Source organism: Pinus tabuliformis, chromosome 9, assembly GCF_031772625.1.
Source record: "Pinus tabuliformis cultivar Carrire ecotype Pingquan chromosome 9, CPIR1, whole genome shotgun sequence".
Taxonomy (NCBI): Eukaryota; Viridiplantae; Streptophyta; class Pinopsida; order Pinales; family Pinaceae; genus Pinus; species Pinus tabuliformis.
This window is the reverse complement of record NC_142307.1, coordinates 1,923,165,119-1,923,309,297: the sequence shown is the minus strand read 5'-3', so window position 1 is coordinate 1,923,309,297 and position 144,179 is coordinate 1,923,165,119. Positions and strand designations below refer to the sequence as shown.

At 37.4% G+C, this 144,179-nt stretch overlaps 2 pseudogenes; both read right to left on the bottom strand.

The window, feature by feature from the left end:
- Positions 1–4,557: 4,557 nt before the first annotated feature.
- On the bottom strand, positions 4,558–5,180 carry LOC149156635 (glycine-rich RNA-binding protein 3, mitochondrial pseudogene; annotated as a pseudogene).
- Positions 5,181–26,514: 21,334 nt separating this feature from the next.
- On the bottom strand, positions 26,515–130,362 carry LOC149156634 (putative nucleoredoxin 3; annotated as a pseudogene).
- Positions 130,363–144,179: the final 13,817 nt, after the last annotated feature.

The following is a 144,179-nucleotide window of genomic DNA, read 5'->3' as shown; positions in this document are numbered from 1 at the left end:
GTGGGTATGGTTTTCTTTTTGCAAGCATAGTCATCCTCTCTATGTTTTTGCAAATGAAGTATGGATTCTAGAATACTCATCATTCTAACCCTGGTAAAATGCATAAGCAATATGATATGATAGGCATAGAGTCTGGAGAACCTTACCTCACATGTGAAGTATTTAATGATGACTTTCATTAGTGGAACATACCGGTCCTCCAAAAACTTAAAAGAAAACACCCTGCCCAATTTACTATGATATTTGGCTTTAATGTAGGGTTCATAGTTCTATTTGCTGATATTCTGTCTTTTGTTCCATCTTTCCCCCACATCTGGCATCCTAGTTGCTTCTGCAATAATGGTTGGTGAAAGAGTGAAATTGATGCCAGCAAGCTGTACCATATTGTCCTTGTTGGGCAATTTATTGGGCTTAAATTGCTGCATAAATTATCGACCAGGGAAACTCGTAAGCTTGTGATGATGCCAGCACAATATATGCAGGAGTAGGCAACTAACCTATGTCTAACTAAATTATTTAAGATTCAATATAATATGCAAGGGAAGAGGCTCCTAACTAAGGAGGTCCTGGTTGTCCTTCCCTACAGTATCATAGAGAAATCATTCATAAAACCAGAAACTTGAAATAAAGACAAGAGAATGAACTTAATTGTTGTTCAGATTCAAGTAGAGAGAGAGACTAACTTAGTCTCTTGATTGTCCTCTCATGTACTAATCCAAACTAAACTAAGATTCATTCACAAGCATAAGAAATGAAATAACTTGAAACATGAAAGCAAAAGGATGAATTTCAATTACCATATAAATCAATGGAGAGAGAGCCTAACTTAGACTCTTGGTATCTCCTCATATGATACTTGAAACATAAAAGCAAAAGAATGAATTTCAATTATCATGCAAATCAAATAGAGAGAGAGAGCCTAACTTAGACCCTTAGTTGTCCTCTCATATGCTGATTAGATTCTAATTTAAAACTCATTCATCAATCACAAACATCTAAACAAGTAAATGAAATAAGATCTAAGATGAAATAAAATGTTTCTCTCATCCTTTTAGAGTGAGCTCAATTCTCTTAAGAACAAGACAAATTATTCCATATACTACATTAAGAAAACTTATATCTAAAACTACATAAATTCATATCCTACATTCACACAATTTATATCTAAAACTACATAATGGAAATATATGAAAAATGAAGCCTTATTCTATTCCATCATCAATTGGATACAATGCTCTAAGAGTCCTCCCCTTTGGAATGGAGGAGGTGCTCCTATTTATACAAAAACTATGATAACAACCTCATAAATGTAGACCCACTATTCTCTCCTTTGACCCACATATTTCTCAACCAATGATGACACATAACCCTATCCTCCATGATCTCCTCCATGAGGTCCATGATCTTCTCCATGAAGCTTATCTTATCAAATTCGAATTTGATCATTCAAGGCCACATAAAGATGCCCTGGAAGCTTCCTTTGTGCCTACACATGTCAACAAACTCATGCTAATTGTTAGGTATAAGTTTAAGCATATTATTTTCTAAGTTTTAGCCATAAATTCACTTAAAAATGTTAAGAATTAATAAACTTTGGAAAAGTATTGTTAGAACCCAATAATGAGGTAAATGTAATGATATGGAGGTGGAATGGAAGTGACATGAAGGTAAAATGTGAAAATATTGGTGAATAATGGAGTGAAAATAGGGACTATTTTGAGGCCCAACATCTCCCCCAAACTCAAGATATTGCATGTCCTCATGCAATCAATGGTATTGCATGTCCTCATGCAATCTATTACATTACTTTTTGAGCTTTGGCTTAAGCTCTGCATGATATTATTTACATAACTTTTGCAAAGCATTATTTTGATGAATTACAACTTGGTTGGTTCTTGTGTTTCAACCATATTTTGTTTGTTGCATTCAATGTATGATCTTTGCATATTGATAATGTGATTTTTGTTGCAGAGTATTTTTGTAAGAATGCATCATGGTTGGTTCTTGTGTAACAACCATGATTGTATTGGCATCCAATTATCTTTTAAATACTTTTGTCAAAGCCATTTGTATGCTCATGTAATAGTGAATATATTTTGAAGGTAAGTGGGGTTTAGAATGTGATATATGATTGTGGATATGAATGTTGCAAAGCATGTATGTAAATGTATCCTTCCCCTTAAACGGATGGTTTGGGCAGTTATGTGAAATGGGGAAAGGAAGTGAAGTTTTTCCAAAAATTATTATTCTAACTTTTCAAGGAATTTAATGGTTAAAAGTTAGAAAATATCATACCTTAACTTACCCTTCCAAAAATGGATGAGAGTTGTGCATGTGTGGCTGAAAAAATGTCGTTCATAGTCCTCTTTACTTGGTTGTGAAAATGGTGGATGAAATCGAAAAAGTGAATCTTTTATTGTTGCTGCATCTGCTGCTAAATCTGCTATTGGATCTTCTGCTGAATGTTCAGAATCTGCTGCTGGATCCTCTGCTGCTGGATGATGAATCTGATGAGTCTGCTGAATATGGCTGAAAATCTATAAGGCTTGGAAGGTATACAAAATATATATAAGTTACATTTCCCCCAGCCTTATTTATTGACTTGTCCTCAAGTGATGAAAGGAAATTGGCTTCATCTGCTACAAAATATGGGTCTTCAAGTCTTCAACACTCGATGGCACAAATCTTTCCATGTGAATAAATGTGTCGATGTCGAACATGGAAAGAAGTCATTGGATTACCGACCATTGATGAATGTCGTTAACCAATGCGAGGCAAGCTCACCATTAATGTCAATGAGTGCCAAGGTGCCTAAGTACATCTTGCGAAGTGCGAATAGATGGGCTGATGTCGAGCCACTTGCAAGATCCAACGATCAAGGGACATTGGTGTATTCCCATGATTGCTGGCGAGAGAGCCTGTCATTAAGGCATACAAGCCTCAAGGTACTAATAATGACTCTAGTCTTTATCCCAGATAAGGTGCTGAAGTCGATGGGTCAAGACTTGTTAGAAGGGAGGCCTTAAGGAATCCTCCATCATCTAACACGAGTATGAAATAATGATTTTGAAGGACCATAGATGGAAAATTTGCATTGAAGCATGGTTTATTTGGAAGAAAAGGAAAATGGGGTGACTCAGCTTTGTAAGGGAGCTGAATGACTTTATTCATGGGTTACAGGTCAGTGACAGGTCAGTGAAAGAGACAGGAAAATGACTGTGAAGGAAAATAGAATGGAAAATTTATCAAGGTTTTATTTGAAAATATGGAAAGGAAAATGGAATGGAAATTTTATTGACTAGAGAAGTGGGAATGCAATGAAGTTTTTATTTACTGAAAATGAGTAGAAGTATAATGGGGAATGTAAAGGGAAATGAGGTGAATGTTTATTAACTAAAGAAGCATGGATGCAACGAAGATAGTGGCATCTAAAAGGCTTGCAAGTGATGGATATGATGACACTCTCCCCCTTGGCTTATCCGAAAGCATGTCCTCATGCTTGAATTGGTGTCTTTAAAAAGGCACTGTTTGCTTGTGCTCATTTGTTTATCTTACTCGAACCTGCAAAAACTTAGTACTTTTTCTGCAATAAAATGTAAGTTTATCATAATAGAGAGGTGATCAATCTCTCTGTTTATGACATTTACAAAAAGAAACTGAGAATTGGTACTAATGAAACAAATTCTTGAAAGAAAAACCAAAAGAATTTTTACCTGTCTCGAAACTAGTGCCTCATTTTACCTGTTTTGTCTTGTCAGCAATTTCTTCAATCTTGAACTGTTTCAAACTATTTTGAAAGCTATCTCATTGTGTAGATCTCGCCAAGACCTTTCCAACGACGCTTGAATCGTCGAAATCCGATGTCGTATGAGAAGGTTGTGCTTATTTGAAATTTGGGTGAAACAGTGAAGTTTGTTATAAGGTTTCTCAGTTGCAGGATTGCGCCCTTCCTGCACCTAAAAATTCTGTCTTTCTTCTTTGGCTAAGCCATGGCATAAGATTTTCCAGTTTTTTATGCCTTCCGATTTTATTCCTGCCAGATTAAAAGAAACATGCTCATTATGTATGAAAACATGTTAATAGAAATGAAATGTAAATAATCAATTTATCTAGAGAATTGCAATCGACTTAAAAAAAACATGAGGGTGATGTAGTGGCTTCTATCCATGCATGCTCAAAGTAGGAATATTTTGCAAAGACTCTTCTTGCATCTTCTCCCTCGCAGCATCCCTAGTTTCTTCCTAGGAATCCTTTCTGCATGTAGTACCCATTCTTGTCTAGTGCGAATGCCAATGCTAGAGTGACCAGTAGAAAATCCACCACGCAATCTCTTTTCTGATGCCCTTCTCAGAAATTGAATGCTGAAGAATGCTCAACGTAACCACTTCAATTTTTTTCAACGATGAACATCATCAATTATCAATTTGATTCTATAATACGGATTTAACCATATACAGAATTAGAGCAACAAAACGGGAACGATACAGGATCCTCCAGATCATAACCACTTGTCAACCATGCCGCGAAAAATTGTTTCATATCAAGAAAAACACCAGCTACAGAGATAAAACTGCATAAAGAACTTCTATAATTCCACGCATATAAACTTCATGTGTCCACCTTAACTAAAAGGATGAATCCAGTCAATGAAAATCCTGACATGGATTTTCTGTAGATTGATACTATCATTAAACCCAAAGGCCCAGAAATTGATGGCTCCTTTAGAAGGAGGGCAAAGAACTCAACAAATAAAAATAAGCAACTTCGAATAATGGTGGGCATTAATTTCCACAACCGGCACCAAATCACCACCCGCCGCCATAGGTTCGCTCCTGTGCAATGTTAACACGAATGGAACGGCCTTGAAGGTCCTTTCCATCCATGGCCTCAACAGCAGCATTGGCCTCATCTGCAGAAGCAAAGGTGACAAAACCAAAGCCCCTTGATCTCTCAGTCTCTCTGTCATTAATAATCTTGGCTTCCATGACATCGCCAAAGGTTGCAAATGACTCTTTGAGAGTCTGATCATCTATCCCATACGAAAGACCTCCGACGAAGACTTTAGAGGACATGCACCGGAACGCGATGTAGATGGCCGGTACGTATACAGAAGGCATTGAACTGACATGTTTAGTTACGGATTGCTTGAGCAAGCTTCCTAACTTGGTAGCGAACGCCATATCTGTTGCCAAAAAGGAGTCTGCTGCTCTGTATAAAATCGATTCACAAATCAATCTCTGTTTCTCATGAAAATTCCAGCTGTGCATATAAATGGAATGAATTTGTTCATACAGACGAGGATATGAATTATGCAAAGATTCATTCATTAAATCAAAATTGAAAATGACAACAAGGGACCATAACTATCTGGTCTAGGTTTAAAAGGGCTTTTCACTTGATTCGATTTTAGCGAACGGCGGGCGGCTCCCCTTGCTTGGCCATCACCCAACTGCCCAAAGACGCAGAAGGATCTAAGGAAAGAACAGAAACCCTCATTCTTTACATCCAAGGGCGCCTTCCTCCCCTCCGGCCGGGCAGAGATATATGAATATCTCAAAGCCATGGAGTCAAACACAAACGGAATCTATATATGAAAACCTAACAATCGCTCTGGTTTCAAGGCCGGTGGTTCTATTGGATCTGTTGTTTGAGGCTCAAATGAATCCAACCCTCACACATAGAGGGAATCAATGCAAGTTAAGAGAGCAGGAAAGATGAGAGACGCAGAGATTGGCAAGGACCCCATGCGTATGGTAAGAAACGAAGAGCAAGAAAGGAAAAATTTCCTTATCTGGAAGTGTTTTTGGAATATCTCCGAGATATCTTTGAGTTCCAGTGTCTAGACAGCGCAAAAATTGCCTTCAATATTTGCAACGATTCGTTCATTAAATTAATGGCAAATACGTGTTTAATCGCTCAGGTTGTTTCAGTTGTTTGACAGAAGTTTTTGCTCCTTTTTAACACGACACAATGCAATGTTTAACAGAAGATGAAATGGAACAAAAAAGTTTTCTAACACGTTAGTTCCGGAGCACATACTCCAAGATTTAGGCCTGATTATCTGTTTTGATGGCATATTTTATGCAACAACCTTTTCATCTTTGCAAAGATTCAAACTAAAATTTTCAAACGCCATTTCCTTTTATGATAAGGCAACGTGTTGCTTCGTGTGGCAGGGTGTGCACTAAGCAAGGGCAATCGTCGTGGGCCGCCGCTATAATCTAAACAACTTGATTTCAAAATCTGTGGATCCGCCGCTATAATCTAAACAACCTGATTTCAAAGTCTGTGGATCCGCCGCTATAATCTAAACAACCTGAGGTGGCAGGGAGCAGGTCGATACTACTGACGCTGCATTAGTTGGCTGGAAAAATGGCTGACGTTCTTTCATCATAATCATCAAATCGTTCTTGCACAAATAGCTCTCAGCAGATATCAGAATTTATTCTACAAAACCTGCAGACTATCGCTCTCTTCCTCAACAGCTGCACTCAAGCATCCAGTGACGAGAGGAGAAGTGGCAACATTCACCATTGCAGAAGGTGGCGTGGACATTTTCTCGGGCCTCTTAGGTTTTGTTTTGTGCTTAGTTGAGTTAAATGTTTTATGCATTTATTTTCTTCCAAACATCGAAATGGTTTTGTTTTTGATGTTTTATATGTTTTTGTGTGGTGTTTTTTAATGTTCTCTTTGATTTGTTTTATTCAAATGACTCCTTGAAAAGGAGAAAAACTAGAAGTGACCATGGTGGCATGACTGAACATTGTAAGGGCCGTCAAAATTGTATTGCAGGTTTGTCCAGCCCACCCGTGCTGCATCTCCATCTTGTGGTACCATAGCGGCCAATCAACATAAATAAATTCACTCTATGAGAACATCCTACAACGCTCAAGCTCCAGGACGACGACAACACCTGGTAAATTCCTTCATCTTCCAACAGGACTAGAGTCGACAGAAAAGCCAAACTTAGCACCCACTGAAAATTTTCATTGGAAATGTTTCAACTATATTAAACTCCCGCTGACATCCGAGATGAAGCAGATGTAAAACTGGAGCAGGAATTCATGAAATTATTTTTCTACGGCTGGAGCAGGAATTCATGAAATTATTTTTCTACGGGCTCCGACTGCCGGTCTCCTCCTCCGCACCGCTTAATTCCCTGCATTCCATTGTTACAGGCTACATAGATATGATTAAACATGTAGCGGCCATCAGAACGTGTACGCCTGTTGTTGGCTCTTCATTCATCACCGGGGCTTTACCACATATCTCCATGCCTAGGGCTGCCTTCGGCTTCTTTACAAATGTCAAGCCCTCTTTGTCGCGTTAAAAACCAAGATATGGCCCCTTGCACCCACAATCGAGTCCGCAGGCGAGAAAAACTACTCTGGCGCAATAATCACCTCCCCTTCAACAACAAAATTGAAACCTCTTTGGTTTTAATGTTCTCGGCCTTCTTTATTATTTGATTCCGTTCATGTTTTTTTTAATATATATAATTAAAAACGTTGTGTTGTTTTTTTATGTTTGGTTTTTAATTATATATATTATACAATGTTTTATTTCCTACGTTGGTTTGAATGAATTGGTTTTGTTTTTTTTTTAATATATATGACTTTGGTTGGTTTTATTGTTTTTGTTTAATATATATGACTTTTTTTTGTTTTGTTTTTATTTTTTAATTTATTTTTAATGTTTTGCAATTTTTTTATAGTTTATTATTTTATTTTATTTTTTAATGTTTTGTTTTTATGTTTCATCAAAAATCATTTATTTAATAAATAAATTGGAGATCATTTTTTACAATCAATAGCAATTTTAGATCTCTTAATTATTTATCTAGATCTATGATTTTTATTGTAAAATTTCAAGACTAACTTGTTCAATTTCCTTTTCTGATCTTCCAGGTCGCAACAAGGCGCAGGAAGAGAGCATACTTCGGAGTTTTGTCAATTCTTTATACCTTTGAAATTTTTGAATTTGAAAAACATAGTAAGAAGAATTGATCTCAAACCTCAAATTTTAGTGCTCTGAACTCCACTTGTTTTCCTTCTCACAAACATCCCTTTATTTGTAGATTCCTGTCAATGGTTAGTGAATGAGGTGGCTCTTACTGCACCACCAAAATTCCAAGAAATAAATGAAATCAAATTTAAAAATCATAACTTTTAAAAAAAAAAACTTTCCAAGCTTGGTTTTATTTTCCTATTCTATCCTACTCCCTGTTGAGAAAGAGATTTTTATTTTTTACTTTCAAGTGCAAGCGTATTTCCAATGAAGCCATTTACGGATCAAAGTCTCTAGTATGCTCACATCCAAATTTGAAAAATATACCTGAATGTCTACAAGGATATGAGAAATCAATTGCACATTTGGATTAAATGTTAGGATTCGTTGAAGAATGGATGAATGATGTGGCCTAGTCACCTTTTGAAACCAATCTTCAAAGTAGTCCTCATTCTCTTGACTCTCCTCCAAATGCTTGATCATCATTCTAGATCTCCTGTCCATAAATGGATTAGTTTTACACTTTTATAATGAAAATATTGATTGAAATATATGCATCCTATTTATCATGATTTATATATGCAGCTAAAAATGCCTATATATACTTCCCCATGTTACTAAGATCTTGCTGTCACCAAGTTATCCTTTCAACATGAGTTAGCTTTTCCAAAAGAAAAATACTAGAATTGAATAAAATTCCTAATGCCTAATCCCTTAGCACCATCCCCGGCAACGGCGCCAAAATGTTGGGCAATTTATTGGGCTTAAATTGCTGCATAAATTATCGACCAGGGAAACTCGTAAGCTTGTGATGATGCCAGCACAATATATGCAGGAGTAGGCAACTAACCTATGTCTAACTAAATTATTTAAGATTCAATATGATATGCAAGGGAAGAGGCTCCTAACTAAGGAGGTCCTGGTTGTCCTTCCCTACAGTATCATAGAGAAATCATTCATAAAACCAGAAACTTGAAATAAAGACAAGAGAATGAACTTAATTGTTGTTCAGATTCAAGTAGAGAGAGAGACTAACTTAGTCTCTTGATTGTCCTCTCATGTACTAATCCAAACTAAACTAAGATTCATTCACAAGCATAAGAAATGAAATAACTTGAAACATGAAAGCAAAAGGATGAATATCAATTACCATATAAATCAATGGAGAGAGAGCCTAACTTAGACTCTTGGTATCTCCTCATATGATACTTGAAACATAAAAGCAAAAGAATGAATTTCAATTATCATGCAAATCAAATAGAGAGAGAGAGCCTAACTTAGACCCTTAGTTGTCCTCTCATATGCTGATTAGATTCTAATTTAAAACTCATTCATCAATCACAAACATCTAAACAAGTAAATGAAATAAGATCTAAGATGAAATAAAATGTTTCTCTCATCCTTTTAGAGTGAGCTCAATTCTCTTAAGAACAAGACAAATTATTCCATATACTACATTAAGAAAACTTATATCTAAAACTACATAAATTCATATCCTACATTCACACAATTTATATCTAAAACTACATAATGGAAATATATGAAAAATGAAGCCTTATTCTATTCCATCATCAATTGGATACAATGCTCTAAGAGTCCTCCCCTTTGGAATGGAGGAGGTGCTCCTATTTATACAAAAACTATGATAACAACCTCATAAATGTAGACCCACTATTCTCTCCTTTGACCCACATATTTCTCAACCAATGATGACACATAACCCTATCCTCCATGATCTCCTCCATGAGGTCCATGATCTTCTCCATGAAGCTTATCTTATCAAATTCGAATTTGATCGTTCAAGGCCACATAAAGATGCCCTGGAAGCTTCCTTTGTGCCTACACATGTCAACAAACTCATGCTAATTGTTAGGTATAAGTTTAAGCATATTATTTTCTAAGTTTTAGCCATAAATTCACTTAAAAATGTTAAGAATTAATAAACTTTGGAAAAGTATTGTTAGAACCCAATAATGAGGTAAATGTAATGATATGGAGGTGGAATGGAGGTGACATGAAGGTAAAATGTGAAAATATTGGTGAATAATGGAGTGAAAATAGGGACTATTTTGAGGCCCAACAGTCCTCCATGTTGATGACAAATTGCCTAGCTAATTCGTGATGATAGTTAACCCTCTCAACTATCTCACAAAACTCAAAGCAAGATTGGTATCTGAAACAAGTGGTGGCAAGAGGACAAGCAAGAAGTTCAGCAATGCTAATAGGCTCCTCTCTGATTATTTTCCCACCCTTGTGAGGTCTCCTAGGCTGTACATTCCTTTCTCTTGAACTGTCACTTTGTGTTTCTTCTTCATAGCTTGAGTCACTGTTTCTTGCCATGATGCTTAATGTTGTCTTAGGAAGATGATGTGATGAAAGTATGGTGAAAAATGGTGAAGGAGGACAATGGTGATGAGTATGAAGAGATTTTACTCTTGGGAAATGGAATTGGGGAATGAAGGGATTAGTTTTGGGAAACTAGGGTTTAGTGAGGGATTTAGGGTTTGGTGAGGGAATTAGTTGTTTTAGGGGAGTGGGATATGGGAAAATGGGATAAATGGAGTGTTTTTAGGGTAATAAAAGAGTGAAAAGGGTTTAATAATGTTTTTTGTGATGATGGAATGAAAATTGCACAATGAAATGGAAAACAGTGATAACAAGCTAGGGTTTCATTTTCCACATGCAAGATTTATGAAGAACACAAGTGTGACCTCAAATTCAGCTTTGGGATGATGTTAACTTACTTGTAGCATGAAAATGTAGCAATTTTGAGGGTTATGGCACGATTTGGAGTGATTTAGCAAGTTCTAGGTTGATGCGCAGTGCACTCGGCCCAATGCACAGCGCCCTCTTGATGTGCAATGCCCATTCAAATTTACACTGTAGGAAAGCCTCTGATGCACAGTGCCAGCCTGATGTGCAGCGCACTGCCTCTGATGCGCAGCGCCAGGCCAAGTTGCTTGAAAAACAGGGTTTTTTGTCTCCTTTGCTCCAAATCGCGATTTTTGACTCTCCAAGGGTATTTTGCACAATGAAATGACAAATGGCACCCCTTTCACTTTAAATATGAATGACTTTAAATTTTTACTTATTCTCAAACCCACTTTTCTAATGTCAAAGTCACTTTTGGTCTTGAGCTTTGTTTTTCCATTGAAATTGACTTTTCTTAATCATTTGGTAAACTGATGCATTGATGCTTGTGTTTTTGTCTGCAGTGGCTGGAGTTGGCAAGGTGAGCAAGGGCAGTAGCTTTGAACTTATTACATATAGAAAATATTGAAATTACATAAAAATTTTGTACATAGAAAATAAAAAATCTGTTTTACCTCAAAACAGAGTTTTGAGGTAAAAACCACATATTGAGAATAACATCATTGAAATTTAGATTTTGTCAACTTATTAGACCTCCTCATGTGCCTGCTGACCCTTTATTGAGTTTTTGCTAACCATGGTGACAAAACCCTAGACCTAATGAGACCTAAAACCCTAAAAATGATTTTTGCAAATGTAATGACAAAAAATGACTGTAAATGACCTGAACATGTGAAAATAGGCCAGCAGGTAAATACCATGAGGGAAATTGATAATGAACCACTACCATCAGATGATCCATGACCTAATGGAATGCATTTGATCGGATGGGACACCTACTATGCATGCAACAAAGAGAAATTTGATCATTGATGGAGGGATGAAGATCCTCACACTAACACAACAAATGACTTGAGTTATGCTTGATGAATATGGAACTCCTACAACCTTCTGGGGTGAAGCTGCATTTGCCACCGTGACTATTCTCAACACAGAAAATGTTTGAGTAAATAGCGATCAAACTCCATATGAACTTTGATATGGTAAACCTCTTACTATAAAACACTTTACAGTTTTTGGAAGCAAATGTTTCATCAAAAGGACTGATGAAAAACTTGGTAAGTTTAAACCCAGAGAAGATGAAGGAATCCTTCTTGCTTATTCATCCAGAAGTAAAGGATATAAATTTTGTAATAAAAGACTTCAGAAAATTGTTGAATGCATTGACGTTGTAATTGATGAAGCATGCAAAAATCCAGAACACATGAAATCAACAAAGGATTATGACAATGAGGAAGACAATGAATGATTTCCTATATCAAATCAAAATGATATAGAGGAAGAAACCAATGAAGCACCAGAAGATACAACGGATAGGGAGAAAACTCCATCCAGGTATGTTCAAAAGAGTCATCCAGAATCTCAAATTCTAGGAGAAAAAGGGTCTAGAGTACAGACAACAAGAACTCTTACAAGGACCTAAAGTTATCTTGCATTACTATCCTTCATAGAACCACAGAATGTAAACGAAGCCAGCAAAGATGAATGTTGGGTTAAGGCCATGGATGAAGAACTTGACTAAATTGAAAAGAATGATACATGGGAATTAGTTCCTAGACCTCATGATAAAAATGTTATAGGAACAAAGTGGATATTTAAGAATAAGTTGAATTAAAATGGAGAGGTTATTAGAAACAAGGAAACACTTGTTTGCAGAGGGTGTTGAGCAATTTATTGGACTTAAATTGCTGCATAAATTATCGACCAGGGAAACTCGTAAGCTTGTGATGATGCCAGCACAATATATGCAGGAGTAGGCAACTAACCTATGTCTAACTAAATTATTTACGATTCAATATAATATGCAAGGGAAGAGGCTCCTAACTAAGGAGGTCCTGGTTGTCCTTCCCTACAGTATCATAGAGAAATCATTCATAAAACCAGAAACTTGAAATAAAGACAAGAGAATGAACTTAATTGTTGTTTAGATTCAAGTAGAGAGAGAGACTAACTTAGTCTCTTGATTGTCCTCTCATGTACTAGTCCAAACTAAACTAAGATTCATTCACAAGCATAAGAAATGAAATAACTTGAAACATAAACACAAAATAATGAATTTCAATTACCATATAAATCAATGGAGAGAGAGCCTAACTTAGACTCTTGGTATCTCCTCATATGATACTTGAAACATAGAAGCAAAATAATGAATTTCAATTATCATGCAAATCAAATAGAGAGAGAAAGTCTAACTTAGACCCTTAGTTGTCCTCTCATATGCTGATAAGATTCTAATTTAAAACTCATTCATCAATCTCAAACAAATCCTCAAACATCAAACATCTAAGCAATTAAATGAAATAAGATCTAATATGAAATAAAATGTTTCTCTCATCCTTTTAGAGTGAGCTCAATTCTCTTAAGAACAAGACAAATTATTCCATATACTACATTAAGGAAAATTAAATCTGAAACTACATAATGGAAATATATGTAAAACTTATATCTAAAATTACATAATGAACATATATGTAAAATGAAGCTTTATTCTATTCCATCATCAATTGGATACAATGCTCTAAGAGTCCTCTTTTTGGAATGGAGGAGGTACTCCTATTTATACAAAAACTATGATAACAACCTCATAAATGTAGACCCACATATTTCTCAACCAATGATGACACATAACCCTATCCTCCATGATCTCCTCCATGAGGTCCATGATCTTCTCCATGAAGCTTATCTTATCAAATTCGAATTTGATCATTCAAGGCCACATAAAGATGCCCTGGAAGCTTCCTTTGTGCCTACACATGTCAACAAACTCATGCTAATTGTTAGGTATAAGTTTAAGCATATTATTTTCTAAGTTTTAGCCATAAATTCACTTAAAAATGTTAAGAATTAATAAACTTTGGAAAAGCATTGTTAGAACCCAATAATGAGGTAAATGTAATGATATGGAGGTGGAATGGAGGTGACATGAAGGTAAAATGTGAAAATATTGGTGAATAATGGAGTGAAAATAGGGACTATTTTGAGGCCCAACATCTCCCCCAAACTTAAGATATTGCATGTCCTCATGCAACCAATGGTATTGCATGTCCTCATGCAATCTATTACATTACTTTTTGAGCTTTGGCTTAAACTCTGCATGATATCATTTACATAACTTTTGCAAAGCATTATTTTGATGAATTACAACTTGGTTGGTTCTTGTGTTTCAACCATATTTTGTTTGTTGCATTCAATGTATGATCTTTGCATATTGATAATGTGATTTTTGTTGCAGAGTATTTTTGTAGGAATGCATCATGGTTGGTTCTTGTGTAACAACCATGATTGTATTGGCATCCAATTATCTTTTAAATACTTTTGTCAAAGCCATTTGTATGCTCATGTAATAGTGAATATATTTTGAAGGTAAGTGGGGTTTAGAATGTGATATATGACTGTGGATATGAATGTGACAAAGCATGTATGTAAATGTATCCTTCCCCTTAAATGGATGGTTTGGGCAGTTATGTGAAATGGGGAAAAGAAGGGGAAAGGAAGTGAAGTTTTTCCAAAAATTATTATTCTAACTTTTCAAGGAATTTAATGGTTAAAAGTTAGAAAATATCATACCTTAACTTACCCTTCCAAAAATGGATGAGAGTTGTGCACGTGTGGCTGCAAAAATGTCGTTCATAGTCCTCCTTACTTGGTTGTGAAAATGGTGGATGAATCATGCATGTTTAGCTGCCACAATTCTGCTTTGAAGCTTCTTCTTCAAGTTGTGGATGAAAGATGGAGTTGTATTGTCGTATCGGCTGCTGGATCCTCGGCTACTAGATGATGAATCTGAGGAGTCCGCTGAACATGGCTGAAAGTCGTATCTGCTGCTGGATCTTCTGCTGCTGGATGATGAATCTGATGAGTCTGCTAAATATGGCTGAAAATCTATAAGGCTTGGAAGGTATACAAAATATATAAGTGACATTTCCCTCCCAGCCTTATTGATTGACTTGTCCTCAAGTGATGACAAACTGATGAAAGGAAATTGGCTTCATCTACTACAAAATATGGGTCTTCAAGTCTTCAACGCTCGATGGCACAAATCTTACTATGTGATTAAATGTGTCGATGTCGAACATAGCAAGAAGTTGTTGACTTAGTGGCCGTTAATGAATGCCCCTAGTCAACACAAGAGCTCCCACCATTGATTCCAATGGGAGTCAGGATGCCTAACACATCTTTGTAGGTACGAATAAATTTGTCGTGGTCGAGTCACCTACAAGATCCAACGAACAAGGGATATTAATGTACTCCCATTGTTCATTGGCAAGAGTACTTTCCATTAAGGCATGCAAGCCTCTAGGTGTTTTTTCAATGATACTTAGACTCTAGGACTTTGACTCAAGTAGGGTTTTATTGGTGGAAATGAAGGGGAATGGTGAAGACAATGGAAATGGCAATAAGCTTGTAAGAAATGAATGTAAGGAAATGCATGGTGAATGAATAAGCACCCTTGCTGTGAAAAATGGATATGGAAGTGTCACACTTTATGGATGCACGAGTGGTGGAATTCAAAATCTTTTTCAGAAAGGGAGATGGAAGGTAGTGGTTGTCGAGATGGATTTGTCTTCAGAATTTTTCATGAATTTAGTCTTTGGAAGACTAATGGACGTCACAATGTAATCTCCTGAATGATCACTTTGTTATCCTGTAACCTGTGAAAAAAACTTGGCAGAAAGAAAACATAAGTTTGTTCAAGAAGAATTGCGCAGGTCCTTCATGATTCTTATGCAAAAATTTCAACCCAAATAAAACAGATTTAGGAAAAATCAAAGCATTGAAAGTAACTCAATTCATGATATCAATTTCAACCCATTCTTAAAAACAACCATGCGAAATAATACTCCCTCTTGGTGTTAGATAACTCATGTGCTTGGCAATTCTGTTCTGCATATTAGTGCATCAGAAAGCATAGAACAAAAAGATGTGATGAGTTAATGCCAACTTAAAGTTATCAGAAATAATTATCGTCTTTTGAATCCTCCAATCGATTTTTGAAATGTGTTTCCAAGTATTCCATTTTTTATTTCCAAAGCTGTGTGAATTTTGTGAAAATTTTTTTTGAACAACACATTTTAAAAAGAAAATATTAAAGTAAATGAAAACATAATTTTTTTTATGTTGATTTTATTTATTTTTTAGATTGTTCTTTAAACAATAAATTAAAAACATAAATTTTTAATTTATTATTTAAGTTGAAATTTTTTTAAAGAAAATCAACAAAATTTTATTTGTTAAAACCTAAAATAAAGTCAGTTGTTTTTTTTTTTTTTTTAATTAAAAATAAAAATAAGGAATTTTTTTTAAATAAAAACAAAAATTATTTTGTGTGGTTTTTGTTTTTTTATTTTCCAAAATGTTACACAAAATATTTTATTTTTATTTAAAAAAAACAACACTACAAAATAAATTTTTTTATTTTTATTCAACTATCAAATTAAAAACAACACACAATTTTTTTATTTTTATTTAAACAACAAATTAAAAACATCGTTTGCTTTTAATTTATTATTTATGTGGATTTTTTAGAATTTTTTTTAATTGTAAATAATAAATAAAAAACTAATTAATAAAACAAACCGTAGCGATAATACTGTATTCATGGATCCTGCTGTATCCATGGCGAAGCTTCATCAGGCCAGATAAGCTGTTGTTCATATGGCTTCTTTGAGTATGCAGAGCTGCTTCTATATTCTGGCTCTTTGCTTCTGCGCATCCCATTGTGCATAGTGTAATGATATCTTCATGCCCAGCTGGGCGACAGATCATGTTATGTATGAGGGAGAGCTGTTGAAGCTTAAGCTGGACAATATTTCCGGGGTTGGCTTTATAGTGATGTTCCAGTAACTAGGGATTATTGCTTTTTCCCATAAAATAGGGTATGAAACTGCTGGACCTCAATCTCCAATGAATGATACTGGGTCTACCCGTAATGGATAAACTTGGTCAGCTAGCGTATTCACAGTCCCGATAACTTGTTTTTTCACCCTTGTTTATTTCTCCACTACCTACGCTTCTTATGCTACTTGATCAATTGGATCTGCTAGGTATAAAATATAAATTGGTTGTGATGCTGCCTTCGACTCTGCCGTCGATGCTTAAACTGGTGCTTTGAGCATAAGTCACCGCGTTCGGCGAACAAAATCAATTAAATTGGAAATTCGCAGAACTTCATTGACTGTAGAATTTATTTGATGAGGTCCGCCGAACTTCAAGCTGAACCCACTTTTTCCTGTGTGGCTTGGACTAGTAGAGATGCTGTGTCTAAGCGTCAAACCGTGACCATGGGGAGAGACTGAGACGCGTTCACTTGAACTTTGATTAAAATTCATCCAAGGTTGGCCCGTTTTTTCCCAGGGCGGCTTGGACTAATTGGAAGCTGTCTCTGAACGTCAAGCTATGATAGCAAGGAGATACTGATATGCGTTAACATAACTTTGGGGATGCCGAAAATCGTCTTAGTAGAAGTCGAGCAACTCAGCTTTCATTCCTATTTTTATAAATTCGTTTCTGCATGAGTGTCTTTCTGAACCCTAGATCAAATCGAAACAACCAATGCAGAAAAATCAGGATTCTTTGATCATGCTAGAGAATCTTGGCACGATCTCCTCCTTATTTTATGAATTGAAACCTGATATTTCTCATGGAATCAGTTGAGTCAGATCATTCCTCTCCCCTGGCTCGGTCGTTAAGCAACTGGGCTGCTTGGAAGCTGCCACCGCTCCTGCAGGACCAGCTGTTAATGCACGCGGAGTCCGAAAAATCTTTTTTTAACGATTTCTATTCTGGGATGACATCATGTCCAATAAATCAGGTTCCTGGGATATTGAGATCATGCAGATAGGATAACATTTAATTGAATCAGAAAGGCCGGTTTTAACTGCAGGCAGTTGCGCACACCTGTAGAGCTCACAACCGCCAGTAATAATGATCCTTGGGATTTATTCTTCGTCATCCCAGAAATGGAGGCAATCTCCTTGATCCATATCTCCTTGAGAGAGATATGGGCAATCTCTTTGATCCGAATTTCTTGAATCCGCACTGAGGTGGCAACGATGCTCCTATTGCCAGCGTTTCTGCATAAACTGAATACGAGGCAAATGCTTCTGCATAAGCTGTTGCTAGGCATTTTAATACTGACAGAGATTTTGCTAGCAAACAAGGGAGAGATTGAGCAATGAGAGACTCCTTCCCAGGCAGCGAATCTCGCCACCATTGCTTGCAAATAGCTGTTATACAATCCTGTAAAACGCAATCGCCCTCGAACAAGACAAGTTTGTCGTGCAACGTATGTACAGTGGAGAACAAATCAGCCGGAGAAAGTGCCTTTTGAGGATGCATAATGCAAAGCTGTGCCAAATACGAGTAACCCCTCAGGCTATTCAATATTTTGGCCCTCCGTCGATCATTTTCCGGCTCGGTGCGCACAAGTTCGTGTACGAGCAAATCAGGGCTTCTTTCCACTGCAGAAGGTCATATTGCTGGCCAACATATACCTGGCCAATTACTTTCGCGGCGCTTGTGTTGACATCGTTCATCATACGAATGGAACCCGTGGAGTTTTTCTTCAAGAATTCTTTGTCGGAATACATATACATGCAGAGTGATTTGCATCTTTTTCTGACACACTGGATGAGCTTTGCAATCATGGATTGGTGGCACAGGCTACAAGAGCAATGGACACGGCCACGAACAGAGCAAAACTTTGGCAGACCGCAATTCCCACGAGCCCCGCTGGATCTAAAGCTGCGCTGGATGTCAACTTATCGTAGGCCATGGCAGAGCCAACACCTGCAAACACAAACAATAGAAATAAATTCCGCCAGATAAGACTTGAAACCATTTTGCAACTCCTATCGGCATTTTTAGCTGAGACTAGAGCCGAGATTTTTTTCTGTTAGTCAAAAGAAGCCGAAAAGAAGCCTAAGCACGCGTTATTAAATTTTTTTTTTTTAAATAATAAATTAAAAAACAACATAAATATCTTTTTTTTAAATTTATTATTTAAGTTAAAATGTTTTTTTTTTTTTCAATAGTTTTTAAATATTAAAAAAAAAAACAAATAAAAAATAAAAAAAAAAGTTATATTTTTTAAAAATATCTATTTTTATTTTTTAAAAATATCTAAAAACAAAAAAAAGAAAAGGGTTAGTTTTTTTTAAATATCTAAAAACAAAAGAAATGGTTATTTTAATGGTTATTATTTTTTTTTTTTAATAATAATAATATGTGTATATTTCGAAAAAAAAATTTGTTTTTTTTTTTTTTTTTAAATCTAAAATGAAAAACTAATTTTTTTATTTTTTTTTTTAAATCTAAAATTAAAAAAACTAAATATCATCTAAAAATTTAAAGATTTTTTTAAAATCTAAAATTAAAAACTAATTTTTTTATTGGTTAAAAATCTAAAATTAAAAAAACTAAATTTCATCTAAAACTTTTAAAGATGTTTTTTTTTTCACAAAATTCTTTATTGTCTTTTTGCAAATTAGCTCTCCAGTAAGAGTTTTTTTTATTTGAACCAAATCAATGGATTTTCTGATCTTCCTGATCGCACGAAGCGCAGGAAGAGAGCATACTCATCGCTTGATTCGTTTTTATTCATGCAGGGGGTGTTTTTGAAACAACGAAATTTAAAACTAGTTAAATATTAAAACATCAGAAAACTCAAACTTAACTCCTTTGTGAAAATCCTGCTGTCACCAAGGTTCACAAATTATTTTGTTTAAAGAAAAATGCTAGTACTAAATTAAATTTCTAATGCCTAATCCCTTAGCACCATCCCCGGCAACGGCGCCAAAATGTTGGGCAATTTATTGGACTTAAATTGCTGCATAAATTATCGACCAGGGAAACTCGTAAGCTTGTGATGATGCCAGCACAATATATGCAGGAGTAGGCAACTAACCTATGTCTAACTAAACTATTTACGATTCAATATAATATGCAAGGGAAGAGGCTCCTAACTAAGGAGGTCCTGGTTGTCCTTCCCTACAGTATCATAGAGAAATCATTCATAAAACCAGAAACTTGAAATAAAGACAAGAGAATGAACTTAATTGTTGTTTAGATTCAAGTAGAGAGAGAGACTAACTTAGTCTCTTGATTGTCCTCTCATGTACTAGTCCAAACTAAACTAAGATTCATTCACAAGCATAAGAAATGAAATAACTTGAAACATAAACACAAAAGAATGAATTTCAATTACCATATAAATCAATGGAGAGAGAGCCTAACTTAGACTCTTGGTATCTCGTCATATGATACTTGAAACATAGAAGCAAAATAATGAATTTCAATTATCATGCAAATCAAATAGAGAGAGAAAGTCTAACTTAGACCCTTAGTTGTCCTCTCATATGCTGATAAGATTCTAATTTAAAACTCATTCATCAATCTCAAACAAATCCTCAAACATCAAACATCTAAGCAATTAAATGAAATAAGATCTAATATGAAATAAAATGTTTCTCTCATCCTTTTAGAGTGAGCTCAATTCTCTTAAGAACAAGACAAATTATTCCATATACTACATTAAGGAAAATTAAATCTAAAACTACATAATGGAAATATATGTAAAACTTATATCTAAAACTACATAATGAACATATATGTAAAATGAAGCTTTATTCTATTCCATCATCAATTGGGTACAATGCTCTAAGAGTCCTCTTTTTGGAATGGAGGAGGTACTCCTATTTATACAAAAACTATGATAACAACCTCATAAATGTAGACCCACATATTTCTCAACCAATGATGACACATAACCCTATCCTCCATGATCTCCTCCATGAGGTCCATGATCTTCTCCATGAAGCTTATCTTATCAAATTCGAATTTGATCATTCAAGGCCACATAAAGATGCCCTGGAAGCTTCCTTTGTGCCTACACATGTCAACAAACTCATGCTAATTGTTAGGTATAAGTTTAAGCATATTATTTTCTAAGTTTTAGCCATAAATTCACTTAAAAATGTTAAGAATTAATAAACTTTGGAAAAGCATTGTTAGAACCCAATAATGAGGTAAATGTAATGATATGGAGGTGGAATGGAGGTGACATGAAGGTAAAATGTGAAAATATTGGTGAATAATGGAGTGAAAATAGGGACTATTTTGAGGCCCAACAGAGGGTATACTCAATAAGAAGGTATAGATTTTGAAGAAACTTTTTCACCTGTTGCCAGACTTGAAGCCATAAGAATGTTTCTTTCTCTTTCTAGTTTTCAAAAATTCAAAGTATATCAAATGGATGTAAAATCAACTTTTCTTAATGTAGATTTAGAAGAAGAAGTTTATATTGAGAAACCAGAAGGATTCATTTAGGAAATTATGCAAAACTTGTATGCAAGCTCAAAAAGTCTCTTTATGGTCTAAAACAGGCTCCAAGGGCTTGGTATTATCGCCTTGACAAATATCTACAACAACAAGGTTTCACAAAAGGTTCTGCAGACAACAACTTATATACAAAGATTGAAAATGATAAACTACTAATTATTATTGTTTATGTTGATGATATCATCTTTGGTAGAAATGAAGAATCTATGAGTAAGAACTTTGCTTTAGTTATGCAGCAAGAATTTGAAATGGCCTTACTTGGTGAACTTACTTATTTTCTTGGTCTACAAGTACAACAAACAAAAGATGGTATTTTTCTTTCACTAACCAAATATCTCAAACAAATCTTGAAGAAGTATGGAATGGAAGATTCTAAACCATTATGTACTCCAATGGTAACATGATGTAGTCTCAGTTCAACAATGAATTACCAGCATTAAACCAACCAACTTACAAATCTATTATTGGAAGTCTGCTTTATCTAATAGGTACCAGACATGATATCATGCATGCAGTAGGAATAGTTGGAATGTTACAAGCAAATCCAAAGGAATCACATCTTCAGGCAGTAAAAATAATATTCAAATATCTTCAAGGAACTCAAGACTTTGGTCTATGGTATCCTAAAGAAATAGATCTTACTCTTCATGCATATATAGATGCAGATTGGGAAGGAAATGTTGATGATCAAAAGAGCACTAGTGGAGGTGCATTCTATATGGGTTCATGGTTAGTGTCTTGGTTCAACAAGAAACAAAGTTTGATTGCCTTATCTATAGCTAAAGCATAATATGTGGCTGCTGCATCTTGTTGCACACAACTACTTTGGATGATGAAAACATTGCAAGACATTCAGATGACATGTACTCCACCCATCTCCATTCTATGTGATAATACAAGTGCCATCAGTATTTCAAAAAATCCTGTCATGCACTCCAAGACAAAGAACATACCCATTAAGTATCATTTTCTATGAGATCAAGTGATTGAACAAAAGGTTAAATTGGAGTATGTTCCCTCCAAAGAACAGGTTGTTGATATATTCACAAAACCGCTTCCCATAGAGACATTTGAATATCTCAAACAAAAGATGGGAGTAGTTGTTGCATCATCCTGATGTTAAATCCAGTTTTTTAGAGGAAGGTTCATATACGTGGGTTTCATGAAGGATAATCATGTATATGTGGGTTTATGTGGCTGCAGAATCGTAAATGTTTTTTTGATAGAAAAACAATGGGTCAGACACTGATATGGGTGCTCAGTCTGATAGTGATGATTACAGTCTGACAATATGCTTTGTTCATTGTTTTTTATTTGACTGATGAAGATTCCTTGATAAATTTTTTGCTGACAATGTACATGTAGCATGGATTCAGGGGGAGCATTAGCCTTCACAAACATTCTGCATTGTTGGCATTATGGTTGCTGATTTTAGCTCTGGTTTCAGATATTCATATCAATTGATGCATAGGTCATGTAAAAGATCTAGGGGGTAATATGTCTCTGTCTGTCATAGTCTATTTTTGAATGAGTCCTATTGGACATATGATGTAATTTTGTATCCCCACTATGCATGGGAAGGATGATGTAATAATTCCTATATTTCAGTTATGTATAAACAATTGGTATATCCCCACTTGGTTGGGTGGATGAGTTAAATTTGATGTATCCCCACTTGGTTGGGAGATTGATGTATGTATGAGTCTTTGGTCTTAGGGAGGTCATACTCACTTAGTTGAGTTATAGAGTCATGTTATTCTTTTGAAACATATCTTTACAGACTTTGCATGTACTCAAGGGGAGCATGGACAACATAATGTATATCAAAGGGGGAGAGTATCTTGGTCCACCCTTTGCCCTTGATGTCAAAGGGGAAGAGTATTTTGGTGTTGCTTGTTATCTTTAACAGTTTCTACAGCTTGCAGTAATCAACACCAACATGGTTGCCATCAAGTCCAAAGGGGGAGATTGTTGGCATTATGATACAAGTGTTGTCCTTGATGGAAACTCACTCACAAGGTAGTTCCTTTTTTTATAAAAGGAAACTCACAGTGTAATAGATCATTTCAGAGGTAACAGGGCATTGGTACATAAGAACAAGAAAATGGAAGTAAGGTCCACTAATCAGAATGAAGAAGTTGAAGGAAAAGGATGGTGTAAAGAAGTGTAAGATGTATATGTAGGTCCACTTTGTCAAATGAGTGTATACATGTAGGTTCATAGAACAAAAAGAGCGTATACATATGCATGCACTTTTACAAGAGGAAAAGCACATATAGGTTGGAAAATCAAGGAAATTCAAGAGTAAAGAATATCGAGGGTCAATACCATGGTATTAGCACACAATATTGAGTGGAGTAATGACTATTTGATCCCGTCCAAGAATACCACAGGTCCTAAGTGTGGTTTTCATCCAAGGTATTGAGATAGGCCAAAAACTATATAAGGAGGAGAAGATCAAAGGGCCAAGTTGTGCAAGTGAAAGGGTTTCTCAGGAATACTTCTATCTGGAGTATATTTTATGTTGCAGCGGCTATGTTCATGATATGATCTCAAATAATTTGTGCACCTTGTATTAAATGTTGGATCAATGTCATGAGACCTAAAATGACTTATCACTGAATGATCTGATTTTGGTTGGGCTAGATATGATTGTGTACACCTACTTTATTCTCTAAATGTCATGATATGGGAATGTCTAAAGTCTAGAATAACAACGAAGTTGTGAGTTAATATTTGCAGATCTATACGTTGGTTCGCCTCGGTAAAGGCATGTATACACGCAGGTTTGACTCTTCCAAGTAGCGTATACAAAAGAAAATCCTATTCTTCAGAAATGACTGATCTATTTGATTAGTTCTGTTTTTTTACTTCTATTTGTCAATGAAGTCTTCTTAGATTTGAATGTAAATCTAAATGCATAAGGAGTTTGGTGTCTGATTGACTAATTGTTTAAGTGATAAGGGTTATCTCCACTACTAGATGTTTAGAACTCTGTAAATTGATAGTAGATGCTCAGTATATTGATGGTTGGTACATACTTGATTCACAAATTTTTATGTTTTAGTAGTTTTGAAGGTATATGCAGGTTTGGATAAAGGAAGTAGCGTATACATGCAGGTTGGATTTAGTAAAGTAGTGTATGCATTCTGATGTATAAATTTTGCAGTTGCAATTGGTTATGAATGATGATGCAGGTTTCTGGGTTCAACATAATGTTTTGGTGATAGTGATCTAATTTTTCAGATTAATTGATTGTTGGTTGATGCAGTTTGAGTTTTAAAGTTTTTGATGTGTCCAGTATGAAAATTTGATAAAATGAGGTCTTCATTTGTATTGTTGTGTACTAGGAGCATCCAGCTTGAAAATTAATGAAATGTGGTCCTTGGAGGAAGAGATAAGTTCGTAGCCCTCTGCACGCTGGCGCCTCTGTACTAGTAAACATATTGGCTAGTGCAAGGGCTAGGGGGTTGTAGCTCCCTTCCACTAGAAGCTGGAAAATGAGAGAAGGTTGTAGCCTTTTGCAGGTGGGTGTCTGTGTACTGGTATGATTCTGCACTAGTACAAGATTGTAAACAAGTTTTCTTTATATTAAAAGAAGACAGAGATGACAACAGTAGGTGGTTTTTCTCTTGCATTAGTTTTCCACCTTAAATCTTGGTGTTCATGTGTGTTGCTTATGTTTAATGGTTTATTATGTCTTTACTACACATAGTTATTGTATCATAAGTTACTGATGCACTGATTAAAGATATACACATGATAAATTGACTAAATCCTAAATTCTCTGGATATATGTTGGTTTCTCTAATCGCAGTAGCGTGTACAAGAAAGTTCACTTCATTGAAGTAGCATATATAAATCTGTTTGGGAAATGAAATATTATTGAATTGTAAATACTGATTCACCCCACCTCTTAATATTATTCCCAGCACTAATAAGTTTTAGACCTGGCATCAAGGAATAATTTGGGCTGGTCATGGAAACAATGATATGTACAAGAGATTTACTATTTCTAGATCATCACACCATTTTAATTACCATGGGGAGAACAATGTTATTTCTCATTATAGTGAGCCTTGAATGTAGCAAGCTAAGAATTTACCAGTTAGAGAGTTAATGTCTCAAATGATTATAGGAACTAGTGATTTTACTTTTTGGTTTAATGTGGATGTTGGTAATCCATTTACTTTAATGAGATATTGAGCTTAGTTGTTAAAGTTCAAGTGAATGCACAATACACACCCACTAGGATCCCATGAACAAAAACACTGAAGTAACCTGAATCGGTTCCATTACCAACTTCAAAACGCCCAAAGCTAAGTATAACCATCACCAAAAGCATGCAATGTATAGAAATCACAAGATAGGTGTCCATAGTCCCACCAATATCATGGATCCGAGGGGAAAGTAACCATCATCCATCCAAGCAACAAGTAGAAAATATGCACCAAATGTTACAGCATAAAAATCGATGGAACAACGTGTATGCACAATCACAATGTTCCATGTAGCTAAAACCAAGGAAACTCACTCATCGAGACAATGGAGAAAATATGTTTATTAATTGGAACTGAATGAACAACCAAAAATAAATCAATCATATGAAACCAACAATTCAAATGCTACCCTATCATAAGCAATTTCACTCTTAACTGACATTCAAACAAGTCCAAAATGTTGACATGAGATTCAATACTCATAGTAATGGTGTTAGATACTTATCTCAATATGAACTAGGCAACTAGGCTAGATATTGCAACTCTCCACCCAACCTTAGATTGGGTTGTATGGTGGTATTTCTTGCATCCCAATCACCCCCAAGCGAGATTGAAAAACATCACTGATGGACTTGCTTATGTCTTTCTTGGTTTCACAACAACATGCAATAAAAATTCCCTATACCGTAAATTCATCAAGGTGGAGGAAGTGACAAAATTTGGATCAATACTCTTCTCTAGTATATCCTCCAGAAAAATGTTGATGGTTTTATAAGTTTATATCCTTTTCCATCTTACAAAATATATTGATGAGCATGTTGAAGGTGACAACCTTACATTACAACCAAGTTCCTTTTTCCATCCTCTTGAAAAATACCAATACACCTTGTTCTACTTTAGTGCTCCTCAAATTTGTCAAGAGGGTTTCTTGCTTCTTTCCAGTCAAATTAGTTTGCATAGTCTTTAGTAAAATGTAGAGGACATCCCTTGGATACTAGCATCTAAGGAATTCCCCAGATATCACTGATGTATGCAATGTTTTTAGGAGACATGAGGAGTTCCTTTATCATGATCAAACTTAAGCTTTGTAAGAGACATCTCCTTCATAGATTACTCATGTTGGCTCACAGTTCTCATCCACAACAGTATCTGTATCCTATCCCTTTTCCTATTTTCCTTGATCTTGTTGATCTTCCAAACCACATTCCAGATGAAGATCATAGTCACATTTTTTCTTACAATAATAGGACCACGCACTACTATCTTTGTTGCATCCATCACAAATGAACATAGACCTTTTTGTCAGTACAAGTTGGTGTTCATGTTGGTTGTACTTGATTTCCTTGGGAGATTTCTCAACAAGTTCCTTCATATCCTTCTGCAGCCTTTGAAAATGTGCATCAATGAATGGATAAGCCTTGGCTCCATGAGTGTACACTGCACTTCTGGCATTATTTGTCACAGTTTTCCCATCTAGAACAACCACGATCAAAGATGGGATGCCTCTAACACAGAAATATTGTGAGAGATCCTTATTAGTTTTATCTCCAATGGAAGAGCCAACCCTGGCACGCCTTTGTAGTAGTTTTCAAAAGCATCTGGATCTTGGTCCATAAAAATGAAAACAATCTCAAAATATTCTCCTCTTTCTTTGAGTTTGTTGTAAACCTTTATAAGCTCTGGAGTGAAACTTTGACAAGGAGGACATGGATGGGTAGAGAAATAAAGACCAATTGTCTTTCCCACAAGCTCAAATACCAAGACCTAGGCACCACCATGCTTGATAACAAAGTTGTGTGCATTACAAACCAAGAGTGACTCTAGAGTTCGTGCTTGTAATTTCACATTTTCTTCAACCTCAATCTCATCCAGTCAACATTTTGTAAACATGAAGCTCATATCTCTTAGTCTCGTATATGGACCACCACATAATTTTGTACTATGTTCCCGTCTAAACCTAAAATGATCAACGTTGGGATACATAAAACTTCAAAGTAGTAAGACAATTTCTTCCTAGTGTTGTCTGCAAATGGCAAAGCCATCCATGGCATGCTTGCATAATACTCTTCAAAAACTTTCTCCTCTTTTTCATGTGAGAGAAATGCAAACTCCAACACCTCACCTCTTTTTGAAAGCTCGTTGTAAATATCCACAGGATGTGGAATGAAATTTATACCAAAACCACACTAGTGGCTGAGAAATATAGACCCTTGTTGTTCCCTGTAAACTCAACAGTGTATATTCAAAAGTCTCAGGGATATTGAAAAGTGGCTCAATCTTAAAGATGGATATTCTTATGCTCTATTATCAATTACCTAAGGTATTTTTGGAAAGGGGTCAAGTTACTGGTTATGATATATTGTTAGTAGTGAGCAGTGGTAAGGCATTTTACAAGTGTTATGTGGTTCTTTAGAATGGACCATGAGGATCCTTGGAGATTCCCATTATGTAAGACCAATAATATTCAAAAATCTCCAAGGAGTCAAGGAGATTTCATCACTAATAATAGAAATTCAATTTTCTCTAATACTGATAGGATGCATTCCTAGGAAGAAGCTAGAAACATAGAATATGCCTTCATTTGGAAAAATTACACAATCAAAAGAGGAAAATTGAAAATCTTCAAATTGAGTGTGTTTCTTTTCAACGAATGGTTGAGCCTGGTCAAAAATCCTATTTCACTGATCTCAAATACTAGGCTGTCAATTGGGTCTACTGTGTAGGAGGTCAAGGAAGATGAGACTATTCATCAACAACAACAGCATGTGGAAATGTCGGTTGAAGATCAAATACCTAAGGGAATTTTGGAAAGGGGTTAAGTTAGTGGTTATGATAGATTGTTATCAATCTGCAGTGATGAGGGGTTTTACATGTGTTATCTAGTGCCTTTATAATGGACCACGATCATCCTAGGAAATACCCATTATGTGAGACCACTAATATTCAAAGAGCTCTAAGAAGGAAAGAAGATTTCATCTCTAATAATAGGAATTAAATTTTCTCTAATACTGATAGGATGCATTCCTAGGAATTATCATTTCTGGAAGAAGCTAGAAACACTGAGTATGCCTTCATTTTGAAAACCTTACACACAATCAAAACAAACAAATTGAGTGTGTTTCTCTCCAACAAATGGTGGAGAGTTTGGTCAAAAATCCTACTTACAACCACCATACCTTTGAGTTTATAACTTTATACAAGTAGTAGCTATCCAAAATCCTTTGCAAAGGATTGTTTTGTTTCTTTAACTAGTAAACTCCAAATTTGGACAATTTTCAAGATGTCTTTTTGGATAGTTACTTTATTTTTGTATTATTATGCTGACCAGTGCAACTGCAACAACATTCTAATACAAAATATGGTTGTTCTTGTTAGAACAGAAAACACAACACTCCAAATAAGAGAATATTAAAACAAAAAATAAATGTGTAAAAGAACTAGACCTTGTAGTGCATGTTGAAAATGACAACAAGAAATGCCAAAAATAGAAGTGATAAAAATAGCACTGCTATAAATAGCAGTTCGGGTACCAGTGCTAGACATAGCAACAAACAATGAAAAATGGAAGTGTTAAAAATAGAATTGCTATAAATAGCATTTCAGGATGGATTCCAATTTTAGTTAGTCCCTGAACTAAAATTGAGAAGTAAAATTCGAATTTGATCTTAGCAGTTGTTTATAAAATAATTAATTAATTTATCTTGAGTTAATTAGTTGTAGAAAATCAAACATGAAGTATATGTGAGGACATGCAACAAATTATCCATTGATTGAGGAATTTATCCCTCAATTAAAGAGATAAGGATGAGTTGTAATTAGTTAGCTCAGTTATCTGAGTTAAGTCCAGTTAGATTAGTTCCAATAGTTTGTGGAATTAATTGTGAGTTCAGTTAGTTAATGATTGCATGCATGTAACTGCTACTCTCCAGATAACTGAATATTCTCTCATAAATAACTCATGCATGTCAGTTCAGTCAAAGACCCAGTTGAGATCAGAGGAAGGGACAGTGTACTATCAGTTGGAGTATTTTTCCTATATAGGAAACTCATCCATGCAGAAGGAATTATCTCCTTCAATATTGCGCAATTAGATCAGAGGTTAGTGGGTGTGTGAAGAGGCCAATTCACAAAGGTGGTAGCGCTGGACCCCAAGGAAAACTGTGCAAGGAAATAAGAGGCTTGGAGGGCAGAGGAGAAGGTTTCTGAGAAGCCTTTCACTACCTATGAGCAGCAGATTGATTGCAGAGAGAGCCGGATAGCTTGTGAGTTGATTATTTTGTAACTTGAACATATTTCCACTTGTATGATAATATCGAGATTGGGGTTTTAGGCTGAGGCTTTCCCCCGATTATTCTTTTGCGTTTCATGTGTGATTGAATTCTCTTCATCTGTTATATGTGTTCTATTTGATCTTGCTCATATTCGATTAGGCTTCCACAAATTTTGTTGTAGAAGTAGATCATGTATTTTGCTTTAGTATATTGCATAATCTATTGATCTACAGTGGGAATTTCTACATGGTATCAGAGCAAAGGTGATCAAAACAGAGAACAATATACTAGAGGAGATTTCGAAGTTTTGAGTTTTGGTCCGCGAGTTTTCAAAGCAGATATGAAAATTTTTGTGCAAATTTTTCATAAAAAAATAGTAGATCTAAATTCCTTGTGGAAGAAGACCCAAATTAAAAAAAAAAATCAATTGAATCGGAGTTTGGATGAGGGAGATATCGTTGATTTAAAATCAGCTCTTTTTCCAGAAAATTTCGTGACGGTGGGAAAGATGAAACAGATTGGTGTGTTAGCCAAGAACCTGTATGCACTTGAGGTTCAAGATGCATGCAAAGCCTTGAGGAGCAAGGCAAAGGTTAGATACTTGGCGGTTGAGAGGGAGAGTACATTACCTCGCAACATGCAGTGCTAGAAAAAGTCTCAGACAATTGTGGAGGAGCCACAATTGGTGAAGCAACTTCACGAGGTTGTGGAGTAGCCACAACTAGAGAAGCCGAGAGGAGACCGAGTGGAGGCATCCACTCATGCAGAGACCTCCAGTAGGGGGAAATTTCGAGCCAAGTGGGCAGAGGGATCACATGCATCCATACCTCTAGGTCAGAGGTGGGGCAATGTGGAGTGACAGTCCCAAGAAGGCTGGAATAGGAGCAGGATCATTGAGGTACTCAACCTTTTGATTAGAACTTTATACAGGAGCCCCAACGAGGAGTAGTAGGATTGGCTGAGTGGGTAAAGATGGATGCGGATGGATCGGCAGAGAGACCTACAGTGTAGGAATCTGAAGACATTGCAGAGCTAGTAGGCTGCAACAATGTGAGGGGCATAGGAGTGTTGTGCCAGTGTAGGATGGCACAGAGAGGTGTGCAACAGTGCGAGATGCATGGAGTGTTGCATCAACTCAAAGGTCATAGAGGGAGCGCTTGTGAGCGGCAAAGGGAGCTTTAGCATCAGAGGATGTTTCTAGCCCAACAGGGAGGTCAATTGGGAGATTATTTGTTTCTAGAGTTGTTGGAGCAATAACACTTGGGAGAAGTGTTGCATGCAGAACATTCCAAAGGTTCATAATTGGGTTCAAGTTGAATGCCTTTCTTGTTGAGAGGGAGTGTTGAAAATGGAAACAAGAAATGCTAAAAATAGAAGAGCTAAAAATAGCACTGCTATAAATAACACTACTATAAATAGCAGTTGGGGTACTAGTGTTGGACATAGCAACAAGGAATGAAAAATGGAAGTGCTAAAAATAACATTGCTATAAATAGCATTTCGGGATGGATTCCAATTTTAGTTAGTCCCTAAAATAAAATTGAGAATTAAAATTCGAATTTGATCTTAGCAGCTGTTTGTAAAATAATTAATTAATTCATCTTGAGCTAATTAGTTGTAGAAAATCAAACATGAAGTCTATGTGAGGACATGCAACAGTTTCTCCATTGATTGAGGAATTTATCCCTTAGTTAAAGAGATAAGGATGAATTGTGATTTGAGTTGTAATTAGTTAGCTCAGTTATCTGAGTTAAGTCCAGTTAGATTAGTTCCAACAGTTTGTGGAATTAATTATGAGTTCAGTTAGTTAATGCTTGCATGCATGTAACTGCTGCTCTCCAGATAACTAAATATTCTCTCATAAATAACTCATGCATGTCAGTTCAGTCAAAGGCCCAGTTGAGATCAGAGGAAGGGACAATGTACTATCAATTGGAGGATTTTTCCTATATAGGAAACTCATCCATGTAGAAGGAATCATCTTCTTCAGGATTGCGTTGTTAGATAAGAGGTTAGTGAGTGTGTGAAGAGACCAAGTCACACAGGTGGCAGCACTAGACCCCAAGGAAAACTGCACAAGGAAATAGGAGGCTTGGAGGGTAGAGGAGAAGGTTTCTGAGAAGCCTTTGACTACCTATGAGCAGCAGATTGATTGCAGAGAGAGCAGGATAGCTTGTGAGCTGATTCTTTTTGTAACTTGAACATATTTCCACTTGTATGATATTATAGAGATTTGGGTTTTAGGCTGAGGCTTTCCCCAGGTTATTCTTCTGTTTTTCATGTGTGATTGAATTCTCTTCATCAGTTATATGTGTTCTATTTGATCTTGCTCATATTTGATTAGGCCTCCACAAAGTTTGTTGTAGAAGTAGATCTTGTATTTTGCTTTAGTATATTACATAATATGTTGATCTACAGTGGGAATTTATACAATGCGTTTTCCCTTCTCTAATATCCAACAATCTGACATCTAATTCCAATTGTTGATTGTTTTTATTTAGGTTGTCTCAGGGCTAATGTACAATTGTAGCACCAAGTTTTGATTTAAACATAATAATAGTAGATCATACAAAACTCACCAGGTACTTCAAAAAGAATTGAGTAAAATTTTCTTATGAATCTCTTATGGATAGTGAACTTCCCGAAGAAATATAACATTCTCTTTAACCTCGTGAATTCCAAAATTGAGTGCATCAGCCCCCAATGCAATGCCAATTTTTTCATATGCAACCTTAAAATGTGTTGGGCATGGAGCCTCCCCCCCCCTAGTGGGGGTTCAGAGGCAGTGCCCCTAAAGCTAAAAATAGATGTAAATCTACCTTGTAAAATATTGTAATTTCGTAGTCAATCTGATTTGTGCATTAGGCAGATGATCTGACGGTAGAAGTCATGCTTAATTTAGTGTTTTTTTCCCTAGAAGGCAACCCCTCACTATATATGATGGAATTATATTGCGACTATGCATATGTGTATTCTGAGCGAGAAAGAGAGAGGAGATTATGTGAGAGCAAAGAGGAAATTACAGTGGATCTATTGTAGCTTGTATATCTTCATTTTTCTGGATAATATAAAAGGAAGGTCTAACTATTTCTTCGTGGAGGTAGCCCAAATTGGGTGAACCACGTATATCTGCGTCTCTCTTGTTTTATGTGTTTTCTTTGTTTTTGTTTCTACAATATTTTATGTGTTCCATTGCTCTGTAATACATTTTTTTTAACAAAAAGCCAATTATGCTGAGAGGTTGATATATTTTTATCCTCGATATCCTCTTAGTAAACCTGAATCCAAAACAAAATTTTATTTAGAAATAACTATTATCTTGCTTATTTTAGCAATTCAAGCTATATTCCAGTCCTACAAAGTCAATTATTTGACGATTTATTCTCTAAAAACCACAAGAAATAAGCCAAGGAAGGAAAAACATTCATATTTTTCACATATCAGGTCTGCAAGTAAAAGTGAAAAGGAGAAAACATAGCCTCAAAAAGAGCTCTTTGGTGCCCTTTGCTCCAACACCATGCTTGCATTTTGGAATCTGTATTTTGAAGACTATTCAAAATTCTCATCTTTAAGATTTAATCTATTACTTGCATTTCATATCTTTTAATGTAGGTGGGTCAAATCATACATTACATTGGAGGTCTAATAAGACTTGATGTGAATCAAGCTTCAGTGGAAACAATTCATGTAACTGTATGGGCTCTAGTTCATATTCCCCTGTATATGGGCAAATTAGAGAATCAAAATAAGATAAAAGTACAACATTTTGGAGAAGAGTTGTACTTTACAATCTAAACAATATTTTGTTGCAGATTAACAATGCAAATGTTGTATTTGTGTTGTTGCTTTTAGAGTACTTTGGCTTGCTTGACTTTGTCCTTTTTGTTGCCAACATGGTATTGTTGTTACTACACATTTATCAACCTCAAATGTTGGTGCATTGATGGTTAGTATGCACATCCTTTAAATATTTCTTTCTCCACTTTTTATGCATACAATTACACCTACATGGAGTTGTTGGAAAACCATATTTCTTGGGCTGCAATGAAATATAATCTCATACCTACAATAGGGATCACAATTTTTCATGCCTAATTTAGTACAACAATAATAGAGGTCCATCATGACAAGGATAGCAATAGCATAGGCTCAATAATAACAATGTGCTAGTGACAATTTGTAGAATTTTCACATATAGAATTGACCTAACTACTCTAAGAATTAGCCTAACCATGTTGAAATGTCATACAGTCCAAAATTGAAGCAATCAATGTCCTGTGAACATGAGCCACAGTTGAGGCATACAAAACAATGAACTGATTCTGGGCCATGTTGGCATATTCAATATATTGCATTAGAAACGAGTATATTCACAAGTCTTGGGGATTGATTAACAGAGTGAGAAATCCTGTCAGATACTCCATAAAGAGGGGGAACTTGGTCAGGGTCACTAAGTTCACCTACTTTAAACCAATAGTGCATAAAAGAATTTCGGTCAAAAATGCTAGTGGACTTTGGACCCCAAGTGACCCTAAAGCTCTAGCCTAAGAAAACTAAGGAGCTATATTAAGGTTAATGAAAGAAAAATGTTGGTAAAATAAATGCATTTTGGAGTTCTAGGATTTTGTAACTACTACTTCACTTTAGTATTGTGACAAGTCACATAATCATGTTGTGGATTTTTATGTCTAACGTAGATGGTGTAGAATCCCAATATGCATGTCAGTAAAGGCTCATAATACCTGGTTTCCCTTCTTAAAAGAGATTTTTTCATTGTTTTTGAATATCACCCTCATGATGGTTGGAAACATTGCACCAACATTGTTGATTCTTGTCTATTTCCTGTGTCTTAAATAGAATCTAGTAGAAAGAGGTGGTTTATTCCATTACCATGGAAGCCACTAAAAGTTCATAGTTTTAAGGTATCTTGTGCTACATTCCCAGTTTTGAGTACTGCAACAAATTTTGGAAGATGTTTGATTTTCTGAGTTGATGTATTGTCAGAAAATTTTGCGAAACTTAAATTGTTGTTTCCGAAATAGCCACCATAGCTAAAGGCATACAAAGTAATCAACTCCCAACACAATTTGGGAATGTTCATTATATTTCAATTGATAAGAATACCTTCTAAAGTCTTTGTAGAAATTATTGGCAAAGTGACACACCTATTTAGATAATAGATCGGATGATCAGGCTCAATAATTCAATGGTTTGCAGAAACAATGTTATGAAACCAGCTCAAGAAAAGATAGAAAAGATAGATCAACGCCTTAGAATTCAGCCTCTTTGAGGCGGAAACCTCCTTTACATTACATAAATGAACAATTCTTTGATGATTCAAATGACAAAACCTCCTTTCTATATATAGGAGTCTAAGGAGTCACAATATAATCCAGCCGACCTAACAATAATAATATAAAGCCACAAAAATAACAATAGAGGGATTCTATGGGGCACAGAAATAACAATATGGGGGTAATAGGGGCACAACAATATAAATAAGGGGTATAACTACAATAGTAATGGGGTAATCACTAGTATTATAGGGACCCAACATGCCCCTCTCCTTCAAAAAAGTGTTGTCCTCAACGCTTGAGTAGTTCTGGATACTTCTGCATAAAATTCTCATCCTCCCATGTGGAATCTTCAGCGGATAAGTTCTTCCACTTGATAAGATACTCTGAAATTGATCGATTTCGTAGCTGTCGAGTTCTTGTTTCTGTGACTGCTTCCGGTTCCAATATAATTTTTCCTTCCTCGTCAAGTTCTGGCAATATTGTTTGAATTGGGAGCTTGTCGCCTATAACCTTCTTTAAACATGAAACATGGAAAACTGGGTGCAATCGAGAAGCTGCAGGAAGCTCCAATTTGTATGCCATAGTACCAATCTTTTGCAACACCTTGTACGGACCATAATACTTTGGTGATAATTTATTATCCTTCTTAGCTTGCTTTAGGGACATTTGCTTATATGGTTGTAGCCGTAGGAATACCCAATCACCTACATCAAAACTTCTTTCACTGCGATGTTGATCTGCCTGTTGTTTCATTCTATTTTGTGCCAACACGAGGTTATCCTTTAAGAGTTGGAGGACTTGTTGTTGATGTTCGATGTGATGTTCCACTGCCTGAACCTTAGAATTTTCTCTTAAATATGATGTGATGGATGGTGGTTGATACCCATAAAGTGCCATAAATGGGGTCATTTTTGTTGCTGTATGGAAGGAAGTGTTATACCACCATTCAGCCAGAGGCAACCATTTGACCCATTGTGTCTGTTTATCAGATACAAAGCAACGAAGATATCCTTCCAAACATTTGTTTACTATCTCAGTTTTCCCATCAGATTGAGGATGATAAGATGAGCTATGAGCTAACTGAGTACCAAGACAAGAAAATAATTCTGTCCAAAAATTTCCAGTGAAAATGGGATCTCTGTCACTTACAATAATCTTTGGGTTTCCATGTAGCTTTTGAACTGTTTCCATAAATGCAGTAGAAACTGTACTGGCTTTAAATGGATGTGATAATGCACAAAAGTGTGCATACTTGGTAAGTCTGTCAACTACCACCATGATGACACTCTTTCCCTCAGACTTGGGTAAACCTGTGATAAAATCCATTGAAACCTCCTCCCAACGTTGGCTTGGAATGGATAAAGGTTGTAATAGACCCGGTGTCTTAATTGTTTCAACTTTATTTTGTTGGCAAACCAAACATTCCGCCACAAACTTTTGAATATCTGATTTAAGGCCATCCCAAAAAAATTCCTTCTTAACCCTGTGGTAAGTTTTTAAAAATCCTGAGTGCCCTCCTAAGGGAGAAGTGTGCAATTCCATAAGAATCTTTTGTTTTAGCTGGGAATTCTTACAGAGGTATAAGCGATCTTTGTACCATAACGAATCATTTTGCCAGCTAAATGTATCAGAAGTACTGGAATCTTGTTGTAGCTTTCGAATAAGTGCCCACACTTCTTCGTCATTCTTCCATTCCTCCCTTGCTTCGTTTATCCAATCTGGTTGGATAATAGAAATGGCACACAACAATGCTTCCACATCCTCATCCTTTCTTGAGAGTGCATCTGCCACCACATTTTGCTTCCCTTTTTTGTAGATGATTTCAAAGTCATAACCCAACATCTTTGTGACCCACTTTTGTTGCTCTTCAGAGGATAATCTTTGTTCTAAAAAGTATTTAAGGCTATCATGATCCGTTTTTACCTTGAAGTGTCTTCCCATTAGGTAGGGTCGCCATTTCTTAAGTGCATGGAGTATTGCCAACATTTCCTTCTCATAAATAGCTTTGCTTAAAAACTTTCCCTTGATTGGACGACTTTCAAAAGCAATGGGTCTTTCATCTTGCATTAGAACAGCACCAATTCCATTTCCTGAAGCATCACATTCCACAATAAAGGTTTTTGTGAAGTCCGGTGTAGCTAAGACCGGTGCTTGGCACATTGCCTCTTTAAGATGTTCAAAGGCCTTTGTTGCTTCCGGAGTCCATGAAAATGAATCTTTCTTCAATAATGTTGTTAGAGGTGCTGCTATTCTCCCATAATTCTTAACAAACTTGCGATAATACCCTGTCAACCCAAGAAATCCTCGCAGATGCTTTATGGATGTGGGGATTTTCCATTCCTTAATGGCTTTAATTTTGCTAGGGTCTACCTTAACTCCTTCATGAGATACAATATGACCCAAATATTCCACCTCCTGGACTCCAAAGAAACATTTGGATCTTTTTGCATATAATTGTTTCTCCTCCAATAGTTGTAGCACCCTGTCAACATGTTCAACATGATCCTTCCAAGACTTGCTGTAGATTAGTATATCATCAAAAAATACTAACACAAATTTTCTAAGGAATGGTTTGAAAATTGAATTCATCAAACCTTGAAATGTTGAAGGTGCATTGGTAAGGCCAAAAGGCATGACCAAAAATTCATAATGACCCTCATGAGTTCTAAATGCCGTTTTCGGAATGTCTTCAATCTTCATTCTGATTTGATGATATCCTGAACGAAGATCCAACTTGGTGAAGTAAATTGATCCATGCAATTCATCCAGTAATTCATCAATGACAGGAATGGGGAACTTATCTTTAATAGTGAGCTTGTTGAGCTCCCTATAATCTGGACACATGCGCCATGATCCATCCTTCTTGTGCACCAATACTACTGGAGCTGAGAAAGAACTTTGACTCGGTTGAATTATACCAGCCTCTAGCATTTCTGCAACCATACGTTCAATTTCACTTTTTTGGACATAGGGATATCTGTACGGCCTGATGTTTGGAGGAACACTTCCTGGAATCAGATGAATAGCATGATCATGATCACGCATAGGTGGGAGACCTTTGGGAGTCTCAAATACCTTGGAATGATTGTCCAGGACTTTTTGGAGATCTGGAGAAATAGATGATTCCAATGTGGAAACATCTAGCGAACATAATTGTGCAATTACACCTCTTTGCTCCTTTTTTAGAAGCTTTGTCATGCCATTAGAGCTGATTATCTTTCCTGGTTTCCCTGCAATACCCCTTAATTCAACTTCCTTTCCTTCCGTAGAAAATTTGATGAAAAGTTCTTGAAAATTAAAAGCTATTGTACCCAAGGATTGTAGCCATTGGACTCCTAGTACAACATCAGCACCTCCCATTGGAATGGAAAGCATTGGGCTAGTCAATACATATTCTCCCATGGATAGCTTGATATTATGGCACTTTCCAGAGCAATTTATTGTTCCTCCATTTGCAATCATCACTTGACACTCTGGTGCTGGATATAGGAAGCAATTCAATTCTTTTGCTACCCTACAATGAATAAAATTGTGGGTGCTTCCTGAATCAATCAACACTATTACCTTTTTCTTCTTGATTTGTCCTTCTATCTTGATGGTTTGAGGAGTGGTAATTCCCGCCAATGCATTACAAGATATGGTCGGATTTATTTGTTCTTCATCTAGGCTTTGTTCCTGGAATATATCCTCTTCTTTTGACCTTTCTTGCTCCTTTTCTTCTTCCTCTTCACAATCTATGTAGAATAATTTCTTCTCAGCACACTTATGACCTTTTGTGTATTTGCTATCACAATTGTAACAAAGCCCTTTTGCTCTTTTTTCTTCCAATTGTTGTGGTGTCAACCTTGTAGGTTGTGGAAGACTAGGGGCAACAACACTTCCGTCTTTATAGTTGTGAGTGGTATGCTTCCTAGTTGCCATAATTTTGCTTTCCATTTTTCTTGCTAACCTGAATGCCTTCTCTAATGAATCAGGTTCCCAAAGGCGAACATCATGTTGGATATTATCCTTTAAAGACCCTATGAACACATCAATCCTATGCTCCTCTGGAATATCTTTTACCCTTATGTTCAATTTTTGGAACTCCTCAATGTGCTCCATTATTGAACCCTTTTGTTTGAGACTTATCAATTGGCTAAAAAAAGTGTTGCTTTTTGTATCCTCATAATGTGCTATCAATTCTTCCGTAAAAATTGCCCAAGTGATAAATTTTTTACGAGAACAAAGCCATTGATACCATACAAACTGATTTGGTTCCAAATATACAGTTGCCATACGTACCTTTTGTGTGTTTTGCACATTATTGAGATCGAAGAATTGCTCCATCTGTAATATCCATGTGGCGGGATCCTTGCCATCAAACTTCCTCATATCGATTTTTGGAATATGGTGATTCTTCGATCCAACATTAGAGTCTATGGAATCATGATTAACATTTCTTTTGTTCTCATCATGAGTTTCCTTTACTACCTTTTCACCATTAGTAAGTATTTCTTGTAGAAAATTTGTCAAATCTGTCTTCAAATCTGCCATGCCTGTCTTCAAATTTGTGTTCAAATCTATCTTCAAATTGTCCATCTTAGCTTCCATGCCATTCATCTTAGCTTCCATGCCATTTATCTTAGCTTCCACGCCATTTATCTTAGCATCTGTTAACTTTTGTGAGCGTGACATTTGTTGCACTTGTTCTTGTAATTTTGATATATCATGTAGCATTTCTTCCTCTTCTTCATGAGTCATGCTAGAGCTTTCAGGTTCCTTACTAGGTGTTTGCATTTTCTTTCCTCGGGGCATCAGTTACCGATAATAATGCTCTACTATGCCCTTTGAATTCCTTCAAAATAAATTTTCAAACCAAGCTTAAGCAAAAATTTAAAAAATCTACACACCTTTTTTCACTTTGTAGGAGCTCGATATTGCCTCTGATGTATCTCTGTACTTTCCAATCATCTAGTTCTGAATTTGTGACCTGTAGTAGCTCTGTGTCCTCTTTCCAATGCCACAAGTCTGATCCAAATTGGATTCTCCAAGAAAGAGTTATGCACAATCTCCCAAGTGACTGATTATAGACTTTCAGTAGAGCGAACTTGTATGAAGTGCCACATGTACTTTTCGACCTTTGGTTCTGAAAAAGATATACAAGAAACTACAGTCCGTCCTCTTTCTGTACCTTCTTACAAAATTTCAATCTGATTCCCAGAGAGAAAGTTATGACGATTTTCCCCAGGTCACCTGTTTTGAATGTAATTCAGGAGTCTGCAAAAAGACCAACTTCCTCAGATCATATCTCCGAAAATATCATGCGAAAAGCTCTGAAATTCGGACCCAAGGTTCAGCGTGATTTCTTCTCAAATGGGTTTTTTTTCAACTTCTGAAACGTCACAGAAAAAAAGTTATAGCGAAAATGCCACGATGACCTGTTTGGAGCAGCGAAACCCTAGAATCCAAAGCTCTGATACCAAATGTTATGAAACCAGCTCAAGAAAAGATAGAAAAGATAGAAAAGATAGATCAACGCCTTAGAATTCAGCCTCTTCGAGGGGGAAACCTCCTTTACATTACATAAATGAACAATTCTTGGATGATTCAAATGACAAAACCTCCTTTCTATATATAGGAGTCTAAGGAGTCACAATATAATCCAGCCGACCTAACAATAATAATATAAAGCCACAAAAATAACAATAGAGGGATTCTATGGGGCACAGAAATAACAATATGGGGGTAATAGGGGCACAACAATATAAATAAGGGGTATAACTACAATAGTAATGGGGTAATCACTAGTATTATAGGGACCCAACAAACAATGCATGTAGATATGAAAATGAATTATAAAAAACTAGGGATTGCGGACCTCAAGTAAGCATTAGTTGTAGTAGCTTCTTCGAGGAACTAAAACTCCGGCCAAATGAGACCACTATTCAAGACAATGACAAAAAAATGTTATAGCATTAATTAATTTTTCTAAATCACCAAAATGATGGTAATAAATAATTGCAATTTTGAATTTCTAGGATTCTGGAATATATGGTTACTATGGTAGGTGGAAAAGAAACCAAATGTTCCTATGTTCATAAAATCTCATATGAGTTGGTAAGTGGGCCTTTGTTTACATGCATTCAAGTATCATTATTGTGCAGGTCTCTGCAAATTTTCCAAAAATTTGAACAACTGGTGCTACTTATTGCCTATTTCCAGTGGAGTTTGTTACCCACCATTTTGTGGCTGATATCCCTAGGAGACTTTTTTTTCTCCAAGATGATCCTCAGCTGGCAGCTAGCATCCTCTTGTAGCCACCAGCTAGCTCATTGTGCCATTTCTTCTCCACCTAAGCTAGCCATGTGGCCCCTCACCCATCTACCATGATAATATGTTTGAAGGTGAGCCTCCTGATCCTAAAGGTATGCCTTGTCATTTAGTAATTGAGTATTGTAGTTTGCTTATCATGGACACTTCTCGACATGGATTAATGGGGGGATTCGGTGGAAAGAATGGGTAAAGTTTGTGCCCAATTCCGCTAAACCCCTTTTTAGATATTAACCTTACATTCTAGTCTCGTGGAATCTCTTTTACTAGCCATTTGGCTTTAGGGATGGTATTTCATGGGAAACCCTGATTTTGGTTGTGTGGTCCTGCTCCTTTATCTGCTCATATTACACCCTTTTCCACTCATTATTACCCCCTTCATCATTTCTCCTGCCTGGGTCCACATTCTTCCATTGGATCCACATAGGGTTAGCTCACCCCTTCCCCTTGCCCACACCTTTCGTCACACTTGGAATGATGCCCCAAAGGTTGATGCAGCTAAAAATAAATATAAAAGCATATTTTTCCACACTCAATAGGAAAATATACCACAAAATGCAAAATATAGTCGAGACAAACACATTTAGCAGGTGGGAAAAATCCAATACGTGAGCTCTACCCCATCATCATGGCCATCACCCTGGTTCCTACAGATTCTATGAGCCTCTTTCATCATATAGGAACCCATGATTGTCCCAACCCCTGGTGGGAAATGAACCACACTACCTTAAAAGGGGGTATTCACTACTATATCTTATGCATCATTCTATTACACCTTGAGCCACGAGTAGTTAATCAAAGAAAATAATAAAAAAACCAAAAGACATATAAAGAAGGGTGGAAAAATTGAAGTCAGGGCACCTCATGTACCACAATTACTCCCTCCTATACATTATAAACCCAAGTGTGGGTTTACCTCTTATTAGATACCGTTTTACGCCAACGTGTGACCCAAGGCTGCCCCTTCTCATCTCTTACTCCATTCACCTATTTTTCACATGCCACTACCTTTTGAAGAATATACCTTGAACATATTATCCCCTTTAGAAGTGGAAACCACCTAATAAGATACTTCTTTAACCCCATTTGGAGTTTAGGAGACGTTGGCACATCTCGAAGCCCATTATGGAAGGGTGGGCCATTACGAAGTCCCCACCTATGTTCCATGACTAGTAAGTTCATTTACTCGATTTCTCTAATGACTTGTTGTACTGGAAGGCTAGGGGACAAATTGGATCTTATGCAGGATTGTAGATGGTCTCCATCCTAGGTTTGGTCTCCCTAGACAGGGTCCTAATCCTACAGAAGGCTACATTGGCGCATGTAAGGTGTTTTTTGAGAGCCATGGGCCTCCATAACAGTAGAAAACACTCAATGGATCCCCGAGGATGGTTAGAGATGCTCGAGAGACTCCCATTGGAAGAGGAAAATGCCCCTGGTTCATTTTTGCCCAACTGGCCCCACAGATGTATCATGCACTTGAAAGCTGACCTAGGACTTGTAGGGTGATGTGGCATCCCATACATCATCATCAGAGCCCTTGTATATGATCTACAAGAATCTTTGACTCATCTGGAAACCCATGAGGTTATTATTGTACCCCCACACCCATTGAGAGTGTTAGTTTTGTAGCATCGGATGAGTTCTAGCCTTGAAATTTTGTGGAGAGGCTAGAATATATGAGATCTCCAAAACCCAGAAATTGTTTTTGGAAATTACACCTAGAGATGACTTAATTAAAATAATTAATCATTTTTTTAATGTTTCCTAAGTCTAAACTTAGGAAATATGATTAATTAAAGGGTATTAATTAAGTCACGGTGAGAATCTTCTAGAAAAAGACTTGGATTGAGTTCTAGTTAATCTTAGCCATTGATTAATTTTTAATCATGGCCATTGACATCTCAACGAGAGATTATAAGAAAAAACTTGATGGGGCTTGGAGATAAGACACCGACAGTTCGATTTCACTAAGCAGATCGATTTCCTGAGTAGCAGCATTGAGAGAGAGCTAGTGAGCTCGAAGTAGTGAGAGAGGGGCAGGGATAGTAAGGTCGGAGGGATATTTTCTAGTTCCCATGAGTGCATTGCAGAGAGGCATTGAGTGCCACAGAGAGGCAGTACAGAGCCACGTCAAGGAATCACAATGCTTCAAAGGGGATTCTGTATTTTGCTTGGGAGAAGTAGTGATTCAGTGCCAGAAGTCGGAGAGAGAGTCCAGAGGCCAAGAGGATCCATATTCCAGACAGCAGCTGATCAGATAGCGAGAGGGAAGCAGTTCTAATTTATGGGACACAGTACTGCATAAGCTAATGCAGTGACTACGTAGAGGCAACAAAGAGTAGCTCATCTTTAGCCAAGGTCATTGCTGGGTCGCTTGTGGGCATGATATTTTTCTAACTAGATTTATTGCTAGTCATTTCTCTATATGGATTGCTAGATTTGAGCATCCATAATATTGTACTCATAGTTACTACTGCATAATAATAAAACCCACAACTAAGGCACCGATTTTCCCGAGTTGGGGTTTTCCGGGGACTTAGTCCAAAAATAATTGTGTATTTCTGTGTGTGTGCATCTAATCTTCCAGCATTATTTTTCTTTTGTGGTATAATTTTGTTTGTGAAAGCTGCAATGTATTAGTTTTGATATTTATCGTAGGACACAATAAATAATTTGGTTAATTCATCTAAACAATAGAAGAAACTAAATTAGTTTCTATAGTAGGATTCAAGGTTAGATGAATTTTCACAGGGAGCACCACGGGTTTATTATTTGGAGAACAAGGGGCCAACCCATTTTCCATTAGTTTTGAGGGTCCTACTCTTCATTATGGCACCCATGGACCTCATTAGGCATATTAGAGGGCCCTACAACATGCATAGATTATTATTTGACCTCTTGAGAGTCTTATTCTTTCATTTATGAGCTATTTTGGTGGGCTTGTCAGCAAATGTTAGATTATTAAAACATTATTTTATTTTTGGGGCTTATGTAGGCCAAGGAGGCTAATTCGAACTCCTCATTAGTGTATAAATACAAGTGGGATGAGTTTATTATATCATAATCACTTGGATTGGATCATATCTTCTTGTGATATTTTTCCTATCTTTTGAGCATGAGACTTTTTGGAGAATTTCGATGTTTGGTTATTCTTATTTGTCTCAGAGCTTCTATGATTGGCATATCTTGGTGATTGGATATATTATTCTTACATGTAAGTACTATGTTAATTCTATTTTTATTATTTATTTTGCTACATTCATGATATTGGGAATTTCGCTATTCTAGGGTTAGTTTGTTGCTTTTCTTGGAATGAAATTATGGAAATTAAATCTCTAAATAGTGTTGTATCATGATTGGGCCATACTTGAATGAATGAATGTTCCTAGAGATATCCTTGTCTTCAAAAGTCACCAAATATTATTGAACAAAGGATAAATGACTTTGAAGCTAATTCCATTAAGCCCTAATGCCCGACGAAGTTGTCTTTTAGGCTTCATTGACAAGTGAAAATCAATCCAAACTCTAAATATTCCATGAATCCATCTCTCCTGAAGGAAAAAGAAATAGTCCTCTGGTTATCACTTTAAAGCTTATTTCTTTCACCTTCCCCTCTTTTTCTAGGCCTAGCCTATATAGGTCACCTAGGGCATTAGTTATCTCTCAATATAGCCATCCAAATACTTCAATTTTTGGTCCACAACTGCGATGGTGTGTCCTCAAGAAGCCCTCCAATTTTCATGAGATTCTGATGGTGGGATATTGAGATATTTCAAACCCTAGCTCGAAGACCAATTATTTCCCTTCGTTTCCTTTAGGCTAGCAACCTCATTGGGATCCTTGCATTACCTTTCATTGAAAATTCATTCCTTGATCGCTCTCCCCTCCCTAATTAGGTCAAGTGTACCATTGGTTGCTAAATACTATCCTCTTGACCTAACCTCAGGTCCACTTCGTCCCGTGTGCTACCATGTACTATCAAGGTTAATTCTTCAAAGATCACCTAGAACCCAAGTTTCCACAAGAATTCTAGGGCTTATGGATCTCCTTTATAAGACACATACTCAAAACCTAACCCTTGAAATTCTCCCCAAGCCCTTCCTAGAGAGCCTTCCATCTTGTCTTCCAAGACAAGAAAGCCACAATCTTGAGTCTCTCTTATCAATAGGATTCTAGGATCACCATTCATCGTATCTTTAATCTATTCATCTTTGTGATCCTTATCATACTCGGTCTCATCCCATCGGTGAAAGTTTGTAAAGAGTAGGGCACTTTAGCTGAGGTGACAGTGGGCTATTGCTCCATTGTTTCCCTTGACCTAGCAATTGTCCCTTTAGGATTCCCTCTTAGGACCCCTACTAGTTTGAGTGGTAACACAACTTAGATAGAAATATGATGTTAATAGGTGGTTCACTCCATTAGTATGCTGACAAATAGTTGGAAAATTTAAATATTGTAGAAAATTTTGGACAATATAAGATCTACTAAATTAATATGTTTGTTGAAATTTTTTCTTAATCACAAATTGTTGTACATCCAAGATAGTTGTCACCTAGCCAGGATGACTAAGACCATTTTGCTTCTTACTCATTGAGCCAACATTTCCAACTTAGTCATAACTGGTCTCCTTACCTCAGTAGAGTTGTGAATATTGGTGGTTTACTTTAGTTACTAGGGTGACTGCAAGACTATGCACCTGGGTCTCAATTGATTGTTGGCATCAAGATGATTGAGCTCGTGTTCTTTTAATCCATCCACACATACTGATTAATTTATTTGAGACATACTGATAAGTTTCTTTGATTCATGACGTGGGTTTTGTTGTATTAATTTTAATTGACTCTAGGATCTCATATGTCATACATACCCCTTGTGGGCTGGAATTGTAATGATCTCTGGATAACTCTAGGCCATGATCAAGTATCTTACCCACTATCAGATTAACAAAGGACTCCTCATTGGTTTCTATTTATGGAAACTAGATAGTTTGACAGAACCTTTTAAAGGAATTATTTGTTTTCACATTAACATTTCACTTTTACACTACTGAAAAACCAAGTTTGGGACATAGATTTAGAAAATTAAAACTTGCTACCTCAATTTAAAGGAAATCAGAATGTATGGTGTGTGTTCTCTGGTGTATAGTTCTATAGAAGCAGTCATCTAGGAATTTTAGTATTCAGAATATAAGTTAAATTCCCAACATAGCTTTATAATCAACCATATCCCTTTGAAAACATCCTAGAGACTAAAGGTTGACAATGTAATCCTTGATAAATTTAGGTTCTTTGAGAATTCAAGAAGTCAAAATATTGAAAGGTTCTTCATAGTTGTGTCAATTTATAATGGCTCCTCGAAGTGGGTTGTATAATAATATTTTTGTATATGCCAATGCATAGGAAAGGGAAAATCTCTCTTATACACGAGGTTAATTGAAAAATAATATGTGAGAATTCATCTATGAATTTGGTGTTCCTGTATAGAAAAATTTTAAATTTATAGGTGTTGTCGGAAATAATAAATGTGGGTTTTCATCCCCATTAACATGCAACAAAAATCACTTGGTGGGATCTTGGGTATTGGACGTAAGTGTTTGATGAAATTTCAATGCATGTGTTTATGACCTTGAAAACTATTGTTTCATGTTGTGTGCTTAATGGGGACGGTGAAGCACCTTTGGAGCTTTTTTTCTAAGGACAAACTCTAGGAGGAAGAGAAATCACAATTGAAATTTGGTGAAATGGAGATCAAATAAATTTGTTGCATATAGGGAACTTGTGTGTTTGAACTTTGACACATAATATGGATATCAATTAGAGAGATTCTGAAAACAATTCTATGAGATGGTGACTTGTGGATGTCATGGGACTCTTTAAAAGACCCTATCATGTTGGACATGTATAGGGATATAGGGCAAAAAATCTATAATTATTTCTTTAGCTTTCTTTTAAAACCCTAGCTCTTGGCAATGGTTTAATATCATCATTTTTTTCATATAACTTTGCCATCATTTCCTTTTGCACAAACAGTTGATTTCTTGCATTGTACATTTTTTTAGATGCAAGAGTGTTACTGCTTATTAATTATTGGGAAATATTATCTCCAGGGTGCAGTCTATTAGCTAATGATTCCACTAATAAAAAGTTTGATTCAAACATATATAATGAACTAAATTCACTAATAAAAGAAGACAAGATTTTTCACATGGACTATTTATTTTTGTCTTCTTCCATTCAAACAGATACAATTTGGTATTTATTGTTAGAGATGGATCTAGAGGATTTTTTTGGTCTTTATCATATTTATATGGGAACAAAGATATGATTGTATCTTTCTGAAGTTCTATTAGGAACTACCCATAAGGTAAAATTTGGTAACAATTGATTGAGCTTGACTCAATGCTAGAAGTTGAGAAGAACCCCTGCAATGATTCATGTACAAGGATCATTTTTGTAACATTAACTCAACAATGGTGTAAACTTAATATAAATATGATTTCACTTCCAAGATATGATGCAAGTTTTGTCAAGGGCTTTATGGAGGGTAAAGGTTTCTTATTTTTCTTACTTTATGAAGCTCGGGTGTACTGCAATTAATGATATTATTACAAGTTAATTGTTTCAAACTAATTGATTGTGAGGACAGGTTGTTTGTCATTGAACGAATTGGTTGTATTGGCTACATTATGTGATGAGAAAGGTGGTGTATATAAAGCATGGTTAAATATAATGGAACCTTGAAATGTTGGAAACATGTTCAACATACTAGTTATTAGAGGTTGGGGGCTGCTTAATGTTAAAAAAAAGTTTTTCACTAAAGCTCATTTCATGTGGTTGCAAACAGCATGTGGAGTTTGATGATGGCTATCGAAAAGTTACTAGTGTGCTTAGAGGACTTCCTTTTCCTAGTTGTATGTTTGGGAAAGTAAAATATAGGATTGCAAAGTGCTAGATCTTGGGGTGTTGTGTGAAGCATTCATGCAATTTGAATAGTGAGTTACAACAACTAATCCCCTCATTAATTATAACTTGGTGTATTGGACCACAAAACCGTCAAATGGAATAGAGTGGAAAATGAATGGAACCAATATGCCTTGAAAAGCACCTTGTTCTATAATTTTTCCCTCAGGGAAGGCACCATCATAATATTCTCCAATATTAATATGAATCCAAGTTTTTATTTATAAAAACATGACACCTGAAGAATGAAAATGCCTAGTGGGTGTAGTGGTAACAACCTTACCTTAGGGCTGCATGAAAATGCCAAAAACTGAAGAGTTCATCTTAGACACCAATTTTACTGGTTTCTAAAGAATATAATCCTCAATAGCAGGAGATATTTTAGGAATTTCCCAACCACTATATTATATCGACAAGAGAACTCCCATTTGCAGTACAATTACACCAAAGAAATCATTGCCAAGAAAATATGTCAATGACTGCTCTTCATAGCTAAAGGACACATTGTATTGAAGTCATTCATTTCTTGCTATTTTGTCATCTATTTATGTTGTTTCACATTAATGATATTCCTCTACCACAATATGCATGCATTATGGTACCCATTTTCAATGATTATGAAACCACAGAAATTGGAGTTCAAATTCTCAATAGAATTTTATTAATAAAGGGAAAACATATGTAAATCATAATAATTAGGCTTGATAGTTAAATAAATCAAACTTTATGATATTCAACACAATAGAACAAGTTATAATGGTATGAAAAACTTCTAGAATGATATATATACATCCTTTAAGATATACTCTATCCATATTACTCTTGGCCTCTAGGAAGCAATATAGGGTTCATGCCAAGCTTGTAACTAATGCATTCTAGTTCACCTCCTTTTGCAAGCAACGTGACTTCCACATATGCATAGGAGACCTTTCCCAATTGACACTAACAATATATTGGAGGCATGACAACCTTTGAAGAAAACATTGAAATGGTTGTTTGTCTCTACATCTATAAAGGATAAAAATGGTGACACTATAGACCTAGAGGTTGGGTTTAATATAAAACCACTACAAGGGATACTAGCATCTGTTTCTGAGCATTTCTCTGAATCTGTGGGATCAACATTTGAAATTTCACTAATCATTAAGTCTTTTCTCAACCTTAATCCTAAGAATCTATGTATGGAAAAGATCATAAGATTCGATTACCTTTTGAATTTTTGTCTTGATGATTGCAAGAGGTAAGTGCTACCAATTCTGTGGCATTCAAGGAATTTCATTTTCATACAATATAAAAAAATGTCAGTAACTAGTGAAATGACAGTTTCGAAGTTTCAAATATCCATTATTGACATACTGGATGCCATTTTCATGACCTTGGCTAATGAAATATGTGTTCTTATAATAGACTTAGATTAGAGTAATGTCTCATGTCTTCAACATGAAGGAAATTGATTTTAAATTCTTGAAGACAAGGACAGAAGTTAGAACTATCTACAGAAGCAATAGCCTAGGTATGTAGGTGTTACTTGGGAAAGTTGTTATTCATGAAAAATTATTTCAAGAAGCTTCCAACTATGTAAAAATAGTGAATACATAGTCTCCACAACCATTAGATTGGAAATTTTCCACCGTATGTTATATAGTTAATGCAATAGCTAATGAAACATCATGGATTGATGAGGTGTGGATGAAAATTTTCAAAAGAAATGATGTGCCCAAGATAGCAGGATCTAATCCCCCATTGGTTTATACATGCCTATCACTCACATTCCCTGAAACACAGTTACCAAAATAAAATGTAGTTAGCCACCTCTTGAGTAGGTTTTGTAGCCTCTCGATGATTCTCCTCTAGCACAGATCCTTAATCCTGTTTGTCTGAGTCCACATCCATTTCCTTAGGATCCAATTTCTTTGCTTTAGGACTCTTGGGAGCATGGGGTCTAGGAAAATCAAGGCTGTGGAAAATTTTAGGGGCTAATATACGCAGGTGGGCTAATTTTCCATGCTTTTTCCAAAAAAAAATATTCAGAAATTTCCATTTTTTATAAAAATCATTCGCCTTAATTTTATAATATAAAATTATTTTACCTTAATAATCCCCAACATTATATAGAAAGTATTTATAAAATCATTATAAATTTGAATAGTTTTACAAATACATCAATAAACATTTTATAGTTTTCACATTAGGGACTAGTGAGATTCACTAATGTTTTTAAACTTCAAGATAATTTTCCATCCTTAAAATTTCCCCTATCCAAGGCCCTTTTTGAAGAAGCCCTTAGCTTCATCTTCTTCCATGGAATCACAAAAATTCCTCCATGGAATCCTGAACATATAGCCTATTAAGTACCTTGTTGTGCTTGTCTAGAAGTATTTTGAAGTTGAAAAGAGAGATGGAGGGCTTGGCGACGGGCCATCACCCAAGAGTGTCTGGAATCACCATGATTGGAGTAATAAAGAATCCAATATCTTGAATGAATTCAACATTCCTGTAATCACATGGTTGCGCCCTCCCTTCTCCTCCTTACCTAGGTAAACCTTACAACTTGAGGAAATAAACGAGGGAAAAAGCAATTTTGATATTTGAAAGACAAATCCCATGAAACCTTAAATTAAATGCATGTGTGTTTTTGAAGTGGAATTAAATTTAAATGAAATGTGTAAGTCTTTTCATTGGTTAATAGGGTTTTATTAATAGTATAAAAATCATTGGGTCTTTATGTTACCAAACATTATTTGAGGGGATTTTGATGGATTGATATAAAAAATGTGAATTAGTGAAATTAAAATAAGTTTTGTGTAGTTAAAAAGTGCAGCAAAGTAGTAATGTCATGGTAATGATCAATCTCAATGAAATGTTTGGTTTAGTAAGGATAAATAATCTTCAGATATTTTCTATGATGTTCAGTATAGGGAGTCAACTTGGGAAAGGTGATATTTTGGCTTCCACATGCTTTAGAATATTGATATCTATTTGTCCATAAACATGAGGGGTTGAAAAATAACATAGGCTCTAGAGCTAAGTTTGTTCCAACGTAGCTATATTTTGAACCAAAAAATATTAATGACCTCATGGATATGATAGACATTTGGTGGCTTGTAGGGTAGTCTTGTTATAAAATAAATGGAGGTACTAGGTAGGTAGGAGGAATCAATTTGGTTGAATTTGGCCATAAAAGGGACATCTATCGTTGAATAGTTTTTAAGAGAAAATACACCTAGTGGATTATGATTGTAAGGACTCACGTTAGAATCTAGGCTAGTGTGTACACACTAACCAAAGGGTGATTAGTCAAACCCACAAAAGTATTATAGGTGCCTCTAATGAAGTAGGTGTTCTTGTGCTCTCATTGGCTAGGTATGGGCTGTTGATACCTAATCCTTGTGATTGGTTGAATTATTGTAAATAGATAAATAGGAAATATGAACAGTCATCGGGAGACGAACTGAACAGTCTCTCCCTCATGTATATAATGAGGACCTACTTGATGGAATAAAACAGTCAATTTATTTTTGCCCTATGGAGTTACTGCCTGGCCTGACATGGTATCAGAGCCAGCTCCTTTTTTAGCTCTCATGCTCCTTGTAACTCCTCTGTCTGTCTGCCATATTCCTTTACCTGCGCTCTCTGTCTGCCAGAAGGCGTCTGTCCATAAACGTTTGTTGTTCTGCCATATTCCATTTATAAGACCTGCGCCTGACATTCACCTGACAGAGGAACGTTTGCGTTGTTCATCCGAATACGTTGATTGAATCCATAAACATTTGTTGTTCTGACATGGTTTCATAAAAAAAAAAAAAAAGGCGTTGTCAATCCACAGTGACTCTCTGATCTTGCGACATCTCTCCTGTCAAGAACCGAAATCTGAAATGATGGCACATCTTCCGCCCTCACCGTCTTTCCGTAGACCTCAATTTTCAAGAATCGTTTTTCAAATCATCCACAGCCAAAGCAAGCGCGCTTGAATAGCTAACCTGTGGCTGATTTCTCTTTGCCGTAATCCAATTTTAAATATGCGCCGGTCGAAACCTGGAAACCTGTGCATTAAAAATCGTTGGTCGTTCATCTATACCGTTGATTCATTGTGCTGCTCATCCATGCTACGATGGTAGATTTGGTATGTATGGTGTGCGTCATTGATGTGAAGATTAACTGTATGTATAGCCTGTTGCATTGAGCCCCTTCCTCGGTCGAGAACTTCTGTTTTCCGTGTTGATGCGATGAGATGCGAGGCGAGTTGAACTTTAGACGCGGTGGTGCTGCTTCTAATCAGATCTTTCATTGGATTGAAACGGAGAATATCCACATTCCAAACCCTTTTTCATGTCTTTAATCATTTTATGAAAAGTTGCAGATAATTTATGCCTGGAGCTAGCTGTTAGTGGTTCTAATACACATCGACTTGTAGGACATTCTGTATCAATCCTTTGATATTGTATGCCATCGTCATCATCATAACTGTTGTGTTTTTTCTGAAAGTGGCAATGGCATGGATGGCCTGACAATGGCATGGAGCAACAGAGAGCTCCACGTCTTTTCCAATCGGTTTAGTTTGTAAGGAAAAGTATCCTACAGTTTAAACTCTCATTCATTTAACGTGCGCTATTCGATTGGTTGGTACATAAGATTAATTTATCTGTGGGTTTTGGCTGGTTTTGGGATTCGACCATTATTTTTTTGGTGTGCCAGCCATTAATATTTATTGATATCTCTGTCTATCTGAAAATAAGTTTAATGATCGAGTTGTGACACAATATCTGAGAGTCCAAATACATTCGTTCTACGTTCTTTGGTGGACGCAGTGCTTTATGCTGTTGAGGGTATTTTTTGGACTTAGTATACTGCAATATTCCAGATGAATGCAAATTGATATTTGAGTTTGCTGTCCAATCATATCATAATTATATTTTTTTTCCATTGAGAATAAAAGTTTTGCAGCAGAAGTTTTTTTAGCTACAGTATGCATTCAATCATATCCATGGTGGGAATAGTTCTCACTAGCAAGGAGAACTATCCTCAATGGTCCCGGATGATAAAACACACCCTCATTTTCAATGAGTTGTGGAAAGGAGTGTGTGTCGGAGAAGGAGACAATGACCCAGTATAGCCTACCTCAGACAAAGAGCTCGTCATTTGGGAAAACAAGAACAACAAAGCTTATGCATTAATCGCCGCATCTGTAAATGAAGAGGTGAGTTGCCATATTTCGTCATATTCAACTGCCTTTGAAGCCTTACAAAAGCTGAAAGAACTCTATGACTCACATTCTGCACTTGAAGTTGTCCAACTCATGATTAAACTCTTCACTCTTGAACTGCAAAATAATGATCCTCTTGCTCTTGCATCTGAAGTAAAGTCTATAATGCATGATATCAAATCCACTAAGGTTGAATTGGATATTCCTCTTATTGCTTTTCTCAAGGCACTTTACCCTACTTACTTCAATTATCTTTAGTCATTGCAAGCAAATGGAAATCTCAAAGATATAACCTTTGACTCTCTTGTGAAAAAGTTTGTTGAAAGAGAGAAAGTTTTTGGAAAAAAGACAGCCCCTGAATCTTCTGAAGGGACTGTGTGCCTTGCTCATAAAGAAAAGCATCCTGCTCAAGATTCTACAAGAGGAAGAGGTGGACGAAGAGGAAGAGGAAGATATTTCAGAGGCAGGGGGGGCAAACATTCTCAAGCATAAAAGGCAGATTTGCACTGCATATGCTACAAAAGAAATGGATCACATGATGCCTCTACATGCAAGCTACCATGGGACAAAATTGAGCAGAAAAGAAACCAACAAAAAGGTAAAGCTGATGATACAGACAAAGGTAAAGCACCTGAATCTGCTCACTATGTTGTGGCACAATGTAACATTGGAGTAAATGAAGATCTATTTAATGCTTCACTTGATTCTTGGAAAAATGATTGGTTGCTTGATTCAGGAGCAACCTTCCACATGACTCATAGAAAAGTTTTTTTTGAAGATTTCACTGACAATGCTGATGGAGCAGTATAGTTTGCAGATCAATAAAAAATCAAGCCATCAGGGCTTGGCACAATCAGGCTTAAACTGCCTGGTCTTCCAGACTTTCTTCTGCATCATGTTCTATATCTCCCACAGCTCAAGAGAAACTTGTTGTCCTTGGTCCACATCCGCTAGCAAGGTCACTTCATTCATATGTTTGATGGCAAGCTTGAGGTAAGAAAAGCATCTGACCACTTACTTGTCATGAGGGGAATAGAAGAAGAAAGGCTTATCAAGCTGCAAGGAACCTCTGCTCATGCATTACATTTCTCATACAGTTCTCATCATGAATAAGGTACACTTCCATCAATTTATTATGGCATGCTATATTTGGACATTTGAACTATGACAGTCTCCACTTGCTGAAGAAAAATGGTGTTGCTGGTTTGCCTACAATTCTTAGGAAACTTAAGCAATGTGATGCTTGCATTCTAGGAAAGCATAGCAAACAGTCTTTTCATGATTCACATTCAAGAGCACACACGAAACTTGAACTCATTCATTCAGATTTATGTGGTCCAATGCCTATTCCTTCTGCAAATGGAAATAAATATATCATGACATTTATTAATGACTACACCAGAATGTGTTGGGTTTATTTATTGAAGAACAAATCTGATGCTTTTCAAACATTCAAGAATTTTCATAAATGGATTGAAAATGATGCACAATCTCATATTGGGTCTATTCACACTGATAATGGAAAAGAATACACATCAAATGAAATTGAAAACTATCTTCGCCAACATGGGATCAAGCATCAAACAACTGTGCCCTATAATCCCTAACAGAATGGTGTAGCTGAAAGAATGATTAGGACAATCTTAAATATGGTACGATCCATGCTCTTCTTCAAAAATGTAAAGATAATGTTTTTGGCTGATGTTGTTCTATGTGCTGCATATATAAAGAATAGATGTCCATCTAATGCTATAAGAAACAAGACTCCATATGAAATGTGGTATGGACATGTTCCTTCGGTAAAGCATCTTAGGGTCTTTGGTTCCACCTGTTATGCTTTGATACCAAAGGTACATAGAAACAAACTTGGTGCTAGAAGTCGTAAGTGTATCTTCCTAGGATATTCAAACACCTCCAAAACATATCGCCTCTATGATGAAGTAAATAAGAAATTTGTTGTATCTAGAGATGTAATTTTCCTTGAATCATCCAAAACTAACAATGTTGTTGAGCGGCAACTTGATCACTTGGATAGATTTGCAAAAGCAAAATCATTTCAAGAATTTGATAATCAGATTCCACATCTTGAAGGGGGGATTCCTATACTAGATCAACATGTGGAATCTTCTTCTGAAGAACACTCTCCCCCGCTTGAAACTCCAACAATGGATGATGATTTAAATGATGTGATTGATAGAATTGGGAGACTCAACCTTGATTCAGTCCCAACTCAATCAACGGAGCAGCCTGGTGGTGGGCTCCAGTATTGTAGAAATAATGTTGCAACTCCTGGGACTCCCTTCTTTACTCTTATCAACCCAGTAGTTCGTAACAAACTTGGAAGCAACGGTGTTGTATGCACAAGTACTAGCTCTTGTTGTAGCTGTCACTTGGTCAGCTGGCACAAGTCCGCTAGGAGCTTAAGTCAACTTCTATGAGCTCTTAGAAGAATATTTTTAACTGATGGATGAAAGCTAACTCAAAGGAGGTTGATCTACTTGTAGAAAGAAACTGGAAAGCAAAAAGAAAACGTAAACCCTATCAAACCCTAATTTTACCAGCTAGCCCTACTGATGCAAGAAAGAGGATGCAAGCTACTGAAAGAGATGCCATTAATTTATAGAAAGGTAAATACATGTATCTAAGCTACTTCTACAGTAACATCTGAAAAAACATCTTTTTGTATTTTTTAATAAGTTGCCAGAATTATTATGCATGCGATTTGACTGTTTTTGACTGTGTAGAGGTGGATTGGCGAGAGGAAATGCTTGGAGGAGGTCGGGAAGGTTTAGAGAGGGCCTAAGGGGTCACTAACACCCTTCCATAGAGTTTCATAAAGTTTGGCTATCAAGAAACCTCATTCGTGAGCCTCTACAAGAAGTCTGCAGGGGTTCTACAGGATGTCTGTAATTTTCTACAAGATGTTCAGAAATGAGATTTTGGAGGATGGATGGAGAGAGAAAGGTGAAGGAGTGAGTATGGAGGTAGGGTAAGGGTTGGAGGTGGTCTAGGACTTAGTGGATGGAGTTGAGGAAAGATGTAGATGGCTGGATTTGTTCAAGGAGGACTGAAGCAATGTTGCACAAAAATTAGGGTTATGTGAGAAAATGGCAAACGTGAGGCAAGGATTCTAAGTAGAGGATGAAGCAGGTGGGATTGATGGAGAATGGGCAGATAAAGAAGAATAACAGGTGCTCTGCAAGTCGTTTTTCCAACTGAACCAACGAAGACTTGTAAAATCTGAGACCTAGCTACGTTGACCTAATCTGATCTAGCTAACAGTAAAGAGCATGAACAGAAGTTTTATTCGCAAGGAAACCATGTATATTAACTATGCAACGAAGCATTCAAGAATCTGAACATGTAACCAACTTCTGCAAATGAAAATCAAACACTAATGATTGCATGGCAAAGCAAAGTCAGTGTTTTTGTGGGCAGCAAGGTCACCTTGATTCCAGCTCCTGATCCCACTGAGGGAGAGGTGAAATCAGAGGTGCTTGATGGCCTTTTTCTGGAGCTTTTCCTTGTCAATAACCTATACACTCAATCTGAACATCAAAATTGTTGGCATTATGAGACAAGTGTTGTCCTTGATGGCAAACCACACTGATGACAAATCATAGTGCAGAAGGTCAGCACCAAGGAATTGATGAACAGACTATAAGAAGAAGAGAAAATTCATATACGCAGGTTCATCAAGCCCAAGTCACGTGTACACGCTGTTGGCATCAGTAAAAGCGCGTATATGTGGAAAACTTATTTTTGGTCCGTGGCGGTTATTCCTTGGAAGTTGTGCCTATGGTTTCGGACCATGGTGTCTCGACGGACGTGTCGATCCCTAGTTTTGAGGATGATGGTATTGGATTTCTATGGTTTTGGCTCTTGGTATTAAACAAGGCCTAAGGCTATATAAGGAGAAGGAAATCATTAGGCAAGAGCATCTGAAAAGTCTTGAATATCTGATAAAGAAAGAGATCTGGTATGCAGGTTCTGGGTTGCTTGATCTATGCTAAGGAGAAGTCACACCGGTTGATGGAAGACAAGATCTAAGGACAGATCGGGATCTAATAGTTTGAAATGCACTATTATGATATGGTTGATTATGCGTATTTCTAGATCTGCATACTGACGCAATGTTATGTTCTGGGTCTAACTGATGTTTGGTACAGCTGCAAGTTAAGAGAATTTATTTTTAGATCTATACGCAGGTTGTCTTCGGTAAAAGAGCGTGTATACGCGGGTTTCTCTCATTGAAGAAGCGTGTATCTTTTGAAGCTTGATTTTTGAGTTGCAGCTGGGTCTGACTGTTATTGCAGAGTTATGTAGTCTGCTCTGTGTTCTGGTGACTGAGTTTGACAGGGTTTCAGTGGTTCAGTGATTCAAAGTTGATGATGCTAGTATTGGTTGTTTTGAGCTACAATGATCTGTTATGAAAGTTGAATGAATTGTGGTCTTTAGATTGTAATGTTGTGCTTCAGGAGTATCTAGTCTGAAAATGTATGAAATGTGGTACCTAAAAGAGAGAAGATTGTAGGCCGGCACCTACGTACTAGTATCTTAGCTAGTACAAGAGCAAAGGGGGTTGGAGCTCCCTTCCAAGGAAGTTTGGAGAACGAGAGAAGGTTGTATCCTTCTGCAGGTTGTAGCCTACATACTGGTATAAGGCTGCACCAGTACAAAAGATTGTAAACTGAAGTTTCATATTAAAGAAAGATAGAGACGACTTGCAGTCGGTGGTTTTCACCCACGTTGGGTTTCCACCTTATATCATGGTGTTCATGTGTGTGCTTTCTGTGTGATGATCTGTTCTGTTATACTGCACCTGTTTTCCTATCATGGTTAATAATGTCCTGCTGCATTTACTGAAGATAAGCTACTAAATCATAAGTTTTATTATTATACGCTGGTTGCTTTAGACAAAGTTGCGTGTACACGCTGTTTCACTTAACATAAGTAGCGTATATGTTTCAGAGCATAAAATGAAAAAGTTTTTCTGATAATACTGATTCACCCCCCCTCTCAGTATTATTTCCAACAATTGGTATCAGAGCAGGTCCTTCAGAGAAGCTTGATCGCTTGAAGGTAGATCGTTCATCATGAGCAACTACGAGAGAGAAGCATCAATCAGGCCACCGGTTTTTGATGGGACAAACTTCAATTATTGGAAGGTAAGAGTTACTGCCTATCTTCAATCTCTTGGTACAGAAGTTTGGGACATTGTAGAAACAGGCTACGCTTTTCCTTCAGCTACTCCTACAGATGCAGCCGAGAAAAAGAAGTATGAAACAAATGCGAAAGCAGTCAGTACCCTATTAGGATGTATATCCCAAACGGAATTCATGAAGGTAATGCACTACAAATCCGCAAAAGAGATATGGGACAAAATTGTCACAAGCTATGAAGGTGATGAACAGGTAAAGCGTGCTAAACTTCAAACTCTCAGGATTTAGTATGAGACTCTCAAGATGTATAATGATGAAAGTGTGGCTAACTATTTTCTTCGGGTAGATGAGATCGTTAATTGTATGAAAAATTTGGGTGAAGAAATAAAAGAGGCTATAGTGGTTGAAAAGGTTCTAAGATCATTGTCCCCCAAGTTTGAATCTAAAGTATCTGCAATAGAAGAAAAGGAAAATCTACGAATTCTTACTATGTCTCAGCTACATGGAATTCTAACTGCTTATGAAATGAGAAAGGGAGGTCCATCAGACAAAAGAGAAGCTGCTTTCAAGGCATCAGGCAAAGAAGACTATTATGAAGCAAGCCACGTCCCAGAACAAGAGGAAGAAGAATCAAATTTTGTCAGAAATCTTCAAAGGGGTTCTGGAAGGTTCAGAGGTAAGTTACCTTTTAAATGCTTTGCTTGTGGAAGAGTAGGTCATTATGCTGCAAAATGTCCTTATAAGGATAAAGGAAAGGAACCTGCTAGATGGAACAAGAAACAAAGTGCAAATAAGAAAAGCTACTACACTCATGAAGATAGTGATGGTCTATCAAACAGTGATGAAGATGGACGAGGTAATGAATATAAATTGTTAATGGCATTTGAAGATGATGAATATATGGATGCTATAGATGTGGATTATTTTCATGAAGAAATTACTAGACTTAAGAGATGTATAAAAGAGAAGAATATGATCATTGATACTCTACAATTTCAAATTGATGAAAAGGAAAGACATCTTGAAAAATTAGAAGGTGAAATTGTTAGTCTTAGAAAAGAGATTGAGAAAACAAAAGCTATTAATCTCAAATTCGTTAAAGGATCTGAAACCTTGGATGAGATTATCAATGTGCAGCGATCTCCTCTGATCAAGACAGGTCTGGGATATAATGGAGAAACATCTCAAGCCTCTACCTCTAAAAGTTATCTTGATGCAGCAAGAAGAAATGAGCAAAAGCACAATGAAGACCATCAGGTAAAGCAGGGACGAATTGCAAACAGAAACTATCAGGGGCAATCCATCTTAAGTACAAACAGAAGCTACAATCAGCCACAGGTAAAATCTTCCCAATTTGCTCCAAGAATGAATGTGAATAGAAGCTACAATCGGTTGGAAGATAGATCTGATTATCGCAGAAGTTTCTTTAATGGCCAATGCTTTTCTTGCCATAACTTCGGTCACAAAGCAGCTCAATGTGTTGCCTACAAGACAATCATGACTAGAGAAGCTCAAAAGCAAGGGAGAATGACTGAAACCATGAAAAGAACTTATAACAACTTTTCGGTTCTTGAAAATGAGGTTGAATGCTCTATTTGTAATAACTTTGGTCATGAAGACTCTGAATGCAGGAGCAGGTTCCGGGAGACAACTCAGAAGGAACAAACTTCAAATGTCAGAACATGGAGAATAAAGGAACCACAACCAGAAAGATGTGGGATAGCCTTTTATGCAGAAGGTCAAGAAAGTACATGGTACATTGACAGCGATTGTTCGAAGCATATGACAGGGGACAAAGAAAAGCTTGAGTCATATACCGCATTAGAAAAGGGGAAGAAAGTTTCTTTTGGAAACGATATCTCTGCAGCCATAAAAGGAAAAGGTGTTGCTCCATTGAAAGAGAAGGTCAAAGCAGGAAATGTCTTATATGTTGATGGATTGAAGCATAATATTCTGAGTGTCAGTCAGATGTGCGACCAAGGAACAGAGGTAATATTTAGATCAAATGGATGTTGTGTTCGTGATCTTGATACAGGTAAAACAGTGATCAAAGGAAGAAGAACTCCAAATAATCTATACATATTTGAAGAAGGACCACAACAATGCTATTTGAGCAAGGATGATGAACACTGGCTATGGCATCGAAGGTTGGGGCATCTAAGCTTTTCACAGATAAGGAAAGCATGAAAATATCAGGCAGTTCGTGGTCTTCCAGATATCAAAATTCTAGACAACACTATATGCAAATCTTGTCAGTTTGGAAAGCAAACCAGAACCAACTTTCCAGAGAAGGAAGGATCAGCTAGCACGCCTCTTGAGCTAGTACATACAGATACATGTGGTCCATTCAGAAAAAGAACACCTCGAGGAGAAGAATACTTGATATTATTTATTGACGATTTCTCCAGGTTTGTCTGGTTAGGACTTATGAAGCACAAAGATGAAGCATTCGAAAAATTCAAATCCTTCAAAGCCTTGGTTGAAAATGAATCAGGACACAAAATTAAGTGCCTCAGATCTGATAGAGGTGGGGAGTTTACGTCAAACGAATTTTTCAATTTCTGTGAAGAACATGGGATAAGAAGAGAATTCTCTACAGCTAGAACTCCTTAGCAAAATGGGGTTGTGGAAAGAATGAACAGAACTATTCAACAAATGGCTCGTGCTATGCTTGATGAATCAGGTACTCCCGCAACTTTCTGGGGTGAAGCTGCACATGCTGCGGTTATTATTCTTAACAAAACAAATGTCCGAGTAAACAGCACTCAAACACCTCATGAGCTCTGGAGTGGTGAGACTCCTTCGGTGAAGCACTTCAAAATATTTGGGAGCAAATGTTATATTAAGAATACTGATGAGCAACTTGGAAAACTTGAACCAATAGCGGATGAAGGCATTCTTCTTGGTTATTCTCCATATAGCAAAGCATACAAGTGCTACAATAAAAGACTTGGCAGAATTGTTGACAGCATTGATGTAGTGGTTGATGAGAAGGGATATATTCCTAGGCAAGTTCATCATGAAGACATTGAAGAAGATGAAGGCTACCCCCAAAGGTAGAATGATGAAGAAGAAGAACCTCAAGAAGAACCAGAGGAGCAGACAAGAATAGAAGAGAAGACTCCATCCAGATATGTTCAAAAGAATCATCCAAAATCTCAGCTTGTGGGGCAGAAAGAAGTAGGAATACAAACAAGAAGAAGAATTGCAGAAGCCTCAAGCTATTTGGCATTACTCTCTTCCACTGAACCACAAAATGTGAAAGAGGCATGCAAAGATGTCAAAGCAATGGATGAAGAACTTGAGCAGATCGAAAAGAACAACACTTGGGAAATGGTTCCTAGACCAAAAGATAAGAATGTCATAGGGACAAAATGGGTCTTCAAGAATAAATTGAATGAAAATGGAGAAGTAATTAGAAACAAGGCCAGACTTGTTTGTAAAGGGTATGCACAGCAAGAAGGGATAGATTTTGAGGAGACCTTTGCTCCTGTAGCAAGACTTGAGGCCATCCGAATGTTCCTTGCTCTCTCAAGCTTTCAAAACTTCAAGGTATTTCAAATGGATGTGAAATCAACCTTTCTGAATGGAGACTTAGAAGAAGAAGTATATGTTGAGCATCCAGATGGTTTCATTCTTGGGAATGATCCAAACCTTGTATGCAGATTGAAAAAGGCTCTTTATGGTCTCAAACAAGCTCCAAGGGCTTGGTATTATCGGTTGGACAAATATCTTCACCAACAAGGTTTTTCAAAAGGATCAGCAGATAGCAATCTCTATATGAAATTTGAAAATAACAAATTGCTAATACTTGTTGTGTATGTAGATGATATTATCTTTGGTAGCAATGAAGAGGCTATGAGTCAGAACTTTGCCTTGGTTATGCAGAAAGAATTTGAAATGTCATTACTTGAAGAATTGACATACTTTCTTGGATTGCAAATCCAACAAAATGAAGGAGGTATTTTCTTGTCTCAAACCAAGTACCTCAAGCAGATCTTGAAGAAGTATGGCATGGAAGATTCAAAGCCAGTTTGTACCCCCATTGTTACAGGATGTAGCCTCAGTGCAAATGACGAATCAGCAGCAGTTCACCAACCCACTTATAGATCCATGATTGGGAGTTTGCTTTATTTGACAGGTACCCGGCCAGATATTATGCATGCAGTAGGAATTGTTGGAAGATTTCAAGCCAACCCAAAGGAAAATCATCTTCAGGCAGTCAAAAGAATCTTCAAGTATCTTCAAGGGACCCAAAACTATGGCTTATGGTATCCTAGAGATATAGATCTCATTCTTCATGCTTACACAAATGCAGATTGGGCCGGAAGTGTGGATGATAGGAAAAGCACAAGTGGTGGTGCTTTCTTCATGGGTTCCAGATTAGTATCTTGGTTCAGCAAGAAACAGAGTTCGATTGCTTTATCTACAGCTGAAGCAGAATATGTGGCTGCGGCATCTTGTTGCACACAACTTCTTTGGATGATGCAGACCTTGCAGGATTTTCAAATCACTTGCACGCCACCAGTCTCTATCTTATGTGATAATACAAGTGCAATCAGCATTTCAAAGAATCCAGTCATGCACTCAAAGACCAAGCACATACCAATCAAGTACCATTTTCTTCGGGAACAAGTGCTTGAGCAGAAGGTCAAGCTGGAGTATGTTCCTTCTAAGGAACAAGTTGCTGATATTCTCACAAAACCACTGCCCAGGGAAACTTTTGAATATCTCAGACAAAAGCTGGGAGTAGTTGACGCTTCATCCTATTGTTGAAGCTTGTCTACAGAAAAGTTGGTATACACAAGTTACGTAAGGGAAATCCGCGTATATACGTCGATTTATGGTGGGAAAGTCGCGTGTATGGTGTACGCGCTCTGCAGGAAGCATATCCGCGTGCATACGTTGGTTTATGCAGGAAAATTCACGTATATGGAGTTCTGAACAGCAAGGGTAGACTCCGGTTGGAGAAGATCTGAGATGGGTATGCCAGAATTCTTCAGGCACAGTTTCAGGGGGTGCAGTAGGCACAGGTTCAGGGGGAGCAGCTTAAAGTCTCATAAAGCATTGTTGGCATTTAGATGCTTTTGGTTCTAGTACTCAACTGTTGTTGGTTTCAGGAGAAGGAGCTCAGAAGGAAATCTTGGTTGCTGATCTAAAAGATGTGTATCAGATGCTGCTTGTGACTTTCATAAGTCTTGGTCTAGATTTGTTGTCTCTATGTCATGTATCTCTTCTGTGATATCTCTTTTATGGTGTCAAGGTCATGTAACGGCCTATGTTGGTTTCCCCACTATGCCTGGGATGAATGATGTAATATAATTGGTTGGTTCTAATGTATCCCCTCTTGGTTGGGAGTATGGATGTATGTATTGAGTCTTTTGGTGATAGGAAGGTCCTTTATGATGTATAAGTCTTGGTTCGTTTGAAGAACATCTTTTGCAGATCTTGCCTACAGTCAGGGGGAGCATGTTCAGCACAGCAGAGCAGAGAAATCAGGATGTACTCAGGGGGAGCACAGCGCTTTGCCCTTGATGACAAAGGGGGAGAATGATTCTAAGGATCTTGGGGTTTCCATCAAGTCCAAAGGGGGAGATTGTTGGCATTATGAGACAAGTGTTGTCCTTGATGGCAAACCACACTGATGACAAATCATAGTGCAGAAGGTCAGCACCAAGGAATTGATGAACAGACTATAAGAAGAAGAGAAAATTCATATACGCAGGTTCATCAAGCCCAAGTCGCGTGTACACGCTGGTTGGCATCAGTAAAAGCGCGTGTATGTGGAAAACTTATTTTTGGTCCGTGGCGGTTATTCCTTGGAAGTTGTGCCTATGGTTTCGGACCATGGTGTCTCGACGGACGTGTCGATCCCTAGTTTTGAGGATGATGGTATTGGATTTCTATGGTTTTGGCTCTTGGTATTGAACAAGGCCTAAGGCTATATAAGGAGAAGGAAATCATTAGGCAAGAGCATCTGAAAAGTCTTGAATATCTGATAAAGAAAGAGATCTGGTATGCAGGTTCTGGGTTGCTTGATCTATGCTAAGGAGAAGTCACACCGGTTGATGGAAGACAAGATCTAAGGACAGATCGGGATCTAATAGTTTGAAATGCACTATTATGATATGGTTGATTATGCGTATTTCTAGATCTGCATACTGACGCAATGTTATGTTCTGGGTCTAACTGATGTCTGGTACAGCTGCAAGTTAAGAGAATTTATTTTTAGATCTATACGCAGGTTGTCTTCGGTAAAAGAGCGTGTATACGCGGGTTTCTCTCATTGAAGTAGCGTGTATCTTTTGAAGCTTGATTTTTGAGTTGCAGCTGGGTCTGACTGTTATTGCAGAGTTCTGTAGTCTGCTCTGTGTTCTGGTGACTGAGTTTGACAGGGTTTCAGTGGTTCAGTGATTCAAAGTTGATGATGCTAGTATTGGTTGTTTTGAGCTGCAATGATCTGTTATGAAAGTTGAATGAATTGTGGTCTTCAGATTGTAATGTTGTGCTTCAGGAGTATCCAGTCTGAAAATGTATGAAATGTGGTACCTGAAAGAGAGAAGATTGTAGGCCGGCACCTACGTACTAGTATCTTAGCTAGTACAAGAGCAAAGGGGGTTGGAGCTCCCTTCCAAGGAAGTTTGGAGAACGAGAGAAGGTTGTAGCCTTCTGCAGGTTGTAGCCTGCGTACTGGTATAAGGCTGCACCAGTACAAAAGATTGTAAACTAAAGTTTCATATTAAAGAAAGATAGAGACGACTTGCAGCCGGTGGTTTTCACCCACATTGGGTTTCCACCTTATATCATGGTGTTCATGTGTGTGCTTTCTGTGTGATGATCTGTTCTGTTATACTGCACCTGTTTTACTATCATGGTTAATAATTTCCTGATGCATTTACTGAAGATAAGCTACTAAATCATAAGTTTTATTATTATACGCTGGTTGCTTTAGACAAAGTTGTGTGTACACGCTGTTTCACTTAACAGAAGTAGCGTATATGTTTCAGAGCATAAAATGAAAAAGTTTTTCTGATAATACTGATTCACCCCCCCTCTCAGTATTATTTCCAACAAAAAGTCTCTCTAATCATCAACAGTGACCTAGTTAATCAGCCAGATTTAATCTACTTAACAAAAATGATGTTGCAAATACATAAAGGACAAATAACAATACATAAAGGAGGCCTTAGCACTCGGGTTGGGCCCCAACCCCAAGAGCTGCAGGCTCCTATAAAGGACTCAGATCTGATGCCAAGTAAAGCTGCTTCTCATTACTCAAAAATAATCATCACAAGAAAGTTATACAGCAGTAGCTACAAGAAAACAAGCTGAGCAAAGGACAACACTATAGTTCAAATACCAACAGTTCCAAAAGTAAACTACGAAGGCTGAGGCCTTCCTATTTATACACTACGAGGGGCCTAGCAACCCTCCTAAATTCAAGGGACTCGGTTGGTCCAACTACTAGTAAACAGTCACTCTTCCCAAAGCTACTTGGCTGCCTTTAGAATTCATTTTGGTGGCCTGTTGAGCTCGGAGTTGGGGGTGGAGATTTTGAGGAAGGGCCCTTTAATGCAAGAGAAAACCTCCCTACAAATCCTCACCTCAGGCTTGGATGTCACCTGTCCCATAATCGCTTGGTTTTGCTCCAAACTTTGTCCAAAAAACCTGAAATAACCATGTATTAGCCTCCTAGGTAGAGTGACCACCCTTATTCGTTCAAATAACCTAAACATACTAAAAAAACATGCATAATATATGAAAAATGGAGGATTGAACAAGGACAATTAGGCAAAATGAGCCCAATAAGTTACCTAATTCAGGGCTCATCATCATCCCCCTGCTAAATGGGTTGCTCATCCTCTGAGAAACTAGTCCAGCTCATCATCCTTTATGGCTTTGACTGCCTCCCTCATGTCCCAGGTCTCCGTAGTGATATCCTCTTCCCGGTCGTGGAATCCTGCTTTCCTTTCCACTTCCTCCCACTGTCTACCTTCCTCCTCTTCCTTAAATCCTTCTAGCAATCCCAGAAGCAAAGGAGGACTGAATTTCAGGCCAATCCAATTGGCCTGCAGATTCTGCATCAAGTGTTTGTAGAGAGGTACCCTTGCCAAGGCCTCCCTCATCCTGGTGGGAGAGTGGTATTCCTTTATCTTCAAGCTGTGAGGCAGTGTGATCCACTGCCTTGCGCAGGCATGCAAGTAGTTTTCTCCCGACAGTCTCTCCATGTCTTCGAAGTGGGCAATAGCTTGAGCCTGTTGCTCAATGTATTCTGGTAAATCCTGAGGACTGTTGGCCAAGTGCTAGTGGGCGCTTATCACTGCTAAGGGGTCATCCGGCTCTACTCTAATCATTAGTGGCTCACTGAGTTCTCTGCCTATGATACTGCGGACCTCTGCTGCTCTCTTTTCCTCATGGTCCATCCAAGAGGCCATGGCCATAAGTTGGACATCACCTATCACAGTGTTGGGATCCCATGCATTCATGTTGGGAAGGGCGAAGTTGTGCAAGTAGAACTCTGATAATTTGGCCCTATCCTCGGATGAACTACTGCCACATAGAGCTGCAAACTGATGATAATTTTGGAACGGGGTGATGCCCCTTTGGGCCAAGGTATTGATCTAAAACTGTAACCATTGATCCTTGAGGTATAGGGCATAGGATTTGGCAGGCTGTCTACATTGCAGAGCTTCCATTGCCCATCTGGCCATGCAGGCCAGTTGGGCCTCCTTTTCTTCTACCTGTTGTTTCAGAGACTGTATCTCCAGGCCTGCTTGCAATTCTTTTTCCTGTAGCTGTCGATTCAGTGTCTCAATTTCAGCCTACATCCCTTCCCTTCTCTGTTGTTCATCAGGGGTATCTTTGGCTATTGTGGCCTCCTCCTGTTATTGTTGTTCTCCCAAGATGTGAGGCATGTCTTCCTTCCTTTGTCCTTGTAACTATAGCTGTTGTCTAAGCAGCTCATTTTCTTCCTGTAGCTTGACCCACTGACTACTCTCCACATGTCGTACCATAGCCAATTCTCTTCTTGCCTCTCTGAGTTGTTCCTCCAGAGGACCTATATCTACCACACCCTTGGACTTAGCGATTTTCATCCAAGTGTGGGTCCTCACTCTCTCTTCTTCTAGTGCAAGGAAAAGTGGCACTGTGAATTTCTGAGGAATGATCTTTCCAGCCTCTAAGAAGTTATAGTAGGAGCCCAAGCTGGGTTGGGGGCTAGGTTCCATAATTTTCTCCACCTTTTCTTCCTTCTGTGGTGATTTAGCTGCCTCACCTTCCATTTCTTCGATCTCCTTTAACCTAGCCAATGTTTCCTGTAGAATAGTTTCAGCATCCTGTAGAGAGGCCTTTGTGTCCAACATTTTCATTCTTTCCCTCCAGGTGGATGTCTTCGGGCTTCCCTATTCATAAGTGATGGATTCCTTGGAGGGAGACCTCTCCTTTTGTGTGGCAGGGGTGTCTACAATTGTGATTGGTTCTTTTGACGGTGGCTAGGGTCTGCCAGTCTTTATCCTCACGCTCCTTCTTGCCTTAAAATACATGGAAGGCTCCCTCTTCCGCTTCCCTTTCTGCTTTGGAGATGTTCTTAGGGTGGCCAGCACAGCTGCTGCCTCCTTGGATAAAATCTCAGGCGATTTTTCCTTCTGTTGCCCTTTTTCCAGACTTCCTGTAGAAATTCTTGTGTTGATTGTTTTCGGGTTTCCTGTAGAAACGGGTTTCTGGCTTCCTATAGAAATGGTCTTCTGGCTTCCTGTAGAAATAGTTTTCATTGTTTTGGCTTGCTTGGCTGGGGGTGCCTTCTCTTTTAATTGTGTTGTGGTTGCCTTGGGTGTGCCCTCACTTGCTTGGACTTTTTTAGTCCTCTCTATCCTGATTTGCAACCGTTTCTCCCTTGGCGTTTGTTCCTTTATTCCACCCACAGTTTTAGGCTCAGTAGCTTGGCCTTCTTCTTGTTTCTCTTCTTTCTCTTCCTGTGGTGGTCTGTCCTGGGTTTCCTTACCCTTAGTTTTCTCCTCTGCCTCAATATTCTCCCTTTCCTCACTGCTGGATGAAGTGAGTTCCTTGGCCAGAATCCGGATATCATCATCCTTGGACATATTGCGGAAAATCTCCCAGGAGAGAGGGACAATATAGTTATGGAGGGCTTCTTCTACTAGAAGCTTGATAAGCCCATGATGGGCCAGCTGGTCCGGTGTCCTTAATTAATGATTATAGGAGGAAATATGGGATGCTTAACTTTTGTTCTATGGGTAAATCCATCTTGTGTCTGAGTTCAGTTAGCAACCGGAAGTGATACCCATATACAATACTGAACCACCCCTCACAGGTAATGTATTTCATGATCTGAAGGCTGACCTCAATCCAAAATGGATGTAGGCTAGCTCTCCGGACCCCATTTTTATCCTCTGAAAATTGTTCCTTTGGTAGGAAGAATTCCTTTTTGGATTTCCGGCCCAATGCCCTCTCCTCTTTGCTCTAGGGTATCCCCAATGGCAGATCAGTGACTCGACTAATGAGTTGTGGGGTCAGCTTTAAGGTCAACCCTCTGAAATTTACAGTGGCCAGTATCTTGGATTTAGGCTGCAGGGACATTAAGAACTCTTCTGTTACCTCATCATCATAACCTTGGATTCTATCACAAAAGGTCATCCAATTGGCACGGGTAAATAGGTCTACCACCTCAGGAGTTTCCCGCAATTTCCTGGAATCTGAGGGTTCCTTTCTGATAAACCCTCCTGGCATGATGAAAATGCTCTGTTTTGGCTTGTGCTATTGTCAGAAGGGGAATTTTGTGTATGGTTTCCTCCCCAGAACTTGGAAGACAGTATCCCTCAAGTGTTTATATTTCACTTTGCACCAAATCCCTGGTTAGAATGTTGTTGCTGCCCAAAACTCGACTGTCAAAAGGGAATTAGGCTCTCACAGATAGAGTGCAGAGCTTAATTTTTATCCCCAACCACATAAAAGTCACATTTTTTTATGCACAGGTTAGCCCTTACAGTGGTTTATCATTTCTTATAGGAAGAATTTGTTAACAGGAACCGTGGAGGAGAATGTGACGCAGAACCAACTGGAAAAACTCCGTGTATCACACAGGCAAACTACTATTCTTGACCCACAGGCAGATTTGCTTCTAATTCTCCTACTCCAGACAGTTTAATTCACCGCCTTTCAAAATATCATGCATGAGAATGGTGTTTTCGGGCCTACCTCTCTTCGAACTCCAATTTCGACGCAGAAAGTCCAGGTTTTTCTGCTCCGGGAGGCTGTGCCGTAGTTCCTGTAGAGCTCCTTCCTGTAGAGAGCTTTGTCGGCTTCTAGAAGGTGTCACAGTGCTTCTGGATGAGCCTGGGACATGGGAGGATTTTGAAACGGGCCGAGAAGCTCGGGCTAATGAACTACAGAGGAGGAGGACGCGTACTTTGCTGAAGAACAGTTGCAAGTGTAAATGACAGTGGTTCATCGTGAGTTCTTCGGCCGAGAAATTTGAATTATAGCGCAATTCATGGCGAGGGGGTGAGGTGTCTAGGCCGATCTGTTAACCAACATCACGGCCATCATTCTTCGGCGTGTCTCTAACCACCATTTCCTTTCTCTGCCATTAACCGCCGCCATCACTGCCAATCCGCCGATTCTCCCCGACTGGACACTTCCCACGTGTCAGCTCTTCGTCCCTTTGGCGGATTCAAGTGTAACCGAGCTCGTTCAAATCCCACGAGGCCATTCGACTGACTGTGGGTGGCCAGTTGACTGGCCACCGAATTCGTTCAATCCGCACCATTTCACAGACATGTAGTTTTCAGAGTATAGTCTATGCAATTTGATGAATAAGGTTAGACACTTACTTGTGTGGCCGTGGACGTGTTTTGCATGCTTCGGGATGTGGAACGATGGCTTTTCTCACTTCTGCTTCGTGCACAGGCGTTGGAACTCCTTCTTTCATTGGCTAATGCTGTATGCAAGGACTCGGGACCTCATCTTCTGGTCGTGAATGCCACATGCACGGCTCTGTCTTTTCTCAACTATCGAGGAGGTGTTCACGTCCAAGAGGAGCTTGTTGCATGTCCCCTGCATCGATCTCAGCTGCTATTGACTCCATAGTATGTGCTCCAGATGGATCAGCTGCTACAGGATTCCTGTAGGACATCCTGTAGCTGCTTCTCCTCCTGGGATGCATGCTGAAACAAGCAAGGTTATATTCACGGATGAAGGGTCTTGATGGAGCTTTGACAGGTAGAGTGTGCGAGCCTTTGTATGCTTGATTTGTCCCTTGGAAAAAAAATTCAATCTGAGGAAAACAGGACTCTTTGCATGACTGTGCAGGAATACATAACCAGATTGTTGCATGGCGGTGGAAAGCGATGAAACCGGTGATGGATGGAAGAGAGGGGTGGTTGCAGGCCTCATCAACAGACTTCAAGCTTTAAATCCCTTTCCAGAATTGATTTTGGCCTGCCCGAAGGCTCTATAGGATGTTTCCTGTAGAAATGCAGAACTTCCTGTAGAAAGCCCCAAAACTTCCTGTAGAAAGCTCAAAACTTCCTGTAGGAGGTTGAATCTCGGCCCGAATGTGTTCAAATCCTGGAAAAAGTGAGTGGCCATAGAGGGAGTGTCTGTGAGGATGTTTGGTAGCTTGGTATGGACCCCTATCCTGGTTTTGCGCGACCTTATTTATTTGCACTGTATTCCCTGCAACCTGCAATAATTCCAGAGATCATACCTGTTTTTTCTTTGAGAGACAGCAGGGGTGCCTCCATGAGGTTTTCACCCCCACTATCTGCCCTAGGCACCTCATAAAGGTTTTCACCCAAGGATCTTTTTTATTCCATCTCTTTATTTTTTGAGAGACAGCTGGGGCGCCTCCATGAGGTTTTCACCCTCACTGTCTGCCCTGGGCGCCTTGGAGAGGTTTTCGCCCAGGGATATTTTTATTCCTTTTTTTTTGTTTTTGATGATCAAGGTGTGGCGGGATAGAGGCAGAACCCTGCTCTACTACCAGCACTGACTTTTCCACAGTTTCAATGAACTCCTGCCTCGAAAAGGGTTTCTTGTAGATTTTCAATCGATGCCCATTGACAAGCATGGGGATGGCTTCTTCATCAATGGTCCTGATGAGGACTGAACCATTGTCATTGCATTTCTCCACTATATATGGTCCTAACCATCTTGTCCTCAACTTCCCTTTGAAATCCTTGTATCTTGAGTCATACAGCAGCGCCCAATCTCCCGGCTGGAATTGCTTTTCATTAAGGTGTCGGTCATGCCATATCTTCCTCTGGAGTTGAACTACTTCTGAGTGGAGGAGGGCCTACATTCTGTGTTCATCTAATCCATTCAGCTGCAATAATCTTTCACGTTGAGCATGGCTGAGATCTAGGTCCAGCTGAGCTGCCACCCTCAATGTGTTGTACTCGAACTCTATGGACAACAAAGCTTTCTTCCCATAGACCAGCTCATAAGGTGTGAAACCTGTTGTAGTCTTCCAAGTGGTGTTGTAGGCCCAGGTAGCCTCAACCAGGCGATCTTCCCAATCCTTTCTGCTACTGCTCACCACCTTAGTCAAAATCCCTTCCAATGCTTTGTTAGTGACTTCCACCTGCGCATTTGCTTGTGGATGATATGGGGTGGAAGTCCTGTGCTTGATCTTGTGATGAGCGTGCAAGTCTTCAATCAGGTTGAGGTGAACTAGCTTCCTTGATCGGTGACTATCTCTCGTGGGTAGCCAAACTTGTAGAAGATATTTTCCCTTAAAAACTCAGCCACCTTTTCTTCTGTTGCTGCTTTGGTTGCCTTTTTTTCTGCCCACTTGGTCAGATAGTTAGTGCACACAATGATGTAAGACCTTTGCTTTGAAGGGGGGTTGATAGGACTCACAAAATCCATGCCCCACTTCTCAAATGGCTCGAAGGTCACTTGAGGTTGGAGAGGCATTTCATCCCTTGGAGTCGGTTTCCCCATCCTCTGACATCGGTCACACTGGCTGATGTATCTTCTGACATCTTGATGAAGAGTAGGCCAATAGTAGCCTGCCTGTAGAATTTTGAAGGCAGTCCTTTTTGCTACAAAGTGGCCTCCACAAGGTCCGTCATGGTAGGTTAGGAGGATGTCAAAGACTTCCTCCTCCCTAACACACCACCTCAAGATTTGATCTGGGCCAAGTTTAAACAGGTTGCCCCCGATCCAAGTGAATGGGGCGCTCTTCCTTACGATTTTGCTCTTCTCCTTTGAGGATAGATGCGGAGGGAACTGTGCTGAGACCAAGTAATTTGCTATATCAACAAACAATGGAGAGAGTACTGAGATAGCAAACAGATGTTCATTTGGCATCTGGTCATCCACTGTTCCTTCTTCACTTGTAGGCAAATCCAATCTAGACAAGAATTCAGCAACAACATTTTCCTTACCTGGCTTGTCGACAATAGTCAAATCAAATTGCTGCAACAAAAGTAACCATCTAATGATACGAGCATTGACATCAGGCTTATTCATTAAATATCTAATCGCAGCATGATCAGTGTGTACAAATGTTTGATAACCAGTGATGTAGTGTCTGAACTTGTTTAAGGAATGGACTACAGCCAGGAACTCTTTCTCGGTTACAGTATAATTCATTTCTGCCTTGGACAAGTTTTTGCTAACAAAATATATGGCATATGGTAGTTTCTCCTCAACTTGTCCTAAGGCTGCCCCTATGGCTTTGTTCGAGGCATCAGTGTGGATGTGGAAAGGTAGGGCCCAGTTTGGACCTCTCAAGATCGGGGCGGACACCAGCTTATCTTTCAACTCATCTAGTGCCCCTTGACAGTTGTCAGTCCATTTGAACTCAACATCCTTCCCTAAGAGGCCAAACAATGGCGAGGCTAGCTTGCTGAAATCTTTAATGAATCTTCGATAATATCCTGCTAAGCCTAGGAAACTCCGAACATCCCTTACCTTTTGAGGAGGTGGAACCTTTTGGATGATAGCAATCTTGTTAGGATCCACCTGTAACCCTTGGCGAGAAATGGTATGACCTAGCGCGGTCCCTTCAGTCATCAGGAATTCACATTTTTTGGGACTGAGGGACAGGTTCATCTCAATGCACTTGGTTAGAACTTTTCCCAGATTAGTCAATGCTTCTTGGAAGTTGGACCCATAAGGAGTAAAGTCATCCATATAGATTTCTATCGAATCGTGGACCAACTCAGAAAATATGCTCAATACTACTCTTTGGAAAGTGGCAGGAGCATTGCATAGCCCAAAGGGAAGGACTCGGTAGGCAAAGGTACCCCATGGACAAATGAAGGTGGTTTTATCTTGGTCCTCTGGGCTTATTTGGATCTGATTATACCCGCTAAACACATCTAGGAAAGAGAAGAACTTCTTCCCTGCCAGTCCATCCAACACTTGATTTATGAAAGGCAAAGGGAAATGGTCTTTCTTAGTGGCTTTATTAAGTTCTTGGTAATCTACACAGATTCTCCACTTCCCGTTCTTCTTGGGCATAAGCACTAGAGGTGAGACCCACTCACTATCGGAGATAGGGTAGATGAATCCTGCATCCAACATTTTTTGCAATTCTTCTTTGACAATGTCTTTAAGGGATGGATTCATTCTCCTCTGAGGCTGCCTGACTGGTTTACAATCTTCTTTAATGTAAATGTGATGGGTACAGACCGAAGGATGGACTCCTTTCATCTCCTTATAGCTCCAAGCGAAAGCATCTAAATGATTGTTCAGTAAGCTACACAGCTCCTTCTCCTGGGAAGGAGATAGGGAGGAGCTAATCTTTAAAGTTCTTTCGGGACCAAACTCCACATTCTTAACTCTAGGAGAGGTCAGATCAATCACAAAGAGGTCCACTAAGGTGTTGGCCTGGGTATCTTCCACCAATTCCTCTAAGGATAGTGCACTGGGAGGTGGATTTTGAATCAAAGTCTCAATCAGATCATCCTCGATTTGAGGGCCTCCCCTAGTGGTTTCTACTGTGCACAATGGTGCAGAGTAGACCTCATCTTCATCTCCTTCTTCCAACCAGAGTGGTAAGTCATGTTCTAGCAGTGGTTGGGCAGGAGGGTATAGGACTAGCTGCTTGGACATAGGCCCATTATTGATGGTCATGCTTCCAGCTTGGCAACTGATGTAAGCATCCACAGTGGCTAACCAAGTCCTTCCCAAAATAAGGGGGTATCCAGTAAGCTTTTCCTTTGGCTGAAGGACCAAGAAATCCATAGGATACTCCCAAGAGTCAACAAAGACCAAGACATCTTCCATAATCCCTTCGGGAGTCACGATGGAGCGATCTGCCAACTGCAGGACTGTCGAGGTCTTCCTTAAGGAACTCTGAAGGTTGAGTTTAAGCATGGTGTCCCTGGTCATCACATTAATGGCAGCCCCTAGATCAATCAAGGTATGGGGGATAATGGTGCCATTGATGTGGACATCAACTACAAGACTCCCAGGGTCCAAATACTTTGGACAGATTACTTGCCCCAACATTAGATCGGACAGTTGTCCTATGACATTGATAGTCGAGGCATCTCTCTTTCGCCTGCCTGGGTGCCTGAAACACTTCTCCTTAATCAATTTGTTGTATATCGGTACATCTTTTATGGCCTGGAGAAGTGGTATTTTCACACACAACTGTTTAAGTTCTCCCAGAAGTTCAGTCTCCTCTGGGTTTGGTTGCGTGGTTACTGTTAGTCACTCAGGAAAGGGTGGAATGGCTTTGGGTTCACTTTCCTGTTTCTCTTCCTCATCCTCTAGGGGAGGAGGTTGGCGATCTAGAAGGGTCTTCCCAGATTGCAGGTTGATCTCCTGGATCTCCACAGCATAGGTAGGGCATGTTGTCTCCCCAGTGTATACATGTTGGGCCTGTCGGTTGTTGGGGTTCGGGTTTGGTTGAGTAGGCATCTGGGGTTGTCTTGGAGGAGAAGGAGGTAATGGTTGTGGCTAAGCCAGTGGTGGAGGCAGAATGGCGGGAGGAGAGTTGTATTGGGGCCTCCACCCCGGTTGAGGTGCATTCCACTGAGGTTGTGGCTGGGCATGCGAGTGAAACGAATGAGCAGTGGGTTGAGCATGGTATTGAGGTGGATAAGACCACGGAGGAGGTGCGGACCAGGGAGGATGAGCAGGAGGACCCCAGGAAGGCATGTGAGAAGATTGGTTGGGGTTATAATAAGCTTGGGATTTCCCTTGCATCCCCTGCTGGTAAGGTCTGGGCCCATTCGGCCTCCTTTGGTTGAGGAAGTAGAGAGTTTCAGTGCTTGCCTCAGTCCCTTGGTACATGGCTTTAAATCTAGGCAAGGTTGGGCATTGGTTCGTGGGGTGGTTTTCCTCACAAACGAAACATACCTCTACTGAGTGCAATGGACACTCGTTCTTAGGGTGCTTCCTCGTACATCTAGGACAAAAAATGGCCAAAGCCCTCTCAACTTCCTCTTTCTTTTGTTGGATTTGGAAGGTATCGAGTTGCATGGCAATGGTCTGTCTCATCTCACTTTTGAGGTCTTCCATCTGATTAGCAAACTCATGCTTGGAGAAGGTAGTACTAGCTAAAAGTGGATTCCCCCTACCTCTTTTCCGGGCTGCCCTAGAGTGGTTTCTAAACACATTCTTTATGTCCTCATAAGGTAGTTGGTAGATGTCTCCTCTAGCTAGCATGTGAAGGGTATCTAGAAGGTCTTCAGGGACTCCTCGGAGCAGAACCAGCTTTAAAGATTCAGGGTCAAGTGTGCACCTGGCCCGTTTATAGCTAAGTTGGAACCTTTCCTCGTAGTCTTCTAAAGATTCATCATTTCCCATGGTCATCCGAAAGATTTCTCCCTTTGTTTCTTTTGACCTACAGTAGTCCCGGTATTTGTTGTTAAAGGCTTGCTGCATCTGAGCCCAAGTTGTGATACTGTTTCCAGGTAACCCCATGAACTAGCGTAATGCTGCATCCTTGAGGGTAGAGGGAAAGGGTTTCAACTTTTGCTCGTATTCTGTATAGTCATAAGTTCGACAAAGGCTAGCAAACTCAAACAGGAAGGTATCAGGGTCTTCAGTGGTCAATCCATGGAAATGAGGTAAGGCTGAGGGACTTATGTTCTTCATCTTCATGTCCCCGCTGGTCTCTCAGATGGGGAAGGTACCTTCTATTCTCTCATCATCTTCTCTACCATTTTTGTTTTCAGCCATGGTCTCAAAAGGAATGTTTTCTTGCTCTTCTTCTGTTCTAGGATCTTCGGATATCTCAGGAGGTTCACCTATAGGTTCTTCTGGGTCACTGCCACCAAAGAAGAGAGAAGGGTGACTCAGTGAAGTGGTGGGAGTGTTGGGTAGGAATTTTCCGGTATTATCTCTGTTCCTATGAGGCATGAAAAGATTTTTGGTTGCTTTTGCTTTTTTCTGATTGTACCTACAAAACTGAAACAGATGGAATTGCAACTAACTAAAATATATCTTGTAGAAATGAAAATGTGGAATTGAAATGAAAGAAGGAAAGGAGTAATCTATTTTGATGAAATCAAATTGCAAGAATGAAATGCTAGAATACGCTTGCAGAATTGAAATTCTATTCTATGCTTGCAGAATTGAAATTGAGGAATTGAAAGGCTAATCTATGAAAGTAGGAAATGTCTAATTTACTTTTGCAGAAATGAAATTGCAGAATGGAACTGAAATAAACTACTTAGCAGAAGGTTAGAGTAGGGAAATAGAAGAAAAGCAGCAATCACAAATACTCTGACGCTTCCCCGGCAATGGCGCCAAAAATATGGTGGGCTCCAGTATTGTATCAATAATGTTGCAACTCCTGGGACTCCCTTCTTTACTCTTATCAACCCGGTAGTTCGTAACAAACTTGGAAGTGACGGTGATGTATGCACAAGTACTAGCTCTTGCCGCAGCTGTCACTTGGTCAGCTGGCACAAGTCTGCTAGGAGCTTAAGCCAACTTCTATGAGCTCTTAGAAGAAGCTTTTTAACTGATGGATGAAAGCTAACTCAAAGGAGGTTGATCTACTTGCAGAAAGAAACTGGAAAGCAGAAAGGAAACGTAAACCCTAGCAAACCCTAATTTTACCAGCTAGCCCTACTGATGCAAGAAAGAGGATGCAAGATACTAAAGAGATGCCATTGATTTCTAGAAAGTTAAATACATGTATCTAAGCTACTTCTACAATAACATTTGAAAAAAACATCTTTTTGTATTTTTGAATAAGTTGCCAGAATTATTATGCATGCGATTTGACTATTTTTTACTGTGCAGAGGTGGATTGGCAAGAGGAAATGCTTGGAGGAGGTCGGGAAGGTTCAGAGAGGGCCTAAGGGGTCCCTAACACCCTTCCATAGAGTTTCACAAAGTTTGGCTATCAAGAAACCTCATTCGTGAGCCTCTACAGGAAGTCTGCAGGGGTTCTACAGGATGTTTGTGATTTTCTACAGGATGTCTGTAATTTTCTACAGGATGTTCAGAAATGAGATTTTGGAGGATGGATGGAGAGAGAAAGGTAAAGGAGTGAGTATGGAGGTAGGGTAAGGGTTGGAGGTGGTCTAGGACTTAGTGGATGGAGCTGAGGAAAGATGTAGATGGCTGGATTTGTTCAAGGAGGACTGAAGCAATGTTGCACAAAAAATAGGGTTATGTGAGCAAATGGCAAATGTGAGGCAAGGATTCTAAGTAGAGGATGAAGCAGGTGGGATTGATGGAGAATGGGTAGATAAAGAAGGATAACAGGTGCTCTGCAAGTTGTTTTTCCAACTGAACCAACGAAGACTTGTAAAATCTGAGACATAGCTATGTTGACCTAATCTGATCTAGCTAATAGTAAAGAGAATGAACAGAAGTTTTATTCACAAGGAAACCATGTATATTAACTATGCAATGAAGCATTCAAGAATCTGAACATGTAACCAACTTCTGCAAATGAAAATCAAACACTAATGATTGCATGGCAAATCAAAGTCAGTGTTTTTGTGGGCAGCAAGGTCACCTTGATTCCAGCTCTTTATCCCACTGAGGGAGAGGTGAAATCAGAGGTGCTTGATGGCCTTTTTCTGAAGCTTTTCCCTGTCAATCACCTATCAACTCAATCCGAACATCAAAAGTCTCTCTAATCATCAACAGTGACCTAGTTAATCAGCCAGATTTAATCTACTTAACAGAAATGATTTTGCAAATACATAAAGGACAAATAACAATACATAAAGGAGGCCTTAGCACTCGGGTTGGGCCCAACCCCAAGAGTTGAAGGCTCTTATAAAGGACTCAAATCTGATTCCAAGTAAAGCTACTTCTCATTACTCAAAAATAATCATCACAAGAAAGTTATACAGCAGTAGCTACAAGAAAAAAAGCTGAGCAAAGGACAACACTATAGTTCAAATACCAACAGTTCCAAAAGTAAACTACAAAGGCTGAGACCTTCCTATTTATACACTACGAGGGGGCTAGCAACCCTCCTAAATTCAAGGGATACGACTGTTCCAACTGCTAGTAAACAGTCACTCTTCCCAAAGCTGCTCGGCTGCCTTTAGAATTCGTTTTGGTGGCCTGTTGAGCTCGAAGTTGGGGGTGGAGATTTCGAGGAAGGGCCCTTTAATGCAAGAGAAAACATCCCTACGAATCCTCACCTCAAGCTTGGCTGTCACCTGTCCCATAATTGCTTGGTTTTGCTCCAAAATTTGTCCAAAAAACCTGAAATAACCACGTATTAGCCTCCTAGGTAGAGTGACCACCCTTATTCGTTCAAATAACATAAATATACTAAAAAAACATGCATAATCTATGAAAAATGGAGGATTGAACAAGGACAATTAGGCAAAATGAGCCCAATAAGTTACCCAATTCGGGGCTCATCACCTGGACCATCTCAGAAAGGCCCCCCAAAGTGGGTGACAAAGAATCTTGAAAGTGTTCATCCTGATGAAGTTGGAAAGACAGGAACCAGAAATTCAAACCGGCAAAATGGAGGTGATGTAGATGACTCTAATTCACCTGTTGATATGGATGTTTCTTATGATTGTGAATTGAACTTGTCTATATATGTTGAACCAACTTCCTTCAAAGAAGCTGCTTCTCATGATGAATGGAAAGAAGTGATGCAAAAGGGTTATGATGCCCTCATAAAGAACAGCACTTGGAAGCTGGTTGATCCTCCATTAAGAACCAAACCAATTGGTTGCAAGTGGGTCTACAAGAACAAGTATAAAGTTGATGGCTCACTTGACAAGCACAAATCTAGGCTTGTGGAAAAAGGTTTTGCACAAAAGGAAGGGGTCGATTATGAGGAGACTTTTGCCCCCACAACAAAATGGGCTACCATCTAGATGCTCTTTGCACTAGCAGCTCAGAACAGTTGGAAAGTCCATCAAATGGATGTAAAAACTGCTTTCTTGAATGGAGATCTAAAAGAGAATGTTTTTATGTCCCATCCTAAAAGATTTGCTGTGAAAGGACATGAACATAAAGTATGCAAACTTGTGAAGTCCTTGTATGTCCTCAAACAAACACTGCGAGCCTAGTATGAAAAACTAACTGAGCATCTTCTGAAACTCAATTTCAAACATTTTGATCTTGATGATGCAACTTTATTTGTCAAAAAAGTTGGCAAAATAGTTGTATATCTTGTGGTATATGTAGATGATCTTTTGATGACAGGGAACAACGAAAGCTACATTGCATCCATAAAGAAGTAATTGGGGAAAAGTTTTGAAATGACTGATTTGGGCTATGTTCATTACTATCTTGGCATTGAAGTAACCCAACATCCAAAGTCCATATTTCTTTCTCAAAAGAAATACATTGGAGATCTATTGAATAGGTTTGGCATGACAGAGTGCAATCCCTTTACTACTCCAATGGAACAAAACTTAAAGCTCACATCTATTGAAGGAAAAGAATTTGAGGACACAACAAAGTATAGATATCTTGTAGGAAGTCTCAACTACCTAACTACTACCAGACCAGACATTTCGTTTGTTGTTGGAATCCTCTACAGGTATATGCAAAAGCCTTGTGAGGGACATTGGTCTACTGCAAAAAAGGTTCTAAGGTACTTGAAGGGAACTTAAGACTTTGGAATCAAGTATACACAGGTGGACGACTTCAGCTTGATTGGATACTCTGATTCAGACTTCGATGGAGACAAAGAAACTGGGGTATCTACTTCAGGGTATGCTATGAATCTTGGATCAGGAGCTGTGTCCTGGAGATCACGCAAACAATCAGTTCTAGCAGATTCCACAACAGAAGCAGAATACGTGGCAGCAGCTGAAGCAACAAAAGAAATTGTGTGGCTCAAGAAAATTCTTGAAGATTTGCAGGTAAAACAAGTACAATCAACTCCACTCATGATTGACAATACCTCTGCAATAAAGTTGGCCAAGAACCCAAAGTTCCATGATCGAACGAAGCACATCAATACTAAATATCATCTGATTCGACATCATGTTGAGGCCAAAACAATCCATCTCCGTCATTGTTCCACAAATGAGCAAATTGCTGACATCTTCACCAAAGCACTTGGAAGGGAAAAGCTTGAACGATTCAGAATGATTCTTGGACTCACCAACATCCCTTTAGATTAAGGGGGGGAATGTTGACACCTAATCCTTGTGATTGGGTTAATTATTGTAAATAGATAAATAGGAAATATGAACAGTCATCGGGAGACAAACTGAACAGTCTCTCCCTCATGCATATAATGAGGACCTACCTGATGGAATAAAACTGTCAATTTATTTCTGCCCTATGGAGTTACTACCTGGCCTAACATGGGCAATGAAGATAGAGTAAGATAAGGATTTAGCCACTATTTCATAAAATTTTGGTCCCTTTTTCTAGCATTGCCCTTCTTAAGGTAGTTGTACATTTACATTAATTGAGAAGAAAAACGTGAAATTAAGATATCGTTTGATGGATTATTTTAGTTAAGAACTACTATTGTAAGGTGATATCAAACATCTTTTGTGAAGAGTATCTAGTACTTGTAGATTCATAAGATCATGCAATGTACTAAAGCACAAGACAATAATCTACTTCTACTTTCAACTAGTGGAAGCCAATAGATTGATGAAAACGATATGAACAAGAACAAGATAAATCATTCGAACATAACACAAGTTGTATCTAGGGAAATCGACTGCTCAAAACTCCACTATCTATATATCATATATTATAAATATGAGTGAAGATACAAAGCTTGTTCTCACTAGAACAATTCCACAGAAGTATGTGATGAGCCCTAAAAATGGGTAACTTTATGGGTTCATTTTTCCTATTATTCTCATTTAATCCACCATTCTCCATAGTTTTATGCATGCTTTTGAATATATTTATGTTAATTCAGTGAATGGGAATAGTCACTTGACCACAAAGTCTAATACGTGCTTATTGCAGATTTTTGGACATTTTTGGACCAAGCGCAGGCATTTATGAGCAGATTGGTAGCCAAATACGAAGGAACAAGGCTGAGGATTTATAGGAGGGGTGTCTCCTACACTAAATGGCCTTCCTCAAGTTCTCCACCATCAGCTTAGAGTTCAACAGCCCACCAAAGATGATTTCAGGACGCAACCGAGCAGGTCTAGTGAAGTGGCTGATTAACTGCAGCTTTGGGCAGCCAAGCTCCTAAAGTTAAGGAGAGCTGTTGGGAGTCCTTGTTTGCATAAGTAGGAAGGCTTCAAGCCTTAGTATTTTAGCTATTGAACAGTTTATTTTCACACTTTAGTGCAGCTCTGCATTCAACTCATCTTCGAGCTCTTTCTGTAAACAATTTTGTGACATGACTATTATTTTTTATCAATGAAGATGAATTCTGCTTTGCACCAGCTCTGAGATTTCTTAGGAGGCTATAGCTCTTGGGGTTGGGCCCAACCCAAGTTCCCAGTACCTCCTTTGTGTAATTTTATGTGTTTTTACTGCATTCATAGGATAATTTCTGTTATATAGGTTAAATCTTGCTTTGTTACTTAGGTTGTTTTTGATGATTAAGATAGTTGTTCATGCTTCAGGTTGATTTGACAGTTTGGTAACAGGAAAAGATCCACAAAAAGGCTATCAAGCAGTCCTTGATCTCATTTCTCCCTCCTTGGGACCATGAGCTGAGACCAAGGCACACTTGCTGCCACAAAAACATTGTTTTTTCCTTCCAATGCAATTGCTAGTGTTAGGTTTTAAATTGGAAAAGTTGATATCAGTTGTGTGTTCATGCTTAGATCTATTCTTTCTTAGTTTCCATAGCTTTCTTGCATGATTTCCTGTCTATAAACTTTTGTTCATCATGTTTCTGGTTTTTAGGTCAGATTAGGTCAAAATAGATAGATCTCTATTTTTTTAGTCTTTGCTTGAATCAGTTTCGGAAAGAAGTGTGCAGAACACCTGTAAGACACCCCAACCCACTCTTCCTCCATCATACAACCTACTCTAGTCTCTCTCTCAAGATTTCCTTCACCCATTCGCCATACTTTCCCAACTTGCCCTAATTTCTACATTTTTGTGCAACATTGCTCTCTTCATCTTTGAACAACTCCAACCATCTTCTTCACTCCTGAGCTTCATCTACCAGATCCTAGATCCCTTAATATCCTTATCCATCCTTCATTTCCACTTTCCCACCATTTTTTTCACCATCAACCCTCTAAAAACCACTTTCGGCCTGTTCCTGTAGAACTCCCTGCAGACTTCCTGTAGAAGTTCACGCGAGCAATTTTTCAAGATTTGATTGCTGTGGAATTCTCCAGAAGGATGATAGGGACTCCTTAGGTCCTCTTCTCACCTTTCCAACCTCCTAAAAATGTCCACTCAATTTCCTCTTGCCAATAAGTCTCTGCATAGTCAAAAATAGTTAAAACACATGCATAATAATTCTGCATAAAGTTAATCAAAAATACAAAAAGATGATTATTCCACATTTTCCTTCAAAAATAGCTTAAGTACATGCACTTCATATTGATAGTAGTCCATTGCATCCATTTCAGTAGTTTCATCTCTTTTTCTTGCAAAGGTAGGGTTAATGGGTAAAACTAGGGTTTGCATTTCCTTTCAGCTTTCATCTTCTTTCTACAAGTAGAATAGCCTCTTTTGAGTTAGCTTCCTTCCATCACAATTAAAAGCTTATTCTGAGAACTCATATAAGTTGGCTTGAGCTCCTAGTGAACTTGTGCTAGCTAATCAAGTGACAGCCTGCAATAAGAGCTAGTACTTGTGCATATAGCACCGTCGCTTCCAAGTTCGTTACGAACTACCGGGTTGATAAAAGTAAAGTAGGGAGTCCCAAGAGTTGCAGCATCATTGCTGCAATACTGGAGCTCACCAGTATGCTCAACTCTCTCAGCTCATAAGAAAGCTCTTAGCCAACACTTAACCAATTATGTTGCCCTACAAGCCCCTATTTCCTTGTGTGATTCCTAGGACGAATAGCCCATATTTAAAGATAATTCATGCTTCCAAAACTATGTAATCCAAATATAGATTCTTCTCTAATTGCATGCATGATATTTACAACTCAATAAATCATACAACTAATAGTACACTATCCGTGTGCTCTAGTTTCAACTGGGTCTTTCTCTGAACTGACATGCATGATTTTCTCATGAGGGAATATTCAGTTAATGAGAGTGACACTTGTGGATGCACTAGTGCACAAACTAATTTTTAACTCTCTATTATTTCCACAAACAATTAAAATTAATTTAACTGAACATAACTCAGTAAACTGAGTTATCTTTACAACTCACAGTTAAACTCATGTTGGACCCCTAAAACTTAGGGAGAACATATACATGACTTCATAAAGATTTCCAACTCGAAATTCCTAAGCTAATTAATTTAATTAAAATACTTAACTATTTACAAGTTGCTATAAGAATAGAATTCGATTTTAATTCACAGTTTAAATCCAAGGACAAATTTAAACTGGAATTTCTTATTTCCAGTTCTCAACACTCCCTCTCAACAAGAAAGGGATTATCAGCTACCCCAATCCTGTCTCTATGAAACTCAAATTTACATCTTGACAATGCCTTTGTAAAAAATTTAGCATCTTGTTCCTCCATGGGAATGTACTCTAACAACATAATCCACCTCAATACACAATCTCTGAGATCATGATATCGGATATCAATATGCTTGGACTGATCATGAAAAACTGGATTTTCAGAGAGTTTGATACAACTCTGATTATCAGTAAATCATAGTTGGTTTCATCTACTGTCCAAACAAACCAACTGGAACACTTAGAGGAGCTCTTGTGTCAATAAATTCCTCATCCAAATGACCTCACATGTTTCTTGACTCGCAGCCATGTACTTTTCCTTTGGAACTGAGTGAAACTGATCTTTGTTTCATGTTGTACCAAGAAACTGTTGTTGACCCAATACTGAAGATCCCTCTTGATGTGATCTTTCAATAGGACTAACTCCCTGCCCAATTGCATTGGTGAAGCCTTGAAGCTTCATTCCTTCTATCTGTCTGTACCATAACCCATACTAAGAAGTTCCCCTGAGGTATCTCAACACATGCCTTGTTTCCTTCCAATACATCTTGGTAGGCATAACCATCGCTTGACTAATTTGGTTAACTGTATAACACATATCCAGTCATGTGTTCACCAAGTACATGAGTGAATGCATAGGCTTCCTGTAAACTATAGCTTCCACTGCTTCCCTTAAAGTAGCGTCCTCTTTTATCTCTGGTTACTTACTAAAGGAGTCTCCATGGGTTTGCTTCTCTCCATGCGGAATCTCATGAGTATCTCGTTGGCATGATTTCCCTGAGACACAAACAACTCTCCATCTCCCTGCCATACCTCCATGCCAATAAATTAATGCATGAGCCCCATGTCCTTCATCTCAAACTCTCTTGCAAGGTCCTCCTTATAATATTTGATCATCTGATCATCACATGTCAGTAAGAGATCATCAACATAAAGTACAATGATCAACAACTTACCTTCCACCACTTTTTGGTATAGGTTTGCATCCACTTCAATCGTCGTGAAACCCAGAGTGAAGCCCAACTTGGTGAAGTAGCTATCTATCCTGGTGTACCAAGCATAGGGTGCTTACTTCAACCCATACAAAGCTCTCTTGAGCCAGCACACATGCGACTCACGGTCAAAGGTCTCAAAACCTTTAGGTTTCTCTATGTACACCTCTTCCTTAATCATGCCATTAAGGAAGGTTATATTTACATCCATATGATGTATCTTCCAACCCATCTGTGATGATAGTGCCAATATAGATCTAATCGACGAGTACCTTGCAACAGGAGTAAAGCTCTCATCATAGTTAATCCCCTCTACCCATGAAAAGCCACGAGCAACAAATCTAGTCTTATGCTTCTCCAAACTACCAACTACATCTTGCTTTACCTTGTAAAGCCAATGGGAGCTCACCATATACTTATCCTCTAGTCTCGAGACCACATCCCAAACACTTTTATGAACTATGGAGTCATACTCCTCCACCATGGAATCAACCCAAACCAGTTGCTGCACTCCTTCCTCAAAGGAATATGGCTCTATCACAACATATCCACTCATAAGAGCCATGTATCCAATGTACCTATCAAGTGATCTCCTATGTCTGTGTTGTGATGTGGGTGCTCGCACATTCTCTCTGGCATCCGACAACAATCTATCTGCCTATCCGGTGTGATTTATCCCATCTCTGGAAGACTCTGCCTAAGTGGATGTCTCCACTTTTGGGTCCTCTGCATGTGGCTGATCCACATCACTCTAAGGCTCCTCAAACTTAGGAGCTGAAATCTCCTCATCTACATGTAGCTCAAGATCCCTCTCAAGGGAAACTCCCCCAGCCTTCTCCTCATCAAATCTAACATCCCTGCGAACCATTGTCATCCTGCTAGTCGGAAAGTAAACCCGATAGTTGTGAGGTGTATCAGTGTACCCCACAAATATCCCCAACTTTGTTATCAACGCAAACTTCTTCCATGCATATTTGGTCACGTGACAACATACTGATGACCCGAAAATCCTGAAGTGACCAACATCTGGCCTCTTACCGGAATAAGCCTCCTCTAGTGTCTTCATCTCAAGTATCCGAAGTAGGCTATGGTTCTAAACATAAATCGTTGTGTTGCATGCCTTAGCCCACAAGTGTAGTGGTAGACCCTGATCATGCAACATTGGCCTCACTGCCCCTACTATGTTTTTTTTCTTCCTCTTGGGTGGACCCTGATCATGCAACATTGCCCTCACTGCCCCTACTATGCTTTTGTTCTTCCTCTCGGCCACCCCATTCTGCAGAGGGTTATGGGATGTCATCAACTCCTGTTTAATCCCTTCCACTGCACATAAGTTCTTAAACTAATTTGAGACATACTCACCACTATTATCACTCTGTAGAGATTTATCCTTCTTTCCCGAATCATTCTCCACCAATTATTTAAACTCACAAAAGTTTGTGAAAGCTTGATCCTTTTTTTGCATGAAAAGTATCCAGCATTTTTGAGAAAAGTCATCAACAAATATAACATAATACCTATGTTTGGTCATGGATGCTATCGAGAATGGTCCACACACATCTGAATGGACTCGCTAGCCTCCGCCCAACTGTCTCTGTCGTGAAAGAGAGGCTTGGAGTATTTTCCAAAGTATATCCCTTGCATGTATCAACTTGCTCAAGCATACCTTTAGGAAGACCAGTAGAGATATGCTGCAATATCTTCAAAGCCCCATGATACAAGTGGCCCAATCATTTGTGCCACAACTCACTAATGTATCAGCTCTTCACACTTTCTGCTTTTGTGCTCAAAGCAACACACTCCTCTACCTCTAGCTTATATATATTCTTCACCCGAATCCCTATCTTCTTTACTTGACCCGTGGCTATGTGTTGAAGGAATTCCTTTCCTTTCAAGAAGATCACATCATAGCCTCTATCCTCAAGCATGGAAACATATACCAAGTTCTTCTTGAGCTTGGGAACATACATAACATTCTTCAAGGTGAGTGGAGCCCCATTCTTCCTCTGAAGATATACATCTCGAGATCTTTCTCCTCCAGGTCATTGAATAACTCTTTGTCGCCAGTCATGTGGAATGAAGTTCCATTGTCTAATTACCTTACACTTCCTATCATTGATGACACCATGCATGTAATGAGGGAAAATTCCAATTCGAAATGAGAAGCCAAAGCCTCACCCGCCGCTCCTCTTGAGGACTTCTTCCTAGACTTCTTGCGTGGACAATTTGTAGCAAAATGGCCTAGCTCATGACCATTTAAGCACTTAAATTTTATCACATATTTCTTCTTACCTCCATGATAATAATCCGATTTGGAATGGGAAGCTTTCCCTTTCCTGTTCTTCGCCTTAATCGCTAAGGCACAATTCTCTTCATCATCAGCCTTTGATGAAGATCCATCCCCAGTGTTCCTCCTGATCTCCTCCTGCATCAAATCTTACCATCATTGTTACCAATGCAGTAGCTTCTCCCGACCATTGAAAGAGTCCTGATAATTATGCCACCTCTTTTGAAGTCCTAAAAGAACAAGACTTGCCATATCATCCTCGGAAACTGTGATTCCAACACTTCCAAGTTCATCATGACATTGAGTGAACTTGGTCAAGTATTTTGGAATAGTCTCGCCTTTATCCATTTAGATTTTTCGAAGTTTGTCCTTCAGTGCCAATTTCCTTTGGTCACTGTTGTTTTGATACAAGTCTATCAATTCTTTCCAAATAGCATATGAATTTTCCTTGCCATGGAGACTCGAGACAATGTGGTCTTGAACTCCCTCAAGGATTATCTGCCTCGCCTTCGCCACACACTTCTTCCATTTGACCAAATTTTGTAAATCCGATGCTACTGGCTTAGGAATTTCTTGATCAAAAAATTCCTTCAAGCCATTATCCTCTATCACAACCTCCATGTCCCTCCAGGATATAAAATTCGATCTTCCTTCCAAGGCATACTCGAGCCGCAAATTGTAGAACGCCATCTGCTGATCTTGAAGTATGTATTGCAAATTCAAATTTCACTTGAAATCCAAAACTCAAAACTTTGAAATCTCCTCTAATATATTGAATTCAGATCCGATACCATGTAGAAAATCTTGTAGATTCATAAGCTCGTGCAATGTACTAAAGCACAGGACAAGAATCTAATTTTACTTTCAACTAGCGAAAGCCAATAGATCGATGAAAACAATATGAACAAGAAGAAGATAAATCAATGGCACATAACATAAGATGTATATGGGGAAAGACACTGATCAAAACCCCACTATTTGTATTACATATATTATAAATATAAGTGAAGATACAAAGCTTGTTCTCACTAGAACAATTCCACACAAGTATGCTCAATTCTTTCAGCTCACAAGAAAACCCTTGCCCAACACATAGCCAATTTTTTTGCCCTCAAAGCCCCTATTTCCTTGTGTAATTCCTAGGATGAATAGCCCATATTTAAAGGGAATTCATGCTTCAAAAACTATGAAATCCAAACATAGGTTCTTTTTTTATTACATGCATGATATTTATAACTCAATAAATCATTCAACTAATAGTACGTTGTCCCTGCACTCTAGTATCAACTGGGTATTTCTTTGAACTGACATGCATGAGTTTCTCATGAGAGAATCTTCAGTTAAAACTAACTCAATAAACTAATTTAACTGAACATAACTCAGTAAATGGAATTATCTAATTACAAATCACAATTAAACTCATACTAGACCCCTAAAACTTAGGGAAAACATATACATGACTTCAGAATGACTTCCAACTTGAAATTCCTAAGATAATTAAGTTAATTAAACTTAATTAACTATTTACAAGTTGTTATGGGAATAGCATTCGATTTTAATTCACAATTTAAATTCAAGGACAAATTTAAATTGGATTTTCTTGTTGCCATTCCTCAATAGTACTGTGGATAAGATGAGGGTTATGAGTGCCTTAAATTTGTATACTACTCATGTATGTATAGTATTTCCTCATGGTTATTCTAGTTATTATCATTTGCAATTGTCATACAAAACCAAGGGAACATTAGAGGTCTACCTAGGTATGCTAGTCTTACCATAATAAAGTTACATATGTAAAGCCTACATAAAGAAAGTTATGCACATGGAATCATCATAATCCAATATCTAGAAAAGGGGAACTATCATAGATAACAAACCATACTTATTAGACGCAAGTTTGATATGTGCCACCTATAATTGGGTAAACTTGGCAATCCTTAAAAATGGGAAATCTAATTTATTAATTGTATTTAATAAGAAAATACCATGTGGTGGAAAATTTTCATTAAGATTCAATAAGTTATAATTTCAAACTAAAATGGCATAAATGGAAGTAAACCTGAAAGGATATCTTGGTTCATAATCTAAGATATTTTTCATTGGCTTAATCTTGAATGCTTGTAGTAAACTTGAGTTCAATACAAAACTTCATCATCATTGATAAGGGATTCATCTCCTAAAGGCATAACTCTCTTCCACTTCATCGTTTAATGAAAAAGTTAAAAGGAAGTATATACACTAGCATACACATTACCAATGACATGGAAAATATCAAGGAAGATAAATTATTTATTAGGATGACTCATCTTACTTATGTTGAACTCAAATGGATGTCAACCTTGAGTGAATCCTAGTAGTTGATAAATTCAATAAAACTATTCTTTCAAATGGAAAATCCATACAATGGTATTATGCTTGAAATATTATCTCTTTCCATGCTATGCTTTCATCATCTTAAGAAGGCTCTAAATCCCCTATGTCCTAAACCCCCTAAACCTACCTTTAACCCTAACCTATTAACCCCAAACGCATTAACCACTGAGACCTAGTCTAGTCATATTAACCCTTAAGCCACTAAAATATGAACCAATGACCCCTTACACCCTATACCCCTCAAATTTAAGCCCCTTAACTCTAATTAAAATCTACATCTTATGTCTACTTCTTCTCTTCTGTTGTGGTCACCAACAACCCCCCCTCTTTGCTCGATATTAGCAATAACATCGAGAAAAGGGGGGACCCTGAAAGAAAAATCCCAAAAAATATTTTTCTAAAATTTTTTGTATTTTCTCCCTAAGGCTTAAATCGCATCGCAAGGGAAGGCTGAAGCATTACCCAAGCGCGGAAAACAAAACTGCGAAAGAGCAATGCGAAATTCATCGCATCGCATGCATCCCAAGCGCTCTCTAAAAGAAGATCTTCAAGAAATGTCGATCGCCGATATGCGACATCGCACATTGCAAACGTCGCACTAGGCGGCATAAACCATTGAATAAAATCTGCGATCAGCGATCTGCGGTGACAGCGATCTGCGATTTGCGATATCGGCGAACCGCGATCTGCGATCTGCGATATGAAAAGACTCATCGCACGAATTCTCCGACATACCCGATAGACCCAAGATTAAGCGCGCGCCTTAAAGGAAATTAATGACCGCATGCTTGAGTATCAAGGAATGATTGCATCGCATTTTTCGAAGAGTCAAGTCATGATGAATGTCAGGATTATGCATTCATTAGAGTTTAATGCTTTCATGTCAATCTTTTCATTTCCCTTCTTCTTTGCGTAGACTGCAAGACACACAACTAATATAAATCTATATGCAGGAAATATCTAAAGGAAAAGGGAAAGCGCCAATCAGACAGCAGAGAGAAGATACCTCCACAAATGAATGCCGCATGCAGCAGGGCCGCGGATTCCAGACTATAAGCTAACCGGCACTGATGAAATTAGACTATCCAGGACTCAGAGTCAAAGGCGCACAAAAGCAGCGTGTTCACAAAAGATCTTGAAGCTCAGACTGGGTAAAGCAAAAAAGAGAAATGCAAGAGAAGGAGGACGCTCTAGAAAAGCCTGGAACAAAGAGCGGAAACAATTCTCGAAACAGGGGATTGTCCATACAGCGCGACTCCTAACCCACTCAGTCATTCGCACGACTGAAAACCGGAATAGCAACAGCAAAATAAGTTCTAGAAGAACCTGGGTTGTGCTAAGTATACACGCAACGAATACACCCAGCTAGAGAAAGGTTTTCGAAAATATCTTCTAGTCTGTCAGAAGGAAGTGCCTGCTCTTGTTATTTCCACTTTTATCTCCCAAGCGAAAGAAGAAGGCGGCCAGCCGACTGTTCCCAGGAAAACGTTGCGCTGTTGACAACACTAAAGAGAATATACAGAAACGGTTAGAAATTAGATTTAAAGTTTTAGAAATAAATTTGCTTTTAGTAAAGGGCGGTCATTTGAAGCCGATTCCCTAATTTCGTGTAATTAAGATTAATTAGTTAGTAGTATTTAACCCTTATCATGGCATTTGGAGAAGGGTCCGGAAATCTGTCAAAAAACTTGTCCTCAGAACATGCACTTCTGCACCCTCAGAGGAGGTTTTTGATGAATGGATGGATCGAGATTTATTTATGTTTGCATTTTAATGTCTGTTACTGATGTTGCACTTCTGTACTCTTAGCAGATATTAGAACAAGTAGAAATAAATCATTATTGCTTGAAGTTTATTAGTGAAGTTAGTCATAAATGGTACTTTTACCTCTTGACTAAATTCTGCTAGTATCCCTAAAGTGATATGCAGCTGAGTTCTTTATATGTTACTGTATGAATGTTTGTATTACCATTTGGCACTTCTGTACGGTGGGATCATTTATTTATGCTTGATATATAGAAAACTGATTATGCGATATGCTGTTCACAACTGCTCTGCCTAACTTCTTATGCAGAACGGTTTATCTTTATTGATTTATATTCTGATAACAGTTGAATGATCTTTATTACCGACTGTTTTTTGAAATCTTTCTAGATCGCATAACAAAAGAAAACACCCCGGGTTAGTGTAGACTAGATGTACTGTTTCTCTTCATTAGATTACATTAGCATAGAGTTAGTTTAGCAGTTAAGATTAAGACTAGTTTAGAGAAACCTTTAGATTAATACCATCAAACTCTACACACACACGCACACCCTTCACATTGGGAAACTGGTCCCATTACCCCCAGTCGGACCCGCTACTCCAAACGGGCAAGGAGCCGCCAACCAGGTTCCGGACCGGGTGGGTATCCCCCTTGTTGTCGACCCGACTTCGGGGCCCTCAACATTTCTGGCGCTAGAAGGAGGGCCGAGCTATGAATGGCGCATAATTCAAAATCCAAATACCATTCTGAGAGCAAATCACCCTCACCAACTTCCCCGACTTCCCCGGTACGACTAATCTCGGAACTAGAAGTTGCTCGGACATCTACCGCTGCTATACATACTGATACATCAGACCAACTTATTATCGATCCCCCTGAAGTTCAAACTTTGATCCGTAAACTCCAGGGATTCTCTATTTTTACCCAGAAGTCTGATAAATCTAAAGGCAGCCTGACTTCGCAGCACAATCCTGCTCATCCCTTGACCCGATTGAAGAGTGAAAAGTTTGGCGTCCAGCCAACTGAAATCCCTCTCCCCACTAGGAAAAGAGCAAGGAAAGCACTCCCAGAGTCTGACAGAGAGACTCTTTCATCCACTTCGTCCATTTCAACTCCCTCTCCGCGAAGTCAACCACCCACATCTCCACCTCAAATCACTCATCCATCTTCCACAACCCTTCCTCCGCAATCGTCGAAGATCATAACATCTCTATCTTCTCAACATCAAAGACCATCTCCTACACTTTTTTTAACTAGCAACTCAGCGATGGCCCAATCTCCATGGGACAATCCTGGGGCGGTTTTAATGCCTCCACCCCTAAGTCCAATACCTTCGCATCCCGAGAAATGGCTACCAAAGTTCAATCCAGAAACAGGAATGCTAGCTGAAGAACATATCAATAATTTCATGCTTTCTATTAATCTCAACGGAGTTACCAACGAAGATGTCGTGGTCCGACTTTTCCCCTATACAATGCAAGGGACAGCCGGGTCATGGTACTTTTCGCTGCCCTCCGGATCTATCACCAGCTGGGACATTTTTCAAAATCAATTTCTCACCATATTCGGTGACGATAGATCGACAGCGACACTGATCAATGATTTATCCAATCTTAAAGCTGAGGATATGGAACCCATTAAGGATTTTAACTTACGATTCAACAAGATCCTCAACAAAATCCCCGCTGCTTCTCAACCCAGCGAGGAAGTAAGATGTGAGTGGTACATCACGGCCTTACCTTCAAACTTGGCCATCTTCGTAGATAGGGCGAGCAAGACAACCTTAGTCGAAAATTTGGCTGAGGCATTAGTAGTTGAAAGACGCGTAGTAGCCCTAGAAAAGAGGTCTACAATCGAAGAGCGTAAATCTAAGAAAATCTCTTTCAAAGAAGACACCAAGAAGAAGCAAACGAAAGATCCTTTCGACATGGAAGGACTACAAAAAGGTATTAAAGGCCATGTCTAATGAGATGATTGACATAAGAAAACAAGTAGCAGAATCGTCCCCAAGAAAGCCTTTTAGGAATTTCAAAAGAAACCCTCCCATGGAGATGAAGCCACCCAACGTGGTCTCAAATGTGGAATCTGAAGAAGAAGAAGAGGAGAGCACCATCGAAACGTAGACCGACGATGAAGAAGTGGTGGAACTGCAAGGAATGTGGGATTTCATCCTCCCACAAGAGGAAGATCAAGAAGCACTTCCGGTTAGCACACAAAGCAGAAATCAACTTGATCCTCCCCAGAATACCCCAAAACAGAAGGGCGCAAGCCCTGCAGCAAAAGAAAAGGTTGCACCAAAGAAAACAATTGCTAAAACGACCTCATTTAGCCCAGTCCAATCAGAGCAATCACCTCCATCAAAGACACTAATAGTGTCGGATGAAATGGAGTATAACATCATCGATGACATGAAAAAGACTAGGGCTAATATCACTCTATATGAGTTGAGCAAATTGAAACACCAACAGAAAATCATGATGAAAGAGTTACACGCCGTACCTACTACACCTTTACCTATAGCTGTAGCTTCCCATAATATAGGAAGACCTCCAATCAACACGATCAATAAAATCGATCCAAATGACATCGCTTTGATTGGAGGGAGATCTAGATCTCATACTCCTCCTTTCCTCCTCACTTATGAAATCTTTAACAGAAACGTGCACAACTGCTTGGTCGATTCTGGTGCTTCAACCAATATTCTACCCAAGTCAATATGTGCCAAACTTAATGTTCAACCGCAAAAATCCGCAGTGCGCATAGTTCAACTTGATCGATCGCAAGTCGAAGTGATAGGCGAACTTAATCAAGTGACCATAAGACTGTCGTCTAACCCCAAGGTATGTCAGGTTATCGACATTCTAGTGGCTGACATCCCTGAATTTTATGGTCTGATTCTTAGCAGGGACTGGTCCGAGAAACTCCACGGATACTTTTCAACTGACTGGTCGCACATGTGGTTACCCTTCAACGGGAAACCAAATCAAATAAAGATTGAACGGGAATTGCACCAAAAATACATAGTGACGGATTTGGAAGGAGAGAACGAAGCCATAGCATACAACAACAGCATCATAGGCAACTACTCGGTAGACTCTTTCCTCGGAAATTTCAATGCTCACATATCACCATATTTAGAAAATTCAGTTTTGTCCCAAGTTGAAAACTTTTCCCAGACTGATGATTCAAAATGTGTTAGTTTCTTAGATAACCCTGTAAATACTTCTTTATTTTGGAAATTATATTTTGATGGCTCTAAATCCAACGAGGGAGCGGGAGCAGGATGCGTTTTGATCAGCCCAGACGGAAATAAGACCATGCTCACATGCAGACTGGAGTTCGATTGCACGAACAACACAGCGGAATACGAAGCCTTGGTGCAAGGCCTATACAAAGCAATCGACTGCAACGTCAAATATCTTCAAGTCTTCGGAGATTTTGAGATCGTCGTCAAACAGGTACGTAACACCATACACTGCCTGTCTAATCATTTAAAGCACTATCAATCTTTAGTACAAGATCTCACTACACATTTTACAGCGTTCAATATTTCGTCAATCCCGAGACTTCACAATGCAAACGTAGACCTATTAGCTAACGTAGCCTCCAGACTCATCCCCTCCGAAGACTTTAGTCCAGATAGGTTTTCGATAGAATTGATTTTTAAACCGTCTATCCCTGACAACATCACCAACTGGAGAGTATTCAACGACGACCCAGACATCGTAAGTTTCCTCACTTCCGAAGGATCCTACTCAAACCAGATAATCGACGAAGACTATCATGATCACCAGATACAACAAAATAGCACTGATAATGCTATACCCAAATCGGTGGTCAAACTAGAAGACTTATACGACTTGAAAATTTGGTTCAAAAGGTCAGCTAACACCAAACTCTATAGTTCAAATCTGAACTACGAATCAGTGAACCTAGGAACCGATGAGAAGCCGCAAAACGTTAATCTAGGTCAAGGCCTAGCTCCTGAAGAAAAATCAACATATATCCGTCTTCTACAACAGTACAAAAATGTCTTTACCTGGAATTACGATGAGCTGAAGACTTACAACACTTCTATCATTCAACACACTATCCCTATGATTGACAACGAGAAACCTGTCCAACAGAAGCTCAGAAAAATCCACCCCAACTTGGAAAATCAGATAAAAACTGAGCTGAATAAATTGTTGAGAGCTAGAATAATCTTCCCGGTCAGACATTCCAAATGGGTATCCAACATGGTACCTGTTAGGAAGAAAAATGGAGATATTAGAATCTGCATCGACTTCCGGAATCTCAACAAAGCCTGTCAGAAAGACAATTTTCCCCTCCCACCTATGGAGCAAATATTATAGGCAGTCGCAGGCTCAGAGTTAATGTCTTTCCTGGACGGATTTTCAGGATATAATCAAGTGTTGGTACACCCAGATGATCAGTTAAAAACCACCTTCCGAACTAAATGGGGTACCTACGCGTATCGGAAAATGCTGTTCGGTCTGATCAACACCGGCGCTACTTTTCAAAGAGCCATGGACATTGCGTTTAAAGGTTTAGTCAATAAATCGGTAGTGATCTACCTGGATGATATAACTGTATACTCCAAGAACCGAAACGACCACCTCAAAGATTTGAAGAAAATCTTTCAAAGATGTTTAAGGTATGGGATCTCGCTTAACCCGAAGAAATCTTTTTTCGCGTTGAGTGAAGGAAAATTGCTAGGATTCATAGTGTCTAAATCTGGCATTCACATTGAACCTGACAGAATCAAAGAAATTTCCGAGATATCCATGCCTCATAACAAAAATACCATGCAATCTTTCCTAGGACAGATCAATTTTGTGAAAAGATTTGTCCCAGATTTTTCACGTATTATTTCTCCTTTACAAAAAATGATAAAAAAGAATTCAAACTTTAAATGGGGTCTAGACGAGCACGAAGCATTTAACTTAATCAAACAAGCCATCATCAACGCTCCATCTCTAGCAACCCCAAATTTTTCAGAGCCCTTTGTCTTATACACGTTTGCCTCAGAGAATTCTTATGCTGCGATCTTGACTCAAGCGAATCAAGAAAATGTAGAAGCTCTGATCGCATTCTTTAGCTCAAACTTACAAGGTGCTGAGCTGAAATATTCGGACGTAGAGAAACAGGCATACGCCGTTTTCAAAGCAATCAAATATTTCAGACCTTTCTTGCTAAAGGCCCATACCAAAGTCATAGTACCATTCCCAGCAGTAAGAAACCTCCTAATACAGAAAGATGTGGGCGAAAAGAGAGCGAATTGGATCACCGCCTTGCAAGAATACGACCTGGAGATCAAGCCAGCACACATCGTAAGAGGCCAAGGCTTCTGCAAGATGTTAGCTGGAGCATCACAAATCCCTGAAAAATCATCTGAAGAGGTACACGCGTATGAGGTAAGCCTAAACGACGCACAATCATTATATGCTGACACCATTTATTTCCGAAAAAACGGGCATGCTCCATTTCACCTGGATCACATCAAGAAGAGAGCCCTGAGATTAAAAGCTAAACAACACCAGCTCGTAAATGATGTCATGTTTAAAAGAAATTATGATTCTGTGCTTCTTAGATGTCTTGAGAAAACTGAAGCCGAAAAGGTTTTGCAGGAACTCCACGATGGACCAGCAGGTGGACACTATGCTGGAGAAGCCACCGCACACAAAATCTTACGTGCAGGATACTACTGGCCCACGCTGTTCAAAGACTCGTACAATCACGTAAGGAAATGCCAAGTCTGCCAAACTGCTGCAGGAAAACAAAAGAAGTCATCCATGCCACTGCAGCCGGTTAACATCGAACAGTCGTTCAGCCAATGGGGCCTGGACATAATAGGTGAGATCGTTCCTCACTCCTCTAAACAGCATAGGTATATCCTCACGGCAACTGACTATTTTACTAAATGGGTAGAGGCAGTTCCTCTCAAGGCAGCTAACTCTGAAAACATTATTGAATTCATAGATCAGTTTATCATTACTAGGTTTGGATTGCCAACGGCCTTAATATTTGATAATGCTTCATATTTTTCTGGAAATACCATGACTGAGTTCACGCTCAAAAGAGGGTTCAAACTGAAGTATTCTGCCAACTACTATCCGCAAGGTAATGGGCTGGCTGAATCAACGAACAAGAACCTAATTAGGATTATCAAAAAGACAGTCGACCAAAACCAAAAGAATTGGCATAAAGCGCTAGTAAACGCCTTATGGGCAGACAGAATTACAAAGAAAGCCTCTATCGGCACTTCTCCCTTTAATTTAGTTTACGGGAGAGAAGCAGTTCTTCCTACTCACTTAGTCATTCCCTCCTTGTCCTTAGTACAATACATTGATGAAGTATCTACTTCTCCCTTACAGCTAAGGCAAATGGAAATAATCAAGCTAGAAGAACAACGAGAACAGGCCAAGAAAACCCATGCTCACCACCAAGCACTGATAAAATCCTCTTTTGATTCGAACATAATGACCAGAAAAAACTTTCAGATGGGAGATTTAGTTTTGAAATGGGATAAGGCTCACGAAGAAAAGGGCAAACATACGAAATTCCAGAAGCTATGGCTTGGTCCTTTTCAGATCGTAGAGGTCATAGGCCCGTCGAATTTTCTGTTGCAGGACTTGACAGGCAGGAGAGATTCTCTGCCTGTGAATGGACAAATCCTCAAAATGTATTTTCCATAGAAGGTCATCCTTCTATTTTTGTAGGATAATTTTAGTTTTATTTTTATTTTTTATTTTTTTTAATTTTAGTTTTTATTTCTTATAAATAAGGTTGGTTGTGAATGATCATAAATTATATTCATGAAGAAACATACCATTTCTCTATCAGATTTTGATTTCACTTGTATAAATAGTAAAACTTTTCGAAAAAAAATCTGACTTTTATTATTGACAGATAGAGTTAACTTTAGCCTGAATATGATGTTAGTTTCAACTTCACAAAGAAATCTGGGATGAAAGTAACTTTTGGCAAAAAATTGTTTTATGCCAACGCAATGAAAAGTATCATCAATAGCAAAATAATTATTCTCTGCAAAACTGTTGTTCTTAAACTCTATTATTGTCGTCCAGAGCTTTCTTAAGGAAAAACAATGACTTCCTCCCTGCTAAGGAGAATCGCAGCATCCAGAGAAACAATCCAAGAAAACACTATATCTCAAAGAATGAGAGGTCTCATCACGAGCCGGCTTATCATGATCACAGATATTATAACTTGCTGACTTTGCCACTACTGTCTACCAAAACAGGGCAATGACTCAAGATTGTTGCAATCAAAAGACAAGGGGTCTCATCACGAGCCAGCTTGTTCAGCAAAAGTGTAAATCAAGTGAATGACTGTGTCATAATTTGGCCACCAAACCAAGACACTGTTCTTTAGAGAATAAAAAATCAAAAAAGAAAGAAAAAGTGTCAAAAGGATTTTTCTCTAGTATGTTGTAAATAACCTTAAACAGGAAAAAGGATCATTGCTGGATAACATGGTAACCCTGTCGAGGCTATGGATGCTTGCGGGCAGCAGAGGCTCTACCTACGACAAATGAGCATATTTTACAAAGCCAGTACGCAGAGAAGACCTTATTTTGTCTTTGAAAAGCACTGAGTAATGTCTAGGTGTGAATACAAGAAATAACCCAGAGGGAGCAAACAATCGGAATGAAATAAAAGTTGTGACGAAACATCATTGACGGGATAAGGGGTAATACTCTATCTGTCCATAACAAAATTTAGGCATAAGAAAAAAATTTCTGTTTTGGAAGTGAAAATGCAATAGAACAAGCAGAGATAACTGGTTCTTCACAGTGAATCGCCATTGTTGTGGTCACCAACAACCCCCCCTCTTTGCTCGATATTAGCAATAACATCGAGCAAAGGGGGGACCCTGAAAGAAAAATCCCAAAAAATATTTTTCTAAAATTTTTTGTATTTTCTCCCTAAGGCTTAAATCGCATCGCAAGGGAAGGCTGAAGCATTACCCAAGCGCGGAAAACAAAACTGCGAAAGAGCGATGTGAAATTCATCGCATCGCATGCATCCCAAGCGCTCTCTAAAAGAAGATCTTCAAGAAATGCCGATCGCTGATATGCGACATCGCACATCGCAAACGTTGCACTAGGCGGCATAAGCCATTGAATAAAATCTGCGATTAGCGATCTGCGATGACAGCAATCTGCGATTTGCGATATCGGCGAACCGCGATCTGCGATCTGCGATATGAAAAGACTCATCGCATGAATTCTCCGACATACCCGATAGACCCAAGATTAAGCGCGCGCCTTAAAGGAAATTAATGACCGCATGCTTGAGTATCAAGGAATGATTGCATCGCATTTTTCGAAGAGTCAAGTCATGATGAATGTCAGGATTATGCATTCATTAGAGTTTAATGCTTTCATGTCAATCTTTTCATTTCCCTTCTTCTTTGCGTAGACTACAAGACACGCAACTAATATAAATCTATATGCAGGAAATATCTAAAGGAAAAGGGAAAGCGCCAATCAGACAGCAGAGAGAAGATGCCTCCACAAATGAATGCCGCATGCAGCAGGGCCGCGGATTCCAGACTATAAGCTAACCGGCACTGATGAAATTAGACTATCCAGGACTCAGAGTCAAAGGCACACAAAAGAAGCGTGTTCACAAAAGATCTTGAAGCTCAGACTGGGTAAAGCAAAAAAGAGAAACGCAAAAGAAGGAGGACGCTCTAGAAAAGCCTGGAACAAAGAGTGGAAACAATTCTCAAAACAGGGGATTGTCCATACAGTGCGACTCCTAACCCACTCAGTCATTCGCATGACCGAAAACCGGAATAGCAACAGCAAAATCAGTTCGAGAAGAACCTGGGTTGTGCTAAGTATACACGCGGCGAATACACCCAGCTAGAGAAAGGTTTTCGAAAATATCTTCTGGTCTGTCAGAAGGAAGTGCCAGCTCTTGTTATTTCCACTTTTATCTCCCAAGCGAAAGAAGAAGGCGGCCAGCCGACTGTTCCCAGGAAAACGTTGCGCTGTTGACAGCACTAAAGAGAATATACAGAAACGGTCAGAAATTAGATTTAAAGTTTTAGAAATAAATTTGCTTTTAGTAAAGGGCGGTCATTTGAAGCCGATTCCCTAGTTTCGTGTAATTAAGATTAATTAGTTAGTAGTATTCAACCCTTCTCATGGCATTTGGAGAAGGGTCCGGAAATCTGTCAAAAAACTTGTCCTCAGAACATGCACTTCTGCACCCTCAGAGGAGGTTTTTGATGAATGGATGGATCGAGATTTATTTATGTTTGCATTTTAATGTCTGTTACTGATGTTGCACTTCTGTACTCTTAGCAGATATTAGAACAAGTAGAAATAAATCATTAGTGATTGAAGTTTATTAGTGAAGTTAGTCATAAATGGTACTTTTATCTCTTGACTAAATTCTGCTAGTATCCCTAAAGTGATATGCAGCTGAGTTCTTTATATGTTACTGTATGAATGTCTGTATTACCATTTGGCACTTCTGTACGGTGGGATCATTTATTTATGCTTGATATATAGAAAACTGATTATGCGATATGCTGTTCACAACTGCTCTGCCTAACTTCTTATGCAGAACGGTTTATCTTTATTGATTTATATTCTGATAACAGTTGAATGATCTTTATTACCAGCTGTTGTTTGAAATCTTTCTAGATCGCATAACAAAAGAAAACACCCCGGGTTAGTGTAGACTAGATGTACTGTTTCTCTTCATTAGATTACATTAGCATAGAGTTAGTTTAGCAGTTAAGATTAAGACTAGTTTAGAGAAACCTTTAGATTAATACCATCAAACTCTACACACACACGCACACCCTTCACATTGGGAAACTGGTCCCATTACCCCCAGTCGGACCCGCTACTCCAAACGGGCAAGGAGCCGCCAACCAGGTTCCGGACCGGGTGGGTATCCCCCTTGTTGTCGACCTGACTTTGGGGCCCTCAACATCTTCTTAACTTACTCTCAATTTGTTGTGTACATTGAATACATCTATAACGAAAAAGAATATGTTATTTTATTAAAAATGTAAAGTTGAGTTATTAAATTTATGTATACTTAATATTTTGATTTTTTTTTTTAAGTTTTGAATCTATTTATATATTTAATAACATAAAAACTTAAAATAGATCAATTTAATCATAATTATTAATGAATTTCTAAAATCAAATTGTATTAGTTAATAGCCATTAAATAATGTTCAATGATTATATATAATAATAATTTTAAAATAAATTAAGGGAATTTTTAAATTTGTTATTACCAATATTGTTAGGTATTTGGTTACTTCTCTTTTAATAAGTACACCGTTATGACCCATGAGGTGTACACTACTTGGTTTGCATGGGGTTTAGTCCCCCCAGGTCACAGATTCAAACCTCATGGGAAGGGGTTGAGGATGGAAGCCACTTTGGGGGAATTAACTATCCCAAGGGGCATCCAAGCTCAATTAAGCCTCACACAATCATGGTGAATAACATACTATTTTGGGTAGATTAGTATTCTTCTATCTAATAAAAGGGCTAGCCCTAGTTTAGACCCAGCCTATCCACACAAAAAAACAAGTATATCATTATGATCTCCTTGAATTAAGGATGGTACTATGTTGTAGGGTTATTTAATTGTATGCTAAGTCCCTGTCATTTAATTTTTCAACCCCGGGGTTTCGTAAACTTAGAAGCAAACCAAAATATATGGGACCTCAGATGAAACTATTATAGAAAGTTTGTTTAGAATGGAAATGCATATTACAAATAAGTTCTAAGTTTTAAAAAACTAAAAAGTATCTGATTCAAGATGCAGTAAGAAAAGGAAGAGGCTCCTAACTTAGGAGGTCCTGGTTGTCCTTCCCCATAGCACCGTCCTCAAGAAGAGAAACTAAAGAGCAATAGTTTTAATGTGTAGAAAGAAAGAGAAGAGACTCCTAACTTAGGAGGTCCTAGTTGTCCTTCCTCACAATTATACTCCAACAACATTACCATTTCATCTAAGAAAGCAGGAAAGAAAGCATATAAATGAAAGCAAGTAAATATTGTTTTTAGTTCAGTTCTTAGCTCATGGAGAAGAGTCTCTTGTTCAAGAGTCCTGATTTTCCTTCTCACATAAAAACTAGCTAATGAAAGGAAATCAATCTTCACATAAAAAAACACACTTGTAGAAAGTAAATCACACCTGCATGAAAGGAAATAATAGAAATTAAACTATGTTACAGATGTATGTGAATTGTGGTTGATGGGGATCTGTCCATTCCTCAATGAGCACACATTAACAGCTATCACTCCTTAAGAATCAAGCAACATTCGTAACTCATAATTGCAAGAAAATTATATTATTCATGTTGAATGAATAATCGTAAATCTGATGCTAATGAATAATTGACAACTGTTGGCTTCCTTTGAAGGATTCTCCTCTTATTTATACATGAATTAGGGATATATTCTCAATAAATGTAAATGCCTTAAATATCTACTAGATCCATACTGGTCTCAACTTATCCTTAAATACTATATACAAATCCCATGACACATCAAGATCTTCGTGATCTTTCTCCTTGGAATATGGTCCACCTCTTGAGTTTAAATTCGAATTTTAGCTTGGGAGGCCAAGTAAGATCCTTCTAGAACCTCCAAATAAGCCTATACATGTCACAAAACTCATAACACATATATAGGTATATGAAACTATGTTAATTTCCTAGTTTTTAATCATTAATTCACTTATAATGCATAAAATAAATAACTTTGGAAAATAAGGATTCTAACCCATATGTTTGTGAATATGATTACTTGATGTAGGGTTTTAGGGCTAGATAGTCATGAGATGAAGGCTAAATGGACATGAAATGATGGAAATATGGATGAAAATGGAAGACAACTTTGAGACTCAACATATGTTATGTCATTAATGAAGAGTCACTTACATGTAACAACGTGGAACAACCAAGCTTAGAAATTATAGCCAAATAATCAAGAGTTAGAATAGAATGCTTAAGTGATCATTGTAAAAATAATACACATTGGAGATATCATATACACATGGATCATACATATCAAGTTAAATCTAGTAGCTAAAGCAACCTCTTCCTACACCTAATAACCTAGATGGGCAAGGAAAGTTATCATCAAACCAGTGATACATCCATGAATTACATATAGATCCATATATCTCAATTGTAAAACGATCGATGTGACAAGAATCACAGGGGTTGAGATGACAATCAAAATTTAAAAGTATCCTCTAAAAACCCATATAGAAAGTAGGGTAACATGTCCTATGACATCCAAATTATAATTTGTGATGGGAAATCCTCAAAATTCAATGACAATGATGATAACGATGATCATATGATGATGAATTGGATGATGATGCTAAATATAATGATTATGATTATGACAATGGGAAGATTAGCCAAGGTCATTACCATCATCACCATAATCATTTTTATCATCATCATTATCATCATCATTGTCATTGTAACAACCATCCTCTTTATCATCATAATTATCATCCTATCCTTGGAATTTGGGATTAATGCATTAATGTTTTCTTAAGACTTAGACCAATCAAATTTCAACGGTTGTAATCTAGGTTTTCATGGTTTATTGGCAGTCATACATACTCCATTAGGATGTGTATATGCATTGTAAGGGTGGTGCAAGTTAGTGATGAAAGGAAAGTTGTTTCACCAATGTGGAAAACCACCTCTAGGGTTTTGACCAAGTTTCTTAATTATATAAAACCCTAACCCCAATCAACATTATTTTTAATCACAGACTGACCTTAGCTTCTATGTATGGGTCAACTATAAGATGCTGGGGTATGTTATACACCATAACAAGCATGAAATAAATGTTAATGTCTTGGACCTGATCATTTGTAGCTTCATGGATCATGAGAAACGTTTTAGCAATAGTTTCTATATGCACTGCATATACGATATAGCCTAATGTTATAGTTACACAAATGGATGAATGCCAGTACAATGTTAAGGACAATGCTCTTGCATGCCTCAAAGTGCCTTGGATTCATATGAAGACTCTTAGTTGATTTCTCAGTTTCTTCTATGCTCAATGCATTTATGAGTGCAACTCCTTCGCTTCCTATTCTTTAGATATCATGTGAGCATTTTTTGTTTGTTAGCTAGAAATGGAAGGACAAATGTTAGTAGTGGGAAAAATTCAATTTTTGTTCTGTCATTTCCAAATTGAGATGAAAATTGTTGTGTTATATGTTGGTCCAACCAAGCCTTAGTACATAGGTTTCCTTTATGTTTTTCAAGGTGTTCATACCTAGGTCCCATCCCATAGGAAGCATGATGGGTGCACTCAATAATGCATGATGTTGAATTGTAAAAAAAGGGTTGGAAATAAATCAATTTTTGGCATGTTCAAACTTCAGAGATTGAAATTCTCTTTGGAGTAATTATGAATTTTGTGAGGGCTTAAGGATGATAAACATGGATGAAACAAGGGAAGGAAATCACCCAAAGCCTCCAATGTAGATCTCACATCTCCTTGTCCTCTTGGAGGAATGTTATGTGACATTTTTCCTTACCAAACTTTCAATGGTGATTATCTTAAAAAATAAACCTCAATAGTGTTTAACTATTTGTAATGCAAATAACAAAATAAAATATTTTTGTATTATGAAAAAAAATAGCCATTCTGATGAACTTTCGATGGATGTTGACTAGAGAGATGTTGTCCAACTTGAAAAATATTGACTTTGTCAATAGTCAATATTCCAATAGATAGATAATTGGCTTAGTCAAATGTCAAATATTTGACGAACATTCAGTTTTCATCGCATATCTAACCAAAAAAATTATCGTCAAATATTTGACTAACATATCGTCGGATATTCGAGATAATTGTGTTTGTCGGATATCTAACAAATGTCGGGATTTTTTTTTAAATATAAAAAACATTTGGAAGTAAAATCCAACAGTATGACCGACCTATCGAAGTATGACATTGGATTTTCCACCCATATGCACTAGTGGGGATTAAGGGTTAAGGATCACAAGTTAAGAGGATAAGGGGTTAGGGAATAGGGGGTTCATGGATTTTAAGTCAGGGGTTAGGGCTTAGGGTATTCATGTATTTTAGGTTAGGGGTTACTGGCTTAAAATTTAATGGGCTATGAGTTATGAGTGTGTAGGTTAAGGGATTGTGACTTGGAGTTTAAGGGGAATAGGGAATTTAGTGGTTATGGGTTAAGGGAATATGGTTTGTGATAATGGGACTCTTAATCCCCCTATCACAACTATTGGGGGCTTCCCTCTCAATTCATCTAGTTTCCTTCCCTCTAGGCCACTTAACCCATATGACATTAGGTCTTAAGTCACCTTCTCATTCTCTAATGCTAGAATTATAAATCATACTAAACCATTCTTGGACTTCTCCTTGCCCCATTCAATACACAACAAGATACCACTTCCACCTTTTTGGTGACACCATTCAACTTATCCTAATGTTATGAACCCCTAAATTTTGTCTCAATGCCCCTACAACTACACCCTTGGGCCCCCTTGGATAAGGGGTTAAATGCATTAGGGTTTATGGATTGTGATAAGGGAGGACAAATAAGGTTGTGTGTTTTACCTATGTTTTCTTCTCTTAATGTATCTTCTAGCCCCAGATATGTTTAGAGTATTAGTGTAATTTTGTTTAGAAGCAAGCCATTCTTAGAGAACGAGGTGGCATTCTCACCAGATGAAAAATGGAGATCCAATTAGAAAATGACCATGGTCAACTTTGTATTGAAGGCAGAAAAAAAGGGGGTCAAAATAGGATGAACCTAGATATGGATAACTTGAAGATTGCACCATTCATGTAGTTGAGGACTGCTTGTGTCAATTTCAAATAGATCACTTGGAGAAAACTAAGGGAATTTGAATGTTGTTTTGAGCATGTTGTGGACAAAACCTTTGAGAAAGATTGTAGAATTGTATGGGACTGTTACCCATACATTTGGTAAGAGAATGGACTAGTGTTAAAGGATGATGATAGCTAAAGGGACATCCTTATATCCTCTTTTTTCTTTTGAGTGGACATGAATTACATTTGGGTCATGCATGGAGATGATCCTTACTTTATTCCTGTGAGCTTAGATGCATTTGTGGACATTATAGGACCATATTCTTTCCCTTTGAAAGAAAATATGTCGAGAATATTTGGGGGAAATGTGACTGTCCATAAATGTAGATCATATTTGGGGACCTTATGGCTCTTTTCCTTAGACCCTAGTAGTGCTTGGAGGTTTTATTTTGATGGTTTAGTGAACAAAAACCTAATATGACCAATAATATTGGTGTTGGACCACATATAGTTTGGGAGGAAGGTTTAAGGGTTCTAGCTATTAATGGGGTTTATGGGTTTAAGAGTCAAGGGTTAAGGGTAAAGGGTAAGGTATGAGGGTGTTGAGGGCCAAGGGATTGAGGTTTCAGGGGTTTATGGGTTAGAGGTTAACGATTTAGTGGTTAAGGGCTTTTGAGGTTAAAGGTTAAGTACAAAAGGCTTATGGGTCACAAGATTTAGGGGTTAAGTGCTTAAGGGTTATGGGATTTAGGTGTCAACTAGTTAAGGGGTTAGGGGTTTAGGGGATAGGGGTTAAGGGTTAAGTGTCAGGTTTTATGAGCATAAGGGGTGAGGTCTTAGGGGTTTCAAGGATTCTAAGTTAGGGGTTAGGGGTTAAGGGGTTATTGTCTTAGGGTTTAAGGGATCAAGGGCTTAATGGGTTATGAATTATGAGTGTATGGGTTAAGGTATTATGGCTCTGGGGTTAAGAATATAAGGAATTTAGTTATATGTTAAGGGCTTATGGGTTGTGATAATGGGGCCCCTTATCATAATATTGGGGGTTTTGTTATCGATTTCTCTTGTTGTCTTCCCTCTAGCCCCCCTAGACCCTATTTTGTTAGGTCATAAGGTCCCTTATGATTCTCGAATGCTATGATTATAGATCTCAGTAAATCATGCTTGAACCTCTCACTTCTACCCATCCATGCTAGCCTTATTTCCCCTTGCCCCTTTAAATACAACAAAATATCCCCTTCTCCCAAAAGTCATGAGAATTGAATATTTGGAAGCAATCATTTAACAATTGCCTCTAAAAGTTTAATTCTCATAACTTTTGTTAGCGAGGGGGAAGGGTTGTCCAAAATTTCCTCCAAAAGTTACGTTTTCGTGACTTTTAAGGGTTGTTCAAGGATTATAATTTAGGGGTTAGTTGCTTAGGGTTTAAGGGATCAAGGAGTTAATGGGTTATGAATTATGAGTGTGTAGGGGTTAAGGGATTATGGCTTGTGGGTTAACGGGAGGAATTTAGTTGTTATGGGTTGTGATAATGGGGCTCCTAATCCCCTTAATACAACTATTGGGAGTTCCCCTATCAATTACTCTCATTTCCTTCCCTCTAAGCTCCATAGCTCCTATGCCATGAGGTCCTAAGGCCCCTTCTCATTCTTTAATGCGAGGATTATAGATCTAAGTAAACCATGCTCAAACCTCTCAATTTTACCCATTCATGCTACCCTTATGTCCCCTTACCCCTTTCAATACACCAAAAGATCCCAATCCCCAAGAGTTCATGAGAATTGAACATTTGGAGGCGATCAATTAACAACCACCTCCAAAAGTTCAATTCTAATGACTATTTTTTTCCCTTTTTTGGGGGGCGGGGGGGTGGGGGATGGAGTTTTGTCCAAAACTGCCGCCAAAATTTACATTGTCATGATTTTTAAGGGGTCTTATCAAACAGTCCCCCTTAAAATTCACAAGAATTGAAATTTTGGATGTGGTTTCAACACCCTCCCCCCCACCCAACAACCACCCCCCCCCAAAAAAAAAAAAACAAAAAAAAAGTCATGAGAATTGAACTTTTAGAGGCAGTTGTTAAATCACTGCCTCCAAATGTTCAATTCTCATGACTTTTTTTTGGGGGGAGGGAGGGGCGGAGGGTTTCAAAAACTTCCTTCAAAAGTTTATTTCTCATGAATTTTAAGGGCTTTTCAAAAAACCGCCATGAAAAATGTCATTTGGAGCAGTAATTTAACTGCTCCCCCGAACAAAAGTCATGAGAAAACACTTTTAAAGGCAGTTGTTAGAAACCATCTGCCACAAAAAAGTTTATTTTTCATCACTTTTGTGGGGGGGGGGGTGTGGGGTTAAAAACCACCATGAAAATTATATTTAAGGGAATTAATTTAAGCCCTACCCTTCTGGGAAAAAAAAATTCATGAGAAAACATTTTTAGAGGAAGATGTTAGAAACCCAACAACCCCCCAACCCAACCCCCCCCGTAAAGCTCAATTTTCATGACTTTTTGAGGTGGGTTTCAAAAGACCACCATGAAAAATATATTTAGAAGCAATAACTTAAAAAATCACTCCAAAATTCATGAGAAAACACTTTTAGAGTTGGTTGTTAGAAAACCTCCCAAAAAAGTTCAAAATTTCATGACTTTTTGGGGGGTTTTCAAAAACCGCCCCTAAATCCATAAAAACACTTTTAGAGGTGGTTTTGGAAGACTACCACAAGCCAAACCACCCCTAAAGGCCTTTTTTGTAGTAATATAGGTGCCAAAACGTATCATATTCCAAGTGTTAGTGCATTCTAAGTGCCAGATCTTCCTTTGTTACTTCTCTCCTATTTTCCAATAATTGATCTCAAGTAACTTTAATCTTAAACCATGCCAAAACATACCAAGGAATATCAATGCATGCTAGACATGCTAAGACTTTGCAATTGCCAATGTGTGTCAAGGAGTGTTATACATTCTATGGAGTGGCAAGGCATGTTGAAGGTGCGAGAGAGTGCCATTGCACACCAAGGAGTATTAGGGAGTACTAGGGAAACACAACGAAGCACTAGGTTAAAATGCATGGAAATGAATGAATATAAGGGTGTGCTAGGGACTACCAATGAGTGCTAGGTGTGTCAAGGAGGGAGTGATAGGGTATGATAGGTAGTGGTAAAGCATGCTAGGGAATACCAGGGCATGTCAATAAGTGCCAAAGTCTGTTATGGAGTTTAAGGGTATGTTAAGATGTGCCAAATAGTGCCAAGGCATGCCAAGAAATGATAGGTTCTAAGGCATGCTAAGATGTGTAGGGTTCTAGGGTGTGCCAACATGTGTCAAGTAGTGTCAAGGAAAAAAATGAGAGAAGTAAGCTAGAATGCAAAGAAATGAACACATAAGAGGGTTAATAAGTGAGTACTTTACCTTCTTCAAAAGGGGCATGCTAGGCACACTTACAATAGGTTCCAATACATACCATGCGTCAATGCATGCAAAGTGCTAATGTATGTCAATGCTTGTCAAGGTATTCCAAGGAATGCAATCACATGCTAAGGGAGTGCTATATTTTGCTAGGGCATGCCAACATGTGCTTGGGAATCTTGGTCATGGAAAGATGTTCTAGGTACAAATGTAACAACCCAAGGTTGATTTTCCATGTAAATAATTAAACCAAGGTCATGGGACACGTATTCCAAGCTGAATGGAGGGAAAAACATTATAGTGGGAATCACTTGTGGTTTATTATTGGCTGTGGAAATTGGCATTGACATTGGCAAAAGAAAAAGACAATAAATGACAATTAATTAAAGAAATAAAGGAAAATAGGAGAAAAGGAAGATGAAGAGACAAGAATATGCATGCAAAGGAAAATGAAGGAAAAGGAAACAAAAGGAGAGAGAGAACATTCTATGCTTCTCTTAGCTACTCTTAGTTACTCTGAATCACTTCTTGGTTACACAGGGAGCATTCAAGCATTCTCTTGGACATTGAGGCTATCTCACTTGGACTTCGAGAGAGAAAGCACTTGGACAAAAGTAAGAAAGCAAGAAATCAAGCAAAGGAATTCATGGGAAACAAAGAAGAAGGTTGGAAAAGCAGTTATAGAAGGAGAACATTGCAGGTAACAGGTTGCATGTGTGATTTCCTTGTTGCGATTTGAATGCACGGTACATGGATTTGTTAATTTAGTTACTTTGATATAATTGGCATGAGATTTGCCTAGATTGAAAGTGTTTTCAACCTTGCCATGCCATTTCCTGGATACATATGATCTAGTGAGTTCCCTATTTTGGTTAATGTTGGACACCTAATCCTCAATGGGTTAGTGTGGAAGCCAAATAAACAAAAAGAATTCCAAGAGACCTTGGGATGTGAAACCCAATGGTCAAACCATGTAATATAAATGTATATCACTTGTTAATAAAAATGTATTCTCATGTTTTATCTTTCAGATTATGTTGCTGCCCATGTGTGTTTAACATGGTATCAGAGCAGGCGTATTCCTGCCCTGCATAATTAATTTGAGCCATTTGTTTTATGGCCTTTATGTGCAGATCATTTCTGCCATCAATTCTGCATTTCATGAATATTTTCTCAGCTAAATTTTAGCTGCAACCTGTCATTTCTCCAGCGCCATTTTTGGCCTCTTTCTGCCATATTTTCTCTCTGGGCTCTCTGCGCTCTCTGGGCTCTCTGCCATATGGTATTGTTAATCATTGTCTGCGCCCTCTGCGCTCCCTAGGCTGTACATAATTGTCCGACTGCATTTTCTCTTCGCTTGGTATCTTCGCTCCTAACAGCTGGCACCATCTGTGGGAATCGAAGGCAGAGATTCTTCGTGCAGAGAAGAGGTGTAGAGCAGCAATTCGCCTGAGATTTTTCCAGTACTCACTATATGGAGCAAACCCAATTGCTCTATCAAACATCAGTTGATAAGTGGATTCCTTGATGGACCTATTTGCAAAGGCCGAGCTGTTAAGAATCGCCTAGTAGATTCACGATTTTAATTTTATCTGCGGTGAATAGGTAAAATAAACATATATCTCCAACATTCAATTCAGCGATTACAGAGGAGAATTAGAATCTGGAAGTTCATATGTCTTCATTCTTTGTGTTTATTACATACAATTTCGGTGCGTTGTATTGAATGCATATGTATTGGAGTTGGGTATGTGTTGAATGTTGTGTAATCTCTTGAATTGATACATATCTCTCATACCACTGGTTATCCGCTCTCCCCATTGTACTGTGTTTTACCACTGGTCTTGCATACCACAATTCTTTGCCACCGCATACTACTCCTTAGAATGGTATAACAGCGTTGCGATTTACCATTACTCTTTGACATGGTATTATTTTCTTCAGAAGAATGGCAGTTTGTCATGAATCTTTTCTGCCAATTTTATAACCTTCCTCGCTCCTCTGACATAGTCCTACTACACTGCTCTACTACGTTGCTTGAATTGTGCTAAGACTGTGAATTTGGACTGTTGGGCTTCCATATACGTTGCAGGCCTCTGCCCTCTTGTTACCGGGAATAGTGTCTATGCAGAGCTGCTAATCCCACTAAGGCTGGTAGCTACCTTAGAAACAAACAAACTAAAACCACTTTCGTTTTCCTTTATGAGAAATAGATGAGAGAAGAATAAAGGAGACCAACCTCTGTCTTGCACTTGGTTCCTTGTTTGATTCCTCTCCCTTCTGATAGATCTTTTGCTACTCGCTTCCTTGTCTACCCAACTTCACAGGGCACCTGTAGAATCAAAGCAGCATAATACTATCCAAGAACATAGATCTATTATCATAAACAATATAGGATCAGATGTAAATTGACCATACAAATGCATAAAACATAAATCATACAAGAGTATGGAGGAAAACTTGAATAGCTTTATTGATGATCAAGAAAGAGCCAAGAGAATTACAACCAATTGTTCTGACCCAGCATCATCCTCTCAGCAAGAAGCCCTTCTTCACCTCATGAAAAGCTTAGATCACCCAACACTATGATATTGCACCAAGAAACCAGCAGCACTTCCTTACAAGATGCAAAATTCCAGCCTCTGGATCTCTACTATGAGGGATCCATATATAGATGTTTGCAAGGAGGGTGAGTCAGCTTTTGAGATTTGATTAGTGTCTTCTCTCTGATAGTTCTTGATTCCACTTGGAGATTAATGATCTCTTACTCATCCCTGGTCGAATTCAGAGAGACAAGTGTCACAGGAGAAGTTTCTGGAAGATTCCATGTTCCTCCACCTTGCGGATTGACCCTGCCATTTGTCCCTTCTCACCCATCGCACCCCATAGAAGGGTTTTTTGACATGCATCGCACCTACTTTGTGTATTCAGGTGGGATGCAACGCACTTTGCCTATGGAGCAGGTGAAATGGTCCAGTTTTGACCAGTTCTGAGTAGTTTTTCATGGAGAACTTCTGGGAGAAGATGTAATCAGTTGACCTTGTTATTTTAGGGGTCGGAACAACACTTTTAGGGACTTAAGAGCCCTTGGTTTATTGACATTTATGATTGGGGTTGCAGTGCCCAAAAATGTCTATAACAGTTGCCCCCTAAAGCATGAGGTCGTTAATTTGTCGATGTCGGGTGAAATGCTTTATCATGAGGATCTGAAGTTCTTTCAAGCTGGAAGGAGACCTGTAATAAGATACAATACAATACATTATCTTCATAATATTTTCATGATCTAGCTGAGGCGGGCATTCCCATGCTCAGCTTTATAAATTCATTTTTCATGTACATGAGACAGACAATCGTCTGAGTGTAGACTGATGATTCTGGTAGAGCCATCATCCCTTAGATTAGATGATTATCTGTGCAGAAATGATGTACATTTGATGTTTTTATTTTCTTGAATATATATCGCAACCCGGATGGATGAAACTAGATCCGGTGTCTTCAATACTGTTCGATCTTCAATCAAATTACAAGTCAATCCATGTGAGAGATGTTCTGGAGTCGAACATGGAAAGACATCACCTGATTACCAGCCAATGATGTAAGTCGTTAACAGGCGCGAGAGGAATCACTGATAATGATGATGACCCTCAAGGTACTACAGTACAATTTACGTGGTGTGAATAAAGGACTTGGCGTCGAACACCATGCAAAATCTTTCGGTCGAAGGCCATTGATGTAAACCTGTCATCGGAAGTGAGAAACTTGCCAATTGAGGCATGCAAGGTTCAAAGTACTGAAAGGGTTGTTCCTAGATCGACTTCTTGGATAATGAGCTGATGTCGACAAGAAGTGATCCGTCATAGGAGGGCCTTAGTGAATCCCACATCAATGACACGGAACGGAGCAAATGATTTTAATGGAGGTGAAAACGATCTGGTGATATAAGGTTCAGGGTGGCGGTCATGAAAGAATGGAGCGTAAATGTATTGCAGTGGGTGAGACACAGGTGAATTCTCTGAGCGACTTCTCTTGAACATATCGGCGACACTGACATGATGGATCGGTAGCATTAACCCCAAATGTGGATGGTATGATGGAACCATGGTGATGTGACCAGTGAATGGAACAACCCAACCCAACTTGGATGCAGAGTGAAAGTGTCATGTTCAAGAGCGACTTGCTACCAACAAAGTTTCTTCAAGTTTTCTTCCCAATTTTTTCCCCAGTCATTGCTGACCAGTACCTCTTTATTTTTGTCAAGCTTGAGGAGGATAACATATGCTTTTTCTATAATTTTCCCTTCAGGCAAACCCATCGCTATGTTTTAACGAGCCTAGAGATAGTGAAACTCGTTCTTGTCTGTTATGGACAAGTTTGTCGCTATTAGAATTTAACGAGTTTAAAGACAAAGATAACTCGGTCCTTTTCAATTTTAGAGAGTCTGAAAAGGGACGTAAAGGAAACTCCAAAAATCCTTTTTCGTCATCTAATCCCTTAACTCCGAAAAAGTATAAAATAATACAGAAGGGATGAATTTTCGGTACTTTTAACGATCCGAACAAAACAAGCGCTCGATCTTTTTGTGTAATAATCCCTCAGGTCCAAAAATATTAAAATCTAAAGGAGGGATAGCACTTCCGGTCACTTTAACGAGCTGGAGAGGCCAATGGCTCAGCAATCTTTTCATATTTTACGAGTCAGTTGAAAAGAGCTTAAAGGAGACTCGTCTTTGAGGAACGAGTGATAAATTCGGGTAGCAGTTGATTCCAGGTAAGGTTTGGAATTTTCCAATCACAGCAGTGTTACAAGGATGGCTAACAGGATCACTCTTCGCAGCTGTTCCTCAAAAGGGGTAAACAATCAAGTGGAGGTGAATGATCAGCCAATACAGAGTGGAGGTGATGATGAGAACACGACCAAGGCTTTAAAGGCTGAAGTACTACATTCACGACGGTTATTTACTGGAAATTGGTTCATTTTTTATTTTAAAATGAGCTTAAACGTTGGGGGAAACACTTGCTCATTGCTTATGTTTATTTTTTAACGAGCTTGAAGTCCGCATTAAAACTACTTGAGGTGGGTTTATTTTTTAATGAGCTTTAACCCTACGGTATCACTGCTTGTGGCAGGTTTATTTTTTAATGAGCTTGAACCCTGCGGTAACACTGCTCATGATAAGTTTGCATGCCCCCAACATAATAACACAAATCGAGGTGCATGCCCCCCAAGCTTCATTGCATTCATCTCGGTGGTTGGAATGAAGGTTTACCTTCGAGATCTTCGAAAGACTCGACTTTGATTTTACGATATCGTAATCAAAAACTCGATTTGGGATGGGAGTCGTTTCATTTTTTAATGAGGTTGACACGGTAAAAGAACTATCCTCATGACTCCTTGTTTCATTTTTTAACGAGGTTGACACGAGATAAGAACCATCCTCGAAATCCATGGTATTTACAATATTTGATAGAAACTCAAAAACTGAAGGATGATTAAGGTTGCTGGAATAATCTTCATGGTAATCCGGAAGATGGGAGTGATGGTGGTAATCTTCCCATGGTGCCTCTCCTATCATCATTGATTGAATGATTCTTTCGTCTGTAGAATGTACATGCGACCAAGGATTTGAAGAGGTGCCATATTCCTTAAACCTATTTATCCAAACACTTGATGAGCGTTGATTTGGGTTTGCCCCCCAGGCCAAGAAAATTGATTGCTACAATATTTCTAAAATGGCGATGATCCATGCTGACAAAATGTTTAGGAATCTTTTGAATCCATTAGATATAGAAGATTTCATATTGTAGGTTTCCACTGTGGCCACTTCCGCCAGATTACTTTGAGGCGGTAGGGAAAAAGTACCCATTAAGGCAGGGTCTTTTAGGAGGCCTACTCCAATATTTTGAAGCGAATGATTGCTTCCATGGATCATTGGAATGCTTCCCGTAACTTGTGAACTTTTGGGGAGAAATGTTTGTTGGTCGACGATTGTAATTCTTCCTTGGAAGGGAAATGCAATCTTCCTGAAGTAAGTCGACACAACTGCGGCCATGGCATATATCTAGGGCCTTCCCAGTAGGATGTTGTAATCGAGGTTTCCGTCGATTACTTCAACATCAATTTCTACTGTTTTGCCCCCCAATTCAACTTGCAAGTTACTTAAAATCCCGTATGGAGTGTATGATCATCTGCCAAATGCTTTTAACGTTGTTGACAGTCTCGACAAGGGTGGTGAGCCTAAATTTTTCCAGCAACTCATTGACATAATACATGTAGATTCCCCCTCATCAATAACTGTTCGATGAACAGTTTTGTTGAGGGCTTTCACTTGAATAATGAAAGCTAGTTGCCCAGCGGAATCGCCATTTTGTTACCAGGAATAGTGTCTATGCAGAGCTGCTAATCCCACTAAGGCTGGTAGCTACCTTAGAAACAAACAAACTAAAACCACTTTTATTTTCCTTTATGAGAAATAGATGAGAGAAGAATAAAGGAGACCAACCTATGTCTTGCGTTTGGTTCCTTGTTTGATTCCTCTCCCTTCTGATAGATCTTTTGCTACTCGCTTCCTTATCTACCCAGCTTCACAGGGCACCTGTAGAATCGAAGCAGCATAATACTATCCAAGAACATAGATCTATTATCATAAACAATATAGGATCAGATGTAAATTGACCATACAAATGCATAAAACATAAATCATACAAGTGTATGGAGGAAAACTTGAATAGCTTTATTGATGATCAAGAAAGAGCCAAGAGAATTACAACCAATTGTTCTGACCCAGCATCATCCTCATGAAAAGCTTAGATCACCCAACACTATGATATTGCACCAAGAAACCAGCAGCACTTCCTTACAAGATGCAAAATTCCAGCCTCTGGATCTCTGGGATGAGGGATCCATATATAGATGTTTGCAAGGAGGGTGAGTCAGCTTTTGAGATTTGATTAGTGTCTTCTCTCTGATAGTTCTTGATTCCACTTGGAGATTGATGATCTCTTACTCATCCCTGGTCGAATTCAGAGAGGCAAGTGTCATAGGAGAAGTTTTTGGAAGATTCCATGTTCCTCCACCTTGCGAATTGACCCTGCCATTTGTCCCTTCTCACCCATCGCACCCCATAGAAGGGTTTTTTGACATGCATCACACCTACCGTGTGTATTTAGGTGGGATGCAATGCACTTTGCCTATGGAGCAGGTGAAATGGTCCAGTTTTGACCAGTTCTGAGTAGTTTTTCATGGATAACTTCTAGGAGAAGATGTAATCAATTGACCTTGTTCTTTTAGGGGTCAGAACAACACTTTTAGGGACTTAAGAGCCCTTGGTTTATTGACATTTATGATTGGGGTTGCAGTGCCCAAAAATGTCTATAACACCTCTCCACACTGTTGGCCTCCATATCCCCTCATCGTTGGAGAGATCTATACACCGTTGTTGACCAGTTCTCAACCCATTTCATTAATTGCACGCACTGTTCATCGATCAAAATGTTGGGACACACGATATGTTTGGTTAGTTAAATAAAGCACGGAATCCTGGTGAATGAATGAAGGGAATGTGCAACAGATAGAGGCGATGCGGAGCGAGCTTCAAGTATGTTTGTAGTTAGTTGATATGATTCAAATTGACGAGATTCACGGTTCATATAAAAACTGTTTTGGTAATCTAATCCTCTTCTGAAAGAGGAGGATTTCAGGATGTAGTTTTGAACTCCAAGGAAGTTCCATTTCTTATATATTCTATTGGCTGCCATATATATTCTATTGCTTGATGAGTAACTGTGTATATACATTTACGCTATGCAATAAAATGTTATCTAGCAACTCCTTCCTCGGCTGCAAGCAAGGGTGAATTGTTGTTAAAGAGCAGGGTATTCACTTGTATCAGGCAACTTTTGAGGAGAGGAAGTCCAACTGAATCTGTTCCACTAAATGTGTTGCATCTTCCCCAGACAATATTTGTTAAAATACACGATTGCAGAATGGAAAATGTGTCACGCCTCAAACTGATTATTGATACGTGTGCATATCATAGAGCACTCAATGATGGATGAATGAACGAGAATACATATGTAATCAACATATATATACACCTGTGTTTGAATCCGTGAGAAGGCGAATGTGGGCTTCTTCGGCCTCCTCTGGGCTCCTGAGAGGAGCTGGCTATCAAAGTCTATAAAACTTCTATTCTTTGTATTCAATTACGTTGGAAACATGGTCAAGATGCGTTGATTGATGGTTTGATGAAATATGTGACTAGCTGTGTGAGAAAGAAAACAGGACGTGCATTGGCATTTTATTAGAGAAGAGGAAATTGCTCATCATTTCATACATTCGGTGAGAAAAGTTGCGACCTAATATTTTCCTCACATATTGACATCTACGTCAGGGAAGGCAAAGGATCTTTGTTGTTGAGGATCGAAGGGTTGATCATTGAACTCGAAAACTATGAACTGTGGCATAGAATATATTTGGTTACAACTTATATATATGCAATGTTGAAAACTCCTGCAGCGTACAACGACTAAGTCTTGGTATGCTATACTTTCTTCTTGAAAACCATGTGTGTTTAACATGTATATATAGTGGATCAATAATATGCCATGTGATGGGCATATGTGGTATGAATGTGTGGTACCATATGATATGAAAGCATCCTATGCATTGGTCATTTTTCTTGTCAATTCATCTCCCGCTCCCTCACAACTATAGTGTGACACGCTCCATTTTGTGCAGTGTGTGAAGTCTATTAGTGCTCGTAAAGATAGGTGAATGCAACAAACTTTGGCCACTAGTGGTTGATGTTTCCAATTCTTCCCATTAATTCAAGAAGGGAATAAACTTTAACGACACAATTCAACACACTTTACCAAAAAAAAATGGCCAGAATCAATGAAGTATTAGAGTTCCTCAAAACTCTGATATTGTCTACTACTCATGATACATTAAAAGTCAGCAAAGTTTCTCTCACAGAAATTCAGGACTATCTACAAAATTCACAAGAGAAAATTGATTTTTCGCAGCTTGAATCTCAGCTACAGCAAGAAGAACTAAAACAGAGGAGTCATTCTGAACATGTTTCTGTTTAGAACACTAAGACTGGAACTCATCAGAAGCAAGTCAATAATGTTACAGTTGGTTCAGATTTAGTACCCAATAAAGCAGCAATTGTACATGCAGATGCAGAAACTCAATCTGCACTTCCCAAGCCCATCATAAAACCTTGGGAATAGCTTTTCCACAACAAGCACAGAACTGGTCTTGGATATGAGAAGGAATTGTCCTTTCATATTCCAGACTACTCAAAGCCAATTCAATTTCAAACTGCTAGATTTCTTGAGGATGATTCATCTTCACCTGTTCTTCATGACAGTTCACCTCTAGCTGTTCCAGATTCTGCCCCTCTTCCATAGCAACAACAACAACAACAGATTGTGAAATGCCAACACTGTGATCGAGTTGGCCATTTGAAAGATCACTATTTTGATCTTCATCCATGTAAGCACTGTCATAAAACCACTCATTCTTCAAACAGATGCTTCAGAAACAAACGTCCTGCAAGAACAAAGATTCATCTTGGATGGATCGCTTCTTGGCAATGGGCATCAACGGCCAAGAAGATATTCCAATCACATCTCAGAACTTGTTCCAGATAATTGAACAATCTTGCAGTTGAGTTTTCTCCATCATCTGACCTTGTATCTGACAGGGGGGGAAATTATGTTCATCTACAAGCTTCAAAGCCACCTCAAGCGAGCCTAAGCCACAACCTACCACACCAGTTTCAGAGTTGTAGCCAAAGACAAAGATGCCCCTGAGCATGCCATCAGTTGGTAATCTGGGACACTTCCTCTAGCAAAAGACTTCAACTTCTTGCCAGCTTCGGAAGAATTCCAGGAACAAAATTGAGAACACTTCCTCTAGTAGAAGACTTCATCTTCTAGCTAGTTTTGGAAGAGTTCCAGGAATTGCATTAAGCATTCCAGAGTTGTTGGTCATCCTTAAACCATCACAGGTTGAGACTTCCCTTTTAGGTTGAAGTTCTCCCTTTTATGTGGGGTGAGACCCCCCTTTCATGGTTGAAGGTTTCCCTCTTCAAAACAATAGGATCACTTCCTCTAGCAGAAGACTTCAGCTTCTTGCTAGTTTTGGAAGAGTTCCGAGAATTTCACTAAGCATTCCAGTGTTGGTGGTCATCCTTAAACCACCGCCCTTTATACCAACATTTCAGAGAGCACATTCAACCTAGTGCTGCCATGCATTTTTGCACATTTTGTATTACAACACTCTTCTTGGACTCATACATAACCCTTCGGATTAAGGGGGGGAATGTTGGACACCTAATCCTCAATGGGTTAGTGAGGAAGTCGAATAGACAAAAAGAAGTCCAAGAGACCTTGGGATGTGAAACACAATGGTCAAACCATGTACTATAAATGTATATCACTTGTTAATAAAAATATATTCTCATGTTTTATCTTTCAGATTATGTTGTTGCCCATGTGTGTTTAACAGTTAAGCTTTGGATGACTGGTATATTTTGGATCCTAGTTGAGGTGGTCCCAGGAAAATTCCCAAGGGTCGAGGGTGGAGATGGTGTTTCTCCTATAACTTTTGGCGGATGAGTGGAGAAAGGAAAATTCATCTTGGTTTGGTGAAGAAAGTCAGAGGCATCCAAGCTTGTTTTGGTGTTAGTGATTTCTAGGCCCGTTTAGGTGAAATCACTATGGTTGAGGGTAGAGGTGGTTTAGCCTCTAGATTCACTGGTTGGTTTTTTGTTTGTTTTATCCCATGTGATGATCCCACATTCATGTTTGGAATATGATATGGGTATGATTGGCTAAAATAATATTCGGTTCAACCCAATCTATGGTTGGGTTGTACGTTAAAGTCCTTGACTTGGTTGACTTTATGAATATGTTATTATGTGTTATTTCTCATTGAGATCAATGAGTACATGTATTGTTTATTGTGTTGATTTTATGGCTAGTTTGTCTTGAATTCATTTTGGTTAAATGTTGGTTACAAGCATGGAATATTCTTGTTGTATAATGTTCTCTTATTATGGATCTTTCTTATGGCTCAATAAATTATTGAATGTTCTGTGAATGCATGGGATAACTAGTGTTTGATGAAGCTAGCTTGAGAGGGCATTGATCCTTCTTGATGATTATCTGATGAAGCTAAAGAAACAATGAATAGATCTGCATTCATGACCTATAGTTACTATGTTTACCATGTGTTTGACGAAATGTTTATCATGTGTTTGAAAAGTTTGGCCAAGATCTTAGCCTTAGTATTTATTATGCAGACTTATTATCATCATAGGTTGGATTATGGACAGTTCTCGGTTGTTCTAGGTAGTTGGTTTGTAGCTAGCCCTGAAAATTCAGAATAGGGCTTCTAGCCACAATCTCTTAACTAAGAAATCTTGACTGTAACTGCATGGAGGAAGGCTTATGTGTTCAACTAGAGCCTTATGGCCTGCATGCATGTAGTTGGACTATGAAGTCAGGCAAAATAAAGTTCCAGCTTAGGGTAAGATCGCTAGGGGTTGTTGCCTGACATCTGGGTGATCAGGTATCCCCATGAAGTTGTTGTAAGTTTTCGGTTAGTAGACCCCACTTCCATAATTGGAACATGATTGTTGGGTCATGTCATAGTAATTCTCAGCTCATGTTTACCCTGGAGAGCTTGTAAGAGTAGGTAAATGTGGGGTGGGGGTGTTAAAACAAATATGTTTCAAGACATGTGAGGTGCTAAGGAATGTTAGTGTGTGCCAAAGCATGTCAAGATGTTCCATAGGAGTGTTGAGGATTGCTAGGTCTCTCTCATTAATAGAATTGGTTGAGCTTGATTATGTATTAAATAATATGGTTCCTAAATACACTAGTGGAACTTCATTTAAAAAGAATTTGCTAGATAATAAACCTAATAGATATGAATAATTTGTTGATTCATAAGAAAATTATAGTCTCGGTCCTTGAGGGAAATCAAACACGCTAATTACTTCTTAACAAATTGATTGACTCTAACCACTATGGATTTGGACACACAATGAAAAAGGCTCCATAACAATGGTCATAAATCGTTCTCTTTTGAAAAAAATATAGCAATAGTCACATAACGTCATCAAAAACTCATTTGAATGATCAATGATGATGAACATTTTTTGACCATCACCAAAAGTAACCAAAAATAACATTGGTCAGGGTCAATAAAAGATCATCATTAGAAGTCTCACCAAAGAGAGAAGTAGTGATGGGCCTTTAACAACCCTCACCAAAAGTGTCATTGAAAATGACTTTGGTGACAAACCTTAATGGATTGTCACTATATGCACTTACAATGATTATTTTTTAAGGACCGTCACCATATGCAACATTGGTGATGAACCTTAAAGGTTCGTCACAGGCATGACCCTCACCAATGACCTTTTTTGTTGTAGCGTTTTGCTAGGTGTGACAGTGTTTTCTGCCTAACCTTGTCATTTCCTGATAGCCTTCATGAGATGGGTTCTCATACATTAGTTGAGATGGATTGCCATATGGATTTGAATTTCAATGGGGTGGATCTTCGAAATGACAAACACATGGCCTAGTGGTCCTTGAACCAGACTATGGATCATGGTAAAGCCACTAGCCTAGGAATCCTTGCTAGTGAATGGTGAGATATACAATAAAGACAAGAGGTGGATTACTCTCCATTGGGCCTAGTAGTCCCGGAATGGGATGTATGGTAAATCCTGGAGAGTGGGTCTCAGTGTAGGGCCTAGTGATCCCTGGATCAAACTGTGGATTATGATAAATCCCGAGAGACTAGGAGGCGCTCAAATTCCTCATGATTTAGGTGGAGAACTCCGGTAGCATCCATGTTTGTTTGTTTCTTTTCAGTTGGTTATGAGTCCCACATTCATGCTTGGAATATGGAACATGGGTGATTGGCTGAAGAGAGATTTGGCTCAGCCAATCTATGGTTAGGTGGAACGTGTTAGTCCCATCCCTGGTTGGTTTCTACATTCATTAATGAGAAATTCATCCCTTTGGTTTTCATGTGTAAATGTTCTAGTTTATATGTGGATTCTATGGTTGATGTATTTATGGTATTTTTATTGTTACTGTGATGGTTATGTATATGTTTTATGAAAACATCGATTTATGGCTCTCATCATGTTTTTACTTGTAAATGAATGGACAATGCATCTATAACCTAATATATGTTAATGCAACAAATGAAATGAGGAAACAATGGCTCTTAGAGATTCTCAGATAAGTACGAGATCCCTATTCTTAAAACTTTTGTCTACACCTGTGGATTACATGTTTGTGATACGTTTGGCAAAATGCCTGTCATGACTAGTAAGGGTTTGGTTAAGGGCTTATTCAACTATTTGATTTTGCATCATTGTTTCCCTGTTATTTTATTGCTTTGAAGATGTCATTCCATTATGGGAAGTGGCTTGGGCTCTGGGCCTGAAAAAGTGGCTTAAATCCTGTGGACGCTGGCACAGACCTGGACAAAATGGTCCCTAAACGCTGGCTTGCAGGCCTGTGAGAGTGTCCAAAGGTCCCTGGACGTTGGCATGCCCATATCATGAGAGCGTCCAAAGGTAAAGTGATCAAAAACTTTAGTGGGACCCATGGGCAAGCCGCCTGAAGTATTGGAATGGTTCTTAGGGGTCCCGTATATGATGTGGAAGTTATGTATGTTGTGTCTCTGTTGATTCCATTTCATTAAGGTCACATAGGAGGTTGAATCCAATCACAATAGCCTCTTATCACATGTTTAGCCCGATTTGGCCAGTTACTTGGGTAGATGTGGGAGGAGGGTGTTACAAGATCTATGTTTACATGAATATTTCCTAGCCTCTTCCAACCTCCATGGATATTTATTGTCAGAATAATGTTTAGAAGTAATCTTTAGATTATGAACATGTCCCTTTTAGATGCAGAGATTATCATCAATAAGGTAATATTATTAGGGATTGTCTAATGAATACCAAGGAATCATTTGAAGCACACCCTTCTTATAAAGGGCAATTTTATTAGAGAAAAGTTGCCCAAAGAAGAAAAAAGATGAGTCCTCAAGGTACCTCAAATCTTGACCAGATCCCCAGATTTGGAAATAGGTTTGAGTCTCTCTCCTTTACGAAGGAGTCTCCAAAGACAGGAAAATTTCAATGAAGCATAGATTCAATAGTAGGAAAATCCCATAACCCTCTACTGAATCCTGCAGAGCCTGCACAAAAGTCTTTTGAAGAGCACTAATAAAATCCAACACCACAGGAAATGATTAGTTCCCCTTCGGAAGAAGCTTAAGTAGAACCCCTACCAGAATATATGGATTTGGATGACCCATGACTAATTTCCCTTGTAGAATATAGGCATAGAAAAGATGTGGACATTCCATATCATTATGCTAGAATTTTGTATAACGCCTATCTTAGAAGCAAGGAAAGAAATCAACTAGGCCTGAGTTCTTCATAGTCCGGTATTGGTATTCAAATGAAGGATTTTAGGGTGGCCTCCAGACAAGACAAAGAAGCCACAAAATGAGGTTTCAATAAAGCATAGGGCATTGACCCAAGAAAATAGTGAACAAGTAGTTAACTCAAGGAAAATCATGCCAATGTTAGAGGCATTTCCCTCCTTAAAATCTTGAATTTTTAATTGCATCATGTTACAAGGTTGAGAATACTTTAATTAATTAAATGGTTCTTTTATTTCACTCTTACACATTGGTGAGGGAAATGCTTGTGATGATATTCTAACAATGGATCGTGAAACTTGTGATTATACTTTTTTTCTAAACATAAAAAAAATAATTGTATGATTTGAATGTTGTGGATTGTTCATATAGTTAGTAATAAAACATAATAGAGTGCAAATAATTAATGTAGTTACTTTTGATTGGGTTCTTCACCTTCCTCAAAAGAGAGTGTGGGATGTTAAAGTGAAGATTTTTTTTATTTTTATTTTAGAATTCTTGAATTATTTAAGGAACTTGTATAGATCCATACAAATCGATTACAAAGTAACTTGTAAAGGTAAAAATATTGATTAAGTTTCCTATTCCATTGTCGATTCATATAAACTGGCGTTAGTTATAAATATTTGTGTGTTTTTTATTTGTTATTTCAATCCATTCTTCCATTTTTCATGGAAGGGTGTGAACCATTCTTGGAAATCCATCTGGATGTCTATTGCATCCTTGCATATGTTACTGAGTGGGGAGTCCTCAAGGGCTTGATTGTCTTCCTTAGGGGGTTGAGGGATATAATGAAACTCTAAGTATGCAACATTTTCCTATATTTTCTATGTATGGGGCTTTAAAAGTGCTTAGGGTGGGATGGAAATGTTATGCTCATTCTAAGTAAGGAGTTTGTTGTAGAGTTCATTTTTTCACATGGTATAGATCATCTAAGATCATTTTTTTTCTAAATTATCCTTGAGGGACGTTGGAGTCTTATTAATTTGTAGAAATTTTCTTAGTAATGAGGGTGATTTCTTCTCCTTCTATTACCTTCCATGGGGAATATTGGTGTTGCTTTTTTAATATATGTGGGTATGATTCGGAGCTCTCCATCCATAATAATGCTCCATTTAGAGATGATGGGGAGGTCTCCACTAGGGAATTTTTATAATTAAATAATGCTACTTTGATGTCCCCATCTATCAGGTTGGGATTTTCTATAGTTTTTATCTTGTTTAGGGTTTCAACCTCGGGGAAATACGCGTCGACATTCATATTACTAGAATATGGTTTGCAACAAGAGTCAATTATCTATGGTCCAAAGAATCAAACAAAGTGTAATCTTTTCCTAGTTTGATCTTTGATGGGAATTCAATGGAGGATTCAATTTCCACACAAAAAAATTAGGCATATGTGGCAATATATCTTTGCTAAATTTCTTTGCTCTTGAAATGGATTTTTCAAGTTAATTTCCAATTATTTTCAAAGAATCAAAACCCCAACATTGGAGAGGGAGGTTGGGATGTCTTACTCATAATAAAGCTATGGAGAGAGAGAAATCATAGAGGGGACCAAATATTAGGAATTAGAGTTTCATACACAAGCCAAAATATCCTTAAAGCCATGGTCTAGTGCCACTGATGACGTCCAAGTGTTTCACCAAGTTAAATTTCACTACAATAACCCTATGGTACATGGGTAAGACATGCCTCCTTTTGAATTTTTGATTTCCAAGTTATCAATATCTAGTTATGAGAATCTACTAACTTTGTTAAAAATCCCATTGAATGTACAAATTAGTTAATGATGATGAAAGAAATCCATCTACATTGTTGCATCTTAATATATTGTTATGGAGGGAATTAAAAATTCTTTGATGAATTGGACACTTTATGAAGGGGAGTGATGATATAACAAACCAACAAGTTTCCCCATTAATAGGGTGCCTTGAATGATGTGTAAGACTAAAGCTATGGTTTGGAAACCCAAAGGAATTAAGGTGCTAGCTTTGACTAAGGTTTTCAAAGTCTAGAGGTAGCAAGCATAGAGGACGATATAAAAAACCAACAAGATTCCCCATTGATCTAAAAAACCAACAAGTTAACATAGGGAGGGATGATATAAAAAGCCAACAAGTTTTCCCATTGATAAGGTGTTCTTGAATAATGTGTAAGACTAAATTTATGGGTTGGAAACCCAAAGGATTTGAGGTGTTAGCATTCACCAAGGGGTATCAAAGTATAGAGGTAGCAAGCATAGAGGACGATATCATTTTTGTAGGCATGAAGAGAGATATGGATGGGACAACCTAAATATTTGTAAATTTGAAGGGGACTAGAGGAAATTTGACAATAGAGGCTAAAGAAACTTCGAATGTTAGTATTTAAGCTATTACTAGAAAAAATGTAGTGGAAACACCTTGAGGGGTGCGAGGGTTGAAACCCTTATTTCTACAATAACATTTCTCTCATCGTTATCACTAAGATTACTTTAATTATATTTCTAGATAGTTGACATACCTTGGGATAGCGATGGGATATTTATTGCAAGAACAAAAGTTACTCTGTATGTATTCATTTGAACTAAAATTTCATCAAAGTGTATCTATATGTGAATTTTTTCTTATGTCATGAAATTGGTTGAATGATATTGCCTAGATTAGACACATCTCAACTAAAAATAGATCTATCTATTTCATTAACCTTATATGTTTGATATAAAAAAAGATGTATAAGTGAAAATAAATAATTAAAATTAAATAAAATTTTCTAATATAATTAACAATAAATTTGAATAATAATTAATTCACAACTATTATTATTATTATTTTACTTAATCATGATAAGTTATTAATCAGATGCTTTGGATGTAAAATAACATGCAAGGACACATAACATGACACAATAAGGATGCAAAGGAATAAACTATTATGAAAGGGGGACATAAGAACTCAAACTAAGACACAAATTGAGGTGCATGGATGTAAAACTTACACAATTTGAGTCTCAAGATGCAAATCATGACATAAGGATGTAATATGAGATGAGAATGTTGATACAATGATAAAAATATTTCACCCCAATTTTGGATCAGATGCAAACAAATCCATGTGAATGTTAATACAAGTACAAAAATAATACCTCAATTTTGATACGATGCAAACAAAACCTCACTTTTAGATAAAAGCATGCAAATATGGACTCATTGAAATTATATATATAGACACAAAGCATGTTAGGGACACAAAGTGTGATACAATATGGAGATGCACATTAAGACAAAGGTCATAAAAAGAAACATAAATATGGCACATAAAAACATGAATGAGATATAAAATGAAATGATTTAAAATGTATTACTTTTTAGCACCTAGAAAAACTTAGAAATTTTTAAATAAGAAAATTTTAAGCTTTTTATTTATTGATTCAAATCTTCACATTAAAATAACAAATAAATAAAATGATCACATTACTTTTATAATTAATTTATTTTTAGAAAATATAATTATATTGAAAAAACTATTACAAAAAAATGTTATATTCTTAATATACAAAAAAAAACATAATAAAGGATGGGATATTCTAACAACAAAAACTAGATTATCAATAAATTAATAGAAGTGAATCTCATATATTAAACTTTATAAATTAAAATTTAAAATGAGTTTGCAAAATATTATACATGAAAGTAATTTAAAATTTTATTTTCCACCAATGTATGATATTGATATAGATAAACTTAGTTTATTTAAGATAGATAATGATTATAAAAACTATAAAAATATTAACAAAATTATAAAAAATATAGTTACCATTAAAAAAAAACTAAATGAATCATTATTTCTTATACATATTGATTTGTTTTCAAGTTTTTATCAAATATGAGGAAAAAGGAAAACATATTTTATCCAAAAAAAATTCATTTAAAGTTTTTGTTAGTATCATTTGAATAATTAAGTTTTTATTTTTTTCCCTAAATTTTTAAAAATAAATCATTTATAAGATTTAAAGAATCATTTTTCATATTTGCAAATAAAATTTATAATAAATTTGTTGATATAAAATAATGTTTAATTTAGGGGATTCAAATCAAGAACCCACTTATAAAAAGTAATAACTAAAAACATTAACAATAATTGATTGATCTCAATTTTTGGACTATCAAAAAAGAATGCTTTTTCATATTTGTAATAGCATTCACAATAAATTTGTTGATATAAATTTGTTGATATAAAATAATGCTTAATTTAGGGGATTCAAATCAAGAACCCATTGTTTGATCTAAATTTTTGGACTATGAAAACTTCTTATTTAAGAAGGAAAGATGATAAATTATATTTTTAAAGGAATTCTTATTTAAGAACGAAAAATAATAATTTCAATAATAGGGAAAAGTTAAAATAATAACTAAATCCACTCAATTTAAAAAAAATTACAATATCTTATAAACTAAATAAATTAATACTATTTCTTAAACATACTTAAAGGGCAGTCCATATCATAAAAGTTGAAATACATATTAAAACAAAGAACTTCTATAGCACTCAAAAACTTTAGAGAACTTAATATTTATATTGATACAGATACAAAATAGAGAGATACAAATTTTTTTACTTATATTAAAGAAAGTCTTGCAAAATTCAAGAAGCTTAGAAACCCAATATTTGATACAAACTCCAACACTAATTCTTCTTGCAAAACCAGTAATTTGGAAAATATATTTCTTAGTACATTGGGCTCTAAATACACAGAGTTTCTAATAATGATCTTGAACATTCCTTTTATAACACACTACGAAGGAATTGGAAACCCTGTTAAAAACTCAACATTGTCCATACAACTTGAGAAGACAAAAAGTAAACATGACTTTGACAACACAACTAGATAGTCACATGCCAACTATCATGGTATTATTATATAAGACCCACCTACTTCACTTTGCTCAACTAGTAGGAGGTATCATGTCATTTGGATCATCTTCTTCTAGATCTGAGTTATATTCCATGATATGATAAGAGAAACATCTTTCAAAAGGACTCTCTTGTAAGCACTCAATAAAAATTTCTTCAGATATGGGATAGCTGGAAAAAGTGGATTTTATTTGGAATCTCGGTTCCTCATGATTTGATTTCCGATCAAGTGAAGATACTTTGGTACTTTCCAATGTAATAGCAAACTTGAAGCATAAGTTAAATTGTGCAGCAATTTTCAAATCTGACTGAAGAATTACGATTAAATCTGCATCTTTGAGGCTTTCATCAGTGCAAGGAACATATTTGGCAATAAATATTTCAAACAAAGAACTCCATGGATTGTTCATCAAAAGGCTACAATCAAAGCCAACTATGACTTCTTTATGAAACTTAAGAAAATTTAATAAAGAAGACCAATCATCTATATCTGCGTTATAGAACTCCAAATAAACCCTTCCATTGTCACTTTTATCTATGTAGGTGTTGCAATATCCTTTGCTTCTCCATTCTTCTGTGTTATCATATGAATTGGATTGATAAGCCCATTTTTCAAATATTTTTTCTTGAATTTCTGTTGGACATGTCTTTATTCTGCAAGTAAGACCCAAAATATCTGGATTCTCTTGCTCTCTTGATTCTTGCTTGCTTGTTACCATTTTCACTAGCTTGATTGGCACTTGAAATTCCTTAGTTAAGAAATCAATAAGAGATTGCTTGCTACCATTTTCACTATCTTGATTGGCACTTGAAATTCCCTGACTAAGAAATCAATAAAAACATTGTTATTAGCTGCTCTATAATCGGACTCAATATCAATTTTTTCTAACCATAAATTTCATCTTATCAATTTGTTGTTTCCTATATCCTTTATATATTTAGATGTGAAAAATCTATGCACATCCATTTTAGTTATGAATTTTTCCAGAACAACAAAAGAAACTAAATATCTTTAATGATAACCATTTTTTTAAAATGAATAAAATAATAGTTCAATTAGTCCCACTAAATTATCTTAACAAGTCTAAAAAAATTCTTTAAATTCTTAAGTAATTAACTTTCTAAAAATTATTTAAAAAAAAACAAAAAAAACAAAAACCATCCCTTCATCCAAATATGTGATCTTTTCTCGTTCACACATACTGTGTGGTTTTAAACAAGAGACTGTTACGTGATCACACGTCTAGTCAGACGCGTGATGTGTATTCAGATATATTGATGTTTCGTCAAGAGACTCTTACATGATCACACGTGTAGTCAGACGCATGATGTCTATTCAGAAAATCTGTTTATGTCATTATAAATATCACTGTATTGAAGCTATAACTTCAGTATTATTAATCAAAGCTGCAAATTCTTTAATGCAACGATAAAATAGAACATAATTGATAAATCAAAATTACAAATCATCTAATAAAATAAAAAACAATTTTTTTTAGTTAATGTTTAAAAAAATTGATAAATCAAAATTACAAATTAGTTAATAAAATACAAAACCAAATTATTTTAATTGATTTTTGAAAAATTGAAAAGAATATATATCAAATTTGTTTAATTCAACAAAAAAAATTAAAATAAAAAATTACAGAAATTACCTGAAATCATGATCTTGTTATCTTTTTATTAAAATTCTATGCAACTGCTGTATTTTTACTTATCATTTTATATGTGTTGCTTCTTCTATTATTAGTATTATTATTTGTGATGGTCCTTTAGACTTTCTAACTTCTCTTTCCTACCTATAAGAATAGTGCTTCTTACTTATAAGAATCTTCATTTCTGTTTTTTTTTTTTTAATAATAATATTAACATTAACAAAAAAAATAAAAAATAAAATTTCGAAAAAAATTCAAACACAGGTGGGAATATATCTCTTTACTCTTTTTTATTGTATTTTTTATTTAATGTAAATTTTCTAAATAAATTTTTAATTGTTTTCATAAAATCAAAAGATAAAAATTGAAAGAAGAGGATGCTAGAAAGTCTTATGGGATAGAACCAGTTTATAGAAAAATAAAAAATAAATAATTAAGTTTTTATGTATAAATCAACATGACTCTGAAACACCATGGTCTTGTGTTTAAATGAGGTCCAAAATATTTATTGAGTTGAAAATTCACCACAAAAACTTAATCTATAATACATAAATAAGGTAAAAAATTAATATATATTAAATTATTTATAATATTTTCAATATATTTTATTTATATTTTTTAAATACTTTATTATTTATGTAGTTTTTTAAGCTATGGAAAATAATATAATCTAGAAAAATATTAATATATAAATAATATTTATATTTATATTTATTTATTATATATAATAAATTTGTTCACATAATAAAATTGTTTACCTAAAAATAACTTCTAATATAGGAAAGTCAGAGTAAGAATCTATTTATAAATTTATAAAAGTTAAATATCATATTTAAACTTCAGGAATATGTCTGAAAATGGATTAGTATGGAAAGTAAAGTAGTTGAACCATTTGTGCTTGACATTCCATTTGCAATTTTTAATGTTGATTATTGGAGTTTGGATTTGATTCCACAGTAACTATTTTTTAGTGGAAGTTTCCAGTCTATAGCAAGATCATCTTGTTGTAGACTCAAAACGTCCACTCAAAAATGGATACTATGGAATCAAATCCGAACTCTAATAATCACTATACCAACCACAAAAATCTTAAAACAATCATTCTTAATGTTTTTATTACAATTAAGAAAAACAAATAAATACTTATTAACTCTAAAATTAGGAAAAACAAATAAATACTTATTAACACTAAAATGAAGAATCCAATTTAACAACAACTAAATCATATACATTATTAGCAAAAACATCAAACCATACACATTTTATGAATTCCAAATTTTTATATTTAATTTTATCACAGTAAAAAATTTTAAATAATAAAATCTAAAAAACCATAAATCTATAACACAACACAATTCCAACCAAAAAAATTATCAATTCACTAAATACCAATTAAAAAAGTCACTCCAACTTTTCCTATCTTCTAATACAATAGATGAAGCAGCCAAAGTAGAGATTGAATAAAATCCAAGGGCAAAGTTAAAGAGGCAGTTGAAAAGTAAGTCGTGATACAGGGGGTATTAGGGAAAATAGGCTACTTCAGGTCATACGAATACATATTAATAGAGGTTTAAACTAAACAGAACATGCGTATAAATTGCCACGTTGCAAGGACACCCACTCTTTATTAACAGAAACCAGAAAATGAAAAAGAGAACACAAAATAGGAATGTAATGATGCTAAGAAAAATATTAACATTAGCATGAACACACATCCCCTCGTCTAGTATATAATATGCATTTAAAATCAATCAGTAATGTACAAATATAATGTCAAGGTGAGAATAGGATCAAGAAGATGTTAATAGCATAACATAGGATAGGTCTCTGGTACTATCTGTAATGGTATAAACTAAGAAAAGAACATAACAGAAAACATTTTGATATTACAGGCAGATTTAAGCAACAAAGCATCACAATAGTCAAATGAAAGGCTATAGACTATTTCAGGTTAACAGAACAAACTATATTTTAAAATCATTATCTTTGAGATGGACATCTGTAGAAGTATAGACTAAAAAAAACAGATTATAAAGTATAGACTGAGAAAAAACCAGATTACATAAAACATTTTGATGTTATATAAGAAATTTAAGAAACAGAGTATCACAATAGTCAAACTCTATAAACTATTCCAGATTAACATAGTCAAACACTATAAACTATTCCAGATTAACAGAACAATCAACATTTTATTAAATCATTATCCCTGCAATGAGAATGTCTCAATGCAACTAGCATAACCCATGTCTCTGGTACTCCCAAAAGAAAGAAAAGCAATAGAAGTCTTACTTACTGCCTTGGGTTCCATTGAACTGTACATACAATTGATTGGTTGAATCATTGATGGTTTCCACTTTAAATCATTGATCATATGTCCCAATGAAATGCACTTTCCAATCACTCAATGCACAACCAAATTCATATGATATCAGCCTTTAGGTACAAAAATGTTATAAATCCCCAAGAATTGCATAAGTTTTAGATTTCCAAGGAAGAAGGGAGAACGGTATCACATCATTTTAATATACAATAAAACTAACCAATAATATATACCCGGTGAACAAGGAAAAAATCCAAAAAAATATTAATGAACTAAAGCCATTTTGCATAATATGGTTCGGTAAATCTTATTATTTTATCTTTGTTCAATTGATATCTATAATGATTTAGGTGTAAAAGAATGGTTTTTTCTCCTTTTTCCATGATAAATGCAATCCTTGTGAAAATAAATGATATCATAAGAAATTGGTTGTGCATACGTAGGCTGACTGGAAAATTGGTGTCATTAGGCAGTATGAAGAGTGACTTTAAAATGAAGACGATTTATGGAATTCAAAGAACCTCAATACAGTAAGTAAGGCTTTCATTGTTTTTCTTTTGGATCTATTAGAGGCATGGATTATATTAGTTAAATATGACCAATGTCTCCTGGGAGATGATAATTTAGTAAAATCTAGATTTTTTTCTCTAAACTTAAATTTTTTTATTTCACTCCATTTAACTATGCAGAGGTCTTGTTTATAAATTTATTTCTATGGCATCAATATAAAATTTATGTTGTTTATATACCAGAAGCTTGACAATGAGAGTTGTTGCTAGTTTAGCTCTTGTTCTCAATTCTATTTCTTTCTAGACATTTTATTAGTACATTAGTAATAGATCTGCATCTACAATATATTTTGGAAAGGTGATTATTCTAGTTTTCTTATCCCCTGACACCTAGCCCATTTCTTGCTATATTTTTGTTCACATTCCTATCTTGACACCAAAATTGCACATTACCAATCAAATTTATAATATATACTAAGAGAAGAGAAGGGGTTTCATTTAGATTCCCTGAAACCTTCTAGGCCAATTTATAATTCCATTGGTACTTCCAATTTTGTTTCCCTTTTCCCATTCCAGTAACCTAGCATGAATGTCTTAGCAACTTAGCAAATTGCATGCAAATTGTTTGGTTTTACCTTCTCTCAATATGACATGAATGTGAGATTCATGTAATCTATGCTACTAGAAGATATGATATCAATATGAGATTCATGTAGTCTATGCTACCAGAAGCTTGCCCCATAGAACTGTTTCTAGTTTAGTTTATGTTCTCATTTCCATTTCCTTCCTGACAATTTATTACAAAATTATTGATCGACTTTATCTATAATATATTTTGGAAGGATAATCTGTTTAGATTTCTTATCCCCTGAAATTTATGTTACTATAAACTTCACTAAAAGGCCACCTTTTTGTTATGTTCTTTTTCCCATTCCTATCTTGATAGTACAATTATACATTACTAATCAATTTTATATGAATAATATAAGCTGAGAGATAAGAAGTGGGTTCATTTAGATTCCCTGAAACCCTATAGAACCTCTTTCATTTTTCTGTTAAGATGATCCAGAGTCCTGTAACCAATTTATAGTTCTGTTCCTATTTGCCTTCTGATTTCCTTTTCCCATTTCAGTAACTTAGTATAGATGTCCTTACAACTAAGCAAATTGCACACATATTATATGGTTTTACCTTCTCTTACTATTTATTAGTTTCTGACCTGAAGTAAGATATTATGCCTGAAAGTCACTGCAAGTCACTTCTTTAAAAAAAAAACTTCTGATTGGGATTATGTACCGTGCTCTGTTCTTTTAGGTTTTAGTCTCTACAGCTCTTCCATTGGATCCTTTATTCAACCTTCAAGTTGGCTCTCCGATATGTGGCATCATAGGATATGGAGACTTGCAGTAGATATTCTTTATTTCTTTCGTGAGTGTGCTGTAAATCTGTGGTTAACATTATGTTTTGATTCGTGCCCTTGCTATGGTTTTAAATGTTTTGTTCTTTAGATCTCTTCAACATAATCCTGTGTATCTTTGATCTCTATATTGGCTGCCTCATCTCTTGTATCACAAGATATTGGAGTTTCACAAGAGACTCTTATCTGATCACATTTCTAGTCAGAAAATCTGTTTATACTATGTATTCAACTTACAACTTCAGTGTATTTTTTTATAATCGGAAGTTTATAAAGGTATTTAGATTTCAAAGAACGTACTAGGGTTTGATGCCTTTGCTAGGGCTGCAAAAATAGAACATATTTTAAAGTGGATCCGTTGGCTCATTCTACAGTGGATTCATCGAGTCTTTTCCTAACCATTACACGCTGCTATTAGATATCAACAGGGATAGCCTACTTTCCTTTCGAATGTGTTGGACTGTTCCTTCCCGGCAGTATGGGGGTGAAAAAGAGCACATGATAAGGGGGAGAGAGATTTTCTTGGTGGGGACATGTTCTTTTTTTATAAATTTTTTATTTTTTTGTTTTTAAAGGGGATTTGGGATAATTTTTTTTTTTTAATATTTTTCTGGTTTTTTCTCTATAGAAAAGGGAATTTTGGATTGATAGGGACGGAAAGGAATTTTGGATTTATATTGATGAGAATAATTATTTGCTTCAAAAAAAATATCAACTATCAAAGTAGGGTTAGGGTTATGAATTTTTCTTTCTTTTCAATAGAAAAAGGAATTTTGGGTTTACAGTGCTGGAAAGGAATTTTGGATTTACAATGACGCAAATAAATATGTTCTTAAAAAAAATATCAACTATAAAATTAGGGTTAGGGTTATGATATTACTATTACTATTACTGTTCATGTTCTATTATAAGAAAAAAAATCACGCATAAAACCATATTTTAACCATCAAAAGTGCATATTGTGTAAAACAACAAAAAAAATCAAATATACTTACATAATCACAAATAGAAATCAACTAATAAAACACAAAATCAAAATTTTTATTTAAATTGATTTTTAAAGAATTTGAAGAGAAGATATCTATAAAAATCATGCAACTCAACAAAAAAACAATAACTTGCAAGAACTTACCTGAAATCATGATCTTGTCATCTTCTTATCAGGACTCTATATTGTCGCTCCATTTTACCCAAACATTCCACATCATTGCATCTTTACCCAAATATTCCACATACACAGAGTTTTTCTTCTTATATTCCTTGTATCCCTCTCCTTATCCCTCTCCTACAACAAAGGGTCTTTTATAATTTCTTGCTTCTCTTACCCATTTAAAAGAAGCCTCATTCCGGCTAAAGTCATCTTCTACCCAAAGTTTCTTGTCATCTTCTTATCAGAGCTATACACTGCTACTGCATCTTTACCCAAATAGAGCTATACACTACTCCTGCATCTTTACCCAAACATTCGACATCGCTACATCTTTACCCAGATATTCCACATACACACAATACTTCTTCTTGCATTCCTTGTATGGCTCTTCCTATCCCTCTACTAGAACAATGTCATGCCCTTTTATAATTTCTTTCTTTCTTTTTCTCGCTTAAAAGAATCCTCATTCCCGCTCATAAGAATCCTCATTCTAGGTTAAATGAAGTTAAATTTGATTATTTTTCCGCTTAAAAGAATCCTCATTCCCGCTCAAAAGAATCTTCATTCCCGCTCATAAGTATCCTCATTAAATTTGATTATTTTCCCGCTTAAAAGAATCCTCATTCCCCCTCATAAGTATCCTCACAATACTTCTTCTTGCATTCCTTGTATGGCTCTTCCTATCCTTTTACTAGAACAAAGTTGTGCCCTTTTATAATTTCTTCCTTTCTTTTTCTCGCTTAAAAGAATCCTCATTCCCGCTCATAAGAATCCTCATTCTAGGTTAAATGAAGTTAAATTTGATTATTTTTCAGCTTAAAAGAATCATCATTCCTGCTCAAAAGAATCTTCATTCCCGCTCATAAGTATCCTAGTTAAATTTGATTATTTTCTGGCTTAAAAAAATCCTCATTCCCACTCATAAGTATCCTCGTTAAATTTGATTATTTTTCGGCTTAAACAAATTCTCATTCCCGCCTCGTTAAATTTGGTTATTTTCCGGCTCATAAGAATCCTCATTCCCTCTCATAAATATCCTCATTTCTATTTAAATGAAGTTAAATTTAATTATTTTCCCATTAAAAAAATCCTCATTCCCACTCATAAAAATCTTCATTCAAACTTAAATAAAATATAATTTAATCATAAATATTAAAATAATAATAATAATAATAATTATTTTATAAAGCAAATATTATAAATAAAAATTAAGTAACATTCCTGAATTTAAGTATAAAAGAATTAATTAATAATATTAAAAAATAAATACATATAAATTTAAAATTACATACAAATTAAAGTAAGATTAATTTATATAATAACTATATCAAATTATTTTAAAATGATAGTTTTTGAATGTGCAAACTTAAAATCAAATATAAATTTAAATAATATGGAAATAACTTAAATTTAATATAAATGCAATTTTATATTAATATTTTAAATATTTATGTTTTTAATTTTAATAAAAAATTAATATTTTTTTTATTTATTTTAAAAAATATAATTTTTAATATTATTAAATAGAAAAAACTTTATTTGAATTTCGAATAACTTTAGGATTGTTTAGAAAGTGTAAGAATTTGGAGCACACAAAGCCAGTTTTCTTCCTGGAAAAGAAAGAAAGACAAACTAACTGATTTTTACATCAATTAATGAAAAAGTCCAAGGGGGAGAAAATGCAGGTTCCCTTTTTGGAATAACTAAATTTACTTTAATTATAATCTTGAGAGAAGGTCTATGAGGTCGTATAACCCTCTATATTTCACAAAATTTTGTTAATAAAAAATTTCATATACTTCAATTAAGTTGGGCATTATAGAGCACCTATTTGTCTATCCAAGATTTTCTAGACTTAATATATTTTATTTATTTTATTTTTATTAATAAATAAATTTATTTAAAAATAATAATAATAAATCTATTTTTTCATTTATATATATAGATAATTATTTTAATCATTATAATACTATAATCCTACTAAAATTATTCATTTTCGAAGCCCCAATACACACATATAATATCCCTCATTTTCAAACCTTTTATGGATTAAATTCAATTTTATCAGCTTCCCAAACATTATAGGGAAGCCTTCGTCCTTTGGAAATGACTCTTGATAATGAAGAGCCAAAACATATAAATTGTGTGATTTGTAATTGTGCATTTAATGGTAATCATTTGACACATGGTAATCAAAACTCCTCCAAATGAAACTCAATTGAGAATGTTGATTTGTTACATTAAAAATCCAATAGAAGGATTCAAAAGTGTAAGGTTCTACCACTCCTTAAGAGGCCTAAACATTATGGTGGCTTCTATGCATAACATTGCTAGCAACCTAGCTTTTGGAACTCTTTGGAAAAATGGTTGGCAAGAGGGGTGAGGAAACTTGCAATGCCCCTTAAGTTTTGCATCCACTTAATTGTTTAATGACTCAATTAATATGCCAAGAGAAGTGCCAAAGCCAAATGAACATAAATTTGTATATGTTCCTTCGGACTATTGGACATGCTGCTCAAACATTCTTGAGGGCTTTAACCTTCATTAAGCTTGATAGGATGGGATGGACCATAGTGCATGTCTTTATGTTTGGGAATTGGCACAATACCTAAATATATTTGTATTGCCCATGAATGAGAGATTCGATTTCTTGGCATGTATTGTCTAACTAGAGTCTTATTCCTATGTTTGGAAAGAAATGTCACCAATGGACTCTTGAAGACTCGAGTGGTGTTCATTTTTGGTCTTCTATGAATGTGTTATGGACATTTAATTGGGGGGTGGGAATTGGCAGAATGTCTTATGGCCACAAGTATCGCTAGAAAGAATATTTTACACCTCATCCTATTGGGTGTGTTAATATTTTACCTTGAAGGAAAGGAAGGAAATTTATTTTCCATAGAATTGGAAAAACAATAAACAATCATGTGGAAGCCTTGGCCCTTTGGAAATGACTCTTGATAGCGAAGAGTCAAATCATATGCAATGTTTGATTCGTAATAGTGTATTTAGATGTCATCATTTGACACATGGTAAACAAAACTCTTCGAAAGGAAACTTAGTTGAGAATGTTGATTTTTTATATTCAAAATCTAATAGAAGGATTCAAAAGTGTAAGATTCTATCAATCCTTAAGAGGGCTAAACATTATGGTGGATTCTATGCCCAACATGACTAAAAACCTAGCTTTTAGAACTCTTTGGAAAAATGGTTGGCAAGGAGGGTGAGGAAATTTGCAATGCCCCTTAAGTTTTTCATCCACTTAATTGTTTAATGACTCAATTAATATGACAAGAGAAGTTCCAAAGCCACATGAACATAAATTTGTGTATGTTCCTTGAGAGGGTGAGATAATGTTATTTGAGCATACTGCTCATTTTATTGATTTCGGCACAGAGCACAACATCCATTGTGAACATGTTGGTTGTAGGTTGTTCATTCTCACGTTCAAAGGGCACATAAGGTAATGGTGTCACACATTTTCAGATGCCTCCATACACTCTTTCGAACATATTGTCACATATTTGTTTCGCGCTTTTGATATGTATGATCATAAACATCAGTGCAAGAAAATTTTCGAATTGTGAAAATCACCTAATGAATCACTGCGTCATTTTCACAATTTTTTCATACATTTGTGTTTTGAATTTTTGAAAGATGAAGTTGATTGGAAGTTCTTGACATGAATATCTCAATATCTTGTTCACATTTCAGAAAATACACATGAACTTGCATCTTTTGAACCTCTCCTAACGTACCTCTGTGTTGGAGCTTCTCAATCTATGACAGACAAGGTTTCTTTTCCAAGTGACCCTTCGTCCTCTTCTCATTAAACAACTCTAGTTCTGTAGTTTGAGGCGGGAGAAGTTGAAAATTCATTTGTTGATCTACCACCATCTTTCCCACCTCACATACCTAGAATTTCAGTGCAGGTTTGGACTGTCAGTCCGATGGTTGTGATGGAGTGCTATCTCCTCGTCCTCTGTCCTTTGGTCCCTCTGATCCTACGGATTGTGATGTGTTGTGTTCACCTATTTCGAATCTATTTTTTAATGTTCATGAGGATCAAGTTCTGGATGGAGTTGGTGTTGAACAACCAACCCATAGTATCATTTTCGATGAGTATGCGTGGGAGTCTGAACAAGAATCTGTGGTGGAGGACGAACTCCTTCTAATCCATCGATCTTTGATGATACATCTTATGATTAATTGGAACTTCCCTAAGCTGTCAAGGCACTTCAACCTAAGATGATGGTTATGTTAGGTTCTCATAGTCTTAAGGTCAGTTCCACTTCCTATCAAAAATGTGTTAAATCTTTCCAGGCTCCTCATCACTCTCTCGTACACGTTGGAAATCAATCTATTTTTTGCAATTTTCGCATCCTCCATCTGCATCACACGATCCTATTGCTCAGTCATTGGAGGAGTCATACATGGCAAGCACAGTAGCAAAGAGAACATTTTCTTCTTTATTCATGTTCGCTCTCCTTTCAATTTTATGCTTGCATGTATTTGATTCACAGTTTGTTTAAACACTATGGTACACCTGCAAAGTGTATTTCATGCACTTTTCATTTTTACTTTTCTACATGTTCATTCAAACTTCGAACGTTTTGGTTTGTATTGTCTTATCTTTCTTGTTTGTTGTTATACTTGTATATCTTTCTTGACATGCATTCCCTTGCCTACATAGGCCAACCAATGCATCGGCGGTGACATTAGAAGTATCGCTTTACGTAAGTTTGGCCTACGCTCTATTTAGGTTAGGAGTAGGAGTAGTTTTTCTTTTCTTTGTTGTTTCCTTTTATTTTCTTCACTTTGTTTCGCTTTCGCTCCACTTATTTCCTTTAGTTTGTTTTCTTTTTATTTATAGGTTAGTTTTTGCATGAGACTGTGTTTGTCTTCTCAGACAAGCTCAGTGAAATCCAAGAGGAAGTTGTACTGCTATCAACACTTGGTTATCTATTTATCCCCTCTCTTTATGTTAATCTTACATTTCCTTTAGTCGATGATACTATGATGGAAAATACATCATTTTAGAGAGAGTCATAGTGAAATCAAGATACTTGCACTCTTAACTAGTACTGCCTACTTTAGTCGGTCTTCTATTTTCAGTTAATCCTAGTCAACTAAGTCAAATAGAGTAAGGAGAGGAGGAAAACCTTAACAAGTATGTCAGAGCTATACATAAACATCCTTCTCTGAAGGGACAACCTCTTCTGCTCTCAATAAGTCAAGATCCCTCTTCCGCCCCGTGAAATAAATAAGTGCCTATGCATGGTTCTTTGAAAAAATAGAAAGGAAAAAATGAAAAATGAAATAAAGGAAAAAATAAGAGAAAGGATTCCTACTCAGAGAGGTGAAGCAAGAAACTTCATCGAGGTACTATCCAGGCTCACTGGCAGCGGAGAAATGCTTGTGTTCCTGAAGTGACTCCGTCCGAGTGCTGTCCAGGCCTATTAGCACCACAACAAGACCATAGATCAAAACTAAGACTTTGACAATCTATTTTACTTGTACATTTATATACTCCTCATCCCCAATCAAAACAACTCATCCTGACTTGCCTTGGTATGTGTGCTGCCGATGAAGAGAATGGTAGGGACTATATCTTTAACTCAAACTAAGTGAAGAAGATGTGATAATCAATTAACTGAACAATATTTCCAGAATAGTTAGACCTTTCTTTCATGAGACAAGATCCATTCAGAGAGTTGGATTTCTACCACTGTGTTGCCAATGTTGTAATGACTACAGCCACCCTCCAAAATTTTTCCTATGCTTCGATTTTGGAGCCTTCCTTCTTATCCACATGAGCTAGTCTTGCACTAATTTAGGTATTCATGCTTCGACTAAGAATTATCTTTTTCATTTTGGTTGTGTTGACTTGTTTTCACACACTTAGCTGATCTTTCTAACTCACAAGTTGATCTCACAACTTGGTCTCACATCAGTTCTAGGGTTGCCTCCAGAAACTACGCAATCCTTGAGGGCAAGCTACCTTGATGATGGGAATTTTTCAGTCCTGACTGGTAGAAATCCTTGAGCTAAAAAATTGTGCAGTCATGGAAGGCAATCCAACATTGAACCCAGAAACTATGCAATCCATCATTAAGCTCAGAAAATGCACAGTGCACTAAGCTGAAAAGTTGCCCAGTTGCCCGAAACTGCACAGTCTTTCCTGGTAGTGTGTATCACGAGTTTCCCCAAAAAGGATAAAAAAAAAAATCAAAAAATCAAAAAGCTAAGAAAGAAAAAAACATCCCTAAAAAATAGGGATCGATTTTTAGCATCTCGAAGGAGGAACTTTCGTTATTTTTATAAACTTCTGCCAAGTGTCATTTTTTCCTTGATTTTAGGCATGCGCGTCATAAACCCTAATTCCCTCAAATCAAGGAGATCAAGGAACCTTCGGTGCAATCATCATCGCTTTTCTGGGTGAGTTTCACTTTTGTCATCTTTTGCCACTTTTTCTATCGCTTTTTGTCATTTTTCTTGTGTGAGTGTTGTTTCACTTATTTCTCTTCATATTTTTTGGCATTTCAACTTGTTTTAACTTGTAGAAGTGTTGTGTTAATTTTTAGATTAGCTTTTACAAGTGTTAAATTGGTTTTCCTGTTTCTTCACCAATGGTCGTGGTTGCGGCGACACCCCACACATACTTGATTTTCCTTCTGTTTGATTAATTTCTGCACTTGATCTACATGGATTTACTCATACTTAGTCAGATTTGCACTTAATCTCACACTATCTCTCAGATGTGCTTGTTTTCAACACTTCCCTTGGGCATATTTTCACTTTCCTTGGCCAGTTTTCACTTTTCCTGGCTGGGCACTGCGCAATCCTAAGGGTCAAGCCATAAGCATGGCCTCTGGAATTGGGTAGTGCAAAGTACAAGTTGGTTCCAACTACGTACTATGAAGTTCCACTAGTTGGCCGTTCACCTTATCCATTGCACAGGCTCTCCCAAACCATTGTCGAGGTTGAACTGCACATTGTGCAGTTTCAAGCCACAAGCTTCAACTCTGGTGTTGGGACTACACAGTTTGTAGTTCCCATAGGTAGCCAATCCCTCTTGTCAATGAGAATTGTGCAATCCTCCCCATCAGATTCTAATTTTGATGCTTGAACATGCCTTGTAAGTAGATTTTCTTAAGACTAATATTTTCTTTCCAAGTGTCTTTTATGTCTAACATGTACTGTAGTTGTTGAGCACCTCTCTAGTAGTCACTATTACCATGGAACATAAGAGTGCTTCTTCAAAAGAAACCACTGAAATAATTACTAGGGAAGCAGTTGAGCAAGCGCCAATAGACTTTCCATTGTATGCAAATACTCAACTATTTATAGAAAAGGGATCATAACTCACATGGCACAAGTTAATGATGCTTTTGCAAAGGACTTTGAGGCAGACTTAGAGGATCGATAGGTGTGTCTCAATATCTGACAATCATTATTATACAAGTTTGCATGCAAGTATCC